At 38.8% G+C, this 144,179-nt stretch overlaps 5 protein-coding genes across 8 annotated transcripts in view; all 5 read right to left on the bottom strand.

The window, feature by feature from the left end:
- Positions 1–73,909: 73,909 nt before the first annotated feature.
- LOC118822205 (cytochrome P450 2B4-like) lies at positions 73,910–87,593 on the bottom strand. Its single transcript, XM_036591145.1, has 9 exons — positions 87,239–87,593; positions 85,162–85,321; positions 84,814–84,966; positions 81,124–81,284; positions 80,578–80,751; positions 77,124–77,265; positions 76,717–76,901; positions 75,309–75,450; positions 73,910–74,145 (listed from the first exon to the last, which is right to left on the bottom strand). The coding sequence occupies exons 1-9, from the start codon at positions 87,455–87,457 to the stop codon at positions 73,955–73,957; spliced, it is 1,527 nt and encodes a 508-aa protein (XP_036447038.1). The 5' UTR covers positions 87,458–87,593; the 3' UTR covers positions 73,910–73,954.
- A 2,487-nt stretch (positions 87,594–90,080) lies between these two features.
- Positions 90,081–102,740, bottom strand: LOC118822226 (cytochrome P450 2J5-like). Of its 2 annotated transcripts, XR_005008430.1 has the most exons (10): positions 102,500–102,694; positions 101,165–101,324; positions 100,818–100,970; positions 100,061–100,221; positions 99,456–99,629; positions 98,625–98,766; positions 93,955–94,139; positions 93,511–93,652; positions 90,623–90,953; positions 90,081–90,300 (listed from the first exon to the last, which is right to left on the bottom strand). XR_005008430.1 is itself a non-coding variant. In XM_036591165.1 (9 exons), the coding sequence occupies exons 1-9, from the start codon at positions 102,692–102,694 to the stop codon at positions 90,763–90,765; spliced, it is 1,503 nt and encodes a 500-aa protein (XP_036447058.1). In that variant the 5' UTR covers positions 102,695–102,740; the 3' UTR covers positions 90,718–90,762. The 2 variants fall into 2 exon arrangements, 1 of the variants encoding a protein (XP_036447058.1); XM_036591165.1 differs by lacking the exon at positions 90,081–90,300 and having other exon boundaries at positions 90,718–90,953; positions 102,500–102,740.
- Positions 102,741–105,981: 3,241 nt separating this feature from the next.
- Positions 105,982–116,957, bottom strand: LOC118822227 (cytochrome P450 2B4-like). Of its 2 annotated transcripts, XM_036591167.1 has the most exons (10): positions 116,750–116,957; positions 116,133–116,440; positions 114,015–114,174; positions 113,676–113,828; positions 112,669–112,829; positions 112,078–112,251; positions 110,595–110,736; positions 109,548–109,732; positions 109,024–109,165; positions 106,267–106,457 (listed from the first exon to the last, which is right to left on the bottom strand). In XM_036591167.1, exons 2-10 carry the CDS (start codon positions 116,325–116,327, stop codon positions 106,267–106,269), a joined length of 1,503 nt encoding a protein of 500 aa, XP_036447060.1. In that variant the 5' UTR covers positions 116,328–116,440; positions 116,750–116,957. The 2 variants fall into 2 exon arrangements, with proteins under 2 accessions (XP_036447059.1, XP_036447060.1); XM_036591166.1 differs by lacking the exon at positions 116,750–116,957 and having other exon boundaries at positions 105,982–106,457; positions 116,133–116,327.
- Positions 116,958–118,486: 1,529 nt separating this feature from the next.
- Positions 118,487–132,106, bottom strand: LOC118822225 (cytochrome P450 2B4-like). Its single transcript, XM_036591164.1, has 9 exons — positions 131,882–132,106; positions 129,628–129,787; positions 129,272–129,424; positions 128,137–128,297; positions 126,301–126,474; positions 125,159–125,300; positions 124,716–124,900; positions 123,139–123,280; positions 118,487–121,043 (listed from the first exon to the last, which is right to left on the bottom strand). The coding sequence occupies exons 1-9, from the start codon at positions 132,074–132,076 to the stop codon at positions 120,853–120,855; spliced, it is 1,503 nt and encodes a 500-aa protein (XP_036447057.1). The 5' UTR covers positions 132,077–132,106; the 3' UTR covers positions 118,487–120,852.
- Positions 132,107–143,090: 10,984 nt separating this feature from the next.
- Positions 143,091–144,179, bottom strand: part of LOC118822223 (cytochrome P450 2B4-like) — a 10,837-nt gene continuing 9,748 nt past the window's right edge. For both annotated transcript variants that reach the window (XM_036591162.1, XM_036591161.1), the window contains one exon: positions 143,091–143,456. In XM_036591162.1, the coding sequence (XP_036447055.1) occupies positions 143,266–143,456 (191 nt within the window). In that variant the 3' untranslated portion in view covers positions 143,091–143,265. The remainder of the gene's footprint in view (positions 143,457–144,179) is intronic.

Raw genomic sequence — 144,179 nt, 5'->3', positions numbered from 1 at the left:
TGATGAAAATTGCTCTGTGCTTGGCTTGCCCTCCTAAATCACACGTGACCTCACGCACAAGAGCAGCACCCCAACACAACTCGCTCTCAGCAGCAACTCACTCTCTCTCTTTTTTTACAGCTTAATGTCTGTAGGTTTTAAGCATCTTTGTATATCTATCCAAAAGTCCACCAAGATTCTTTATTACGACAGTAAGTGCATATCTGTTTGTATAAACACAGTATGATGTTAACAATAATACTTTTGTGGCAGGACAAAGTGTTTGGAAGCCTTTCATTATGATTGGTGCAATACTCTGTTGGAGGCTTTTATTATGGAAGGCAGAACGTCTTCCCATTCCTCGTAGTTTTCCCCCTAGTAATTTGTTGCAGGCATCTAATTTCTTGAACAGCATTTCTTTGTTGGCTTTTGGTGCTGTTTTGGTGTTACTCCATTCGTCTTTATTGGTTATGCCCTATTCTTATGCTACAGTAGGTATTTGTTCCTGTGGGCCCACACTTGATTCTAGATTGGTTGGCTGTTTTGTGTGAATGCCTGCACCATTATGTTGTATACCACTGAGTGAGGCTTCCTGAGCTGCTTTTTCCAACTGAGCAGGGATTTCAAGTCATCCTCCTGTTTTACCTTATTTTCTTAGTTTTTCTTAGTTTTTTTGTTGGCCTCTTCTGTTTAAGAGAAGTTTAAGGCCTTAAGTGTTGTGTCCCACCTCGAGGTTGTATTTAAACAGTGTTTTATCTTATGTTTAGTAGTTTGATTTTTCATTTGATATTTATTTTTTTTGGCTAGATTGGAGTAGGCCAGGTGGCCAGTGGCTTTGCAGCGGGTGGTTGTAGCTTAGGCGACTCATCATTGCACTGGGATCTTTGCTGAGTTGTGTAATTGAGATTTTCTTTTTTTTTCTTTCTTTTTTGCACTTGTGTTATTTCATGAGCATGAGTGTGTTTGAAGTGATACTTGGCTTATGAGGTGGTAGATCTTTTATTTTTCCCCCACAGGCAGCCACTTACACTTAAGCCCTGTCCTTAGCTAATTTTGGTTAATTTGGGCTTTTTTTTAAATAAAAGAACAAAATTGATTGTATTTTTATATAAGATTATCTCTTTCTAGTTTGATGTTTTAAGTAGGGCATACCAAATTTTAAACTTTGAATAAAACCAGATTATATCTTATGTGACATTTTTTTTTTTCCTTTGGAAGGTATACTTGTGTATTGTTAACAAAATAAATGTGATCTTTCATTTTGAGAGGCACATCCTTGGTTCTCATAAAAAAAAAAAAAGTGAGTGGTCTCACTTTAATAAATGAATTATAGTAAAGAAACATTAATAGTGTAAAAAGTAACACAAATTGAAGAATGCAGGTTTGGATCCTCTTCTTTTGTATGTGATTCCAGCACTATCATGTTTGATTTAATTTAATGAAAAATTGCATGTGTTCTTGAGACTATAATCATAAAAATGTCAAAACTTCGCAGAGATATGTTTTTTTTTCAGTGTGTTTAGGCAATTCACGTCCACTTGGAAACAGGACTTTCCAAATGTCAGCAAGTTTAATAAAGGTTTAGCTCTGCCCACAAGTGCCATGACCATTTTATGTCATATATCACATCAAGGTGGGTATAATGTGGTGGGTAACACCTCTGCCTTCTATGCTGTAGACTGGGGTTTAATTCCCGACACTGGCAAGTACCCCACACTATGTCAGTGAGAGTCCTTGGGCAAGACTCCTAACACTACCTGCACCTACCTATGTAAAATGATCAAGTTGTAAATTGCTCTGGATTAGAGCATCTGTCAAATGCTGGAAATGTATCATGGAAATTAGACGTCTAAAGATGTCCTTTGTTTCCTTTGTACTAACAATGCAATTCACATAATTTGTGCATGTTTTCTGGGTAATGAAGTTCGGAGGCCCATTCTTAGAACATTTTTTCTCAAAATCAGCTTTTCTCCACATTCAGAATGAAAAATCTCAGCTTAAATAAAACCTGCATTCACAAAATTTTATGTGTTCATTCCCAACTCTATTCTGAAGGATATTACAGGAAGATTTCCTGATATATGATTCATAGCTGGATTTATGCCAGATTTTGTATCTATCTTCTGTCTCTGACTCTATGTACTCACTTTATCTGTATTCAGAAGTGTTTGTCTGTCCTTCATTTGTGTTAAACCTTTGCCAGTCAGTTATATTTACCCCCTCCAACCACCATCCCCAACCAAGTCATTTCCTGACCGTGTACCAGCCGCAAGCCTGAGGCCTGTTCTTCCTGCCCTTTAATGTTTTAGCTTAATCTGCTGAGGTAACCACTACATTGGATTCACTTTCCGAATTCTCTCTGTCTCTCTTAGAGGCCTGTTCTTTTCTTTTTTTTGGTCATGGCCTAGAAAAATGAAAAAAAAAGATGTAAAAAACTGATCGTAACATTAATGGATGGTAGGGATTAAATATTTTAGGAACATTTGGATCCAAACAGAAAGAACAGAGTGACCAGCGTATCTGTTGTCCTTGTGGGAGGCAGGTGCTCCAGTGCAGTCTTCAGGAAGAGCGGAAAACACTGTCCGCCTCTCAGATATAGGTCAGATATTTTAGTCTTTCAGTGCAGCTTTCTCTTCCACTTCAATAATTCTTGTGAATTTGTGCCCACTTTTAGTCTCCAAAGTCCATGCAACCACTTCAGGTTAGATGAGCAAAAATAACACAGCCATTGTAAAGTTCACCTTAGCAGGTTCATCTTCCATAGCCACCATCGAATACTTCATATTTCATACTACTGTCACCTTTTTACCACTTCAATGGGTCCACATCTATTGTTCATAATCCCAGTCGAAGGTAAATCACATACTCATTTCAAAGACCTAACTAAGCCAATTAAAGAGATTTGCTACTGGATAATTACTGAGCAATCAAACCTTCATTCTTAGCGGCTCTGCAGCAAGCAGACAAAAGCATCAAAGTTGGATAATTCTATATGCATAATTTATATATGCGCTCGCAGCTTCATGCATTCATTTATGTCTCAACCTCAAAGAGCTTTGGAGCTGTCCAGTGAGAATGCAGGCTTATTACTCTTTCCAATGGACAATGTAAATAGGAAAAACAGAAGACCTAAAAACCATGTGTGACCTCTGGCATTCATGCATCAGCTGAGATATACACCAACTGGCCACTTCATTAAAGTGACCTCCTTGTTTCTACACTCATTGTCCATTTTATCAGCTAAACTTATCATATAGGTGCGCTCTGTAGTAGTGGATCAGACACAGCAGTGCTGCTGGAGTCTCTAAACACCTCAGTGTTGGTGCTGGACTGAAAATACTCTAGCCAGCAGTATCTTGTGGGCAGCGTCCTGTGACCACTGATTAAGGACTAGAGGATCAACACAAACTGTGCAGCAGCAGATGAGCTACTGTCTACAAGGTGGACTGACAAGGTAGGAGTGTCTAACAGAGTGGACACAGTGTTTAAAAACTCCAGCAGCACTGCTGTGTCTGATCTACTCGCACCAGTGCAACACACTCTAACACTCCACCACCACCTGTGTGAAAAAGTAATGTGCCCTTTTCTTACTCAAGCAACAGGTTTATTTAATAATGAGATCCAGCTGACTGAACACAGCCTGGCTTGAAAGTAAACAGAGCTGTTGAATATAAACCTCACTCACAATGAAGTTTACCAGAGGGATGTAGTCACCATGAAGGTTTTACAAGCACACTAGACCATATCAATAAAAAGCCCAGAGGAGATGAGAAAACTTCTGATAGAATACATCTGGATGGACAGGGTTACAAAAACATAACTAAGTTTCTAGGACATCACCCAACCAGAGTGAGAGCCATTATCTACAAATTGAGAATCCTGGGAACACTGGTAAATCTTTCTAGGAGTGGCTGGCCTGACAAATTTTCCCCAGGGGCACAGAGGCAACCTTTCCAAGTTCCAGGATAACATTCAATGAACTCTCTGGCCACAGCGAAGATCAGCATTCATGCCTTCACCACAAGAAAGACTGACCAAAAGTGGAATTCATGGAAGAGCAGCAAGGCAAATATAAAAGAAACAGCAATGCTCATCTCACTCGCAGACAGTCTTTAAGCCTTTTTAGGAAGATGTGCTATGAAAAGACCAGTCAGGACCCTTTATATTTGCCATTAAGCAAATCCTGCATTTCACAACATACCAACATTGAAACATGGTGGTGGTAGTGGAAAGGTGTAGGGGTGTTTCTTGACCTTGACAACATTCCATGGCAAACTCTAATTACATTGGCATGATTGAATAAGGAGAGGTCGGTACATAGAATTGACAAACCGTGAACCTCAAACACTGTTTTCTCCTCCTTCAAATACAAATCACATTTGCGAAAGAGGGCGGTAAAGTGTGCAAATTCCAAAATCCTAAATTGGTACAGTAATAGTAGTTATTGACATCTATGCCTCCCAAAATTTACATATGCCAGCCCACGCTCTAGCCCGACAGAACAATAACAACAGAGTAAAAGCAACGAAAATGGCAGACTATGTGCAGAAATTTACCATTCCAGGCTGTGGAGGGGATGCCAGCACTATTCATCCCATGTTCTACCTTAAATGCTACAGCTTGTACAGACACTGGAATGTACAGTGCCAGAATGTAACTGTGGCACCATTTAAGATGTAACAGTACCTTTGCAAAATAAGCTGGAGAACAGGAGGCCAACTTCAGCTCCCACATCACAGGAAAACCTGGTAAAAGTTTGCTCTGCATATTTCACTCCAGACAGTTTCTCAAACCTTGGGACAATATCAAGCAGGCTTCGTTCAACCAGATCAGATGGTTGAACAGCCTATCAGAGTAGCTCATCTGATTATTCATGAGACCCCCAAAAAGTTGAAACAGCTCATTTCTTTCTAGGGCCAAATCATAGGGCTGTGAATGTGCCTAAAAACCACATTTGGGCATTTTTCACCCTGACCAAAGTACTATCCCTTATAGAGAGATTAGAGAACAATTTAAAATAATGAATAAATGCTATGGCACCATTGAGAAGCGGGTCTGTTCATCTGAACAATAAGTTGAAGTTGAAACATGACCAGGTTATGGAGCAAGACAATGATCCAAAACAGAAAAGAAAAACCACATCTGAATGGCTGAAAAGAAACAAAATTAATGTTTTGGAGTAACCTGGCAGGGCCTCAAACAAGACGTTTATTCTCAAATATCATCCAATATATCTGAATTAAAGCAGCTCTGCAAAGAAAAAAGGGGATCAAATTGCTCCACATCTGTGTGAACAGCTGATATCAAATTATAGTAAATGTTGGTTGTAGTTATGGGGCCAATTACTGGTTGACTCACATGCTAGATAGCTTTATTTACTTTATTGTATATATTTTGATATGTTTCTCTTTGGGTAATATTACATTACACAGAGGAGAACATTACAGTTCTAAAAGTATCCACTGTGACAAATATGCAATGATAGAGAAACTCAGCAGGGGGGAAAACACCTTTTCACAATACTGTATATTCCATTCAATGCTTAGTGAAAGCCTGAGGGGAGGGGGCAAATACTTTTTCACAGAAAGTAAAAGAGAGGAATGCAGGCACACAATAAACCACAATTACTTTTCAACAGATCAATGTTATCAGTTGACATCTTTAGAAATCCATGGGAGATAAAAACAAATCACTTTCCTCGCCCTGTTGTCATCATTATGGCTGCGGAACGCCCATAAATCTCGTGAGAGATGGTGGATGCAGCATTAATTCATGGCGGGATAATTTAACAAGCCGTCCGTCTTGTATGCCGCATTGAGGTTTCTGAAATGGAGGACTCCAGCTTTCCTGCGCTCGTCCTGAGGAGTGGGTCCCTGCCACCTGCATCCGTCAGCTCTTTCTATCGGTTCTCCTCACTGACTCTTGCTTCTCTCTCTCTTTTTATTTGCTCGTTTATTACCGTGCTGTTGTACAGCCCGTCAGCGCTCACAGGCTGCCATTCCCCTCAAGGTTATATGGAATGTAAATCCCGACTCCATCAGAGGAGCTGTCACTTGAAATGCAGTGGGATCTCCTCAGCGTTATTTAAGACTTCTTTTCTGAGGGGCACAAATTGAGCACAAATCCTGTCTTTTATGGCTAAAAGTAACAACTATCCACAATCTAGGCTCCATTTTAATATTTTGTTTTGCTTGTTATTAATGTAAAGCACCATAGTAATGCCTCATTAGACCTTGGAGGGTACTGGCACTGCAGAGATTATGAAAGGTTCTTGTGAGGGGGTTTGCAGTAATATAGATCAGTAATAAGCAGGTAATTATATAGTAATATTACAATAACAAACTGTACTAACCTTAAAATGTCATGCCGATTTCCTAGTTGTTACTAAATAATAATTGTAGTGGTAACAGATCAGTACTAAAATAGAAAAATAATGGCAACAAACTCCAGTTACCTGTAAATAAATTGTTAATTTTTCAGTTCATTCAAAAATAAGAGTAATACTGAACAATGAATCAGTCATTCTAGCCTCCTTTTTCAAGTTTTTACATTTTATATTACCTTATATACCATACAGCTCTTACAGCATATCTGCTTAATCAACACAGAACCCCAATTCCTTAAAATCATTGTAGATTTTTATATTATTAGAGATATTACCACAAAACAATGAAGTGGTTCTGCTGAAATGATTTATTAGTGCTGTATAATAGTAATTTACTTGTTTATTTGTTTCTTCTGTCTGGCTTGTTTCTCAGTTACCGCATCTCAAATCAGGTTATAATGCTAATTCTTCAGAATAATGTCACTAACTGCACTGAAATTATACCTACAATTAAATTACAGACATTATTATAATCAGCCATTGTTGTTCTGCTACTTGTATATGTAGGCTCACCTACAGACAGGTGTAGTACTGCACTCTCTCTGCCTTTATTCATTTATTTGACATGAATACATACTTCCACATGTGAGCATCTCCTCATTATTAATTATGATTATAACCTCCTAATTATTGAGTTCAGATGTTTTAGCCACAGCCATTGCTAACAAGTGTATAAAATCAAGTACACAGCCATGCAGTCTCCGTAGACAAACATTGGTAGTACTAAAAAGCTCAGTGACTTTAAATTTCACAAATCAGTTTGTGAAATTTCAGCCCTGTTAGATCTGCCCTGGACAACCGTAAGTGCTATTATCAGGAAAAGGAAGCCTATAGGAGTCACAACAGCTCAGCCAGGAAGCGGTAGACCCTGCCAATTCACAAAGCATGGCTGCCAAATGCTGAAACACGTAGCAGGTATATATCTCCTATCCTTTGTTGCATTACTCACTACAGAGTTCCAACCTGGCTCTGGAAGCAACATCAGTGGATGAGAGCTTCATGAATGGGTTTCCATGATCAAGCAGCTGCACACAAGCCTGAGATCACTAATTGTCCATGCCAATGATGGAACTGTGTCCTCTAGACTGATGAATCATGCTTCACTATTTGGCAGTCTGATGGACTAATCTGGGTTTGATGGATGCCAGGAGAACCTACCAGAATGCAAACAGTAAACGTTTGGTGGAGGACGGATAATGGGCAGGGGCTTTTTATCAAGGTTTGGACCTTTTAGTTCCAGTGAAGGGTAATGTTGATGCTACAGCATACAAAGACATTTTAGACAATTATATGCTTTCAACTTTGTGGCAGCAGTTTGGAAAAGGCATGTTCCTGTTTTATGACTGTATCTCTGTGCACAAAATGAGATCCTTAAAGACATGGTTCGACCAGTTTGCTGTAGAGGAGCTCCAGTGGAGGCAACATGCAAAATGGACCATGCTTTGATTTCAGATGGACTTTCCCCAGCACAAGGTCTTGGAGTCATTGTAGAAGTTATTGAGAATAAACTAGATGAAGTCATATACTTTTGAGGAATGTTGATTTATTTAAAAACGTTTACATATGGAGATGTTAACGGGTCACCATTTTCTTCCTTCTCCCGACACAGAGCGGGAGCAAACACTGATTATACAGAGTGTTATCACCCTCAACTGGCCCAAACAGTCCCCACCCCCAAGTATCAAGGTTATGTACCCATGATAGAGAGGCATAGGAAAAGTACAGAGCATTCTAAAATGACCTAAGAGGATCAGGCCCTCTGTTCTATCTGCTGTTTTCCTAACTAGCAAATATATCTAATTTACAGCACTTTACTTTAAAGTAATTTGCTTTTGTTTATCCTTGACATCCTTAGTATCTTGGGGATGTCCAGGCAGAACTTTACAAGGCAGGTTCTTCATTCCTGACCTGTTTTTGATGAGATCAACTGGTGCCCCCTACCAGACCCAACATATTGCATGTGCTGTCTAAACTTGTTTGAAGGTCCTTAACAAACACTTATATGTAAAAGTCATTTGAATTAGGAAGCATAATTTTTAGGTACACCATGTAAGCCCAAACCTGTTATGCTATGTAATAAACAAAGTTAGATAATTTTACAGACACCTATCTAACTTGGGCTCTGGCAGAGGATGTTCCATTGTACCTGAATTGCATTATAACACTCACATGCATGTTTCAAGCGCACTAAATACATGGTATCCAGTTTAAGATGGGCATTCTAGTTATTTTTGTATCTTGAATCAGTTTCCTAAATGTAAAAAAAAGATGATTTTTCTTCAGCCTTATGTGCGACTCCTGTCCTTTGTGTTTGGAAGCTAAAATAAGATACCCTTGCTTATTGATTTTCCAGAGGAGAAACAAAATTGGCTTTATACAGTAACACAGCTATATGGCTTTCAATCAAATCTCTGCTTTCCTCCTTGTCTTTCCATCTCAGCCGTCCTGAAGAGAGGGTGGAATACCACAGCAGTATTCTCAGATGCATATCTATTCCTCAAGCCATCCGATTCCCAGAATTAACCTTCCTAGACAATGATGTGGCCTAGGGGTGCCCAATCCTGGTCCTGGAGATCTACCACCCTGGAGCGTTCAGATCCAACACACTTGGCTCTAATATTCAGACACCACTGAAAGCCTTCATTACCTGGAAAACGTGTGTTAGATCAGGGATTGGACCTAAACTCTGCAGAGTGGTTGATCTCCAGGAGCAAGATTGGGCACCCGTGCTTAAGACTACAAAACTATCAGGATTGTATATTGATCTAGACTCTAGAAAGAGTTGAGAACATGCATCAACATGGCTTTTTGAATGTTCTACATTGTACCACAGTGTACAAAATATAGCCTAGCCAAAACAGGCATGCAAAGCAGAGCAAAGAGTACTATTTACTGTCATTTGAGACTGTTGATGGGGGCAAAGAGGGAAAAATAGAAACATTGACTCCACAAAGACAAACAGCAGAGATTTATTTCAGTTCAGAGTCCGGGTCGCTGGCGATCTCATCAGGGATTCTGTGCACGGTGGCTCGGATCTCGCTCTGCTGTACAGGGTTAATGTGATTGTAGGGACACTGAACAAGGTGACTCCAGAAGCGCTTCCCTCCCCCAGAGACAACTTTCTCTCCCCCTAGTTCATAGTGATCCATGTACAGAGGGGACAGGACAAAAAAGAGAAAAGACAACAACCACTATCATTGACACAATCAACAGCCAAAGAGAGGAGAAGTATACGGTTGGCAAAGAAAGGTACATTGTGATAACAAACAAAGTAACAGAAATGGTAAAATGGAACGGTTAGTGAATATTAGCTTTTGAAAATGGCCCATAAATTACCAGTAAATCTATCAAGGCCATTATAGGCCTTCATGTAGATCTGTACATTGCTACTGTATTTCGACCTCCTCATCATCATATTGCAAAAGTAGGGTGATAAGTTGCTATGAATGATTCACTTCGATAAATGTGCCCTCCCTGGGAGGGAAGTGTCAGCAAAAACATGACCTGACTCTAAGCAGACACACGAAGGTTAAACACGCACTTAACAAGAAAGATGATAAAGGCACTAATGTGGAGAAAATAAGCAGTAGAGGGGACCCACCTCACTTAATATGGAAATTAAAAGCCATAAATCGAGTAGGTTCACGTCGATGCCTGTCTGGATTTAGCTTGAGTGAGCAGTCCTGTCACTTCACTAGAGTTTACATTTTATACAGTCATTAATATATCAGAGATATATATCTTGTGGGACAGGCTTGTAAATTTTGCAGCTGAGAAGCAGAGCTGGACGTCTGTCAAGAATAAACTTGGGAAGGACAGGGGAGGTCAGTGATAGATTATTAGCCATTAGTACCTGTGACAATGTGAATTGTACTGGACATTATACAGTTGAGATACCAGAAGAAGAGTAAAACTTGGCAAGGATATCTGGTTACCGGAAAGTTTTGCATTGTAATTTAATATAGTACCACGTGAAGATGACTCCCATCACTTATCCATCAACTGAGAGTCCTGCCAAACCTTTACAAATGCCAAGATAGTCCATTCCTCAAATGAGGACTTGTAGTAAGTGGTGTTAACTAGATAGCCAAGCAATTTGCAGCAATGAAGCGTTGACATGAACTGTAATATCATAACAGTAATGGATGTTAAAGGACGCATTTAAGTTTGTCCTCTATAAGTAGAACAGTTTGATTCCATAAACGCTGAGCCTATTTTGATTCTGGTTCCAAGTGGCGGGAATGAGTTGAGTCAACTTCAAGAGTAGATTCCACATGAACATTTTCCCAGTTCTTGATTCCAAACATTAAGCCAGACGTTCCTTTTGCATTTTCACTTGGTATTACAGTGGTAATACAATGGTATCAACAGAATTTAATGATAATTAACCAGGAAGGTGTGAAGTGTGAACACAAGCCAGAGTCGAAATGCTTGATGCAACGTCGAAATGCTTGATGCAACATCTTCCCTTAAAAATTACTGATTGCTGATACATTCCTGGGTGTCACATCTGTTGCCGGTTCCCCTCCACACCAGCAGAGGCCTGGACTGTGTTTTTGGACTGTCTGCCTGATTCTATATGATGCCCTTACAGTTTTGACCCTGCATGTTTTTGTTTATGGCTCTTCTAATCGTTCAATAAACCTGCTCTTGATTTCAATCTAGGGAGTTAATCGTTACACTGGGAAAAGTGTTGCGTTTTGAGTTTTTATGAGTGAAAAACATCCCTGGAATGTATTTTGTGCACAAAAAGAGAAGTGGCACAATATGCCCCAAGGCTGCTACTGCTACTGATGCCAAATGAAGGAAATTGACTTGAGTTGATTTCAAGAGTCAATTCCGCACGAAGGTTCTAGATTCTCATTTAAAAAAACCTTGACTTATCTTGACATATTAGCTTAGTATACTGCCAGCTCATCTGTTATTTAGGAATGTGTCAGTTTAATATGACCAATTTGGCCTAACTAAATTAATTTAGATAATGGGTACTAGGGATTCTGTACTTGATTTTCCTTTGTCAACCTTGTGGGCCATAAGTTGATTGTAAGCCACTTTTGTTAGAAATTTTAGTTTTCTTTTTTTGTTTTCTCTGTTGTCCACCAAAATACAGCCAAAGTGCGGATGTGTTTATTGTGGAAAATTGTAATTTAATGTAGTATCGAGTGAAGATGGTCAGCTGAGAGTCCTGCCAAACCTTTACAAATCCCTCTGTTCCTCAAATGAGGCTTGTAGTAAGAGGTGTTAACTAGATAGCTAAGCAATTGACAATAATGAAGTGAAGACATGACCGTAACAATAATGGATGTTAATATACGCATTTGAGTTTGTCCTCTATAAGTAAGACTGTTTGATTCCATAGATGCTGGAGTCAACTCTGATTCTGATCCCAATTGGTGGGAATCAATTGAGTCAACTCCAAGAGTAGATTCCACATGAACATTTTCCCAGATTCCAAAAATCAGGCCATACGTTCCTTTTACATACACACTTGATATTACAGTGGTATTACAGTGGCAGTACAATGATACTAAAGAGAATTTAATGATCATTGTGGAAATATGCAATTTTCAGAGAGGCTCTCAATGACAGCAGAATTTTGATTATCTTATATTCAGTGTGTTTCGGAGGTCAGCAAAGATTTGGAGTTTAGTGTTGATTCCCAGGTGCCTGGAATTGGAGAATCATCTCTTTTTGAGACCCACTCCCATCCCCACCTATGAGGTATGTCATATTCAATCAGTTGCTCTAAATGCTCAGGAATATTGGGGAATAGTTACAAAGTCAGAGGCCCAACGTTGTTTCCAATATCTCATACTTCTCTGGTAAACATAGAAAACTTTTTTATTCAGTAAGGTTTGTACTTACTGTGCACTCCAGTATTGTGGCACAAAAATCATTTGAATCAGCACTAAAGCACACTGATATGGCTTATGATGGCTTATGAGGTTCTAACCCCAGTGCTCTTGTCATATGCATCCATGGTCTGAAATAACTGCATTGCTTAAGCAATACATTGACCAAGTTAAGTAGCTAAATGCTAAGATCATTGTGTGTGGAATAAACAAGCCAGATTAGTTTCGGCATATCAGCCATGAACTGCCTCTGAACTTTGAAGGGAACTGAACATTTTATCATCTGTAAATCCTTCCCAATGCCTCAACAAAGGAAGAGACATTAGCCCACATTCAAATCCGCTAAGGGGGGTTTAATTAAAGTGGCAAATAGGGATTTCTCATCACCTGAAATATATCCCCCATATACAGATATCACTCACACTTGCTGCATCTATGCAAGCGGATGCCTTCATCCTCTTTAGTAATGAGCAGGTACTACAGCTTCATCTCACTGTTCTAAAGCATATCAAATCAGACAGCCTTGTTTTAAGAAGATTAGTCTAAAAATGGGAGCGCTTACGTCACAGTGTAATACACCAAAAGGCATATAAAATCATCTTTCTAAAATTAGGACATGTCTAAAAAGAAATGGGCAGTTGATTAATGGAACGAATGGACCTTGTTTTTTTGGTTTTGATGGCTTTTTCTTTTTCTCTGTTTGATATCTATTCATCATGACCAATCATGCACAGCAGACAACAGGATTTCAAAGAGAAGCTGGAGGGATGCTTGCCTGGGCCAGATGGCAGGGTGACCACAATAAGCAGAAAACACAGAACGCTTAGAAACACAAGAAATAAACAACAACAACAACAATAATAAATACATTTAAAAAGATTTATTCAATGGAAAGTCAGAAAGCACGGTTCATTTATTCAATTTCTAATCAAAATGGCTATTAAGTACAGGTTTTTTCAGCATCAGGAAAAAACAGAACGGAATTACCCAGAAGCCTTAACAACTATGACAGTGTGTCACTCTTTACCTTCATTCCAGCTTCCATTCTTTTCAGGAGACTCACTTTCAGTTCCTCAAAGAATCTGCAGACACACCTCCAAAGTTCAGTCTTAGAAGCTGGTTGATCATTTTCTGAAATAATCAAACACATTCAGTGATGTTGAGGTCTGGACTCTGTGGTGGTCAGTCCATTGTTCAGCTTCTTTGTTTGATGTGTCCGTCTCCTTTTCTCAGTGAGGTTCTTCTTGATCAGCTACACATCCTTTCAGACCCACAGCGCTGAGTCGTCTTCTCACAGTGGAAGGATGGACAGAAACACCTGTGGATGTTTTCAGATCTGAAGCAGCTTGATTTTCTCCTCTCTCTCAGAGATGAAAGCTTTCAGTGCTGTTTATCTGATGGTGCAGTTTTGGTGTCTTCCAGGTCTTCCAGGTGGTTGTTAGGAGTCCCACTTTCTCTATAACTTTTACTCACTTACTGAGTTCAATATCTCATAAATATCTCCTGAAAAATGAATAACTCATACTCCAGTTTTGAGTTTTGAGTGTAAATGAAATAAATGAAATAAATGAAGGGTGGTCTCTGACTTTTGCGCAGCACTGTACAATCTTAATTTAAAGAATATTCTCCTATATAGAACAGTCCTAGAGACTGACAGAGAAATATATTACATACATTATATGACACCCTTAAATGGGGGCCTATGGTTAAAATGGAAACTGTAACCATCACTATGTCTGTTGTAAACATGCCTACTTGCATCATTCAGTGGTTCCAAAGTAAGCGTGAGAGTGATATTTTCTGGTTTAAAGACTAGGACCCCCCTCTGGCTAATGCAGAAGCCAGAGAGCTGATGTTACTGATAGGAAGCTGAATACCACGTCCAGATTCGAAATTGTGACTGATGAGGTTGATGGACATAATGCACCACTAGAGAATATTTTATGGCATGACAAAATACATTAAATGCTTGTCTTAGGCTGGAATGGCACTTTACAAATAATGCTTCCTAAATGGATCTTGGCCTGGATGCACAATTTTATTAAGTCTATAGAAATGTACATTATGTGGAGGTTCTTTTCACTTCAGAAATGTTCTTCATACTTGCACATTTATTCACAAAAATGGTTCTTTACAGAAGCTTTCAGTGCAAGGCTCTTCAACGGTATTGCTAAAAATAATAATAAAAAAAAATCTTGGCAAATTCATTTTTGAGTGTAGTTTCTTTAACTTTTCCCTCCTCATCGCCATGGAAACAACAGATGCTCTCTACTTTATGCACCTGGATGGCAGGTGGCTTGGGTCACCCTCTGAGTTCACCTGAAGTGACCCCAGGATGAAACCCCACGCCTCGCCTTCCTTCTCCCCCCCTCCTCTACTGTCCCTACTCCTTGCCTCCCACTACAGAATGAACAGCCACTACGTGCAAAACTGCTGAGTCACAATGCAGATTGCAGGATGCTGCCAAATGATGGGGAATGAAACTTCATCAATTACAGCTACAGGTTTTGGTCAAATGTGGGCTTCCAGTGTTATGTCAACTGTATAATAAGTCTCAAAATCAAACATAATTTCAAAATGAAATGACAGCTGCAGTTTACCCTGTCAACATTTCATGATGAATGGGCCAATATAAATGGTAAACATCTTGTTATATTAGCTTATATTGAAAGCGAATACAGCGACAGTATATATATATATATATATATATATATATATATATATATATATATATATATATATATATATATATGTATGTACAGAGCTACATTGATCAAACTGGATTTTACAGTGATTCTCTTTGTATCTGAAAGTCTCACTTGTTGGTGCTCTGATGCTGCCACTTTCTCTTTGGCTGATGCTCTTTCATGGCGAGATTAAAGGTGCTTCTAAAGTTGGTGATATCAAAGCCCTGTCTGTCCTAACCTGTGAGCATGACTGGCTTCACTTTAGAGCTGGAAATATTTGTCCAAACCTGTCAGGACCCAACAATTCATGTTATGGGTTTGACTGGGTTCAGACAGTATTTCTGAATTATTTTTTGGACTTGGTTTGGGTTCAGATTTCACATTCAGGTTACTCATAGCCTACCTTTAAAGGTTAAGACTAGAATGTTCCTCTGCTGCAATTAATGCAGAATTTAAACATAACTGTAGCTGATAATTAGGTCATTTGTTTTTAGGCTATTAATACAATATTCTGTCTGAACCCGACTGTAGCCAAAAAATCTGAACTCAAGAGTAATGCAAAAAATTTTTGAGCTCAACCAAAGCCCAACAAAATTCTGTCTGAACCTGACTATAGCCCCCAAAATTCTGCCTGAACCTGACTGTAGCCCACAAAATTCTGCCTGAACCGACTGTAGCCCACAAAATTCTGTCTGAACCTGACTATAGCCCACAAAATTCTGTCTGAACTGACTGTAGCCTACAAAATTCTGTCTGAACCGACTGTAACCTACAAAATTCTGTCTGAACCGACTGTAGCCCACAAAATTCTGCCTGAACCTGACTGTAGCCCACAAAATTCTGTCTGAACCGACTGTAGCCCACAAAATTCTGTCTGAACCGACTGTAGCCCACAAAATTCTGTCTGAAGCTGAGTGTAGCTGACAAAATTCTGTTTCAGATAGAATTTTTTTTTGGGCTTTGGTTAAGCTCAAACAATATTTTTGCATTACAGTTGGGTTCAGACTTTTTTGGCTACAGTCGGGTTCAGACAGAATTTTGTGGGCTACAGTCGGTTCAGACAGAATTTTGTGGGCTACAGTCGGGTTCAGACAGAATATCATGAACTACAGTCGGGTTCAGACAGAATTTTGTCATCTACAGTCGTGTTCAGACAGAATTTTGTCATCTACAGTCATGTTCAGACAGAATTTTGTCATCTACAGTCGGGTTCAGACAGAATTTTGTCATCTACAGTCGGGTTCAGACAGAATTTTGTCATCTACAGTCATGTTCAGACAGAATTTTGTCATCTACAGTCGTGTTCAGACAGAATTTTGTCATCTACAGTCATGTTCAGACAGAATTTTGTCATCTACAGTCGTGTTCAGACAGAATTTTGTCATCTACAGTCGTGTTCAGACAGAATTTTGTCATCTACAGTCGGGTTCAGGCAGAATTTTGTCATCTACAGTCAGGTCCAGACAGAATTTTGTCATCTACATTTGGGTTCAGACAGAATTTTGTCATCTACAGTCATGTTCAGACAGAATATTGTGAACTACAGTCGGATTCAGACAGATTTTTGTCATCTACAGTTGGGTTCAGACAGAATATTGTGAACTAGAGTTTAGTCTGCTATACTTGGGAGATATGGGATTATCACAAGAGTGCTTTAACAAAAACATACCTGCATGATATATGGAATAAAGTGGTACATATTCACCAGCCCAAAACAATATGTGTTGTTAACATCAACCTAGAACATTATGGATGAGATGTCATGACTTTTACTATCCCTTTGCTTGATAGAGCGACTATATTTTCCTTTTGACATGTTCAGTCTCGTAATGATGTAGGGAGTAGCCTGCAGGCTTGGCTGCTACATCTTTGCAAAAACGATTTCTGGAGCGTCTGAGGTTGAGATCGGGTCAGATGAAGTCATACTTGGGGACAATATTCCTGAACTCTATTCTAAAATTTCAAGCCCGATTAAAGCTGCATTTTGCATCCGCCTTGTTCCGCAGCAGGGCTTTTCTTTCTGCTACCGTCTCTGAGTGGGCTTTTTTCAGCCACAGCTCTGTCCATCCTGCCGTGTTTACGGAGAGATTGTTCATTAGAAGGCCATCTGTTGCCAGGGGGAGAGAGCAGAACGCATTCTTTTCGCACGTTCTTTCACTCGCTCCTCTCACCAAGCCTGTCATTCCATCTCCGGGGGAACAGAAACACTATCACTCACACACACACTCTCATACACACTCACACACACACCCGGGGGGACAGAAACGCCATCACAGCCCGGAGTGACAGCAGAGTGGAGGCAGACGCCACCCAGGGGATTCCCACAATGCCACAGGTCTCACTCAGCACGCATTATTCACACACATACACTCACACTCACTCACACACACACACACACACAAATGCAAACACATACACAACTCATTAACACCTAAAGCTGCTTGTTTCCCTCGTCTGCCCTCTGGGCTCGCCCCCAGGCTATTCTCTCTCTCTCTGTCTTCCCCCTGAGCTATTCTCATTCCCTTTCAATTTCATTTATTTTTAATTCAGTGCTTGCTTTTATTGTCTGTTATTGTTTTATTATGATTGCTCCTGAACAATACTGCCACAGCAATAGGAATAATACCAGTGATTAATAACAGCAATAAGAAAAGAGCTGCTTGTGAAAAGAGAGTATTTACATTTCAGTGTCTTCATCAATCATTTTGGTATTGGTTGTCATGAGAATATTAGTGTCAGACCTTCAAATCAGGTCATACAAAGTAAACTCAAATGCAAAAAATGAGGGAAAACTCACCTCTACACTAAGGCAAATTTTTGCTAGTGTCCCTATAGGGATTCCAATGGTGTGTTAGCGCTAAGCGTCATGGCGATTCAGGCAAACAATTTCTTTTGACCATTTTAGATTAAACATGGACATTTGATGCTTGTAAAACAGATCCTGTGTTTTACACGTGTAACAGATAAAGATTTGAGCTTGTATGTATAAGTTTTACAGTGATTCTTCCAGTAAAGATTCCTGGCACAGAGCTGCCACCACTGCTTTCCATTTCTATCAACCAACTGAAACCTGGTGGACAACAGTCGGTGACATTTCTAGAACTTTCAGAAGGCCTGAACTCTCAGAAAAAAAGGTAGTAAACTGTCACTGGGGCAGTCCCCCTCTTGTCATTGGGGTGGTACTCTCGAGGGTACATCTCAATACCTTTAGTCAGGGAACATAATTGGACAATAATGCACTGAAATGATATTTTCTAAGCTGTTTTAACTCCACACACCCTGTCTTGTCTCCAGGCTCCTGAAGTCCTAACCAATGGGAGAGCTCACATGGCTTTATCTACCTAGATACCACAGAGAGAAATCCTCTTTGGATAAGAATTTAAGCCTTTATAACCACAATAATGAAAGAATAAAACAATGAAATAAGAGTATAAGTATACTTGCAGCACTTAAAATGTTTTACTACTACTTTCTGAATAATTTATAATATACATACATACATACATACATACATCATCTAAACCGCTTATCCTTCTGGGTCGCGGTGGGGTGCTGGAGCCTATCCCAGCTGTCATTGGGCGGAAGGCAGGATACACCCTGGACAGGTCGCCAGTCCAACGCAGGGCAGGAGACTGAATAATTCATAGTAGGTAATGAATCATTTGCAGCAATTATTCAATATTTCATTGTGATTACCTAACAATTTGTAGTAGTTACTGAACAACTATTTGTAATTACTGTATAATTAACTGTAATTACTAGATAATAGTCTCAAAATATATAACTAATTAATAAACCTTTGATTCAAGGACAAAGTGCAGTGGATAGAGTCAACCTAAGCAAGCTGACAACTTGAGCCTTCTCTAACTTTGCCAAACACTCAACAGGTATGTTTAGTTTGCAGAAAGAATCTCCAACTTATGTTATTTTTATTTTATTTTTTTCCAGTGTGATCAAACATCTGTCAAATATCAGAAAATTCAAGGCTGTCCACAGTCCCAGGGATGCTTTGCATATCTGCGCTGATAGTTGTGTGGGTGAAGTATTTGTTGTACTCATGAGAGAAACAAATAAGTTGGTGTAGAAAAGAAATAATGATGAAAGAATGCCAGCTTCAGAAAGCAAACATTTACCTTTGATATGGGCAATGGACCAACAGCAGAGAGAGCTCCCCACAGCTGACCAGATACAAAGAGGAAGTCTGTCCTTTAGAGAGCAGACTACAGTGAGATGGTTTGCTCATAAACATGAATTCAGCACATCTAACAGTATCTTTTCACAGTAAAATACTGTATCTATTGCACAATCAATTCAGGATAGGCAGTTTTCTGTTATAACATAATTGCTATGAAATTGTGGACAACATATTAACAATAATGTAATAATTAGTGATAATTAGTGATGATTATTATTTTTTTTTCTTTAACTCTAAACTTGACCCTAATCCTAACCCTAACCTTAACCTTAACCCAAAACCTAAACCCAACCCCTGTTTACAATCAACTAGGTAGTTTACCACAACTTCGAACATCTGCAGACAATCTATAGAGGGCTGTAGTCTTCAAGCCATAAAAAAGTGAGAATATAATTTTTCAGCATATTCACATCAATTTAAATTAAAATATTGCCTCTTCTACTTACAAATATGGCATGGACAAAAAGTGTAGAATTTGCACTTTCCACATAATTTCTCCAATTCTTTAATTTATTTCTACAAGTGAGAAATAATTTAGATAAATTACACCAAGATTTTGTTGATAACAGTGATAACAGTGAGTTCTAAGATGAAAATGTTTCTACCTTATTGTTTCAATTCAGCTTGAAGGTGCCCTGAAAATTAATTACACTGGTGTAATTAAATGATTTAATTAATTTATTTGCAATACACTAACAGCACTTAAGTTCCGATCAACATGGAAACAGTTTGCAGAAACTCTAATACATTAGGAGTTGGTTGGATCAATGCTGCTATGACACTGAACTGAAAGTTTGAAAAGTCGTCACTGTGGTTCATTTTCACTGTCCACTGAAGCTGAGAATTGCTTGTTCATTTATTGTTTGTTATTCATGTGTAATGGACACCTTTTACTATCTTGGCTCAGTTTATCAACCTGGATTAGCCTCTAGAAAGAGCAGAATCACAAAGTTACCACTGATCCGAGATGTTTCACAGTTCTCTCATTATACCACATACAGAAAAGCCAGAGTTAACATGCAAATAACATGTGGTCACATGTGACATTGTTTATAATACGTGATTACACGTGGCATCGTGTGAATAAGGTGTTATCACCTGTGACATAATGTGAAAAATGTAATCATATGCAACATCATGTGAATAGTTGATCACATGTGATATGTGAATAATATATATACATGTCACATGTAAATAATATGCAATCACACATGAGATCAGGTACATATGTGATCACATGTGACAATGTGTCAGTATGTAGTCTCATGTGAGATCATCTGAATATGCGATCACATGACAAATGTGTGAGCAATATGTAATTACATATGACATCATACTTAATATGTGATCTCAGGTGACATTTGGATACTATGTGAAAATGTAATGTGAGTAACGTGATTAAATGTGACATCATGTCAATTGTGATCACATGTGGCATCATTGGAATAACTGCGCATGTGAAAAGTGTAGATGAATGATTCTTGATGTGCAAAATGTCTAAGAATACATGTGATTATTCACTTATGAATATCCTGTGATTTTCCTTTGAGAAATATTAACATAAACACAAAATTACAGTGGTGGGAAACCATTTTAAGCTTAAGTAAAGGTGCTAAAAGAGCTTTTTGAAGCAAGGCCAATATTAGGACTTATTGAAAGGACATTTCAATGTTTTTTAAAGAATTATTCTTAGAAATTGTCACTGTCTGAGAAAAACTCCCCATTTTTTTTTTTACTTTTGTTTTTCTACATCACTTGAAAACAGCCTTTTACATTGTGTGAAAACTTCACGATGAGTGAACGAACATAAATTCTCCAAAGTTGCTTGGAATAAAATCTCTTTACATTAAAAGTTGGAGATACGTGTTTTTTTTGTACAGCAATGAAATAGGGTGTGCAAATTATGAATATCCAAAAAAGAAACTACAAATATGTTATTATTATTACTATTATTATTACTAAAGGAAACAGTAATAGTAGTACAGTTAACAGAGACAGGCGTAGCATTGTTTGAGGTTTTTTGCTGTGCACATAGTGTCTCCATGTGTTTGAATGGTAATGTGAAGTGAACTGCTGCTTCAAGGCTGCACAGATGAAGTGGTCTAGATTATTTTTATTGTCTCTGAGCTCAGCCTGAGCAGCACTGTGGCCTGTAATTGGACATTAATTAGCTCTCTGTGGCCCTCGTGTCTTTTTAACATGCTTATTAAGAGGCTGTGCGGGTAGATGGGGGTTAGTGCTGCTGTGTCTGCTGGGACATCTTCATCATCCCTCTACTCACTCTCATCACCAGTGACAAAGCTACTGCGGCAGCTCGTGACATTCAGCTGAAGAGCTCATGAAGCTTTCATCCAAAACAAGGTCTTCTGGCTGTTGTCCAGAACTTTACATCAATTCTGTAACAGGAAACTTACAAAAGTTTGTGGACACCCGTCCTCCAGCGGTTCTTATGAAATGAAAGGGTTTTAATAGTGAGTTTGTGCTGCAGTAACAGCCTCTACTCTTCTGGGAAGGCATTACAGTAATGTTGGAACATTGCTGTGAGGATTTAATTGAGCATTAGTGTGGTCAGGTACTGATGTTGGATGATTAGTTCTGGATCTCCAGCTCATCCCAAAGGTAATTGAGCTCCAGCACTCCGGAGAACACAGGTGCTGTACAGCACAGTGCTGGGGGGCTTCATACCCCTCTAGCCCACACTTGGCATTGGGCATGGTGACCTCAGGCTCGTGTGTGACTACTCCAGAGTGTCCCATTCTACTGGTCAGTTCTTTTCTGTTGAGATTGTACAAGCTATGTGACTGTCTTAGCATCTTAGAGTAGCTAAATCCATTAGAAAGGTTACATTTGGATGTACATTAATTAAAATTGAGCAGTTATTGAATAATAAATCTTGGGATTAACAACAAAATAATAAGACTACAAGTTAGGGGGTTAAAATATTCTTATAGTAGCATTTGGAGAGAAGTCCTTGTTAATAAATTGCTGGTATAAATTTTTCAGTCATTTTTCAGTCTCTAAAATGTTCACCTGAAAATGTCGTTGTCATTACTGGGAGGGCAGCATGCACACAAATGAATAGTGGCATCTGCCCATTAGATTATTCTCCCCCCATCTATCTGTCTGAGCGCAGAGAACATTTAAACCCACCTAAAAATAAATGCCTGTGTAAACACAAACATACACACAAACCCCAATGGACAACATACCTTCTTAGCAAAAATGGGGATCTACACCAATCAGGCATAACATTCTGACCACCTCCTTGTTTTTACGCTCACTGTCCATTTTATCAGCTCTACTTACTATATAGGTGCACTTTGTAGTTCTACAGTTACAGACTGTAGTCCATCTGTTTCTCTGCATACCTTGTTAGCTCCCTTTTACCCTGTTCTTCAGTGGTCAGGACCCCCATGGACCCTCACAGAGCAGGTACTATTTGGGTGGTGGATCATTCTCAGCACTGCAGTAACACTGAGGTGAGGTGGTGGTGTGTTAGTGTGTGTTGTGCCGGCACAAGCGGATCAGACACAGCAGTGTTTTTTAAATATATGATTTTAATTGAATAATAATAAAAGTTCTTAACATTTGTTTGGTTGTAGAATCGTAGATTATTTAAAATGCATGTATGTTTTTCCATTTTCCAATGAAACACAAGTAGAGAGAAATGAGGATATTAGCAACTAGTCAAGTCTTAATCAGGATACTATAATCAGTAGTAAATGTGATCACTTTACTGAAGAAGTAATAATAAATGAATTATAATAAATGAATAGATTAATAAACTGACAATTAATTGGACTAGTTCGGATGTTATCTTTTATATGGGAAAAACGCCAGCTAATTATGAGTGTAATTAGCAGCAGTTAGTACACAGTTAATGAGTAAATGAGCCATAAACTAATAGCAAACTACAATATCAGTTAATAGTTTAATCAAGCACTAATTACTATGTACTTACTGAGTAACTAATGCTTAACAAACAGTTAATTAACATATTATTAATGAGTTTGAACTATTTTTAGCATATAATTATCAATTACTTTGGTCTTGCAAATATGACTTACTTATGACAAAATAAAAGTTTTTTTTAGCTTGGAATATCTATGTATTTACTGACATCATCATCAGTGGTCTTCATATCACGTCCTTTATGTGATATCAATGCAGCTCCTGGGCCACATGACTTTTTTTGAGGGGATTAGTATTTGCTTGCCGGGTTTATGGACACATGAACTGATGAAACTTGTCACAGTGGTGCTGTGGATGAGTGAACGAGAGAGATGACTTTGCAGATGGAGAGAGAGAGAGAGAGAGAGAGAGAGAGAGAGAGAGAGAGAGAGAAAGAGAGAGAGGCTGTGAGGGGAATGCATTAGTGCAGTATTGATCTCAGTGACATGGCTATCAGCTGTGGCCGCCACTGAAAAGGTCATTCTCCCTCGGTCAGACACGGAGAGGAAAGGACAGCGCGAGAGCGCGAGCAGACGCAGCGCACAGTAAAGCAGCCAGAGAGAGCGGCTGTGGCTGTCTGTGGGGACCAGGTGCGCTGAGGATGATCAAAACATTAACATTTGGACGTTGAGGGGACGTTCGGTTGGTCCCGATGATGGGATTTTTTTTTTATTTTTTTTCATCTGAGCCTGAACTGACTCAACCCAACCTACATCAGGTACTGAGGCTGAAACTGACCACAACTAAAGACAATTCTGTCAGAAACTGACCCGAACCAGCCATCATTAACACATTAAAACATAGAGCTGATTCAATTTCAGTGCAGCGAGGATAACAACTCTCTTTAGGTCATGAATAAATACAGGAAAAAATAATTTCAAATAATGTTAGAATAAAATAACCAGCATGTTACAATGGCGTTTAATATCCACATTTTCCGTTTCATTTTCTTCCATTTTCTTCTTTTTTCCCTTCCTTTTTCTTCTTAATCTTTTTGTTTGTCAGCTTCTTCTTTCTTTTCTTCTTTTCTACTTCTCCCTCCTTTTTGCCTTCTTCCTTCTCTTTCTTTTTCTTCCTCTTTGTCTTCTTCTTCTTCTTCCTCCTTCTCCTTTTTGCCTTCTTCTGTTTCTTTTCCTTCTTCTTCTTCATCTTCTTCTTCTTCTTCTTCTTCTTCTTGTTCTCTTCTCCGTATTATTATTATTATTATTATTGTTGTTGTTGTTGTTGTTATTATTATTATTATTATATTTATATTTATTCTTCCACCTCCTCCACCTTTTTTGCCTTCTTCTTCCTTTTCTTTTCCATCTTTTTCCTCCTCCTGCTTTTCACCTTGTTTTATTTTTCTTTTCTTCTATTTCTTCTTCTTTGTCTTCTTCTTCCTCCTTTTTGCCTTCTTCTTCCTTTTCTTTTCCTTTGTTTTCTTGTTGTTGTTGTTCTTCTTCTTCTTCTTCTTCTTCTTTTTGCCTTTTCTTTTCCTTCTTTTTCTTTGTCTTTGTCTTCTCTCTCCTTTCTTCGTTTTCTTTTTCATCTTTTTTTCTCTTTTCCTTCTTTTTCATCTCATTTTCTTCTTCTTTTTCCACCTTCTTCCTTTTCTTCATCTGCACTTTATTTTTCTTTTCTCGCCCTTTCTTTTTCTTCACTTTTTCTTCTTCTTCGTCATCTTTCTTTTTGCCTTCTGCTTCCTTTTCCTTCTTTTTCTTCATCTTCTTTTTCTTCTTCTTTCTTTTTGCCTTCTTCCTTTTCCTTTCCCTCTTTTTCTTTATCTTCTCTCTCCTTTTTGCTCTCTTCATTTTTGCTTCTTCTTCTTCTTTCTTCTCTTTTCTGCCTTCTTCTTCCTTTACTTTGCTTCTTTTTCATCTTACTTTCTGCTTCTTCTTCTTCTTCTTCTTCTTCGTCTCCTTCTTTGTCTTCTTTTCTTCCTCCTTTTCACCTTCTTCTTCCTTTTCTTTTTCTTCTTCTGCCCTGCTTATTCGTTCTTCTTCCTTTTCCTTCTTTTTCATCATGATCATCATCATCATAATCTTTTCCTCTTCTTCTTCTTCTTCTTTTTGAGTTTCTTCCTAAGTTTAATAATTAAAACTCAGCATCTCCTCATTCAGCTCTCAGAGTTTGTGGGAGCTGAGGAACACTGTGTGTCTCCCAGTGAGATTGTAGCATCTGTAACATCACAGATGAAAGCAGACACTCTTCTCTCGGCCTGTTTCACTGCTGAACTTCATCCCAACGCAAAATCCATCCTGCTTTTACCCGAATGCTCTTGCTCAATCTGTATGGAGTGCAGTTTGAAGAGCGCGAGGCTGCGGAGCGTGAATGCTCTCGTAGAGATGATGAGGCTGGTGATTGAGAATGAAGCTCTTACAGCTGCATCGCTCTCAATGCTGCTCAGGCCAGCATGTGGAGGAGCTCTCTGCACAAAGAGACTGCAGTGCCAAGCTGGGGGGGGTAATGGATCCTCCAGGGAAGTATGTTACACTAGACAAAGATAGGCAAATATGTAAGGACTCCAAAGTCTCCATAAACACACACATTAGCCTAGCTGGGCAGTAACTAGCTTCATTTACTTAGTACCATGAACTTGGATTTGCACTTTTATGCAATTTTTATTTCTGCTCAAGTGCATGTTTCTTGCCCAATCACATTTTTGCCACCAATTCTACTTTTTTGGGTTAAATTTCATTCTGTTCTGTTGGTTCAGCACTAGGACAGCTTTAACTCTGCCATATTGCAGTAAATGGCAGTGCCTGGTACAATAAAAATAATGACTGGTTATAAAAACAGAAAAGCCCATATTGTCAGGTGTTCCATGAGCGAGGGTAGTTGTGCCCCCCTCGGTAATTTGTTTTGCCTGATTAATCCTGCTGGTAGGCCTGCAGCTCACAGATGCAGCAGATTTGTGCTCCATCGCGTCTGTCCGTCTTATTACTGCTCGCATCATGTCATGAGTGTGTGAGTCATACAGATGATGGCCATTCTGCTGTATCACTGCAGACACACACACACGTAAAAAATATGTACAGGCAAACCTCAATTCCAAAAAAGTCGACAAAACAATATTTAATGTTTTATCTTATGAATATTGCTGTTTTTCTGTAAATATACATTCTTTGTAACTTTGATTCTAAAACAGATCAATTTGATTCCGAAGAAATTGGGACAGGAGCATGTTTACCACTGTGTTACTTTGTTTTTGCTGTTTGGGGATAGTTTTGAAAGCAGAATTTTTTGCCATTCTTCTCTTATTCAAAACTTCTGCTGTGCAACTGCTATATAAAGCATGACATGTTTCATTGAGAGATCAGAAGGGCAATTCTAGCAACCGCTGATTACACAATAATGCTGTTGTAACTCCTGCAGAAAGTTTTTTGGCATTGTTTGTTTTAATGGTGCTTTCACAGATGGGCAGATTACCCACTAATACCCCCCTATACCATGACAGATGCTGGATTTTGAACTTTACACTGGTAACAATCTGGATGTTTTTTTCTTCTTTGGACCACTGAACACAGTGTCAGTTATTTTTATAAACAATCTGAAAGGTTGATGTGTTAGACAACAATAAACATTTCCACTGCACATCAGTCTATTTCTGATGAGCTGGAGCCCAGAGAAGTTGGCAGCATCTCCGGACATTTTTGTTACATGGCTTCTGCTGTATGTGGTACAATCCTAAGAGAATATCACACTGGTTATCTCATACATGACATATTTAGCTGTAATATATCTTCCATGCACAGTCAGTTTTGGGTTTACCCTCCATGGAGACAAAGTATGAATTTGTCATATAATTAGTATGTTAGTAGTAAAGATCGTCACCTAACTTGGAGAGAAATATAAAGTAGCAAATAATGGTTAAGTAATTTGATGTAAAGAGTTATTAATGGTGAAAATGTAAACACATTCATAAATAGAAACTGTTATTGTGATGCAAATTCAATTATTGCCAATAAAATGTACAATAAGAAATAAATTTAGAAGATTAATTCCTACATAATAATTTGCATAATATTATCTTACCATGCAATAAAATTGTAAGTGATTTTTACATAAAAAATCTTCAATATAAGTTAGAAAATATTTGTCTGATTGAGAAGGGTCTAATGTACTGAATAAGGAACCTTACTCAATGTGTTCCTGAAGAATTTGCAAAAAAGTCCTGCACCAGTAAGACTCTACCTGTATACCATTCATCATTGGTCAGCTTGAGATCACAGGACCGCTGTTGTCCAGATATTGTTTGGGTGGTTGACCATTCTCAGCACAGCAGTGACGCTGAGATGGACTAACACCAACTATGCATCAGCAGATGAACTACAGTCTCTAACTGTACACCAGCAGGGTGGAGCTACAAGAAAGGTGTTTCCAATAAAGTGGCCAGACAGTGTAAAATATTAATACATGAATATTTGCAAAATCCTTAACTGCGGGTTACTGCAATAATAATCGGCTCATATTGTCGGTTCATAAACATATGAATATGTGTGACCTCATACACGCTGTAATATGGTGTGCAAATGGGTCCCAGCTAACTTCATTATAGATAGTGCCATGCCTCTACAACGCACCTGTAACAGAAAAACACTTTCTGCAGTTTATTTATTTAGAGGAAACTGCAGTCTGAGTCAAGTGTTCAGAGTGAAGAAATGAAGCACTGAAACTACCTCGCTACACATAAAGGAAAAGAACAAAATCTCCCAACAGCACAGATCAGGCCTGAGGCCACGTTCATAGCGCACCTCACAGTAATGACACTGTTTACACAACACAGCAGACATTTTAACCCACTGCGGCTGTGATTCAATCACAGACCAGCACTTTAGCACCTCAGACTATTTCAGTCTATTTAAACTACGAAAGGAGAATTTGGCCAAAATTTCTGCATAATTCAATGGTTGAGTCATTCCGAGTGGTTTGATATGAAATGTTTCATTGTAGACAGATTTCTTTACAGTGGTGCTGATAGGAACCAGAAGTCACAATGTCATTTAATTTATCCAAAAAATGGTAAAACTGAACACATAGGTTTTCTTGGGGTCTATTTTGCCTCACAATGCCCTACATGAACCCCTCCAAAAATACACATTTTTGGCCAAAACTCTCTTGTGTTGATGTGCCAAACATCAAGCGATGTATTCATGTCCATCTCATGTAATCACTCTCTGTGCTTAAACCAGCACAGATCTGCATGGCTGCTCAACAGCAAAACCAGAATGCTGTGCTTTGATTGCTGGTATGTTGGTCCACCAGCATGACCATGGGTGGGTTACTAGCTAAACCAGCACCAGACCAGCATAAATCCAATAATACCAGTTCAGACCACCATTAAATGCTAGTCTAAACTGGTATGTGTGTACTCTGTGCTGTGACATTTTTCTTAATAGACAAAATTAAACACTCAAAACAGTGAATTTTAGTTTTTTACAGGACTATTGCTTTTTTTTTAATAAATGATCTTTTTTAACCCCAACCATAATGCATAGTCCAGCAGATGTAGATACAGTACCTGTTAAATGTGAAATAAGAATAAAAAAACGCTAAAAGCCGTGACTCTTGACAATTAAGCGATGTAGTTAAGTGCTTCTATCAGCCGCTTTGCCGGCAGTCGTGAGTAATAAAGCAGCCGTATCCGCAGCGGACCCACTGCGTGGGTGTTCCAGAATAAAGGAGGACTATGAGAGAGTAATAACTTAACGCTGACGATTAACTGTCTTCCATTCAGCGCTTCCTCATCTGCCCACGTTCAACTCAGCTTCCTCACAAAAGGTTAAGGCATATTAAAGCTACGCCTTACTAATTTAGCCACAGTAAATTGAATTGTGGCTGTGGATTTAATATAGAGGAATGAAGAGAGCAGACTTGTGCAATGATCTCAACGGTCGCAAGATTTATTAAACCTGAAATCTTTGAGACTTTCTGTACAGAAGAGTTTATATCTACTGGAGAAGACTTTGTATCTCTCTCTTCTTGTAAACGCTGCTGACAGGGTTCATTTTATGCAGCCAGATCTTAAAGCAATCATTAAATTGATATGCATAAATTACAGTACATGCTTCAGTCATATAATCTAATGATACTCGTAATACTTTGCAGATAGCGAATGCTAATCAATGCTAATGTGGTGACCATAGTGGCCAGCCTACCAAGCTGGTCTGCCCAGACATCATTTGATCTACACTCTTAAGATGGTTCTTCAAGGGTTATTTAGTAATGACAATGGTTTTATATACAGCCTTTTCAAAAGGGTTCTATACAGAACCATCTACATCTAAGCATGCTTTCATGATGGAAAGAACCTTTTAATCATGCAAAGGGTTCTTTGAGTGTTCATGGTCCTGTATAGAACCATTTTCTTTACTAAAGAACCCTTGAAGAACCATCTTTTTGGGTGCAGATCATGTTATAAGTACTGCTTTACTACTGCACTGATAGCCTTTAAATGTAATGCCTATTTATATTTAAGACTTTATTTCATAGAGTGATAATAGCAAACCTCAAGGGTTCTTTAGTAAAGACAATGGTTCTACATAGAGCCATGAACACAGAAAGAACCTTTTGCATAATTAAAGGGTTCTTTGCATCATGAAAGTATACATTAAGCTGTATAAGAACCATTTTGGGTGCTATATAGAACCACTTTTGAAGAGTTCTCTATAGAACCCAAAAGGGTTCTTCTATTGTTACGATGTCATGCTTGTAACATTAGAATATTAATATAACATTAGAATATTAGAATAATATGCTGTATAAAATCCATGTTGGGTGCTATATAGAACCTTTGTTGAAAAGGATTCTATATAGTACCCAAACGGGTTCTTCTATGGTTACAATGTCAACCCTTTTTGGTGCAGTTTAGAACCCTTTTCAAAAAGGTTGTATGTAGAACCACCTACAGCACATTCTTCATCAATCAGAAGAACTCTTTTATGATGCAAAGAACCCTTTAATCATACAAAGGGTTCTTTGAGTGTTCATGGTTCTTTATAGAACCGTTTGAAGAACCATCTTTTTGAAGACTGTAAGTCATGTTTTTAGGCATTGTTTAGCTACTGCACTGACAGCCTCCGAATGTAATACCTTTTTATATTAAGACTTTATTTCATAGAGTGATGATAGCAAACCTCCAAGCTTGTTAGCTATTTAGCTTTTAGCATTTAGCTAAAGGACTCTTGTTGTGTTGTATTAAGCTAATTGATGATGACAATGACTGCGTTATATTTCATATCACTGTTAAGTAATCAGGGACACAAGCTGTCTGTTCAGCTAACCGCTATGCCAATTAGCCCAATGCTAATCTTTAGATAAACTGTAAGGTGCGCTGCAAAATCTGCTTCTGGCTGTGCATGTCCCTGTTGATGAGCAATAACAGTGTTATAACTGTCAGTTAGCTGTGTTAGGTAGCTATTGTTTCGATATGTTCAGTCCCAAAGTTTAACTATTAGTATTAAGAAGCAAATGTGGTTCTGCTAGCAAACACAAGCTAAGCTTTTTGTTTATGTCGTGATTTTGACAGTTTAGCAAGAATTTACTGACCGGAATGACCAAAAATCACAGAAGGCCGGCCTTTCCTGTGATCTGACTGGCCAGCACAGAAGAAATGCTAATGATGTAGCTGCATGACCACTTAGAGTTGAATTTGTCTCAGGTTAACACAGTGCAGGGTGTTTCTCAGCTGTGACACAGGACAGACTGAGATGTAATTACCACAGAGGGAGGTGAGAGAAACCTCAGGCCTGTATGGACTCAAGCTCACCCCACCATTCGCTCACACTGGTGCACACCAGCACATACGTCAGTCGCACTCTTCTGTACTTGGTGAACCCTTCAGCCTTTTCCTCATAGACAGTTCCAGGGGAGCTACGACTCTGCACAGTTTTTGTGTGCTCCAACCTGACCAGCATGACCAATTATACAATAATACTCCAAAAATTTCAAAATCAGTCTTATTTATATGCCACTTTTTAAAGGAGACATTCTGCCAATTCTCTTTGTTTTTCTCCTTGATCTTCTACTACTGTTAACTAGCAACTGTGGTGCTACCAGCAAAAACACTAAGCTAAAACCTTTTTGTTTACATCATGATGAAATCATACAGTTCAGGGAGAACTCAGCGACTGCAAATGCCAAAATCACAGAAGGCCAGTTGAATTTTTCAGTGTGAAACTGAAACAGACTCCCCAGATGCTACTATCTGAATTGTGTCTTGCCTAAAAGGCCCCCCATTAAGCTGATTCATCCCTTATATTACTGGGTCATGTATATAAGATGTACATCTAACTGTAAAGATTTTCAATTTATGTCATCTGGAACATTCATGTAAGCAATTTAAGAAACTACATGAGCAATTTCAGCCAATCAGCTAGCAGCTATGACACCAGTCAGACTGGCTCGGGACAACCATGGTCACACTGGCTAGCTAGCTGTCCTTGAGCTGCATTCCAGGTAGTGTCCGAAGTGTTACATGCAAGGTAGGCCTGTGTGACTGAAGCTAGCTATTGTCAATGTAAGTAAGCTAGGTTAGCTGATGTTGATAGAGTATATTTTCAAGGAAATATGATTTGTTTCATTTACAAAACTGGAAATCAACTGGATTTTTGTCTTTGCTGGTGACTCAGCAAATCAACATTTATAAAAATGTTAAATGCTACTTTTAGCATATCTTTTGCTTTGATTATTGGTATGCTGGTCCACCAGCATGACCATAGGTGGGTGATTAGCTAAATCAGCACCAGACCAGCATAAATCAGCTCACACCAGTTCAGCTCACACATCACTTTATGTTGGCCTGAGCTGCAAATCAACATTTACAAAAGTGTTAAATGCTATTTTTTATTGTATCAGTTTTATAGGAGAGTTTGATGTGAAGAGAGCTGCAGTTGTGCTGTCTGTCCATCGCCATCTTTGTGAAGATGTGTGAATTGTTTTAACAGCGGGGGGGGTCATACCCCTCTGCTTTCACCCTCATTGCTCACTAGCAGCTCAAAAAAGGTATGTTTGTTATGTCTGGTATGCCCAGTAAGCACCTGCTACTATCTGAAAAGAATCTTCTCCATACCATTTGAAATCCTCTAGCCTAATTTTCTTTCCTCAACTTGATAAACTAAACGTAAACAAACAATATATTCTGTTTAACACCCCCTCCAGCAGGCTGTCTCTGTTGGGTTCTCTCTCTCTGAGGCTTCTCTCTTGCGGTTAACACAGTGCAGGGTGTTCCTCAGCTGTGACACAGGACAGATTGTAGTTTCTGAGATGTAATTACCACAGAGGGAGGTGAGAGAAACCCCAGGCCTGTACGGACACTGGCTCACCCGCACCATTCACTCACAGAGCGTCCCACAGGGCTACAACTCTGCAGAGTTTAGTGTTTTTACCCGCTCCAACCTGACCAACCTGACCAATTATCCAGTGAGTCTGAATCAGATGTGCAAGGAAATTAATTTCTTTTGCATTTGGCTAGTGTTCAAAGAGGTATTCTGCCAATTCACATTCTTTTTCCTGTTGATCTTCTATCCACCTGTTGTTTTTTTTGAAATTTGAAGAAATTATAAAACATGACAAAACATGATGCTTTAAAAATCAAAGATATCAAACAATGGAATAAGACACTATCGCTAGACAAAATGGCTTAAAACAAGCAAAAAACATAAAAAACAAGTTGAAAATCTAATCAAGAATCTCAAAATGAGAAGTATTAGATATTTAGACTTGCTATAATGTGCTAGGACACCATTTTTTTCGCTTCCTCACAGACATGTTATTATACAAAATGTTTACGAATAAGTTGCCAGATGCCTGAGTCACTGTTTTATGATAGTTCTGAGATATGTAAAAGTATTTTTTAATCCTTTCATGGTTGAAATGTACATGCAGGACATTGCAGGTCAAATTATTTCCAGAAGAAAATCAATGTTTCAAGATTTACCATCAACATTCCATATAAAATCTCATAAGATACGTCTAGGTTCACTTGTGGTTTTAGATAGTAAATGAAATGGACATGTTTGTGTTGTAGACATGGCGACACCTGGTTCCCATCACCACCACTGTAAAGACATTTGAGTCTGTAAGCTTCTCTACACAATGACCCTGAATGACTTACAGACTTTGTTTACATCTCAAAGACTGAATTATGAAGAAATTCTGAAAGAACTGACACCACTACTCCAATATACATGCTATCTCCTACATAAAAATATATAACGTACAATCAGAAAGCAAGCTTTGAAACACCTGGTTTTCGAAAAGTTTTTGATGCTGTTTGTCCTTAAAGCATCCCAAGACACCAACTGAAGTTTGCAGCATTCGTACACAAGCAGATCCATGAAAAAGCACCTCCCTTTACCTCCCAATGGGCTGCACAAAGCTCAGACCACAGTTATTAATTAATTGTCATGCGAGGTAATGAGGTCTGCAATGAGAAATTCCCACCCGTGCTTGTGCCGAAGTACAGAATACGGTGAAATATGTGGAATGTGTGAAATATGTGTTCCGTTTGCAAATGGGACTCCTGTGATAGCGCTGGATGCAGTGGTCCGGAAGGAAAAACTTTGACACTGAGAAATGGTACAAATGTATTCTTTTCGACCTCAGGCCAATTTGCTCCCAGTGTGGACGCCATTTATCAACGTCTGGAGGCTTTTGTCAGTGCCTCCATGCTCACCAGGTGCTCTACAGTACGGACATATGTGTTCTATGTGAAAGAAAAAAAAAAGAGAAGAAAAACACGTTTTGCTTTTGTGATTGCTGTTCAGAATCACCCCGATGACCTTAATCCATAAAAAAAGAAAGTATAAGGTCAGTGTAGGGTCAGTTCTCTTTATGTGAATAGACCAAAGTGACCTCCATGTTGCCGCTTCATACATACAGAGAAAATTAGATGGAAAGGGAGGACTGTTCTAATGTTAGCTTAGCTAACACAACACTTGCTAGATCCTTTTATTTGTTACCCATACAGACACAGGGAGAACATGCACATCCACACAGAAAGGACGCTGATCACCCAGCCGGGGAATCGAACCCAGACGCTTCAAGCTGTGAGACTATAGCACTACCCACTGCACCACATAGAATGGAACACTGTTTTTCCAAAAGATGTTTCATCTGTTGGTATTTTGGTAGAAAATGCAGGCTAACTTGTCTCCCCAAAATCCCCCAAAGGTGTTCAGTTTAGTTGCAATCTGGTGACTGTGAAGGCCAGATCACGTAGTTTGCATCATTTACATACTCATCAATCCATTAAGTGACCCCTGGTGCCCTGTGGATGGGGCATTGTCTTCCTAGAAGAGGCCATTCCTATTAGCAGTGTTGGTGTAGTTACTTCAAATCTAATGAGATTACTTCATTTATTACTTCCTTGGAAAAGGAATCTCATGACTCTTTGCTTTACTTCTGAGGTACTCTCTCAAACCCACTTGTACCCACTATACAAGGCAAATCAGTAATCCAGCAATTTATTAAGAAAAAAATAAGCAAATTCCATGTTGTATTGATTTTTTACGTGAAAAAAATGTGGCATTGGCGTAGAAGAAGACACGGAAAATGTATAGGCAAATGCTGTTTTATTTTGAACAGGCACTTCAACAGGCAGCAAGAAATGCCCAGCCCAGTGCTAACTCAACATGAAACCTAGGGAGAGATAACACAGGAGGACCCCTAGAGGGTGGGCATTTCAACACACTGTGAACCCACAATTCTTAGTCACAGTTACTCCAAAATAGTCCAGCTACATTAATACCATCAACAACAGCAGCAGCAGCAGCAATACCTTTTTTTACCTGGGATTGTGGCACCTCCAGAGAGGTTCTTCACATTGCCACTGCATGGGCTCTCCTAAGGCCTTCTCAGCAATGTGGCCCATGGTGGACACCACAATATGTCAACACTTCTCTACAGAAAACATACTTTTCTTCATAGAAGAATTATTTTCACTCTGACTTATTTTGAATCAACAAAACATATCATTTGGTGGGGGTATTCAAACTTTTACATAAGCTTGTATCCCTCCTTTTGAACACTGATTAAAATGAATAATGACTGGTTGGAATTGAAAATCAAGAAAGCAGCCACAGTTCAAAACCTGCTGCCTTGAAATAAAGTCTTTATGAATATAATGGAAAGTTTTCAGAGCTGTTCCTGAATGAAAATCAAGTCTGATCTGTTTATGTGAGGTTCTCTTTTTTTGGCATGGGGATCTTTATCTATCAGTTTCTTGATGGATAGTTTCTTTGACAGATTGCTCACCGAGTTTCAAGCACTTCCTGCACTCGTTCTGCACTGCTCACATTCACAGAGTCATAATATATATGTTTCTATAGAGCTTATGATCTAAACGCGTTAAATGTAGTTTATTGTTTTCTCCTAAAGATGTTAACACAATTCTGTTTAAGTCAGTAACCATAATGTGATTACAAGGATTTAAACGTAACACATTGATTTGAAATGACTCTTCCCTTTAAGGGGACAAGTGGGCCTAAACTATGCCAGTGAACTGCACACCTGCTGTGGTCAAGCATTCTGGCCTGTATTGTTCTCTTGGTGTATGCTGCACATGCACTCTCCCACTTGTGGAGAACATAGTGAAGGATCTGACCATATATTGTTTTCCACATCTAGGTAGACCAGCACTGATGGTTTTTATACCACTGGGCTCTCAAACGGTCATTTGTCTTTGTAATGAGGGGTTTATAGACTGCAGCTGAGTTGGCGCTAGCAGCTTTGGCAGTCAGGTGGGGCATCATCATTGCCTGCCAAGTGACCATGTCATTGAGAAACAGACCTGAAAAAGAGAATGGACTACTGCTGGAGGTCAGAGAACACATTCTGAAGCAGACCTGAGGTGCCAAGTATAATTCTTCACAAATGCAGTCATGTTTTGTTGGTGACAGCATCTGTGCTGCTTTGTGATTGGTCACATCTCTGATTTTGGAGCTTTAGCTCTTTATTTTAGACCAAAAGCTCCTAATAGAGAAGAACAGAGTTCCTATTTCCAATGGTCACAGATGTTCTAAGAAGTTCTACAGCAGTTCTACAAGTTACTCGGTACTTAAGTAGTTTTTTGACTTGATACTTCTGTATTAATACTTAGGTTAAAATTTTTGGGAGAGTACTTTTACATGTCATAATTCCACCTACATATCAATACTTTTGAGTGTTGATTTAGGCTATTCTACCCACCTCTCCTCTGACCATCCAGCACAGTCCACTTCTAAGGTTTGTCTGAGTCTAAGAAAGTGACCCTGCGAGTCTAGATGCTGCTTTATAGAATATGTTGCATTTTGCTTTTTAAATCCCTTCAAAGATCCCGGATCAAAAAGGCTTTTTAAGAAGCAGGAGATGATGTTACAGAACAAGTTCTGCAAAGCGACTCCACTCTTGCAGTTTTGGAGACGGAAACTGGGCCACTCGTCTCCCACTGGGACCCAGAGAAAACTGTTTGTTTTAATAGCAGAGAAAGTGAGGAGAGGTGAGGGATGTTCTGTACCGGAGGGCCGGGGAAGAGCTTAAAGAGACAGGCTGACAGACATGCTAATGTGGCTGAGAACAGATGAAAGCTTGTCACACTCATTTAACACGATCTGTAATCATTCTGTTATGATTAGCATAATGTTAATGGTTCTGTATCAAAGCACCGGAGTAGACAGAAAGATAGACTTAGCCAAAATGCTGAGGTAGCTAAGAATGAGTGAAAGCAAGCCACACCCAATTAACATCATCGGCATAATCATTTCTTTATGATTAGCATTTTGTGTTAGCATTATGTTAGCCATTCTGTATCAAAGCACTGGAGTAGAGTTTGAAGTGACAAACTGATGCTATGTAAGAGAGCTAAGAATGAATGAAAGCTAGCCAAACACAAGTAACATCAGTATAATCAGTCCTTCAGTATTAGCATTGGGTTAGCAGTTCTGTATCAAAGCAGTGGAGAAGGATTCAAACTGACAGACTGCTAGAATACTAACAAGGCTAAAAACAAATGAAAGCTAGCCACACTTAAATAACATGGCCTGCAATCATTCCATTATGATTAGGGTCTATAGAAATGACCCTCATCATTCTACAGAAACTCCACTTTTCTATCTCTCCATAGGAGTCACTGGTGTTACTGATCCTCATTGGTGTTACACATAAGAAAGTGAACACCAGAGACATTTTTAATGAAAAATGCATTTTACAAAATGGCTGCTACAGAACATCAAACCACATGTTGTCAATTATGGAATATCCACTAAAATATGTAATTTAATCCATTTATATTCTATTTTTTCACAATTACCTCAGAATAAAGTCGGTCACACCAGTGACTTCAACCAAAAGCCTCATATGAAATCATGAGCTAAATGAGAAAATCTCTGATAACTGAAAGACACAGTGGACTCACCATGTGCTTTTCTTCATAGATCCTCAGAAAACAGGTAAAAGGAAGTCAAGTGATGTCATCACTGTGATTTTTATTTCAAAATAAGAGATTTTTGTTATGCAGTAACACCAGTGACACGACTCCTGGGGACCAGACTTTCATTATATATTTACACATGACTGTGGGGACGAGCTCTTCTGTGGTGCTTGGAGTTCTATATAATTGATTTAAAAACCAATATTGCTAAATTGAGGCTCAAGAAGGTGTAACTGTTAAAATAACTTATTCTTTTATGTTTAAATATAAATAAATTGTAACCCTAACATGTTTTTGAAGTGTAATATAGCCAATTGACATGCTCTGTAATGATTTCTTTATGGAATTATAGTTAGCATGATATTAGCATTCTATAGCTGACACAAACTGCGGAAAAATCTAGACAGACAGAATGACCAAAAATGCTAAGAATGAATGAGAGGTATGTTAACATTATGCTAGAGGCTCCATATCAAAGTACTGGAGAATGGTAAAAAAAAACATAATGAGTAAAAAAGAGCACAGTTGTGAACAAATGAAGCCTAATCATAACTAATTAACATGATCTGTAATGATTCCTTTATGATTAGCACCATGCTAATGTCAAAGTATTGGAAAAGTGTTCAAAGCAGTTAACTATTGGTCTTGGGGGACTATTTGTGGTGGGCAGAGCAGCCAGAAAACAAAACAATACACAAAGAAGTTTGGTATATTTGTTTTCTCATACTAATACTATACACAAATACACAAATACTAGTGTGGCTGTGAACAAATGAAGGCTCGCTCATTTATGATTAGTGTCATTTTAGCATTTGTGGTGAGCTGTTACTTTGACAGCAGGCCTCGTGGTGAGCCTTAGAGAAAAGAAAAGTCTCTTATACACATTGTGAGCTGAATCACCACCGTGCCGACTCCCCTGGGGCGTCCAGAACATTCACAGCACCTTTCTGACAGGTGGTAAGTGTGTACATGCAGGCTTTGCCTTGACTTTTGTATGAGGTCCAAAGAACTTTCAGTGGGTTATAATTGTATAAAACCTAAATGTTTACATTTTATACTTGGTATGAATGTAGTATCATTTCCATTCTGTTGCATATGCAGATGTTTTACCTTACAGGCCTGCTGTGTCTGTCCAACAGCACTACCTCACAATCAGCACAGTATAAATAAACATGACTTGACCTTCTTCTTGCTTCTTTGAGTCTGTGCTGAATTGAATATAACAAATCAGGATGCTCTTGGAAAGCAATGCCAAACTATTATAGGATTCTAATATCTATTGATTCCTTAATGATTCACTTGATGTTCCCAGTTCTGCATTGGAGGACCAAAGAAGGGTTTACAGGAACAGCATATAAAGTGCAGATGAGCCATAACATTAAAACCACCTCCTTGTTTCTACACTCATTGTCCATTTTATCAGCTCCACTTACTATATAGGTGCACTTTGTAGTTCTACAGTTATAGACTGTAGTCCACCCTATTCTTCAGTGATCAGGACCCCCACAGGACCCCACAGAGCATGTATTATTTGAGTGGTGGGTCATTCTCAGCAGTGACACGATGCTGAGGTGTTTAAAAACTTTCTATATTGGCAATTTTGACTGGAAATTAACTTCTTAAATGGCCAGGCCCGAAGTTTTATTACACTTCTATAACCTAAGAATAGCTCAGCCAGTTTGCATTGAAGTCCCTGTAGTTACTGAATGATAAGCTTTATTATGTAATAAGCCTGGATTTTAAAGGGTTAAATAAATGAAGGGGGGTCTCTGACTTTTACACACTACTGTACAATGAGGCAGAATCTATGCGCTGCACTGAATGCTGTTATCTAAATGAACATTTATCATGGTTCGCTTTTTTCGATCACATTACCATATGGTAATTTAGCTCATGTGCTCGAGTGGCTATCTGGTAAGCAGAGAGAATGGAGAGAGACAGAGAAAAGAGGGAGAGAGAAAGATGAAGATGGGAAAAATGGAGCGCGGGGCGGGTGAAGAGAAAGAGAGAGAGAGAGAGAGAGAGAGAGAGAGATGAGGGGGGGAGTGTGTGCTGAATGCTGATGAGAGAGGGGATAATTTGTGCTGTGTTTTTGTCGTGTGCAGATAAAGTAGGGCTGTGTGACTGTGCCAGTTCAGAAAGGTCAAGTGGACTGACCTCGGCTGTCTGAGAGAAGAGAACAGACTGCTCACCACCACACTCACACTCACAGACTCGTTCACCAGCATTCTGCCCCATTTCGGTCATACAAACACACTCCCTGAATCGCAGGCCTACTTTACTAAAGCGGAAACACACACACACTGTCTCTGTATGATTTATTGAGCACGTTTAGCATCATGACTCATCTGAGCTTTCTGAGATAATGGCCTATTCATACAGTCTGTCACCAGCGCCAGCATTTACATAAAAATACGGGCTATATTGTTCTATACGGGGCAGCAGGACTCAAACCGTAAACCCACAGACCTCCGAGGATGTGTCATCATTTTGTAGTTGGCAACATGACTAAATCAGTGACTAAAGAGCTCTGATATACAGTATAAATACAGTTGGATGCAAGGGTTTGAATACCCATGGTTACATTACATATGTTCCTCATGTCCTTTACAGGACACAAACCTAAATATGGCATTTTCTGCAAAGTTTAATGCGAAATTAGTGCAGTTTCTATTTGATTGCTGGGTTTAACATATTGGGAACATGTATATAAGATGTTTTCATCAATGTGTTAAATTCATGTGTCAGCATTAAAAATCTGTGGCGTTGATTAATTGATCAAATTATCATGTTAACCAATTAACTTTGACAGCCCTGAGAAACATATATTCTAATTTACAATCCACAATTTGAGAAGCACTATTCAAACTTTTGCATGTGACTGTAAATTAAAGAGTTTTGCCAAAACGGATATCCCCATTTACATTTTCATAAATCATGTATTTTATTGTGCATTCTAGGTAAGATCAATCAAACTGCAGTTGGATTGAATTGATTAAGTAAAAATAACAAAATACAGGTAATTTACGAAATTAAACTGAAATTGAAAAATTGTTTTCTTTTAATTTTAATGTTGTTTTTCAGCACAAGTAGATAACCTCAGTGCTGATGTCACGTTTCAAAGTTAAACAAAGACATGTAATGGAAACAAGTTTAAGTGCAATATTTAACATTCTATAACATAAAACAAGCAGGGAAAGAGCTGAAAATTGCAATAAAATCAGCCCATTTTATTTTATGTACATTAAACATCCGTAAGATCAGACCTCAGAAAATGTGGGCTGATTGGTTGAACAGATTTTTCAGGTTATGCTTTGTGTTTTTTATATATATACAGACAAGTGAATAGATAGATAAAGAAACGTAATATAGAATAACTTTCCCTTTGATTTCTTGAAATGTTGAAGTTTTGTGTGTAAATTTGCAGACAAACTTTTACAGAAAGATAAGTCAGTACTTTCCACTCAGCATAACATGCGTTTACACCTTTCATTGTGAAAAGGTAAGCAAAAAAACACAAATAAGAATTATCATGATTCATTACCGAAAATAATGCCACTAACCATGATGATTTTTTTTGTAATTTTTCTGTAATTTTTTCACTCAAAATGGCCAAGTTATTTATTTTTCAGCACCAGAAGAAGAAAATATATTTAACCAAAAGTTACACAGAAGCATCAACTACTAAAAATAATATATTTCTATTTAAAATATGTTTATTTCGGTATTCAATGTGTCACTCTTTACCTTTATAGCCTTTACCTTTACCTTACCACGTCTCAAAGAAATCTGCAGACACACCTCCAAAGTTCAGTCTTAGTAGATGGTTGCATTTTTGCTTCTCAGACTCAGCTTTACTATTTATCTGATCTTAAAATGTCTTTTAATTTATTTATTTATTTTTTTATTTATTTATTTTTTTGGGAAACTCTTGGTGTTTGGGAAACTTTTGGTGTTACCCTGCTCGGATGTGTGTTACCCTGTCTCTAGACTGGCCCCTCCACCTGCATCTGCTACATTAATCCAGGTTACTAAAGTTCCAGAAGTGGGCGGACTGACAGTCTGTCATTCTCTCTAAACTCCTCCCTCACAGTGACTGTGCAGACAGCTGGCCCTCTCACACCTCAGTGGCCTGAGAGAATACTAATAAAAGCCACATGACGAGCGCATACTAACTACAGCATTGATATTCTAAAATATTCCAGCACAGCAGGAGGTTCAGGACCTGCAGGAGTCGTTCTGCAGGAGAACTGACGGCTCTGTGTGCAAGAGGCGAGAGGAGACGTCCTTATTAACCTCTAATACACACACTGACACACACACACACGCACACAAACATACACCCAGGCGCACATACACACAAGTACCACAAAGGGTTCTTCAGATGCTATAGAAGACCACTTGTGTAGATCAAGGGTCTCAAACTACCAGCCCATTGAAACAGCTTCATATGGGCCATCATGTATTTACAGTTTATCCGGCTCCAAATTTTTTTGTCCTCCAGTTTTTTGCAGCTAAATATTTACATCTGACGGGTAGATTTGCTTCACTCAGCAAACTGTGACTGGTTACAAAATAGAAGCTATGTAAAATCCTCTTAAACCAGGGCTGTATGTAAGCTTTTTGAGCAGGTAGTACTGGTGCTAGAAAAGTAAGAAGCGATGCAGCACAAATTAAAATATAATAGCACTGACATAAAAAGTGTATAATCATACTTCTGAAAGTATTAATCCATATAAATGGTCAATGTAAAAAAAAAAAATAGTTGAAAAGCAAAAGCAGAGACTGAATGTAAAAGTTTGGCATTTTAAGATTTTACTATTAACTAACTCAGCTATTACTCTAATTTAGACTAAGAAGTAACTTATATCAGCCCCTGTGGATTCATTCATGATACAGTAGTAGATACAGTGTAATTAAAAAATAGTGGTCATTTTTTAAAAATTCACAATAACTTAGAATTTACTACTCACACACATTCAGCAGGAAAAATAATGGTATTACAATAAGTCACATATAATTCTACTGTTAAAGTGTTAAATTAATTGAACACAACAATGTTTATTCGGCACAATACATTTCTACTTCTACTACTACTACTACTACTAATAATAATAATGATAGTAATAATAATTAGTAGTAGTAGTAGTCATAATTTTATACATATACAAATGAGTGCAAATGTTATGTAGATAAAAATATGGGACACTTTTTTCACTATATTTTTTTCAACAGGACCCCCTTGATGAAGACCATCTGTCTAGTGGCTCTCAGGAAATTTGAATTTTAGACCCCTGCTTTACATTACATTGAGGTTCTTTAAACTTTAAAAAGGTTCTTCACATGCACACATCCCATTTACAAAAATCGTTCTCTAAAGAACATAGAAGTTCTTCGAAGTGGTTCTTCAAATAACCTTTTGTGGAATCTTCATTTTTAAAAATGTACTCTTATGTAAAAGTTCAGATTTCTGTTAATATCCGTGAGTGCTCGTTTTTATGTGTTTACCCGGTGGCTGACTGTCAGGAAGTAAACACACTCATCCAGGCATCTGTCGCTTCTTCAGCTCGAGGAGAGCAGGACTGCCTGACAGACAGAGTGCATGCACACTCGCACTTGTTTGCTAAATAATTAACAGTGTGAGTGCTAATCACAGTTCAGCTGTTCGGACAGGATTCACATGATTGAGAAACAGACTGGAACACACATGAAACAAACTGCCCTGCGGCCCACCTGAAACCCAGCAGAGTTCTTCCACTGCTGACCACCAGAATAAAAATCTGAATCAGAATCAAAAATATAATTAGGAGTACAATCAGAATCAAAGATGGAATTGAAATCACAAGGAGAATCAGAATTAGAACCACAGAATTAGAATCAGTCAGGATTAGAATTAGAAGAAGAGTAAGATTTAGAAGAAGAATCTCAAGTCAGAATCAAAAATAGAAGAAGAGTCACAAGTTAAAATCAGAATTAGAGAGGAATCGCAAGTTAGAATCAGAATTAGACTTAGAATCATACAGAATCAGAATTAGAATCTGAATCAGAATTGAAATCACACAGAAAATCATATTCAGAAGCAGAATCAGAGTTATAGTCAGTGTCGGAATCAGAATTAGAATCACACAGAAAATCAGATTTAGAATCAAAATCAGAACTAGAATCACAAACAGAAACGGAATTAGAATCAAATTTAGAATAAAAATCAGAATCAAAAAGAAAATCAGAATTTGAATCGTAACCAGTGTCAAATTTAGAATCACAAATAAATAAATAAATCAGAATCAGAATTTAAATCAGAATCACAGAAAGAATTAGAATAGTATTTGGTACCTAGGAACAACACAAAAAATAAAGCGCAAACAAATAATGTAAAATAAATATAGTAAACATTGATCCACTATGATGGTTCATCTATAAGTTTTCATGAAGCAAACTTTCTTCATAAGAAATGCCTTCCTTGTATTTCCACTCACTGGCCATTTATTAGAAACAACTACCTTGTACTCCCACTCACTGGCCACTTTATTAGAAACACCTACACTGTACTTCCACTATATAGGAGAACAATTACAGAGTACGTATTATTTGCACTTATTTGTTCTTTCTTTCCTTCATTCTTTCTTTAAACTACATTCAGTGCACTTTTTTTGCCTTTTATTTACAACAGACATTGCCCCAAAGCTGCTTCAGATAGAAATAAACTTTCTTTCTTTCTTTCTTTCTTTCTTTCTTTCTTTCTTTCTTTCTTTCTTTCTTTCCGATTCACCTAACTTTAGCTTCAGATCTGAATCTCATTCTTCACCTGTCTGTATTTGTGGATGATGTTGAATAGATGTGGTGGGAAGGCCATTCTTCGGGCCGCTCCTGAGGGAGGCTGGGCCTGCAGCGTCCTTAAAAAACCCCTATAAAACCCTGAGGGTCTGCTTCAGAACATCCATTATCCCCCCACCCCACCTGGGATGAGAGAGAGAGAGAGAGAGAGAGAGAGAGAGAAGGAGATAGAAAGAGAGAGGAAAAGAGAAAGAGCATAACCCAACACACAGATCCATGAAAAATCCGCCCAATCAAATGAGCCCCCTTTAACAATATATGTATTAAAATAGGGCTGCATTAGAATAAATGAGAGATAACAAAGCGATAGCAGAGCAGAGCCGATTTGCATCCATTAACATTTAAAGGGCTGCGTGAGGATTTTGGGTAAATTTGGTGACCTCTCTGTCTCTCACACACACTCTGAGACAGATGCACACACACACACACGCACACACACACACACACACCGAGCAGGGATTTTCCTCTTTTGTAATGCAATGACAGTCAGTCAAACCTCCCCCTTACTAAACACCCTTATCACTGCCACAGCCGCACACTGGCATATAGTGAAAGAGGCAATCATTACACAGGAAGACAGAGAACTGAATGATTTAGGTTAAAAAAAGTCATCTTTTTTTGGGTAGAAAAGGGAAAGTTTCAGACTGGCTGACTTTAAATCGATTTTGCAAGACTTAGACAAAGCTGACGGACATAGGGTCACCTACTACACGTCCTGAAATTGGCCTTACAGCCATGCACCTGCACAGCACCTAATTTAAAATGAAGAGCATAAAAATAATTGCTGACAGAAATACAGCCAAAAATGACACATTTTTCTTGGGTATCATTAACCTTTAGGTACCCAGACGTTTTTGAGATACTACTTACATGTAACCACAAAATGAATTATATGATTATTTATATAATCAACTAGATTTATCTCCAATTTAAATTCTGAATCTGCATTTCTGACTGTTTTAACAATAACTTTCCGTCAAATTCAGATCAGTTTAAAAATAACCCCTCTTCTACTTAGAACCCCAAATGGGGGATGTACTGAAAGTTCAGTATATGCACAAATCAACTTCTTTGCTTGTTTCAAAGAGCTACAAGTAACAAATAATTCATATACAATTACACCATGCTTTTGTTATAACCAACAATAATTCTGACTTCCGAGATTTTCAGATTTTGATGCTTTCTTGAGGCCTTTTACAGATACAGCAATGTCATGTAAGAGTTTTAGCGCCTCATTAGAGCCTCATTTTGGATGTTCCACAGTCATTTTAGAGTCATCTACGGTGCTGCTCATCATCAAATAACAGTTCTTAATTTTTTACAGCTGCATATAAAGTAGCTGAAATCTGTTAAGTTGTGGAGTATTAGCTTCATGATAGAATCATTTTATAACCTCAGTACCTAAAAAAGTTGGGGCAGGATGTGAAATGCTAATTAACCCTCTGGGCATTTTCTCAATTTCTGCACATCTTCTTAAATTCACATTTAAAGGCATTTGCATAAAACATGATACCCATACGTTTAATATTAGAAATGCTCTGTTATCTTTGTCGCTATTTGCGAAACTAAATCAGCAAATTCAGCAGCTGTAAACTCTCTGCATGTTATTTAATGTGTCTCTGACATCGACTGAATGAAGAATGAAGCGTTTCCAGCATGATGGATCAGTCCTCAGTAATTTCCTGAGTGTCTGTTGGTGAGTTTAACATGAAATGTAGATGGGCACACGAATCCACCTATTATACATGGTGAGAGGCAGACGTGTATCTCAGCCCCTCTTCATAGCCTCATAACTCCAGATGTGAGTCATGTACAATCCTGTGATAAGATAGAATGGAAAGGGTGACTTTACAGATTCAGGAAATGTTTGGACTATATTTCTGTGCTGTATAATCACAGAAATAGAGAAACATAGATTTAAATATATTGAATTGACATTCAAATGTATGGACCCCAGAGGGTTAAAACAGACAGCAGTAGTACATTCTGTTTAATCTGTACTAAATCTTCTGTTGATGTTAATGCTGCCTTCACAACAAGCTACCCATGGTTAGTTTTGAAGTTTATGCTGGTAACAATCTGGATGGTCCTGTTTTTGGCCTGGCGAACACAACATCAATTATTTCCAAAAACAATCTGAACATCAGTCCATTTCAGATGAGCTCAAGCCCAGAGAAGTCAGCGGCGTTTCTGGATGCTTTTAGTATTAATGAAGATCATGACTCCAAACTTTTGAATGGTATTGTATGCAAATAATACTAACTAAATAATAAGATTCTGTTAGCTTGAACATGTGTTTGTGTGTTTGAGGAAGAAAGACTGAGAGATAAAAGAGAAAAGAAAGAAAGAAAGCAGATACGAAAAAGCCTCCAGCTGCTTGAAGGTCACTTTGAACTCTACAGGACTCCCAGCTTGATGAGGAGAGATGTGTGTTTCTAATGAATTCTGCATTTTTGGAGCTCAGTGTGAGTTTATGTCTGAATGACTGGGTCCAGGGGATCAACTCTTCTCCTTCTTCTCCTCTTGTTCTTCTTCATGTTCTTTCCTTGCATTTTTCCCTCTTGAAGGTCAAACAGAACTCAGGCATCTGAGCTTCACCCAGAAACAAATGGACATGGATCAGTAGGGACCAATATGACTGATTTATCATCTCGAAAAATGATCAATAAGGTCCTGACAGGGTTTCCTGAGGTATGAAATCAGGTCAGTTTCTTCTCTCAGTAGGTGTTTGTAATAAAGACAGAGATGCATGTATGAGAAATGGTGAGATTTGAATTCTTACACACGATATTGAATGTATCATCTTTTACCAATATATGGTTTTTAAGACACAAATACCATCATAAATGTAGAGAAAAATCTCACTACCTTGCTGCAGTTCCACTCCAGAGCTCTGGACATGCTACATTTAGCACCCGAACACGGCACTTCAAAGTGATGATCGCTGCCATTTTTGAAGGTGGTGCAAATGTCCCCTGAATGATGTGCGATAAAACGCCCTGCTTGCCAAAATGAACACTATATACATTATCACTGCACTTAACATCTACTTTACAAGAGACATCAAACTTGTACTTCCACTCACTGGCCACTTTATTAGAAACACCTTCCTTTACTTCCACTCACTGGCCACTTTATTAGAAACACCTTCCTTTACTTCCACTCACTGGCCACTTTTTCAGAAATTCATAATTTGTTCTTCCCAGTGGCCACTTTATTAGAAACACCTACTGTTGTACTTCCAGTCACTGGCCACTTTATTAGAAACACCTACGTTGTACTTCCAGTCACTGGCCACTTTATTAGAAACACCTACCTTGTGCTTCCACTCACTGGCCACTTTATGAGAAACACTGACCTTGAACTTCCACTTACTGGCCACTTTACTAGAAACACCTACCTTGTACTTCCACACACTGGCCACTTTATTAGAAACACTGACCATGTTCTTCTACTCACTGGCCACTTTACTAGAAACACCTACCTTGTACTTCCACACATTGGCCACTTTATTAGAAACACTGACCATGTTCTTCTACTCACTGGCCACTTTACTAGAAACACCTACCTGTACTTCCACTCACTGGCCACTTTATTAGAAACACTGACCTTGAACTTCCATTCACTGGCCACTTTATTAGAGACACCTACCTTGTACTTTCACTACCTGGCCATTTTATTGTAAACACCGACCTTGTACTTCCACTCACTGACCTTTATTAGAAACCCCTTGTTTGTCCACTCACTGGCCGCATTATGCGCCCACTACACAGGTGATAAATAAAGGACGAGAAGATGGCTGATAGAAGCTGTGCAATGGGCTACAATCTCAGCAAGTTGGAGCTACGAGCTACAATAAATTGGCCAATGGTCATATTTTGAATTACTTGTACAGCAAATACAGGATGATTCATTTCAAAACGATTTCATCTCTGAACACCTGTTTTAAGCTTTAGGTCAATACTTTAGTCCATTAATACCTTTAAAAAGTTCTCAAAGCTTGAACTAATTTCCCTCAAACTCTGGAAGACCTTGAGAGTGTGTGAAGGACATGCTGAGACTGGTGTGTGTGTGTGAGAAAGGAGGGACACACACTTATGCAAGAGCCTAATGATGATGTGCAAGAGGCTGGAGGAGAGGGCTGAGATGGATTACACATACACACAAACACAGACAAACACAGACTGAGAGAGAGAGAGAGAGAGAGAGAGAGAGAGAGAAAGGTTGCTGTATGACGGATGAGTGGCAGCGCTGTTGGCCTGTTGGAGATTGAGGGTGATGTTGAGGGCCTGATCGATGTTCCTCTGACAGAAGATCCACATTTAAACACAAGCTCACACTGCAGCCTGACTTAAAGAGACAGTTCAGCCAAAGGTATATAGTATTGCTAGATTAGCTTTTGCTTGGTCTTTACCTCTCGCTTGTTAAGTTTCCCTGACTTGAACACAGTGAGAACATGAATTTTGAACCCTAGAATTTTGGGGATTTTTTTGCTATTTTGGTCAATTACAATGGCAATTATAAAGTATTTACATGACAGTCACACATGCCATAGGTTGTTATTGTCAGGAGACCCTGGGCTATTCAGATATGCCATTATTTGACATGTAAATGCAAAGAGAATTTGATATCTTGAATTTGGCAAATTTTTCATCACAAATATAACTAGTACCTGCAAAAGTTTGTAATTTTTTGCTTATAGAGATCTTGAAAACAAGTTGCACCTCAGATACCTTCTCAGAAATTGTTAGTCTGGAGTGTCTGTGAGCTGAAAATGCAATAATTTTGATGGTGATTCATTCTATCGGTCATTAAAGTAAGTAAAACATAGCATATTAAAACTTATAAACATAAGAAATTAGCATAAGGCGCCCATGTTTTTTATTGATTTTCCTTCCTGGCTTTATTTTTAATTACAAATTGAGTTGCATATTAACATCGGTTATTTTTAATACTCAAAATCAATGTAAACTGAAAGACAGAGCTAAATTTGATTAATTTTCTAATAATATTTGTCATATTTATTGTTATTTATCTGTTAAAATGTGTTTTAGGGTCTGTTTGTGTGATTTTGAGGGAAAGAGGGAAAGTGCACTCAGTGTAGTGAATTGGGCACTCTGCATTTGTCACTCTTTTCATGTATTTAGCTGTAAATTTCCTATTATCAGCGCTAAACAATTAGAGCACTGTTTGAGACACGAGGGGAGGTTTCAGACTGAACATGTTGCTGTGAGGATTTAAATGGAGATTTTAATGGACGTTAACACAGAATCTGAACGGTGGTTTTCTGAACTGGATTATGGACAATCATCACTAAAATCTCTTCAAAGTCACTCTGGACATACAGGGTAAGTCCTGATGGTCAACGAGATGTGTGAATTGTGTCGCTGTTTTAAAGCTGAGTGGGCGGGACAAACCATATCAGCACTGTGATTGGTGAAGGTAAAGTCAAACTTTATTTAAGATTAGAACTAGCTAGTTTAATCCAGATTGTAGGATTAACCTAACGACAAAGAAAACGTAAATTTACGTTTCTGGAGGCTTTAACAACTCAACACAGTTTCTGGAAAGTGTGTAATGATTTAGGTGCATGGTTTGGATGATGCTAATTGGTGAGGTATAAGCTTTGATTACTTGTTAGCCACATTAGCGCCGGTGCAAAGCACAGGATTATGTGTTGCACCAAATCTAACGTGTTGCGTGATCAACTGCATTTGGGTTAGGATGGAAAATGTATAAATGTGATCCTCGACTGAACCTTATCCTCTCTCTCTCTCTCTCTCTCTCTCTCTCTCTCTCTCTCTCTGTCTCTCTCTCTACCAAATTCAAGTTCAATAGATTCTATTAGCATGAAATGAATGCCCAATACTAATAGTGATCCTACTGTTGAAGAATCTGTATCCCTCTCATTATCGCCTCACTCTCTCTCTCTCTTTCTCTCTCTCTCTGGAGTTTTAGTGACTTTCCCCAGTCTGTGTAATTCATCTGCTTTATCTGGTCAGGCGGATTGAACCGGCCACAGTGAGCATGTTTAGATAGCTGCTACATCCATTATCTGTCCAAACCTGATTCAGGCCTTCACTCAGAGAATTACTCATTCTGCTCAAACAAAGAGACACCACTGACTCTCTCTCTCTCTCTATCTCTCTCTTTTTCTTTCTCATTCTTTCTCTCTCTCTCTCTCTCTCTGTCTTTCTCGGTCTCACTCTTGTTCTTTCTCTCTCATTCTCTTGCTCTTATTCTCTCCTTCTTTGTCTCTCTATTCAATCAAATAGAGTACAGTCAGTTTGCACATATTTTGATTATCTTGCTATAAAATTCAAATGATGCTGGAACAAAATTGAAACTTTTCTAAGCAATTTATTTGAGTTTTATTGAAATGGAATTATTTTTAGATCAACATAAACATGTACTGAAATAGACTTTCATTATTTTTTGTCCATTTCATGTAAAACAGTTACTTGATGCAAAATTATGTGAGAACTCTCTCTCTCTCTCTGTCTGTCTGTCTGTTTGTCTGTGTTGGGTTTAATTGGCCGGCTGATCAATCAGATCTGTTTCTCGAACGCCCTAGTGGCAGGAGGTGTAAAACAGAGTGAGGAAATCAAACAGCATTATGGGTAGAGGAACAGAGAGCGCATCAGGCTAATAGATTAAACATCCATGCAGTGACTGAGGTAATGATTCATCGCCAATAGGGATTTCACTAAAACTGAAATGGAATTATTTTTAGATCAACATAAACATTTACTGAAATGGACTTTCATTATTTTTTGTCTAGTTCATGTAAACCAGTTACTTAAAGCAACATTATGCTCTTGGGCTCCCCCTACAGTTGCAGAGTGTATTTCACTTTTACAGCTCTGTTCATCATCATCATCATCATCATCACAAATCACACTGTGAGCACCCCCTCATAGACAGCTGTACATGTGTACTTGTTGATGATCTTAAGGATACAGAATCCAACTCCCCTTCGTGTGATGCGCTTGCACGCGTCGAGATTCTGTCGGCAAAACCGAATTTGGCAAAGACAACATCAGAAGAGAAAAAACCATGTTGACTTACAAGGTAGAGTCATATTACAGGATTTTATTACAGGAGGTTGCAGACATTCAAGGCTTATTTGGCGTGAGATTGGCAATGACTGACCAAAGTTTTTGGTGTGCTGGCCTGAAATAGGACTGAGGTTAAATTACGTTTGGCATCCGGAAAAACTACAAAACTCCGCACTTGCTTGGTCACTCTCTCTTTTTCTCTTTCTTCTAAAAGGTCTTGTTCGATCTTTTGGCAGCCTCTGTCATGATGTCCATGCTGGGAATTCTAAGCTACTTCTCACTGAATAGTTCTTGGTGTGGGATGTGGCATTGTAAAGTGTTCTCACAAGAACTTTTGTGCCCGCTCCTCTAAAGTTACATAGCACTTTAGCAGGCATTCCTGGCCTAGAGTGGCAATGACAGAGATGCCATTCTCCATATTATATGTCAGTGTACCATCAAAATGATTGTGAAACTGTTGATTTTGAGGTAAAATTGTTACATAATGTTGCTTTAATGACAACACAATGAACTTATTTAATGTTGACACAGTTCTAGTTTGTATGTCCAACTTCCCTGTAGGTTGATTTTTTTGAGTATAGGTCACAGAAAGCACAAGAACCTGGTAGAACTGTCTGCAACTGTGTTACAGTAGTTGTCTACGTTTTTAACTGGATGATAATATATGGCTAGTGTGAGTAAGCACATTTCAGATTAGCATAATATTCTCTGTGGTGTACCACAAGGCTCTGTACATGGCCCACTTTTATTTTCTAGTTTATTTGGCCACTGGGCCAGATTATTAAGAAGCGGTTTTCATGGATGTCCAGGTGATACACAGCTAGCAACGTTTAAGAAACAGCCTACAGAAGGAAAATAAGGGGCAGTAGAGTTCATTGTTTTCCATTTGAAAGAACCCAACATGCCTGGTTCTTCAGTATACTATGGGAGCCTAAGAGGGGCTCAGCAGGTCTACAAAACCAAGCTAAAGAGATCGATCTCTATCCCTCTCCCCTTTCTCACTGCATGAGGGCGGATGAGGGGAGAACGTTAAACCGACAGAAATCCTGATAAGAGATTACGGTGTCAAACTTCAGACAAATCCTTTCCTATTCGATCCTGATCCGCAGATTTATCCACAAAGACCAACACACTGTTACACTGTCTGACAAACATTTACATACACCTACCTCTTTTTTCTCATGTTCATAATGTGGGAAGCTACCTTGAAGAGTTTCCCAAAGAAAAAGCATTTCACATCAAGCTCTGCACATGCTCAGTTTCTTGCCTTACAGATATAATTAGGGTTTGAAGTAAGTGAAGTAATTCCCAATCCTATTCCTTGAGACCCCCTGAGCTACAGATTATTTTTTTTCCTTGCTGATTTAACCTCTTAAATGCTCAGGATTTGCAAACAGGTCCAGGCTTAAGAATAGTTTCACATTGTTCGCCATGCAATTCGCTGCTGTCAGAACAAAACCTAGTATCTCCAAAATCATAACTTTACAGAGAAGGAAAAAGAATACATTACTTTTAATATTAATGGAACTCAACTTTTTTTCAAGTAATCTTGGGCCGTAAAGATGTATGTAAATACCATTGGTATTTTCACACACGTCAAAAACTGAAAAATGGCAAAAATGGAGATACGAGATTTTGTTCTGACAGTAGCGACTTACCGAATAAGCTAATAAACCTGGGATTTAAAGGGTTATCTCATCAGTTCGGATACAAGCCCTTTGATGAGGGGACAAAACAATCCTTGTGGTTGTCTGCTTCACTAGAACGAAATGACTGTCCTGCATTTGAAACATGCTCCACTTTTCCAAATGGCATGGTCATTTTTGCTGTGTGGTTTTTTTTAGCTACCCATGATCTAGGATATAGGGTTAAGGGCTGTGATATAATAAACCACATAAGGTTTAGGTTATGGTGTTACTGTTAAAGTTTCACATGTTAGAATTTAATGTAATTTAGTCACATACAATTCCACCTGCTAGCTAGATTTCCCAATCATACAATGCTACCAAGTTGTGATGGTGAAAGCTACCATGTGCATCTACTGGGACACGTGAAGCTCCACCACATATTTACAAACTGCTGCAGTGTCATTTAACAGCTCAACATGCTTGGAAGAGAATGTTGCTAAAAGATCCCTGCATTGGCTAGCATCGCACATTCTCTCGACCACAGAGCCAACAGTTGTGCTACAAAGGACTTTTAGCATTAACGTTTAATTGAACTTATAGGATTTAAGGGTAATATTAATGTTTCAGGGTTAGTACATATCATTTAGGGTACAGGATTTAGGGTTGGTGTTTATAATTCATCTTCGTCAGGTTTTGTAATTTGAGGTGTGACATTAGGGTTTGCATGTATAATTGACTGAATAAGGTTCAGGGGTAGTGTTTCTAATTTAGGGTATAAGGTTCAGGGATAGTTTTTGTAATTTACGATGTAAAGTTAGTGTTAGTTTATGGTTAGGGTTTATATTTAGGATAGGCTTTAAAGTCAGTGTTTGTGTTTAGAATATGGTGTTTATAGTCCATGTTTGTAATTTAGGAGATAACAGAAATTTTAAGATATACCACAAGTTTGACACACCAGCACTAAACCCTAAACTTTGTACCCTAAATCCTACACTCTTACCCTAGCTCCTAAACTTTGTGCCCTAAATCTACACACTAGCCCTGAACCTTAATGCCTGTACTGTAAATTCTTGACACTGGCCCTAAACCTTAAACTCTCTACTCTATATTCTACACACTTGGCCTAAACTCTAAACTCTGCACTCGAACTTCAAGACACTAGACCTAAGCCCTAAATTCTGTGTTCTAAATTCTACACCCTAGCCCTAACTCTTAATGTCTGTACCCTAATTTTTACACACTAGCCCTAATCCCTAGTCTCTGTAAATTAAATTCTACACACCAGCCCTAAACCCTTAACTTCATATCCTAACTTCTAACCACTAACCCTAAACGCTAACTCTATACCTTAACTTCTAACCACTAACCCTAAACGCTAACTCTATACCTTAACTTCTACACACTAACCCTAAACCCTAACTCTATATGCTAACTTCTACACACTAGCCCTGATCTGTAACTCTATACCTTAACTTCTACACACTAGCCCTAATCTGTAACTCTATACCTTAACTTCTACACACTAGCCCTGATCTGTAACTCTATACCTTAACTTCTACACACTAGCCCTAATCTGTAACTCTATACCTTAACTTCTACACACTAGCCCTAATCTGTAACTCTATACCTTAACTTCTACACACTAGCCCTAATCTGTAACTCTATACCTTAACTTCTACACACTAGCCCTAATCTGTAACTCTATACCCTAACTTCTACACACTAGCCCTAATCTGTTACTCTATACCTTAACTTCTACACACTAGCCCTAATCGTAACTCTATACCCTAACTTCTACACACTAGCCCTAATCTGTAACTCTATACCCTAACGTCTACACACTAGCCCTAATCTGTTACTCTATACCTTAACTTCTACACACTAGCCCTAATCTGTAACTCTATACCCTAACTTCTACACACTAGCCCTAATCGTAACTCTATACCCTAACTTCTACACACTAGCCCTAATCTGTAACTCTATACCCTAACCTCTACACACTAGCCCTAATCGTAACTCTATACCCTAACTTCTACACACTAGCCCTAATCTGTAACTCTATACCCTAACATCTACACACTAGCCCTAATCGTAACTCTATACCCTAATGTCTACACACTAGCCCTAATCGTAACTCTATACCTTAACTTCTACACACTAACCCTAAACCCTAACTCTATATGCTAACTTCTACACACTAGCCCTAATCTGTAACTCTATACCTTAACTTCTACACACTAGCCCTAATCGTAACTCTATACCCTAACGTCTACACACTAGCCCTAATCTGTAACTCTATACTCTAATGTCTACACACTAGCCCTAATCGTAACTCTATACCCTAACGTCTACACACTAGCCCTAATCGTAACTCTATACCCTAACTTCTACACACTAGCCCTAATCTGTAACACTATACTCTAACGTCTACACACTAGCCCTAATCTGTAACTCTATACCCTAACTTCTACACACTAGCCCTAATCTGTAACTCTATACCCTAACATCTACACACTAGTCCTAATCTGTAACTCTAAACCCTAAACTCTTTATCCTAACTTCTACATACTAGTCCTAAACCCTAAACTATGCACCCTAAATTATATGAACTAACACCATAACTGTTAAACTGATTCCTGATCTACATTCTTACTGAGAGGTCTGATAACTATGAGCCCAGCTGTAATGTCCACAGATAAAGTTTCCAAATAAACCCTAAGCCCTGTGGGATAGCAGGTGGGCTGTAGTTTGTTTTTTTTTGTTTTTTTTTCTGTACAGCAGCGGCCACTAAGCAGTGCTGTATGTCCATGCAGGAGGACAACAGGCAGCAGTGCTGCAGGGAGGAGCGACTGTCGGCCTTCTCTCTGCTCCATTAGGCTGAGTGAGAGTGACCTCACACACACACACACACACACACATGCTGCAGGAAGTAAAGTGAGTTACCTCCATTCTTTACCTCTGTTCCTGAAGAATCACTCTCCACAGAAAAGACACGTCATGTACCTAAACCACATGCACTCCACAAGGCTGAAACTAAGGCTGAAGAGTGCACGAATTCCATACTGAGCTATGTGGGTTCCTGTAGTTAAACCATGAAGTTTTCCGCTTAACTTCAATTATTCAGCAGGACTGTTCTTCCCAAATGGATTTCAAGTTGGCGCATGAACTACTTATGTTAGCTGTGCTTTCCTTACTTGGCAGTAGAAGCTTTGGATTAGAGAACACATCTGAAGTCCTGTTATCATTTTATAGTCAATGTCATGAACATATTAGGAACTGTGGTAAACTAAAGACCCGGTATGTGTTGTCATATGTTTTACCAAGTTGACCGTGTTTTACGTTTTTCCAAGGAATATCACTGGATCCTTTGAATTCAAGGTCAATAGGTAGTCGATACATATGAACATTGCTATATCAATGCTAATAGTAAGATACCACTCCTGCACATTGCGTGAAAGTCTTAAACATTATTATATACCAACACTAGTGTGGCAGTCGTTCGACTCACGGAGTGGGGGCGGTGACGGGGAGGTGGAGCAACGCTGCTGATGCCAGATCAGCATCAGCTGGATCTCATTAAAGGCAGCTGAACTGAAAGGCCAGTTTGTGGCCATCATCAGTGCTTGTGGGTCAGGCGAGTGCCACAACTAGTCTCTCCAAATTTCTTCTACTTCTGCCAAAGCAGCTGAATTACCTCTTGACAATGCTTGCTGGTGTGGTGAGGCGTCCAGTCTAATGGTGTCAGTGTGCAGCAGTGTTAACTCTCGTGTAGCCCAATTCATATTTCAACTCGACCTCGTGATTCAGAGGATCCAGTGACTTTCGCAGAAAACATATTTGAACATTTCGGTTTACCACTGTTTGCAATAGCAGTGACCCCATTCATTTTTGCCCTGTTGAGAAAACAAGCTTCGATCCGGAGATCCTAATATGGGCATGACGCCACCACAAAATGACGTGTGGCCTTTATGGTTGTAAAATCACCATCACACTGTGTGTGTGTGTGTGTGTGTGTGTGTGTGTGTGTGTGTGTGTGTGTGTGTGATCAGTCTTTAGATCAAATGAAAAGAGAAAGAATTAAAGTGGTGATTCATCACCATGTCAGTGTCCATGACATCTTCCCCTTTATCTACACTCGTCTGCTCTTTTTCCCTCCTCACACCCTCCCTCTCTGCTCCTTTTCTCTTTCACATCTTTCACATTTCTTCTGTCACTCTTCTTTTATTCTTGAACATTTTGTCTTGCCCTTCTCTTTCCTCACATCTCTCTCTCTCTCTTCCTCTCTCTCTCTCTCTCTCTCTCTCTCTCTCTCTCTCTCTTTTTCTATATCTCTCTCCTTGGTACTCTGTGGTCACTGTTTGTCTGTCTGTGTGTCATAATACAGATAAGCCACAAGCCATAGATGTCAAACAGTTTAAAAAATAAGAACAAACATCTTTACAATAATGCTAAATTCTACACCCCTATGGTATTTCTAATGCTATGTTAGCACTGAGCAAATGCTGTTGCACAGGAATATTTTTGCTTGGTTATTTTGAAGCTTATAAAAGCCATTCATTATGTTCCATAATGCTTGGAACACATATTGACATATTTACCTTGAAACAGTTTCATAGTCAGTAACAACTGAATGAGGCCTCATTAGACTATGGTATCTAGAACTTCCAGAAGGACTAGAGTGATGTTTTTTTCCTCAAAAAATTGGTTCCACCCATTGTAAATCAAAAAGTGATTGGCTGATTCCACTGTCACTTCCTAATTATGCTGGTAGTTAATCTTACATGTAAGGCCTTCAGTTCAGCTCCTGAAGGCCTAACTAACTCAGTTGGCTGTATCTACCTAGACACCACAGAGAAACAAATCCTGATTGGACAGATTTCATTTGGGGATTTCAGAATTTTAAACCAATTTCTTACCAACCAAAACTTGACAATGAAATTAGAATATATATATATATATATATATATATATATATATATATATATATATATATATATATATATATATATTATAGTAATCACAGAGTTTAAATACAAAAAGAATCGTGACATAGTTAAATATAAATGACCTTAAAATTATTATTTATTTTAATTCCTAAAGATCATTATGCTCTCTATAGGCCTACACGGTTCTGAGTGTTTCCCACTGATAATATTATTAATATTTTACAGTTAAAGGCTGTTAGAGTGATATGAAGCTGAGCAAATCATTGAAACATATGGCTCCAAAAGGATTATTGCCTTTATACAATGGCAACAGAGTACAACATGACATAGTACAAATATTGTTGTTTACTCCTAATAGTATATTAGGAGTGTACTAGAATAAACATATTCTCCCAATTACTGTAGTTAGTTAACAGTATCCCATGGTTTCCAAGCAACATGACATTAAAGGATTATTACTTGTTGCATTAATACAGATTAATGTAGTTGATGTGGTCATATGTGTGTGCATGTCAATCATAAGATGCATAGGTCTGCTTCTAAAATCTGATTGGCTGAGTCAAGTTCAAAGTCATTCTAAAATACTCAATATACATACATATGACTGCAATCACTTTAATTCTGTATTAAGTTTATGCGGAATAATCTGTGAATGTTGGGTTGCTTGGCAACCATAGCCTACTGTTAACAAACTGCATAGGGGACAGAAATGTTTATTACAATAAATTCAATTATTTACAACTCATTTCTGAAAAATTCTACATAATTAAATTATTCAGATGTAAACAGAGTCATTCAGAGTGGTTTGGTGTGAAATGCTCCATTCTAGGGAAATGAGTCAGAACTGTTCACAGTGGTGGTGATAGGAACCAGACGTCCACCTCTAAAAGCTCCCTCACAGAAAGTTATTACATGAAATGATTATGAATTCACTGCCTGATGCCTGAGACACTGTTTTATGATAGTTTATGAGATTTGTATGTTTTACATACATAAAATGTCTATATTTGTGCTGTAGTCACGGCAACCCTTGGTTCCTATCACCACCACTGTAAAGAAATCTGAACCATTTCACCCCAAACCTCTCTGAATGACTCTGTTTACATCTCAAACACTGAATTATGCACAAATTTTAATTTTGAACCGCCTTGAAAGTGGTAGAATTCCACTCTATGTTGGCCTATTTTTTTAAGAATCAAAAATTTCCCATCAGCTTTTCTTTCTGTTCTACCAAGATAAAACCCAGTGGAGAGAAAATGACTGAAGCTTTAACTCCCTCTTTGGGTACAAACTCTGAAAATATATAATAAAACATGATTTTACACCACATAATTAAAGATTTCCTATATTGTTGCCTATTGGTTTCCATTATAAGCAGGATTTTGAGTCAACAGGTTTAAATGTGAGGTTATTGTCCATCATAACTGACCACATGCTACAGATACAGCAAATAGACTATATTAAAAAGATGCTGGTGTACTGTTTAGTGCTGAACTGGTAAAAAAACAATGATAGATGTGTTTTACTAAATGCTAAATAGTGCCTGGGGCCTCCAGGACCCCAAACAGATCAGGAGGGTTAAAGCGTTTGACTTTCACACTTCAGCCGTATTAAGCTGTGGGACGAGCGAGGTGTGAGTGGACTGCTGATGGGCCTCAGAGTGAGCTGTTATTTCCACATTCATTTACAGCCACTTTCACGCTTTAATTTGCCCAAATCAAACAAAATGAGAAGGGAAGTCCGCAGCACAATGCTCTCTCATTAGGACACTCTTCTTTCTTTTGGAGATTACAGAGCAGCTGCAGCTTCAGCTACAGCTCTCAGAGGTGGAGCTTTGGGGGCAATAAAAAGTTAAAGATCTTAAATGAATCAATAGGATACACACATATATTTGTTTTTTACACAGTATGAGGACAAGGAGTCCTACATTTGTCTCAAATGTATTATCTATATATTTTCTATATATTATAGAAAAAAGTTTCCAAAACAGCTGGACCACCTGGAAGACCTGGTCGACCCCAAAACTGCCCCCATCAGATAAACAGCACTTAAAGCTTTCATCTCTGAGAGAGAGGAGAAAATCAAGCTGCTTCAGATCTGAAAACATCCACAGGTGTTTCTGTCCATCCTTCCACTGTGAGAAGACGACTCAGCGCTGTGGGTCTGAAAGGATGTGTAGCTGTCAAGAAGAACCTCACTGAGAAAAGGAGACGGACACATTAAACAAAGAAGCTGAACAATGGACTGACCACCCCAGAGTCCAGACCTCAACATCACTGAATGTGTTTGATTACTTCAAACCAGCTTCTGAGACTGAACTTTGGAGGCGTGTCTGCAGATTCTTTGAGGAACTGAAAGTGAGTCTCCTGAAAAGAATGGAAGCTCAAATAAAGAGTGACACAATAACATTCAAATTTGTGATATATTTAGTGGTTGAGGCTTGTGTGTAATGACAATTCAATTAAATTATTATTATTATTTCATTTTCTAATAACATTTGTTTTTAACCCTGTTTTTCTGTAGTTTTAGTCCTGAAAATGTATGAACACACATACGCACGCACACACACACACACACACACACACACACACACACACACACACACACACACACACTCAGTGTCCTCAGGTAATTGCTCCAATTATGTTTTTTCTCCTCCATTATCTACCCTTAGTCCTCTTATCATAAGGTGTTCCTTATCAAGAAAAGCCCTTTAATTAAAATCCAAATTCAATTAATAAAGTTGGTTAGCCTGAGTGTTAAGCTCTTCTGCACTGTCATCAAACAGCTGTAGGCTATTACACCCCTTTAGCCTGAACAAATGAGACTTTAGTCCAACTCTTCTTTTGACAGCACTGATAGAGAGATGACTTACAAGTAAAAGTGTTTGTAGATCTGCATGTAAAATTATGTTTTATCATGTTTTTGATGTTCATGCTTCTATTTCAGATCAGTCGAGGTTCTGTCACACTGTATAACTGGACCAGAAAACCTGAGATGAGCTTCTTCATGTATGATAAAATGGTATGATGGATGATGATACACCAGATGCAGAGAGTTTTAACAGAAAACAGACAAAAAACAGAAACAGCACAGTGACATTAGTACATTTTTTCAGATGAAATGCTATAAAGATAAAGAACCGGTTCTCAGTAGTTCTCATTTGTTCTGCTGACTGAAATCATCCTCTGTAGTGCTTTAGTTAAAGACAGTGTGCCATCTAGAGGCGACTTGATAGAATCAGGCTTTATCTATCATTTCTTCATTAGGTTGGTTGGTGTTTTCGTATGTTTGAAGGGTCTGTACACATAAAAATGTTACTGATCTGCAACAAAATCAATATTTATTAAAGTGAAAGGGCTTGAGAAAGCAAGTACACATGGTCTAGAGGTGGTGTGCATATTTTGGGTGAGAATGGGAATTACTGACAACTAGTGGAAAGAAGAGGTACTGCAGAATTCACCAGAAATAATTTTTTTAACACAGTTGTAGGTAAATATTCAAACATTCCTGGTCAAATTACATGTGCTGTTAATTTTCTAAGTAAAATTAGTTAACACATTCTCCTAAATATGGCATTTTTTGCCAATTTTAATGCACAATTTATATTTAAAACATTAAATATAAAATGTGCCATAAGTTTTGCACAAACTACATTTAATGTTTATTTTTTTTCCAATATATGTTAAGTTCAGCAAACACACAGTAAATGTGCATTAAAATGTGCAGAGGTGTGTTCTCTGTAGAGGACATTTATTTAATTTTACATACAAAATATGTCATACAGTGTCAGAAACCACATGAGCAAGTATATTAGAGATTACTTAAAGGGAAACTGAAAACAAAATAGCCTAAATGTCTGCAGAATTAAATAGTTAAGATGTAAACAGAGTCATTCAGAGTGGTTTGGTGTGAAACGCTCTGTTCTAGAGAAACTTACAGTCAGAATTATTCACAGTGGTGGTGATAGGAACCAGACGTCCACCTCTAAAAGCTCCCTCACAGAAAGTTATTACATGAAATGGTTATGAATTTGCTGCCTCATTTCTGAGACATTGTTTTAGGATAGTGTTGAGAAGATCTTTGGCCTGAAATGTGTTTTTTAAATCCAGAAAAGCATGTGGGGCATTGTGAGGAGAATTATCCTCAAAAGAAAATTCATACAGTGAATCCTGAAATGCTATAAATTAGACACTACAACTTAAACCAATACTTTACACTTAATACAGTTTACTGTTTTTTGGGAAAAACATTCAGTTAGAACATGGTAAAAAATATGTAAGTGTTGTTAAATAATAAACTATAATTTTCTGTTTATTGGAATTTGTCACAAAAGTACTATCAATAGCTTTTCAGTTAGCAAGATTTTGTTATTGGTTTTCATATATGAGGCATTTTTGATGTCAGTTTCTTTATAAGTTCATTCTCAATTCTGTATGGTTTCTGCATTATCATGAACTCACTTACAGCCCAGTTTATTATCAAAAATGTCTTCATTTACAGGTTCCTACAAACTCTTTGAAAGTTGTAAGAAATTAGCTTCATCACAGAATCATTTTATACACCTATCCTCAAAGAAATTCCTTTCTTATGAATTAAATCGTCTGCCCTGTGATGGATTGGCAACCAGGGTGTTTCCTGCCTTCCGTTCAATGAGCGCTGGGATAGGCTCCAGCACCCCCACGACCCAGGAGGATCAATGCATTTCACTGACCCCAGTATAACATCACTTAGCAAGCCTGGAAAGAGTCCTTAGCTGTGGGGGAAGTCTCACGCCGCAACTACGGTGCATCACACAGGCAGCCGGCCCGGGAAGCCTCAAAGTCCGAAAATGTCCTCAGCCACGAAGGGGTAGCATTTTCCTGCAGCCAAAGACCACCAGTGCAGGCAGCCTCATAGCTGCAATGCAGCGACACCCAGGTGGGCAGCCCAGGCAGAATGTTATGTCGATCAGGTCCCCAGTCCAGAGAGCCTCGTAACCACGATACAGCATCATTCAAGACTGCATCATAGCTGTGATGTAGCATCACTCAAACAGCCAGCTCAAGAAGCCTCTGAGCCACAGCTGGAAAATCGCTCTCGGCCGCTATCTCGGTGGAATGATGGCAAACTCCTCAGTCAGAAGGGAAACATCGAAACATACACACAAACAATACAAAACAAACGAAAAACCAATGTAAAGCGATGATGAGTGTGTGAATGAATGAAATCAGTGACCCCAAAATTTTAAAGCTTCCACTGCTTGTTCGCTACCTTAGCCTTGTAGCTCCAGTGCTGAATTTAAGAAGCTTTAGAGTCCAAACCTGCCTCGGATGATGTGCTGCATTTGCAGTAAACTGTATACATTTGATGTTGTAGCAGAATTAAGGAGTCTTTAAGCCTTTAAGAGTCTGATTAGGTAAATTATGCATGTTTTCAAGATGTTTTCTATGGGAACAGTAGACTTTCATCATAGTTTATCCTATTTGTTGGCCACCAGAGTGAACCTTTACGACTGCGCTGTGAGGAGACTCTCCACCCAACAGAGAGCAATAAATCACACTGTGTTAAAGCTAAGCTCATGAGGGAGGGCGCGTCAGGTAACCATGGCGCAGTATGTGTTATGAGGGGGCACACAGTGTGCATCCTGCTTCTCATAGCCATTTCTTCTTCCAGCCAACATCACAGTGACCTGTTGATAGATCAGATTCTGGACCTGGCATTGGCGTATTGTGTTGTAGTTGGACTCAAGTGGACGATAACAGAGCTGTGAGTAATTACTTCTGAACTTTTCTTTTCTCTGAGCACACGGATGATGTAGCACATCTCACCTGCTTTTCTTCTCTGCTTCGGCAGACACTTCTACTAAATACGTTCATTAATAATACGGCTTACTGTGTAAGTAGAGCACTTTAAAAACAGCTCATGTCTGCTATATTGTGGTTTCCTATCACAGATCTGTGGCTGCATGTCAGTAACAGGCCTCTGGAGATGATGGATGTAAAGCAGTACTCAGGGAGGAGCGCTATGCCTCAGCTGCTCGTGAAGATTGTTGGCGGAAAACAAATTAAGCAATTCATTGATCCGAACAGGCATGTTTTGCATTTTGTTAAATAATATTACAGTTCATGAGTGGAATAAGCCTAATTAACATTGGCTAAAGCATCATCTTTGGCATGTTTACTGTCATAGATAGAATTTGTAGAATATATTAGTGTGCAGACGTCAGAGACCACCCTTCATTTATTTGATTTGCGGTTAAAATGGCTTTTAAGCATCATGAAAAAAACATATTTAACAGAAAACCACACAGAAGCTTCAACAACTAAATACAGTATAATGTTTTTCAGTGTTTATTGTGTCCATTCTTTAGTCGAGGGATATTTTCCCACACCTCCAAAGTTCAGTCTCAGAAGTTGGTTGATCATTTTCTGAAGAAATCAAACCCATTCAGTGGTGTTGAGGTCTGGACTCTGGGGTGGTCAGTCCATCGTTTAGCTTCTTTGTTTGATGTGTCCGTCTCCTTTTCTCAGTGAGGTTCTTCTTGAACAGCTACACATCCTTTCAGACCCACAGCGCTGAGTCGTCTTCTCACAGTGGAAGGATGGACAGAAACACCTGTGGATGTTTTCAGATCTGAAGCAGCTTGATTTTCTCCTCTCTCTCAGAGATGAAAGCTTTAAGTGCTGTTTATCTGATGGGGGCAGTTTTGGTGTCTACCAGGTCTTCCAGATGGTTGTTAGGAGGCCCATTTTCCCTGGAGCTTTTAATCAGTTTTAGAACTCCAGTGCTGAAAACTCCTGTTTTGTTCAGTTTCTTTCTTTGACTTTCTCCTTCATTAAGCAAGTGGATTAATTTATATCTAATCTATTCAGAAATATCTTCTGAACTAACAACAGCTTGTACTTTTTGTAAAAAGAATGAATTAAATAAAATCTAATTTAGGGTGGTGTGACTTGTGCACAGTATATATAGTGAGTCTGGTGTTGGTTTTCAGGACTGAAGCTGCTGGGAGGGAGAATGAAGACCCCAATGATGCTCTCAAAGCCTCAAAAGAAGCAGTGATTAAGACTTCAGCACACAAACTAGAGCTGCTCAGTCCCTCTAAAAACATAGAGAGTGCCATCATCCATGCTGCTCTCACACGGGTAATATAAATATATACACTGAAAGGGTTGTTTGGATACCTGACAAGAACCACTTTTGGTTCCCTTAAGAATAAAGATCAATCAAATTAAACATTACTGTCCATCATTAAATTTCATTGTGTGTATTTGAAGTTGCTCTTGTTCCCAAATGTCTGACCCTCTTATGTATATTTTACTGGAATCTAGAATTCGTAGACTGTATGTATTGTTCTATCCAGGCTTCACCCACAAACGCATTCGTTTTTATGCTGGACAAGCTTTTCAGAACTTTGGCAAAAATTTCATTTAATCTAATGAAAAAAACAAAAAAAACAAACAAAAACAAACTGTAGTACACAATGTTCATTTACAGTACAAATCATATTTCATTTGTTCGCATGTGATTGGATGGTAAGTAACTGCTTTTACATGTTCATTAAAGCATGACATTGTTAAGTTTTTTATTAAAGTGAAAATGCTTCTCCGCTCAGGCTCCAGACAGAGTGTGTGTAACAGCTCCCAGTGGAGATCGCTCACACTCCTACATCCACCTCAGGAGACCTGCTGCTAACAACACTAAACAAACACTGACGCAGCCACATACAGAGCAGGAGGTAGGAGGAGGGTCAGCATGATCCCCCTGCACTCATTCAGATCTACTGCAGCATACAGAATGTGTTTTTACCCCCAGTATCCACTGCAACAGAGCCCTGATTACTCAGCATCTGATTCATATCAAAAGTTTGGAATCACTTGTCCTACTGAAAATTGTTATTTTGTATATTAATAATTAATACAGTGTAGATTTAACTATTATAAACTACACATCAGTTTTTTGAGGAGGATCAATAAGTTTATTTACATTTATAATGTGTTTGTTTTTCTTTTTTTTTGCCAAATACACTCTAAAATATGATTACATTTAAAATATAGCACATATTGGATTTTGGATATTGATTTATTATAATCTCATTCTGGATATTAATTTTATTACAACTTCAATATGCTTATTATTTATACAGAATTTCACTCTCAACCTTATTTTTATTATGATTTCACTCTGGTTATTAATTTTCTTGTATTTTCATGCTGCTTATTAATTTCATGCTAACTTCTTGTATGTTATTATCTTATAACTTTCTTCTGCTTTGTCTGAAGGTATAAAAATATCCTATCTGACAAACTTCCTCAGGTCAGGCACGTCCATCCTGATGACTGGCTCCTCTTGGTGGTCTCGGAGGAGCTTGAGGGCTGGAAGTTCCGAACGTTAGAAAAGCTTGAGGAGGACATTGCAGCTCTTGACCCCTCCCACACGGGCACCGTCCACCAATCAGAACTGACATACCTGTTCCTCAGGTGGCAGGTGCCTCTCAGGCTGCCCACCCTGGCCTCTCTCCTGAATGTCTTCTGTAGCTCTGCCCACCCTGAGCAGGTACCTCCCCTCAAATCCTTAAAACAGTGCTGAAGATTCTGTACAAGATTCAGATGTGTAATACGGCTCTAACATTGTAAAATGTAGCTGCCTCAAAAAGTCGAGTTCATTGAGCTTATTATAATATGTTAATGGAAAAAGAGTCCGAGTCATTAAGGCAGCCAGCTTCACCTACTTATTTAAGTTAGAACCTTAAATCATTGTTTACAGTGCAAGCAGATTTCACCTGTAATACCATTGTGATGATATTGCTTTGGTAGAATATGAGAATCAGGCCTGCTCTTTTGTGTGCATGTGGGTCATCAGAAGAATCTGTACACTGTACAAACAATTCAAAACTCAGGTGAGGCTGACCTCTGGTGTCGAGGGTGGAAATTACACCTGACAGTCAGTACTGATAAGAAATTACATTACTGCTATTTTACAAATGTATAATTTATCTGTGCATCATTTACCATGTCGTTTAAATAAAAAAAGTTATGCTATGTAAGTTGTTATATATTGCCCAATTATTATATTTTTTTGCCCAATATGTTAAATCCAGCAAATCAACACTGTAACTTATTTTCACTTTGAAAATCAACAAAACATGTCATGACTACCACGTGTGTCCAGACTTTTGTATAATATGAATAAAAATATTGAACTGAAAGTGTTTTACTCTACAGGTGATGTATGAGAAGCTCCTGCAGCTCTTACAGAAATTGATTCAGAACCAGGAACTACAGAACACTGAGGTGGGTTTTGTTATTTGCTGTCTGATTGCCTTTGATGACTTGTGAAGTCGTTACCAAAGTTATTGAGAATAGACGGAGTCGTGCACTTTTGAGGAGAAGGTTAGATTTATTTCAAGATGTCTTTATACAGAGATGTTAACAGGTCACCGGTTGGTTCCCTCTCCCACAAGAAAGCAGGAGCAAACATCAATTGTAGTGTTATCACCCTTAACTGGCCCAAACAACCCCCCCCCCAAGTATCAAGGTTATATACCCGTAAAAGAGAGGCATAGAGAAGAACAGAACATTCTTAAGATGACCTAAAAGGATCAGGCCCTTAGAGACAGATACACACCACAATAAAACAATCCCCCCTGTGCCCCCACTGGCCTGCAGCCCCACTGGCTTGATCAATAACCCATCACTGTTCATGTAGAACTGTTGTAGCACTGTTTTGACATTAACCTTTCCCTACATGTCAGGCTAAAACAGTACTTTGTGGTTAGTTATTTCTCGTGTCAGTCAAAAACGCCCCTTGGTGGTTCTTGAAATCAACCAGACTCTCTGATGATAGGCGGAAGTCTGATCTCTCCTTATCATATGATTCTAGTATGGCAGTAGGGTGAAGATGAGAAAATAGTTAGCTGTGTCCAAAAATTATGCCCTATTCACTGTATTCTTTACTTTTTTTGGGGTTCTGTCATTTTGTAGTGTGTCTGAAAACATAGTGCAGAAGATCCTGTGCACTCAAATAAACCCGCAATGTTCTGCAAAATGTAGTAAATAAGCAGTGTACCCTAAGGGAGTGGGGATGCCCATAATGCATTGCGTCGCTTGGTTTGAAGATTTATGGAATGAGCAAGCCCAGCTATATGCGACGGAATCTGCTGTCACGCAGTAATAAATCATTTACTACTGTCACGAGTTCTGTTCCATTTCGGACATGGCAAATGTTTCCATCAACTTACAGTGAAAACACCTTCATATTACCTCATCTTGAGGTTTGTTTTCTAAACCTGAGCCAAAATACCCTGGCCAAACTTTATTGTGGGGACAAAATGACCGTCTTCTCTTTCTATTTATTTAATAACAAAAAGTAAATGATTTGATGGAGGCCACTTAGTGCCACTCAAAAGCTGATTCCCATTGTTCCTTCAGGTGGATATTTGGAAGGCGTCTCCTGAACTGGGGGGTGGCACTGATGTGCGCTCAGTGTGGAGTGAAGGTGTGCTGTTGTCCGTAGACCCTGGAGAAACTGAGACTTGGCTTCAGAGGTTCCAGAAAATGGAGAGCGCCTTGAGATTGTGTGATAGCCAGAATACGGGTAAGACACTATGATATCCAGGCAACACTTAGTACTATTTAAAACTCTTCATTGACAGTTTTTTGTGATATAAACATAATTTGGTCAAATACAAGGCTTATTTTGTAGTTGATGTAGGCAATGAACACTGACTAGAGACCTGGCAGGTCGATGGGGCAGGGGGATAGTCCCAAGGGTAAAAAATGACATTAAAAAGGTGAATCAGACAAGTAGCTCAGTGGGAACTAATGACTGTATTAACAAGACTCTTAAGCATTGATCATTCTCTGATAGCTTCTAATGATTTAGCTCAGTGTTTGGCTCATTTGCGAGTGATAAACAGTGTTGGTATTTTTATCACCATTTCTGTGGCTGCACCGCAAACAAGACCTTAAACTGAAAATACATGTGTGCGATGGCATGAGGTAACTTTTCTATATTTGTTATATCGAGTTGTTTGTAGAAAATATTGCGGCGATTTTTCTTAATAAATCTCAAATGTGCTGGTTGTTTTAGGATACATAGAAAAGGAGCAGGCCAGACGTTTGATTCAGAACTACAGCCAGATCTTCGATTTAAACCTGAGTCCACTGAAGATCAATGAGGTGATGAGAAAGGCTCAGCTACATGGCAGAGTTCACCTGGTCACTGCACTACAGCTATTGAAGAGTCGCTGAGCGTTGGACTGACCCTACACAAGTGTGGCTTTTCTTCCCTTGAAAGCATTATTTGAGAAAACTTTGTCCCCCCAAATATATATAATGTAGAGTGGAATAAAATAATATTACATATAAAAATGACACTGTAACAATGGCATTCAGACTAGTTTGGTGTGAAATGGTTCATGGTAGAGACTCTTTACAGTGGTGGTGTGAGGAACCAGGAGTTGCCATGTCTCAGTTGCTCCTCTCAAAATTAAGTGGTTCCTGCTCCTTGTACCTCCCCATGGTTCACCCCTGAGCACAGAGCCATGACAGCTAATGGAAGGTGTCTTGAGCACCTGTACAAGAAAACTGGGCCTACTGTTCATCACTGACTTTTAGGGAGCATATCTGTAGGTACAGGGATGCCCTAATTGCCTACTATTCAACTGTTCTAAATGGTTGCATCTCTAGGCACAAAACGCTGTGTAGGACCATGCACCAACTTCTTTAACCCCCCACATCATCTGCTTCCTGTTCCCGTGTTCAGTGCCAGGCTTTTTAGGATTTCTTGAGGGATAAAATTAACAGCATCTACCAGCAGTTCCTCACTGTAGCACAGTCCTCTTTCTCCCAAATTCCTCAACTTCAAGATGTTGACAGTCTATCTGCATCCCCTGATACAGAGATAATTTCCAAGTCTTCTTCTTCTTCTTGTCCACTTTACCCTGTCCCTACTGTTCTTCTTAAATCCTGTTTCTCTGCTATTTCTTCTCCTGTAAGTCATCTTATTTATCAGTGTTTCTCCTCAGGTTCTCTCCCCACTTCTCTCAAAATAGCCGCAACCTGCCCAGTACCGAGACTGCCCTATTAAGAGTTGTTGATGATCTTTTAATATCAACAGATGCTGGTTTTCTTAATATCCTCATCCTCCTTGATCTCACTGCAACCTTTGACACTGTGAATCATTAATCAATTGATAACAGGCAATGGTTTATCTCTATAGGTTCACACAAGTCATCCACTGCCCCAGTTGCTAAGGGAGTACCCCAAGGTTCTGTACTTGGACCCATCCTTTTCATCTCACCACTAGGTCAGATCATTCAAAATCATAGGCTTAAGTTCCACTGTTATGCTGATGATATCCAGATCTACATAAGCACTGCATCCTTCACAGTCTCAGCTCAGTCATTACATACATGCATTACAGATTTGAAACACTGGTTGGACAATAATTTCTTGAAACTAAATGCAGACAAAATGGAAGTCTTGTTAGTCAGCCCTAAAACGCTAGTTTCCAACTTCTCCAATCTCACTGTGAATGTAGATGGTATCCCTATGAAGTCAGTTCAAGTCAGTAAAAACCCTTGACTTGATTTTAAATTCTTCACTTTCATTTGAGCTCCATTATGAAGATCTTTAGGAGGCTGGGACGAGTGATGACACCAGGAGCAGGTTGTGGAGACACAGAGTTTTTCTTTTATTCTGAACACATCACAAATTGCTCAGCCCTCCAGCTGGCATACAAAATTAAAGAGCACGTTCACAGAGACTTTTCAGTCTTTTTTCTTTCTCAAGCCTCCACTGGTCTCCTTCTGTCTCTGCCGCCTACTGAGAAAAGAAGTGGCCATAAGTAGGCTAGCAGAAACAAGGCACAGGTGAATCTTATCAGCTTCTCAGCCCGCTGGTTCAGCATGACTGGCTGTCCATCCTGCATGTGATGCTTGACCATGCCCCCTCCTCCACACCCATGTTAAGTCACTTACTAAGGCTGCATTGTACCATTTGTGTAACCTTGCACGCCTTCACCTTCTGCTCAACAGAATTGATGCCAAAATGCTGCTTAATGCCTTCATTTTGTCCTGTATTGATTATTGCAACTCTCTCTTCAATGCTTTCCCTGTTATATTGCATAACTGGATTCAGTTCATTCAAAACTCAGCAGTCCTCACTTTCACCAAGTGCACTGCACAAATCACTCCCATCCTCCATCAGCTTTACTGGTTACCAATATCCTCCAGTCTCATATATAAACTCCTCCTTCTAACCTTCAAAGCTCATGGTTTTGCCTCTATATACCTCAGTAAAGTCCTTCATCCATGTCCCTCCTGCTCCCTCAGATCTTCTGGCACTGGACTTGTTGCTGTCCCACACACAAGATACTCGACAGTGAGTGGCAGGCCTTTCAGCGCTACTGCTCCCAAACTTTGGAACTCTCTACCTCAATCTCTGCATGACTGCTCTACCATCTCCTTTTAAAGTTCAACTTCAGCTCAAAACCTTCCTCTTTACTGCTCACTATTCTTCTTCTTCAATGTGTTAGGCCTATTTTTTCCTTCCTCTTTGTAAAGAGTCCTTGAGTTTATGAAAGGTGTTATATAAATTGAACTTTTTGAACTATTCAATAATGATAAAAACACTTCAGTTTTCAGTTACCTCAGATGGAGGCATTGCGCTCGACTGGTCTCAAGAACAATTACTGCATCTACCCTGAGACCGAATCCAAATAATGTTGTGAGCAAGACAAGATTAGCTTGTTCAGTTTTGGTCTTGAGAGTGAGACCAGACTTCAGTACTACAACACTACACTCCATGGTTCATGACCTTAACATTTATTTACATTACCTTCCTTTTCTTCTCAAAATGTACTTCATCAGTGTGACATCACGCATTGATAAAATGTGAAAATAAGAAATGTACTAAAGAACACATGCAACTACATAAAGAAAGAAAGAAAGAAACACTTTTTATACATCTACACTACATCAATGTGGCATAATTATTACAGTGTATAAGCAAGTTCAAGTGTTTGCCTACGTAATGTGGTGTCGGTAAAAATGACTGACAACGACGAGTGCAGGGGTGCCTATGCTTTTTTGGCTTGAGATCTACTTTTTTCAGTGGATAGGTCATCGTGATCTACCTTAAAAAATAAATAAAATATGTTGGTCTCATACCTTTTTAAAAGCTTTAACTTTTTTAATGCACTTCAGTGGCCTATATTTACATTATCAGCATTACAGGGCAAACGACTGAAAATCACACTAACTTTATTCTGATGATGTGCACTGAACCACGTCAGCCAGGTTTGAGTAGTCTGGACAGTAGCTACTGATGCCAATAACTGTAACTTATAACTGTACTTCTGGACAGCTGAGCGACTAACTGACACTCATCTCCGTTTTGTTTTTCAAATCTTAAAACAACGAGTCTGCTGCCTCGACTAAGGCCTCATTGACCATCTCACCGTTTCACAATAGCATGACTCACCCAAAATGATGCTATGTTAGCAGCTTTTGCCTTTGAGCTGGGCTTTGCTGGGCTGCTGGGCACTTAATTGAGATTTCAATTCTTTCACTATTTTCGTCTGAAGTTCACTTATGGCTGCAAATATGTCACTGTGTATAGTTCAAAAATGCCTCTCAACATTCCCCTTCTTTGGAAGTGCAATGGCTACTTGGCAAATCATGCAGATGATGGAAGTGGTAAGTTTTCAGTTTCTTGGTGCTAGGTTACACACTTATCTGAAAGAGTTAGTGTAAGTTATGAAAGGAAAAATCCAAAAATGGCAGCACATGAACCGGCTAACGACAAATGAAAACTTTCTATATTGCTAGAGGACAAACCCTCAGCAGTGCTTTTGGCAGGCTAACAAGTAACTATGGTAGCAAGTAGTAAATTAAAGAGCAGCAGGGCAGTTGCTGCATGTCACGCCAGTCATTAGGTTTACCTACTCACCAACACAAGCAGTAAGAAAGTGTTGACGTTTGATAGCCTGTTTGAATGTAATGTAAATGTAATGAGGTGAGATCTATGAAAGTAGACTGTGCAGTCGACTGGTCAATTGCGATTAGTGTATTGTTCATCCCTGGACAAGTGAATGAAAATGTTTGCGCTTACTAGCTTCAGTGGAAAATTTTATTTTAGCAGAGAGCAACATTTGTGAACAATTCAGTTGAACGTTGAATTAGTAGAGAAGTTCCAACATAAATGCAACATTTGCCAGAAAAAAGTAAGGTAAATTGAAGCAAACACAATTAATTCAATAAAACTCTACATTATTTAATCCTAAAAGTGGATTCCAATGCATAAAAAAAATATATATGTATGTATCAAACTAAATATGATTAGTGCAAAGAGGCTGGCAAATTTATTTTCAAACACAAATATCAACATGACAAGATTTACATGTATTGATATCAGCAGTACATTTTTGATGAGTCGGTAAATAAAAAAAATGTTTTAAAAATGAACAGCTTTCAGTTTAGATGAGGAAAAGTGAAGGGCACTCATTGTTTACTTGGCTGGCTACTAGCCTGGCTATCTCTCAGTGTGAGCTGTTTATCTGCTACTAAAGAGTTTTATTTTTATGGCCACATTTTACAGCTATATTACAGTGACTATCATTATATCTTAGTAATATAGACAGCTTGGTCAAAACAAACAAACAAACAAAACAATATATATGGGTCATTCTACAGAAACGTACATTTTTCTGTCTCTCCATGGGTGTCACTGGTGTTACTGATCCTCATTGGTGTTACACATAAGAAAGGTAACACCAGTGACATCTTTAATGAAAAAAGCATTTTACAGTCACTGGTGTTACCAATCCTCATTGGTGTTGGTGCTTTTCTTCATAGATCCTCAGAAAATAGGTAAAAGAAAGCTGAGTGATGTCATCAATATGATTTTTATTTAAAAATAAGGGATTTTTTGTTATGCAGTAACACCAGTGACACGACTCCTGGGGACAACAACTTTAATTATATATTTTATAATATTTATTTGCCATTTGTTTTCTTTATGTCAGTAATGTCAGTTTATGTATGTATGTAAGTTTATGTCAGTTTCACTGAAAGGTCTCTCTGCTGAGGCAGATTGTATTGAAAGGGAATGGAGAGCGGACGATGCCCATTATGCCATCCATGTTTGGGGGTGGAGCTCCAGGAGGCCACGAGAACTTCAGTCGCTGGAGCAGAGAGGTGAAGAAGATGAAGAGTTCAGTTCTTGCCAGAGTCTCACCCAGACACACCCTTGGACCTGCATCACACACACACACACACACACACACACACAATGATGAGTGTACACAAACAGTTACAAATGTAGTCTTTGCATTCATGTTGGTTCATACTGGACATTTTAATAAGCTTTAAAATGTCAGTAGTGTAACCATTCACATAGAAGAAAACAGTCACATATTAATTATTAAAGATAATATATAAGATTTGGGGATTTGGAGACATCTCTGGTGAAAAAGTGTAACTGCACGCAACATGTGGAAGAACACTTTGTAACATGTATTGTGCTTCAGACCCCTTTCCTGAGGAGGTGAACCTGTTGATTGTGTGTTGAAAGTGAATTCAAGATAACACGGTCAAAACTTGGTGAAGGACGTGTCTTCTGAGTATGTGAGTGAATTATCTACTATTGTCATCATTTTCTTCTTCAGCATGATGTTGATTCTGAGACCATTTGAGACCTGACCATTGAGCCAGACCTTCTTTTTGAAACTGTGCAAGTGACGGTAATAGGTAAAGATGTATGACATGGTGTGAAAAACTCCCCAGGTGACACCTCTGACTTTTAAATGATTAATTTCAGGCTTTACAGGGTGACTCACAACAGAGCATGCTCCTCATATTTGATCTTGTTTTCATTCTCCTGACTATGATAGCTTTTTTCATTTTGAATAAAAAAAAAATACATAGTGCAGCATTAAATTGTCTAGAATAAAAGTAACTTAGTGAATTCTGTTTTATTTATCTGCACAAATCATTTTTTGCTTTTTGTAAATATCCATGGCTCATTTGGGCATTTGTTCATAAGCTAACAGAACAAGACAGAACAGACATTTTTGCCTCTAAGCCTTTAAATATCTACATCTATATGTTAACCTCTATGTCTGATGCTAAAGATAAGGTTTGGCAATAGTTTGTTGGCCTGTTTAATTTGATTTAGTGCAGAGCCATATATAAAATGATGAAATCAAATCGTACTCAAAATATGGATGTCAGTAATTAAATGTGGCACTTGTCTCTTCAAACTTGAGAAAAATTAAATATTGTGATATGTATTGTGTGTTGTGAAAATGTCTTCAAGTATCTTGATGATACATTTTTTGCCCACCCTTGTGCTGTTGAAGGTTATTTGGCAGTAATGTGCGTAGATCATTAGCACTGCTGTAGACACATCAGACTCACCCAGAGAGAACGGCACAAAGAAGTCATTTTTGCAGAACTGTCCTTTCTCATCCAGAAAGTTCTCTGGGTTGAAAGTGTCCGGGTACTTCCAGTGCTTCCTGTCAGTCAAGATGACCGTTAGGTTGGGCATGACCCTTGTTCCCTGTCATGGCACAAAAAAAATAAAAAAAACACCACACATAAAATATGCATTCTATCAAAGCAACATCATGTAACAATTTCCCTTCAAAAGTATTTTGATGGTACACTGACTTATAATAGGGAGAATGTCATCTCTGTCATTACCACTACAGGCCTGATATGCTTGCTATAGCACTATGTAACTTTGGAGGAGTGGGCACCAGACCTCTGACAGGAACTGCACGACACTTTAAGACACTACGTCACACACCAACAACTCAGCTAGCTATAAAAAGAAGTAGCTTGGTATTCCTAGCATGGAGATCATGGCAGAGGCTGCAATGAGGCAGAAGAAGATGCTGTTGGAGAAGAGAAAGAAGAGAGAGTTTCTGAGGAAGAAACTGAAAAAAAGTAAATCTCAGTCTGGCTTTTACTCATTGACAAGGGCTAAAAAAGATAAATGAATGCAAGACAGTCTCACAGTTAATGGGAAAACAACAAAAATCATGCCAGAGTGTCCATCTCTGCCAATGTTATTTATGAAAAATTGCGACGTAGGCTGTAACCTTTTCTGTGTCATTCCTTTCTCATGGAATTTTGTAGTTTTGGGATGCCAAAAGTCATCTAACCTCAGTCCCTTTTCAGGCTAGCATGCAAAGAAATACATTCATTTCACAGCAAGAAATTTGGTCAGTCTTTGTCAATTACACTCCAAATAAGCCTTGAAAGTTTGCAACCTCCTGTAATAAAATCCTGTAATATTATTCTGCCTCATAAGTCAACATGATTCTTTCTCTTCTGATGCTGTCTTTGCTGGTGTTGTGCTGAATTCTGCACAATTGCGAGCGTAATCTGTAGCATCCATATACTGGCATAAAAAAAAGTGTACACAAAAGAAAGTTGGATTCTATATCTTACAGCTCATCAACAAATGCACATGTACAGCTGTACATGAGAGGAGCTCACAGTCCAATTTATATTTACAACAGTGGTGTAAAAGTGCCACTGTAGCAGGACCCCAAGAGCAAAAAAATATCAATTTTCACATGATGCTGCCTTAAAGTCAAAGTGTCTTGACCTGTGGGAGTGTACATGGGAAGGTTACTTTAAAAATATATTCTTCCACAGATTACTGATATCTTGATCAGAAATGCAACTGTAACCTAATCCAAAGGATTTCTATATTAAAGTAACATAGTCTGATTACTTTCCATTTCTTTCGGATTACTTGCCTTTTCGGTGTCACATATTTAAATGACTACCAGCCATTCCTCTATCCCTCCATTACCTTGGGGATGTTGTATCCCCGGAGCTGTGTTGGCTGTGTGGTGTCATGCACCACACTGGGGACAATGTCAGAGCAGCGCTGGATCTCATGGATAGTGGCGTAAGTGTATGGTAGCTGTGTGCGGTCATCCATGCAGGGAGAGCGGTCAAAACCCAACACCCGTATGATCTCCTCATGACAGCGCTCTGACATGTGGTCAAACAGACATAAAAACAAAATTATGCAGTTTTACTAACTGGTCTATTAACATTTCAAGGTCTAGCAGTATTATTACTGCTTTGTTATATATTCTACATTACATTATTATTTCTATGTAGTCGCATCAAATTGCATTTGATCATAGCATTACAGAAGGAATGTTGCTATCTTCGTATTGTTGACTAAACTTGGCCTTTACTGTTATGTACCTTGCACATCAGGGTGGTCCATCATGTAAATGAGGCCCCATCTGAGAGTGGTGGCCGTAGTGTCTGTCCCAGCGAGGAAAAGGTCAGTAGTGGACATAATCATGTTGTTCTCATGGAATGTAGAGTCTTCTTTTGACTCTTGCTGCCCAGAACAAAAAGAGATGTGTTCATTGGTAACACATTAGCTATCAAAGAAGACTGTAGGCTGATAGAATAATTGATTCATTATAGGCTGTGTTGGACAAATGCAGGTTGAAAATTTCCACTTCTAACACCTCCTGGCAGTACTACAGCTTGATATCCTCCTTAAACCCTTAAACTCAGGCATATTTGCACTAGCATAAAGAAAACAAAATTCCAAGTAGACAACAAAGCACTTCTGTAAGTCTCTCTGGATTAGATACAGTCTGGAAAAGATACAAATACTGTAAATATTAGTGTAAGGCACTAAGGTTCTTGGATATAAAAAAACCTTGTTATGATGTGCAGGGTAGCAAATTTTACTCCACCTGCCCACAACATCTTTTGGATGCCCATTTTTTTACCAGCTACTTTTTGTAATTACTACACACATTTTATTTCCCACTCCTACTATTTAGTGTTCTCTGTGGATTTGTTTCCTAATTCTGACCCGTTGTATCCACTGTAATGTTATGAGTTTAGTAAGCTGTCTAGTTGGATCTAAATTAGCAGACTCCATGACTGTTATTAGTGTAATAAAAGGCTCTAACATGATTACTACTGGTTATTACTTTTAGTTTGTCGATCATGGAGAAAAGTATTTTGCTATTGTTAATGATATTGTTGATAATGCTGAAGAAATAATTGTCTAGCTTTGCATATTATTATATTGTAATCACACTGTCTACCTTTGAAGATTCCTTGTGGATCTAAGGCTTGGTTTTATGCCATCTGTGTTCAGCCCTCCTATATTCTCTTTTGGAGTTGAGCTGCATTAGCATTCCTCCAATGTTCTTTCTGTTGGTGTGACATGGTTTTAACTTTAACTGGTGCAATCTCATCCATAACACTGACAGTTTTTGAGTTGAAGCTATTCAGCAGAACATCAACAGAATCAGACAGTTTGCATGGTGCAGAGCATATTTTACTCATGAAAAGCATAGCTGTGCTGTTATTTAAAAACTTTTTCTTAAAGCAAACACATCTGGTCTTGATGTCTTTGTTGCGAAGGTCGCCGGTTCGATCCCCTCGGCCGACAGTACGTGACTGAAGTGCCCTTGAGCAAGGCACCTAACCCCCAACTACTCCCCAGGCGCTGTGGATAGGGCTGCCCACCGCTCTGGGCAAGTGTGCTCACTGCCCCCTAGTGTGTGTGTTCACAAGTGTGCATGTATGTGCGTGTTTCACTGCATGGATGAATTAATTGCGGAGGTCTAATTCCTCTGTGTGCAAACACAGTTGGCTAATGGTTCTGAATATTCAAATTCAGAATATTTGAATTCTAAATTCGAATATTTCTGTTTCTGGTAAGTACTGGAATGGGAGATATTACTGGCACACAGGGTTCAAGCTTGTTTTGAAAACAGGTACTGCTGACATCATCACTGCAGCATCATGGACCCAAAAAATAACAACTTGCTTGGTTATTTGAGAATGAGGTGACCTTTTCCATTTCAGTGGAAGAGGGTGGGTGAAGCTCCTGCTGACAATGGTGTAGAGAGCGAAGCTGCCTTTCCAGTGAGTTGAGGAGCATGTTTCTTTCTTTGAGGTGCTACAGGTAGTGAGGAAGCTGCCTTTAATAGTTCATCAGTTTGACTGAGCTTCAGCATGGCAGCTTTAACTAACTCCTTGCTTGATTAGTGTGGTGAATGGGAGGGGGCTTGTTGGGTCCCTGAGGGAGTAGATGAACATGGAGGAGAAGCTGGGGTGATTTTTTACTGTACCTGAAGGCTGGCTGACAGGGAAAGCGACAGCCTCATCCCAGCTGATACCAGCTTGGGTCATGGGTAACATGATTGGTGGGAGGATCAGGTTGCGTGAGGAGGAGGTGGAGATGAAGGATAGTGTTGAGTGTTCATGTGGTTTTGGTGTCTCCAACAGCTGATATGGTAGAATAATATTATGTCTCTCACCCAATGAATGCAGCTCTGTCAGGACATTCTCAGTGGGGGGGATGTTGTTCTCATGAGTGACGACAGAGTCCTTGGGTAATAGTGCTCATGTGTCTCCACTAGTGAGGATGAATAAGTTGCACATGGAGAAATTGAGGTTCTCTGTCAGAGATTTGACTCCTCTCTTGTTGGTGTGTGGTCCATCTCACCTAACAATTCTCTCTTCCCAAAAAATAGGTTAAAGTTATCAGTAAAATTCAGTCCATTTGAACTGCAGCTTTTATGTAGCCAAGAGTTTAATCCAAGTAGCCTTGCAGGGGACCACTGATAAATGACTGGATGCTGAGCTTGAGCAATCAACTCACATCGAACTATGAGTTTTTGATTTTTCATGCCACTAACAGACTCATCCCCAAAAACAATGTTGTCTGCTGTAGCTGTAGACTGGGTCTTTGTGGCTGTACTGGGGCACTCTAGCCAGTTCTTCCTGCATTATGTTCACTGCCTTTAGAAAACTCACGGAGGCCTTGCACTGGTTCAAATCTGTTGTGTGAATGAAGTGACTGGGAATGATATTCTGCTCTGGCTTTATGCTTGATTTCTGGGCAGCAGTTTTAGCACTAGCATTAGCTGGATGAGCTGTGCTAACAGGGTGTAAGATGAGACTACAGAGCTATATGTAGCACAACATTTGGGTTTAGTTCCAATGCGGACCCATTGCTTGTTTCTAACAGCTGTACTCATGTAAGCGGCTCGATCCACACATTCCGCTGGCCCAGCTCTGTGTCTCCATTGTCCGCAATACTGTTGAGCTCCCACCCTGCTGAACTCCATCAGCAAGCTCCAAAAAGTTTCTTTGTTGGTAGCCAAAAAAGCCAGAACTTTTCTAATTCTTAAGTCTATAGCACTATTGTAAAAAGTATTTAAAAAACACATACAAATCCACTTTTTGCTTCATACTACTCTTGACTATGTCTATATATAATGATCTTATACAATGTAGCTTAAAAAAAACATAAGAAGCAGTTAGGAAGACCTTTTGTTGTCGTTCTAAGACCAACGACTTGTTTCAATTAATGGTTTTTCTGTTTTCTTACATTATGTGTATGTTAGCCCTACATTTGAAGTTTTAATGGTGTATACTGTCAGCTACTGTTTCTTTTGGGGGATGCTTACAAATGCATGTTCCTGGAATAGTATCAGTCACTCAGTCGGTCAGTCAATGAGTACTATTTAATCTGGTAACGCTTTTGCAGTGCAAAGGGTTGCAGCCATATACAGCATAACGTCTTTTCTAGCATTGTTGATAATTAATGGTTGAGACATTGCAACATTATGGTCCGTCACAGTGATCTCTCAGCTGCTGCTGTTTGAGCTCTCACCTTGGTCATCTCCATGAGGTAGGCGTCAATGAAGTCCCGTGGGTGTTCTGGGTCCAGAGACTTCCTGTGCTCCTCCACAGCCTCACGGATGAAATCGTTTAAGGAGTTGGCATTCTGCCACACCTTCTGGTGTGGCCCTGGGAAGTGCTTTATGAAGGGGAACAGGTTGAAGATCTGCAGAAAAAGAATATCCCATGATTTCATTAAAATCATTACATTTTTGAAGGATCTTTATATTCAAGAACCTTATTTTCAAGAGCTACTTATGAAAATATTACAATGAAGTCAAATGATGACATAAGGCTAAATTAGCATCTCATCGTATATACATTAAAGGTGACTGGTTGTTTGGTTGTTTGGTTCTGAGGGTAGTCAATTGTCTACATATAGCCTACATATAAGCTTAATCTGGAAATTGGCACAGAATGATTTCAAAATATCTGTAATTCATACAATTAATTTAGAATATAGGTATCTGACGATACTGACGATATGGCTTGACTCTGAGCATCAATAATCATCAGAAAAGATCTAGCTGGTTGTTACCCGTCCCGCAGTTGATCCAACAAGCCGAATGTTTTCATTCAGAATTTCCAGCAGCTTAGCAAAGCGCTTGTTGTCATACTCAAAGCGGTCCCCAAAGACAACGGAGCAGATGATGTTGGAGACTGCATTCATAATTGGGTGGATGGGGTAAAAAGCCTTCCCTTTAAAACAAAATGGCAGGACGGTGGACTTGATGAGGAAAAATACAGCAGCAGAACCCTGACAGTCAAATTCAATAAAATGTCACCTCTAGCACTTGTATATTCATGGGCCAGAAAAATTGGCTCTTATCCCATTATCAGTGATTGACATACTATGTTAGAGCTGCAGTAGAGAATGTATAAGAACTGACTTTTAAGACTGTTATTTGAGCAAATATTCAGTGAACAATGCCAAGTAAAATAGCCTAACTATAAACGGCCAAGTCAATAAACAAATAGTAATAAATGATAATGTAATGCATAACCTTTATAAACTGTTAAAAATCTAGAGCTATAGGTTTAATTTACATCACATGATGGTACATAAATAGGTTTCACACCTAGCTCTGGTGAGGATAGTGTAGACTGTCACAAGGCCATAAGTATCCAAGGAATATGGGCAGACCAAAATAGCACATTCAGTGTAAGAGTGTTTATTGGTGCAGTGAAAAGGTGCAAAAACTGCACAAATGCAACACCTTAACAAAATAGAAAAAAATAAAGCTATTTACAAAGTGTATGTACAGCAGAGCATTTCTTCTAAAATCCTACTCTTTACCAATCAATATTATCACTGAGTGCTCCACAACATCACCCTCTCTCCCCCTTGAACAAGGAGAGACTAACCCGTTTTGTAGCCTTCCCCTTAATGGTTAAGCTAACCAGTATAAACCACTCAAGAGAAAAAGGGAGGGTAGACAAACATCACAACCACAGCCCTTTAACATATATCTTCCATACATACACAGCAAATAAAAGATATCAATCAGGTCACAAACAATAAACCACAGGCAGAAAACATTAATTGTCAAAGAAAAGACAAGGCAAGAAAAGAAAAGAAAAGCTGAAATGCTGATCCCCAGGTGAGTATAAACATTAGCATGTGGCATTAGAAGTATCTGTCTTCTGACTAGCAAACTAATGCTGTGGTAAGTATCCAAGCTAGCATGTAACTGAAATAAGGAGGTTGTTTAGGAGTAAAGGTTGCTAAAACAGAGACAGAATGTGTGTGTATGTGTGTGTAGTGTGTAAGACAACAAGCAGACTCGTTCTGTCACATCACCCACCATCTCTCTTGGATTGCCAAAGTGGGGCAATCACGAAGTAAAGTTTGCCATGACATTTTGAGTTCCTTTCCTGTGACAGAGATGAAAGACAAACAGCTGCAGTACAAACTACCACCTTGTGATCTGCGAGTTATGGTCCCTCACAGTATTCAACTATGTTAGTGCTTTGTGGTCCATTTATAGTATGAATTCTCTGCCTAACAGGTAGTACCGGAGACTCTCCAAGGCGCACTTAATAGCAAGAGCTTCCTTCTCCACTGTAGAATACCTTGCTTCCTGTGGCAGCAATTTACTCTTCACCCACTGGACCTTGGATTCTGGATTCTTTGCAGACTTCAAAGTCAGTTCGGTTAGTGGAGTCACGATGGTGGGAAACTGAGGGATAAAGCATATTCCTGATGGCCTCCACTTTGTCAAGCTGTGGTTGGACCAAACCTCTTCCTAATTGATCTCCTAGATATTGTGCTTCTGTCTGACCCCATTCACACTTTTGACATTTAAAGTCAAACCAGCAGTGGCTATCTTTTGAAGAACAGACTCCAGGTGTTTGAGGTAGTTCTCCCAGTTAGTGCTGTAGATGACCACATCATCCAGGTATACTGCACAGCAATTTTCACATCCCTTTGACACAGTTTATCAAACATTGCTGGTGCACCATGAAGCCCAAATGGCATGACAGCAAATTGGAAGAGACAGAGAGGTGTTCTAAAAGTTGTGTATTCCCGAGACTTTTCTGCCACTGGTACCTGTCAGTATCCTTTAAAAGGTCAAGGGTTGTGATGTACTGTGCATGCCCTAGCCTCTCCAAATGTTCATCAATCCTTGGCATCGGGTATCCATGAAATTTAGACACGGCATTGATCTTTCTAAAATAGGTGCAGACTCTTAATGACCCATCTGGTTTTGGAACATTGACAATCAGGCTGCACCATTCAGTTCCTGAAGATTCTATCACAGCCACATCCAGCATTGTATGGACCTCTGCCTTAACGGGTTCCAACAATTTCCACAGAACCCTATAAAGCCTCTGCTGGATTGATGTTTCATCCTAAGATGAATGACGTGCTGGGCCATGGTTGTCTGTCCAGGTCTGGACCGGAACACTGAGGGACACCATTTGAAGACAATGTCCTAAGACTTCTGTTGGTGCAAAATGAGGTGATCTAACTTTGGACAAGGGGAGGATCTCCATGAAAGCTGCAATGCATTGATTACATCTTCACCTTCTCCTTCCACATGCTGGACTATCATTGCCATCTGCAGATCCCTTTCCTCCTTCCACTCCTTGATGAGTTTTCACTTGGTAAGTCTGTGACATCTTGCCTTTTTCAGGATGGAGAACCTTATATGTCACATGACCATACTTCCTCAAATCTTCAAAGTGCATGGGTGACTCATCCAGGAGGTCACAAAAGAACCCAGATGAACATCTGAATAACTGCATGCCTCACTTGCCTCATTTAAGGTCAATGTAAACAAATCCACAACAATAAGAACACTGGGCAAAAATGGCACCCATGGGAGAGTTGCAAGGCACAAATCACTGCTGATCGAAATTAACACAAAGGCTTGTCTCCCATTCGCAAAGGAACATCTAGATGATCCCCAAGACTTTTGAAATAATATTCTATGGACTGATGATTCAAAGGTGGAACTTTTTTGAAGACATGGGTCCTGTTTCTGGCATAAAGCTAACACTGCATACCACAATAAGAACATCATACCAGCAATCAAACATGGTGATGATAGTGTGATGGCCTGGGGCTGCTTTGCTATTGCAGGACCTGGATGACTTGTCATAATTGATGGAACCATGAGAAAATCTTAAAGGAGAATGTCCACCTGTCAGTTTGTGACCTAAAGCTCAAGCGCAGTTGGGTTACGCAGCAGAACAATGATCTAAAGCACACAAGCAAGTCGAACTCTAACTGGCTCAAAAGCAACAAAATTAAGGTTCTGGAGTGGCCAAGCCAAAGTCCTGACTTGAATTCCATTGAGATGCCATGGCAAGACCTTAAAAGGTAATGCTCAAGATCCCTCCAGTGTAGTCGAAAAAAAACAATTCTGCAAAAAAGAGTGGGTCAAAATTCCTCCACAGTGACGTAAAAGACTCATCACAAGGTTGGTTGCAGTTGTTACTGCCAAGGGTGGCACTTACTTGTGCTTACGCATGTTGTCTTTATCTTATATTAAAATTAGTTGGATGATCTGAAACATTTAAATCTGCCTCCCTGCAAAATTGTTGCAGATTTTAGAATATGAGTATGAAAACAGCCTTATGTTCTTCAGAGATAATGAATTTGGAATGAAGTTTTGCCTCATTACTTTTGGAGGTGTGGCACTACCCCCTGAGTTCATTTGAGCACCCACTCTAACATCTATACTGATCCATTCAAAAGGTTAGGAAATGCAGGAGTGACTACCTTCCTGCTTGAGCATCTCTTTTATGAGGTATTGAGCCTCCTCGGCTACACGCTCCTCCACCGTTTTCTTCCCCAGACCAAAGTTGCGCAGCGTGTGCAGAGCAAAGCGGCGCTGCTGTTTCCAAGAATGACCATATGCGGCCATCAGGATACCTGAGAGAGGCAGAGAGAGGTGAATTATGATAGAATAAACAAGAAAACAGGACTGAATGTCAAAGAGAATGGCATCTATTTAGTCTTCTGTTGAAGAATGCATCTCACACTACAGATGAAAAAGCAATATTGAGGCATATATCACAGTTGAAAAAGTAAAAAAAAAAAGAAGTTCATGAGTCTTGTGTTACTGACCATGCCCATTGGTAATCCAGTCTAGTATTGGCACAGCTGGCCTTCCAGAATACACGGCCCCATTCTGACCAAAAGTTTCCTTCACTATCTGCAGGGTATTCAACACGATTACCAGCTTCCTGCCCAAGTACAATGAAGAAATCTCCCCATATTTCGGCATCTGAATAGGAAGTGAAAGATTGATGGAAAAGTGTAGGATGCAACAGTTTGACAGACACCGTATTCACTGGCCAGTTTACAATACAAATCTTAATATTATCAACGATCAGCTGAAGACCTCAGCAGATGAGCAGTTAATTATACTCCACACACAGATGTTATTTACCTGCTATAACACAACTTCAAAAGCAAGACAGGGCTGACATACATATTATTAAACCCTGTGAGAGGAGTGAATGTATACCGCTGTTATCTCTGTGCTAACATAACACTACAAATTTCATAGAGAAAAGAACATTATTTTGGGAGTAGCAATTGGATAAGCAAAGGCTGTTTGCTTATCAAATTGATCAAAGTAAAGAATTCTAAATGAAAAATGCCTACTGCTATTTCAATAATATGGAGCATGTTGGTACAGGTTGTGCCAGGTTGAAGGGATGAACAAAAAAAGAGTGGTGCATTGCATTAAAGACAATATAAAATACTTTGCTCGTTGGGATGTTTTACGTTAAGTTTTCTTGGAAAAATGACATTTCTTATCCTGTGATAATGATACAAGGAGCATAATAATTAACTCATGATCATGGTAAAAAGAAACATATAAAATATCTGAATCCATGATCTTTTAGGGCTTCTTTAATTAAAACATACAAATTCTTTACTTGGTATGTTTCACAATGAGTTCTTTAGTAAATATTTCAACTTAAAGCCTAACTATTGGCTTAACTAGTTATCTATCCATTGGGCAAAGAAATTCACATTTTCACATAGGGTGTGTAATATGGTTTCAGGCAATTTTTACTTTATACATTCATGATATCCTGCTGGAGTGGGTTCATGCCAGTTTCCTCCCTTTGAATGGATGAACACAAAAGTACTAAAAGCTCATCAATGTGGAGAATCTTCTGCCTGCTGAACATGAGTGAAGTTGCTTCATAAAAAATAGAAACTCATATGTCTCACATCTTACTTGGAGCTCAGTCACAAAGATGCAGTAATCTTGTGTCAATTTTTGTACAGAATCAACTGTTCAGCATTACAGTGGCCCCCAAAACAACTGTTTACAATTTTTTTCTTCCTGGCAGACTGATAAAACCTGCTACATGGAAGTGCGTTCACAAACGTGTGTAGTCTATCAGAAACGAACTGAAAGAATCTTGTGTGGAGTGGAGTGTCGGAGGGTGAGGCTGGGCTACCAAAGTGTACTATAGAGCAGTGGCCCAGTGTCTCCTATCAGTCAGAGAAAAAGAAGACCAGCCTCCCTTTGTTTATAAAATAAGATATAAGATGTCTAGATAAGAAACTCCACTTCTTACAGACACCACTATGGGTTTTGAGATTTTGTAACATCATAGAGCCCTGATGCACCAACAGCCACATGACCATTGCTTATAATTTCACAAAATCACATTTAAGTAGCCATTTTAGCCATAGCAAGCTAACAGCACCAAGCTCACAGTGGTTTCCTTTCACTTTCACAGTGTAGGTTACACTGTCCATAAACACTGACATTTGAAGCTTGGAAGACTTTCAAACAATCTATTTTCTGCTTTATATGTTGCAGTTGTACAGACTCCAGTTCTTGCTATAGAGAGCGGTTCTGTTTCCTGCAGGCGCATTAAGTACATGTGTGTCAGCCATCTGCCATGGTCTTTGCGGTGCACTTGAGTGCAAATTTTTACAGGAGATGAAAGGCAGTGGTGAGAAGACAGAAGGTGATGTTAAGTCGGCCTTAGTTGGCTTGTCAATTGCAAAGCAATTACAGTGTTTGTAGCTTACAGATAAGAGATATCAGGTATCAAACATTCTCCACCTGCTAGAGGATTATTAAAGGTTGCTTCATAACACATAATACATATGCATGACATGATCACACTGTCATATGCTGTCTAAGTAACAGAAAACATATAAAACTGACCGATCTGGCGAGGGCTTTTGGGTTCTTTATGAGATCTGGCATGTTTCCCACAAAGGGCAGTGGTTTGGGTCCGGGAGGGAACCGGCTCCTGGAGGAGTTCAACCTGAAGATCTCTAGCAGAAGCAGAGAGAGCAGACCACCTATCAGGGCCAAACCCACAGATATCCAGTCCAAATATTTCAGCAGAGAATCCATTTTGAGAGAAGTGCAGGAGAGCATAGACACTCACAGCTTTATACACCAAAACCAGGATGGGAGGGTGTTTATTTTGATCACATGACAGACACTCCTGTACGCTTCCATCATGAAGGGCATTTCTGGGAGAAGTTAATGTAACCTGTCCTGAACAAAAGCAGTACAGAACTGCAGAGAAAGTTCAACAGCACAGAAAACATTACTCTTGCTTTTATGGCATTTAGGTCAGATGTGTTCACACAGTTTATGCTCAGAGTTTACAACCTCATATCAGCAATCAGCACTGAGGAGTCCAGAGTTATTGCCAAAATGGCGCAAAAAAGATTTGAGTGACCTGCAACCTGCATTAGTCCAGGATTTCGCTCAAACCTTTCAGCTGTTTACATCACCTTTGGACCAAAAGAGTTGTGCTCTTAACAATACTTTAAAAAAGTCAAATCTGTATTTTGGCAAAACCTGAAAGACACTTTGATGAACGTAATGCTTTTTTATTTTTTTTTGTTCATGTTGGTAAGGACAAAATCAAATCACATTATGCACAACCCTCAAAAATCACATCTTCTTTTGAATTTTTATTTTTTCACTATTACTTTTTCAATTGAGAAGACATTTTTGAAAAGGTTCTGTCTGCATAAAACAACCATCTGCTCATTTCTTTGGCATATTTAGCTTCAACACTAAGCTTCATCAAAATTTACACACACCCACAGGTCATTATCTGTTTAAAAGACATTATAATGACATGCTTATAAGTCATCAAAGAATTATCATTATTATCATCATTATTACTGACTCATGAGGCACTATTAGAGTTTAAAAGTAGGCTTACAAAGCTCTGTTACCAAGTTACAAAGAGATACAAGTACATTTATAGCTATTTATAAATACAGGCTTCATAGAAAGTGTTATCAAATGTATTTGTGTTTTCTCTTTGTTTGTTTCTTTGCATAATTTGTAAAGATGTGTTTTTTTTTTCTTTTCAGAAAGTGCCACATGTTCTGATTGTATAGCACATGCTGTTTTTTATCACTTGTAGGTGAAAGACTATTTGTTGATCCACAGTGATGTCGCGCTTGGTTTTGTTACTAAATGGAGCAGGAACAAACACAGGCTTTGCTGCCATCACTATGACTAGGCCTTCTCAATCTTAGCCTTTACAATCATACAAACAGATCACATGAGACAATTAACTGACTTTGGCCTTTGAACTGTCCTCTCAAATACAACATTTACTTGTTCTGCTGCCAGGTAGCAGAATGGGTTGGCCCCAAACCAACAGATTGGATTAGCTGTAGCATTGATCTTGCAGTTGTAGGGCTCAACTGGATCACTTTTGACTTTGACTGTAATTTTTCATCTTTCATTATTACAGCAATCATTGGCTGTTCTGCTACATTTGGGTTACTTGAAGAGGTAGGTGATAGGGACTCAGACTCACAATATTTCCACTATATGATCACGATAACACAATATACACAAAACATGTAGGTAACAGTTTCTATGAATGTTACGTTTGTAAGCATCTATCAACACATTCATAACATGTTATAATGCATTCATAAGGCATTATAAACATGGCTATAAATATTTATAAAAATGCATTACACATTATAGCCATGCTTATTATGCATTATGAATTGTTAACAACTGTTAAGTACTGTTCATAACAAATAAGAGCTTATAAGTTGTATTTGTCCACTCTAAGTAAAGTGAAGCGTACTGTACTAAAGCCTCCTCCAGTGTTAAGAGTGAGGCTTCAAGTTGATGTATTTACTGAAGGATTTACTGAAACACTAAAACATACATAATAAAGCTCATTACAGGCTTCAAATGTCAGAGTTTAAACTAGAGCTGCCATCAGTAGTGTTTTTGTATTTGGTTTGCAGTGATGTAATGTAACATTTAAAGTCAGAGTGCTGGTTAAGAAAAGCACATTGTAGCAATAATTCTAGGCTGGACAGCCTCTGAATATTCAGGACTGAAGTCCTGAAGATGCAGTTCTAACAGCACCAGCAGTGAGTAATAAAGTATTGGAAATTCCAGGGTGTAAATAATAAAATAAACTTTGTATTTGTCTTTATTTTATGCTCTCCAAGCTGGGACTGACTTCTTTGCCACTGACAGTATAACATGTTATTAACACTACTTATAATGCATTATATTAACAATTCATAATGTACAATAAACATGGCTATAAAGTGCAATTCAGTGTAATTCATTTTTATAAATATTTATAACCATGTTTATAATGCCTTATGAATGCATTATAACATGTTATAAATGTGTTTATAGATGCTTACAAATGTGACATTCATAGAAAGTGTTACCAACATTATTATTATTATTATTATTATTATTAATGTTTTTATTGTTATGCTGTTAAGCTGTTGTTTTGGCCTTGTTCAGAATTGTTCTAAATTATAACAATTATAAAACATTCTTTTTTATAATAAATAAAACATTAAATGTTGCCTTTGCAAAAAATGACACATTTTTTATTTTATGTTTTATTTTTTTCACTGTTAGACTCAGCAAATAAAGAAAAATTGTTTACTAAAATTAGAAATTAAAAGAAAAATGCCATATTTGAATGTGTTCACATTTAACTACTTTGCATATATACATATAAAACACACACAGACACACACACACACACACATACACACACACACACACACACACACACACACACACACATATGTATACAGTTTTACAATACAGAAAGTTGTGCAGTTTTGAAACATTTAAAACAAAAAAATTATTAAAATTAATAAATTTTGCGCTATTTCAAGATCACTTTTCAAATTTAAGTAAATGTGTGAAATTGGCCATGTTGAGGCCTTTCATACAGATAGGTCAGATTGTTTTTTAGTCTTGTCTCTTCCAGTGAAACTCATGTTCAGACAACTCTCAGGAGGATTTGAGCTGCACATCAGGGGCTTTTGTATGATGCCAGTCCATGCCAATGCAGGCTGTCATTAACGCTAAAGAAGGTATACCGCATAGTAAGAAATTCTGAAAATCATTCAACTTTCAAAGACTCTACTTTTCACTCAAATTGGTACGCTTATACTATTATATGGCTTTTGGAGTCATCAGTCCATCATCTGTCCATCAGATATCTAAATTTACAGATGATGTTGTCATGGTAGTATGATAAAGTGAAATCTGTGTTATATTTTCCTCTGTGTTAGGTTGTGTCTGGCTCTCTCTGACATTTATCTCAGGTTAGTGATGGTACAAAGTAAGAGTTGATAATGTGTTTTTGTTGAGTTGAGTTAAATCCAGAATTAAAATCGTGTATTTATGGTGTAAAGGCTGAACAGGATTCAGTGAGTGGTCTCTCTGCTGAGGCAGATTGTATTGAAGGGACATGGAGAGCGGACGATGCCCAAGATGCCATCCATGTTTGGGCGTGGAGCTCCAGGAGGCCACGAGAACTTCAGCTGCTGAAGCAGAGAGGTGAAGAAGATGAAGAGCTCAGTTCTCGCCAGAGTCTCACCCAGACATGCTCTCGGACCTGCAGCAAAAACACACACATACACACACACAAATTAATGAGTATAATTTTGTGGACCCCTTATACGAATCTGATGAATGTGAGCGTGTTGAAATAGTATTCAAGGAGAACTCAGTCAAAACTTGGTATAGCACACATCTTCTGAGGATGTGAGTGAATTATTTACTATTGGCATCATTTCTTCCTCAGTATAATGTTGATTTTGAGATTATTTGAGACCTAAACATTGAGACAGACCTTGTTTTTAGCCTGTGCATGTAACGTTTTATATATATATATATATATATATATATATATATATATATATATATATATATATATATTATATATATATTTATTTTTTTTTCAAAATATTAGTGGTAATTTCAGTTGCTTGTATGTTTATTTTTTTCTATTTAAATAAAGAAAAAAATATTTTGAAATTTTACAAAATTATGTGAGTACAGTATGTTTCAGTGACATTTTATTCAATATTTATTTTCTATTTTCTTGAAAGTTATTTATTTCTGATTAAAAATTCTGGTTTTAACCAACTGACAAATTACCCCACTCAATGTTGTTCTTTATTGTTGTCTTGGGCATCAAGTGTTACTTTGTTAGCACTCTAAATTAGTCCAGTGATGAATCAGTTCTTATTACAAATTTCATTTTGGACATTTTAGCCACAATCTTAGGTAAAACATGCATATAAACAAGTTTATAGCCATTTAATCTCAACAGGCAAACATTTGCAGTAGAACGGGTAGTGCTGAAGAGCTCAGTTACTTTGTAACTTAACTTTAACATATCGCTGCTGTCAGAACAAAACCTCATATCTCCAAAATGGTAACTTTACAGGAGAAGCAAAAAACACTTTACTTTTAATTTAAGCCAATGGAACCAGAATTTTTAAAAGTCATTTCGCGCCATTTTTTTGGTCCATTCGTCATGAAATTTACACACAATGTAAAGGGCAACAGGCATTTTCAAATTATGTCGAAACCTGAAAAACGTACACGTTTCGTGAAAAACGACGAAAATGGAGATACGAGGTTTTGTTCCGTCAGTAGCGAAATGATGCCACTAGTCCAACAAGTAAGTTTGTCAAATTTCTACCCCACTAGATTTGTCCTGGTCAACAAGACAGGTGCATCTAGGTGCAATAACAGCTCAGCCATAAAGTGGTAGGCTAACAGAACAGAACAGATGAGACATCTTTGATTTTAAGCCTTTATATCCCCTCACCGAGCACTTTATTAGGAACATCTGTAAACCTACGCATTCATGCAATTATCTAATCAGCCAACCTTGCAGTAGCAGTGCAGTGCATAAAATCATGCAGATACTGTCCAGCAGCTTCAAGAAATGTTTTACAGCAACCATCAGAAAGGGAGGAAAATGTGACTGTTTATGGGATTTTTTTTGGGACTTTTCACACAAAAATGTCTCTTGATTTCACTAAGAATGGTGCAACAATAGGAAAAGAAACCTGGCAGTTCTGCAGACAGAAATGCCTTTTTGATGAGAGAAGTCAACAGAGACTGGTTTGAGCTGACAGAAAGGCTACGGTAACTTAGATAACCACTCTGTACACCTGTGGCAAACAGAAAATAATCTCAGAATGCACAACACATTGAACCTTGAGGGAGATGGGCTACAACAGCAGAAGACCATGTTGGGTTCCCCTTCTCTCAGCCAAGAACAGATAACAGAGGCTGCAGTAGGCACACGCACACCAAAACTGGACAGATGAAGACTGTAAAAATGTAGCCTGGTCTGATGAATCTTGATTTCTGCTGTAGCACACAGATGGGAGCATCCTGAATTTGGCAACAACAGCATAAATCTATGGACCCAACCTGCCTTGTGTCAACAGTCCAGGCTGGTGGAGGTGGTGTAATGGTCTGAGGAATGTTTTCATGGCACATTTTGGGCTCTTTAATACAAATCAATCATCGCTTGAATGCCACAGCCTATTGGAGTGTTGTTACCATGTGCATCCCTTCATGACCACAGTTTACCCACCCTGTAATGTCTACTTCCAGCATGGCAATGCACCATGTCACAAAGCAAAAGCCAATTACAAACTGGTCTGGTCACAAATCTGCATTATTTGCGTGATGCAATCAAGTCAACATGGATCAGAATCTTAAAGAAATGTTTCCAACATCTTGTAAAACCCATGCTATGAAAATTGAGGTTGTTTTGAGAGGATAGGGAAGTCCTACACAGTATTAGTATAGTGTTCCTAATTAAATGCTGGGCACGTTTATACACCCAAATATTTCCCTCTATGTCCGGTGCTGAAAGTAAGGTTGGTAACATGACAATATTTTATCAGCCTGTTTAATTTGATTTATTGGAGAGTTGTGTATGAATTGAATACAATGTGTACCTAAAAATGTACTAAAATTTTTGATAGCACTAAATATTGTGATATGCATTGTGTATCTTGAAAATGTCTTCAAATATTGCAGGGTTACATTTTTTGGCATATCTCCCACCCTTGTGTTGTTGAAGCTTATTTTGCAGCAATGTGCATAGCTCATTAGCTTTGCTGTAGAAACAGCAGACTCACCCAGAAAGAACGGCACAAAGAAGTCATTTTTGCAGAACTGTCCTTTTTCATCCAGAAAGTTCTCTGGGTTGAACGTGTTTGGGTACTTCCAGTGGTTTTTGTCAGTCATGATGGCCATTAAATTGCACATCACCATTGCTCCCTGCAAAGGTAAATAAATAAATACATACATTTTAAAAATGCCAGGTATAAATCATCCAATCTATTACCGTCAAGCAAATCTCTTGACCTGTGGGAGTGTACATGGAAAGATTACTTTATAATATATTCTGGTATATTACTGTTTTACTGATTACCTTTTCAAAAATCTAACTGTATCCTAATCCAAAAGATTTCTATATTAAAGTAATGTAATCCAATTACTTACCATTACTTTTGGATTACCATTTTTTTTAGAGTCATGTACTTAAATAAATACAAGCCATTCCACTATGCCTCCATTACCTTTGGGAGGTTGTATCCCCGGAGCTGTGTTGGCTGTGTAATGTCATGCAACACGGTGGGGACAATGGTGGAACAGCGCTGGATCTCGTGGATGGTGGCATAAGTATATGGCAGCTGTGTGCGGTCATCCATGCAGGGAGAACGGTCAAAACCCAACACCTGAATGATCTCCTCATGACAGCGCTCTGACACGTGGTCAAGAAAGATTGAAAAAAGAAAAAAAAGATGGACATAATTAAAAAATGACAGTTTTACGAATTGTTTTATTAAAGCATTCTGTAACATGGGGGCTGGCTTATCCTGTGTGAAAATTAAAATGATGGTCTCCTTGTAGGGAGACCAGAATGCTAAAGGTTAAAAGGTTAACGGTGCAGAGCAGTACGGACAGTATGGCTCGAAACTGTTTATGCTGAGATAATTATAGTTTAGAGAGGGGAACTGAACTGCTAATCCCAGAGTTGAAAACCCAACGTGCACACTACCATGTCACTGATAAGGGAATGGCAGTGTGGACATTTAAGACTTTAACTGAGGTTGGAGACACGGAATATCGGGTTTATCCGCATGGAACGGGGGAGGAGAAGCCAGTAGGATACTAGGTTGATGAGTTGAACCACCTTAAAGGGCCCCACATACCACTAGGTAAGCTTAGGAGATTCAATACACAGTGGCAGGTCATTGGAGGAAAGCCAATGAAGGCCAGCGACCCGTTTTTGAGATGCCAAGACAGCATCACAGACCTTCCACCAGACCTGCAGACACTGCTGCATTAAGTGTCGGGCTGCTAGGACCTGTGTCTTGCACTCCTGCTTAAGGAACATGGGAGGAAGATACCCAAACTGACACTTGAAGTCTGTCATGCCCAGTGAGGTGTGCCACAAGGTATTATGGGCATACTTTTTCCCAGAGCAAGTGCTTAGACTATGTGGATGGCCTAGAGGATGCCATGCACCTGAGCATCCTTTCGAGGTCCTGGTTAACTCTTTCAGTCTGACCGATGACTGAGGGTGAAAACCTGAGGACAGACTTACTGAGGCCCTAGCAGCTGGCAGAACACCATGAAAATCAGCTGGTGAACTGAGGCCCTCGATCAGACACTGTAGGGAACCCATGGACCCTTACCACATGCTACATTAGCAGCATGGCCATCTCTCTGGCCAACAGGAGTTTAGGCACTGCAATGAATTTGCAGGCCTCAGAAAACCGGATCACCATGACCAAGATCACTGGGTTGCCCACGTCCCAGGGATGAAGTCTGAAGAGAGATATGACCATGGCTGAGATGGAATGGGAAGGGGTTGGGGCACACCTGCTGGTCTTGTTCTGTGCTTTCTGTTCTGAGTGCAGATATGGCAGGCTGCTACGTAGGGGATGGGAGGAAGACAGAATGTACTGCTGGTCCGGGGACCACCTCAGGGTCCAGCTCATTCTAAAGCGCCCCCTGAATGGTAGTTTCTGGTCCCCAGCACAAGAGAGCTACAATTTGCGTCTTGGGGGTTATAGGCTCTGAAGCATGGTCATCTCACAGCCTGGAAAAGGTACTGGGATTGATGTTCTTTGACCCTGGCCAATACAACAGGACAAAATCAAATCGACTGAAAAATAATGCCCATCAGACCTGGTGCAGATTGAGACACTTGACCTGCTGAGTATCGGTCAAGTTCTTGTGGTCCATCCAGGCCAGGAACAGATGTTCTGCCCCCTCCAGCCAGTGCCTGCATTCCTGCATTAACCTGAATGGCATCACAAGGTACAGTGCCCTGAGGGAGTATTGAATGCTGTCTTCCATTTGTTGCCCTGGCACAACCTAATGAGGTTATAAACACTGTGCAAGTCTGGCTTAGTAAGAAATTGAGGCTTGTTGCAGTGTCTCAAGGTAGTCAGTAGGGCTGCACAATATTGGAAAAAACTGACATTGAGTTTTTTTTGTTTGTTTGTTTGTTTGTTTGTTTTTTTCTGTCATTTTTATTGCAATATGAAAAAATAAAAGAATTTTCACAATATGACATAAATAGTTATATTTGGAAATAATTAATCATTCTAGAATGATTAGGTGATTTTGTAGTGGAGTTCAACTGCATAGAAAATTAAAAAAAATATTTTAAAATAGCTAAAAAATTACTTTTTACTCTGAAGGCTTTTTATGTAAACTAATATTTCTTGACTTTTAATGCTATACAATTGGTTTCAATGCACCAAATAAAAATGCAGGTGAGTGCTATGACTACTATTCTGAAGTGATTTTGGAGAGAGAAATTAGGTAGTTTAAAACTTTGGTTGACACACCATGACACCATTGTATTCATATTTATCAATCCAAGCTGAAGTCAATGATCTAACATTTCATGTTACTAATAATGCATGTTGCTTACCCTAAATTAAGGAACTCATCTGTGAATGAATGATGGTGTCTAGAAATGATACTGGGGCCATATTACAGAAACATCCTAACCTGAAATCACGACAACTTCAGATAGGACTGAATTTAGGACAGTAGCTATTACAGAACAACAAATCCTAAATTTCATAATCATATCTTTACTCCAGACACTCTGATAAATAGAGAAGGGGCCTTCGTGATTATTCATGGAAAATGAGAACCGTGTACAAGAGTTTTCCCTTGTTTCAAGCAGCAAAAAGTTTTTGTGTTACCTTTCCTGATTTCTGCCTCTGGACTGGACCGTGTTCTGAACGGCTCTGGGTAGCATTTAACATTACTAGCTCCAGCACCAGAGTGAGTTCAACTATCCACACATTTTGGGGTAATACCCATGATTTTGGCAAGTTTCCACTGACAATGGATGAATTAGACTCGAATGGCAGGGAAGTGCTGGGCATTTATTGCAGAGAGTTTGATGATAAAACAAGAATGAACGGCCATCATGAAAAGAAAAGCATGGCAGAATGAGAGGACATTTCACGGTGCAGCAGGGGCTACAGCACCACGTGAACTACAGGTAAACTTACTACAATTACCACAATGCAATGTACTCAGAACCTTAACCCTTTAGATTCCCAACAGTAGCATGATATGTTTGATTTCATTTGCCTTACTTGACATTGCACATCTTGTGATGAAATGATATATCGTGCAGGCCTAGTAGTCAGCCAGAGCTCTAGAATGTTGACTTGATTGGACCTCTTACATTAAGAACCCCAACCCTCCACAGACCAGGAAGGCCAAAGCAGGCATGGACTGTGACGCTGTACGCAGGGAAACCCTAAAATCAGCTGCAGCTCAAAGGCCCAAGGGAGCAGAAGCTAAATCTGCTCAACATTCTGATCCACTCATAAAGGGAGGGGCTGGGTCTGCTGGTAGACCTGGCCCAAACCAAGAGGCTGGCCGCCAATGCCTGAAACCGGTACAGGGACCTCGAAATTCACTAGTGGCAGGTTTAGGGCCTTGGCCAAGGTGACATTGGTAAAGTTCCCTGTTCAAGTCAATAAATGCCTGAAGTAATTTCTCGCACAGAGTGGGCAGCGCTTAAGAAAAACCTGGGTGCCTTGGAAGAATGACCTGAGTTTGTCACAGGTTTGTCCCTGCAATGGATCTTGACTTTCCCCCATAAGTTCAGGGCTTTCAGGGCAGAAGTGGCTGGCTTGCCCACAGTAAAGGCACCTGCCTTCCCACATGCAGGATTTGCGTTCTTGCCAGGAAAGACAGGTACATCTTAACTTCATGGGCTGCTTGGCCTGCTCAGGAGGAATTGGGTATAAAGGAAAACCCACATGTGCTCCAGTCCACCTCACTCAGGCCCTGATGGAAATCGGCCATTATTGCTTCCATATTCCGATGGCTTGCCCTGCTGTATATGAAGCAAGAAAGAACCAGGCATCCTTCCCTAGACATGGTGGCCATAAACAGTTCTGAGCAGGAACATGGCAGGCTTATTCTCCTATACAGGGGTGGCCTAGGCTAGGGCTAGACCTGTGAGTAGTAAAACAATGCAAACCACCATGGAGCATTGGGGAATTTCAAAGTGGGAGGTTTTGCTTTGACATGGGGGCTGGCTTACCCCCGGTTTGAACCGGCGATCTGCTTGAAGGGTGAACAGAAGGCCAAGGGTTAAGCCACTGGGCCATATACTGAGGCACAGGGCTTGACAAGCTGTTTAAGCTGAGATAATTCTAGGTAAAAGGGGGGGATTGAACTACCTCTCTGCGGGTCACAATCCCAGTGTGCACACCAGTAAGCCACTGATAAGGGTAGGAAAAACTGAAAATTAAAGATTAACAAAAAAGGGATTGCAATCTCAAATATCTTTCAGAAAAACAAAATAAAATTCCTTTTTTATTTCTTTAATTTCTGCTTTCCCATGTAGGGGAGTAAACATACAATGTTTTTTAAGTTTGGGTTATTTTTATTTTTATTTATTAAGTTTTTTTTTTTTTTGAATACTTATACTGGGAGCTATAACTTAGGGAAACCCAAAGTGAAAGACCGTAAACTTGAGAGAGCAATACCAAAGGTTACCGGCTTATTAAGAGACACGCGCATGTGGCAGCATGAACTTAAGACTGAGTGGAGAGCAAAGTGTGTTTCATAGCTGATGTTATGTTACATATTTATTTCTATGCAGTCACATCAAATTGCATTCGATCGTGGCATGACAGAAGGAATATTGCTATCTGCATACTGTTGACTAATCTTGGTCCATACTGTTGTGTACCTTGCACATCAGGGTGGTCCATCATGTAAATGAGGCCCCATCTGAGAGTTGTGGCTGTGGTGTCCGTTCCAGCGAGGAAAAGGTCAGCAGTGGACATGATCATGTTATCCTCATGGAATGAAGAGTCTTCTTTTGACACTTGCTGCCCAGAACAAGAAGAGAATTGTTCGTCTGTCACACATTAGCTACTGAAGAAGACTCTAGGCTGATAGAATGATTGATCTATTATATGTTGTACAGGACAACTTCAATACCCGACAACGGAAAGTGTCCTTAAACTCGGGTATATTTGCACTACAATAAAGGAAGCATTGCTGTAAGTCACTCTGGAAGAGATACAGTCTGCAAATGATAGAGATACTGTAACTATTATGTGAAACATTAAGGTTCTCGGTGCTCACCCTCAACCAAATCAAATACTGCACCATTAACAAGACTAGGCAAGCAAGTGTCTGTGGATCATGAAACAAAAAACCCTGGCATGATGTGCGGGGTGGCAAATTAATATTTTAGTCCACCTGCCCACAGTGTATAGTAAATGCCCTTTTTTCAAATAATGCGTTTTTGTGTTTTCTTTCATGATTTGTTTGTTAGCCCTACATTTGGGGTTTTAGTATGTTACCTACTGTTTATCTAGGGGGGTGCTTGCAAAAGCATGTTTCCACAATGGTATCGGTCACTCAGTCACTCAGCCAGAGGGCAGCAAAACTAAACAACACTCTATGACTCTTGATAATGGTCAAATTAAGTTCATAAATATGTAATGATAGGGTTCCTCCTTTCAGAATTGTCTCTTGGGTCAGCAGTTTGTCCTGCTACTTGACCTCTCACCTTGGTCATCTCCACAAGGTAGGCATCAATGAAATCTCGAAGGTGTTCTGGGTCCAGAGACTTCCTGTGCTCCTCCACGGCCTCACGGATGAACTCTTTTAAGGAGTTGGCATTCTGCCACACCTTATGGTGTGGTCCTGGGAAGTGCTTTATGAAGGGGAACAGGTTGAAGATCTACAAAAAAAGAAGCAGACGAATGTCCCACAGGATCATTAAATATGATAACATTTTTGAAGGTTCTTTGCATTTAAAAACTACATTTCCACATTAGGAGTTACTAGTGAAAATATTACAAAGAAATCAAAGGTTGAGCTAAGGTTAAATTAGCATCATTCATGCTAAAGATAAAGGGAACTGGTTGTCTGGGACACAGGTTCAAAGGGTAGTAAAGGATTAAATCAAATTGTAAATGGATATTATTTGTTAAAAATCATTTTAGTGTAGGTATATGCTTCATCTGGAATTTGGCCCAGAAGGATTTCAAAATATCTGTACTTTCATACAATTAATTTAGATCATGGATTTCTAGCTCTAGAAACCTAATCAATGACAAGTTGTGATTCTGAGAATCAGTAATCATCAGGAAAGATCTAATTGGTTGTTACCTGTCCTGCAGTTGATCCAAGAAGGCGAAGGTTTTCATTGAGAAATTCCAGCAACTTAGCAAATTGCTTGTCGTCATACTCAAAGCGGTCCCCAAACACGACAGAGCAGATGATGTTGGAGACTGCATTCATAATTACGTGGATGGGGTAAAAAGGCTTCCCTTTAAAACGAAATGGCAGTCAAATTCAATAAATATCATCATAGCACTTGTATATTCATAAGCCAGAAAATTGGCTCTTGTCCCATTATTGATGAACGAGATACTATGTCTGAGCTACAGTGTTTGTTCAGCACTCACTCTTAAGGATGTAGCCTGACTACAAAAAGTCAATAAACAAATAACAACAAATTATAATGTAATGCATTAGAAAATCTTAGAAATCTAGAGCTTTCTAAGGAATCTAGGCTTGATTTACATTACATGGTGGTTGTTAATATAAATGTACAAAATATAAAATACAAAACTCAACCTCAAGAGTTTTAGACCACATATTATAAAGCTTCTCATAACATTACTTTAATTGTGCACTTAATTATAGCTGGGAAGAGGCATCTCAAATGTGATGCTCAAAGCTATTGAGAGGTATTATTTGTGTAGTCCTCCCATCCAATATTATGACCAGTTTTCATGTGATACAAGTGAGAAATAATTAAATATAATGTAGGAAGAAATTGACTCATGAGTGTTAATTAGAGCACCTGAGCCCAAATCTACATTTATCCACTCAGAAGTTTCGTAAATGCAGCTGTGACTACCTTCCTGCTTGAGCATCTCTTTTATGAGGTATTGAGCCTCCTCGGCCACGCGCTCCTCCACTGTTTTCTTCCCCAGACCAAAGTTGCGCAGAGTGTGCAGAGCAAAGCGGCGCTGCTGTTTCCAAGAATGACCATATGTGGCTGCCAGGATACCTGAGAGAGGCAGAAAGAGGTACAGTGAGATAGTAAAGGAAAGATAATGGGAGTAAATATCAGAGACTAAGGCAAAATGACTTTTAGTCATCTATTGAGAGACGTCTCACGCTGCAGATGAAACAGCAATGCTGAGACATGTACTACAGCAGCAAAAGTAAAGCAAAGAAGTTGATGAGTCTTGTGTTACTGACCAAACCCATTGGTAATCCAGTCGATCACTGGCATGGCCGGCCTTCCAGAAAACACGGCCCCATTCTGAACAAAAGCTTCCTTCGTTATCTGCAGGTTATTCAACACTATTACTGGCTGCCTGCCTAGGTACATGGAACAGATCTCCCCATATTTTGTCATCTGTTGAGGAAGTAAAAGGTTTACTGCATCTACAGCTTGATGGAAAAGTGTAGGGTGCTAAAGGAAGACACCATATTGATGTAGAGGCCTGGTTTCATGTTTATTCACTGGCTGGCTTACAATGTACAAATGTACACCACTCTTATCTCAGTGCTAACATAACACTGCAAATTCCTTAGAGGAAATTAGCATTATTTTGGCAGTCATAATTGGGCAAACTACATTAAATATGCCTACTTATATATTTAAGACTATGGACATGTTCATCATTAGATGACAAAAAAACTGAAATAGCTTATTTATGAACTTCTAATGCTTTTTTTTACCTTGGTACAGGCCAAGTTGTACAGATGATCATAAAAAAGAGTGGTGTTTTGCATGAAAGACAAAGTAAAATACTTTCTCTCTTAATATTACTTAATTAGTTAATTAATTAATTTCTTAATATTTCAAGAAAATTGTTCAGTTTTCTCGGAAAAACAGCATTGTTCATCTCATGATAATGATGTAAAAACACTAATAGCTGTGGCCGGTTGTGTGTGCAGTACATATCAGACGCTCTATTTATGTGTGGGGTGGAATGTCTGAGCCTTAAACTTAGAACCACGTAATGCCGAAAAGAGATTTTATTTTGAAGGTACGATAGACCAGTGGCCCTGTGTCTTTTATAAGTCAGAAAAAAAGACCAGCCTCCCCTTTTTTATAAGATAATCTATAAGATGGTTACGTAAAAAAATCCACCAGTGTACTTCTCACAGACACCACTATGGGTTTTATGATATTTCTAACATCATAGCGTACTGACGCACCAACAGCTGTACAACCGACACCCATATTTTATGCATCGTATCTTGCACTGTTGCTCTATTTTGGTCTCCTCAGTGCCAAGTAAGCATGTGCTAGAACTTTGGAGTTTCACTTTATATTCAAACACTGTCAACAATCATCTAAAATTTGTCATATTTATTTTTTTTATTCGTGTCAATTGAGATTTTCATGTGTAAAAATAGAATATTTCAGCTAAACACTGGCATAGTAATAAAGAGTGGAAAGCTCTTCAAATTAGCTCTCCAGATCTGTGGAAATGTTCATGTGTAAAAATAGTACATGATGCATGACATGGTCTTAATCTCTACTACATACTGTCTCAATAACAAACAACATGCAAAACTGACCGATCTGAAGAGTTCCATTGGGGTGTTTATGAGCTGTGGCAGGTTACCAACAAAGAGCAACGGTTTGGGTCCGGGAGGGTAGCGGCTCCTGGAGGAGTTCAACCTGAAGATCTCTAGCAGAAGCAGAGAGAGCAGACCACCCAGCAGGGCCAAGCCCACTGAAGTCCAGTCCAAATATCTCAGCACAGACTCCATTCTGAGAGAAGTGCAGGAGAGCACAGACACACACACCTTTATACAGTGAAACCAGGGCACACTTGGCCAGAATAGCCAATGAAATCTTGTCAAGATAAAAGTCCCTCCTTCAATGAGTAAGTTTGTTTTTTGGCTGATTGAAAATTATTAACTAGTCATTGCTTTTCTTTGTTGTATTGGTACTTGTTTAGTGTCACTTTTTCATGTTTTTTTTATACATTTTCTATTGACAAATTCTACCCTTCTTGTACTGTATTTTTGTTGACTCAATTAAAGCAGAACAAACAAAAAAAAAAAAAGAAAACAGTCTCATTATGCAGGAAAATGCATTTTTCAGCCACTGGCACCACATTTCATACTTGGCAAATACACAAAATCAATGAATTTCAGACATTTTGGCGATGGTGGGAAATGCAGTTTTGCATTGACAGTTTATTAATATTCTCTGACTCAAGTCACATAAATCTTTAATAAAAGTGCCATTATGAAGGAAAATGCATGTCTTTCGGCCACTTGCACCACATTTTGTAGTGGGCGAATAGAAAAAATCAGTGGATTTCAGACATTTTGGCTCTACTGGCTATACTAAAACTAGTGTTGCTGGGAAATACAGTTTTGTGCTGGCACTTTATTAACATAGTCTTACTCAGGACACATACATGTTTAAATAAAAAGTGGCATTATGACAGAAAATACACATCTTTTAGTCACTGGCATCACGTTTTGTGCTTGGCAAATATAAGGTCATTCTATTAGAAAGGGTGTTTCCAATGAGGTAAACTAAAATTTAATTTTTGTGTTGATGTTTGACATTGTCTGTTCAGAGAGTTCACTTGTAGTTCACATTAAGTGTTGAACATTGGTATTTATTAGGGAGACCCCAATATGGGAATTCGAAGACAGTGGTTATAATATCCAATATTTTTTTATGTATATATCTGTCGATACCGATGACAATACATAAACATTTGTTAAATGTAGAACTAAATCCACCTAGATTGCATAGCAGAGAAATGCCACATTTTTTTCTGCTTGATAACACAGTAAAAGGAATAAAATGTAGATGTTTTCCTTCAAAATAAAACTTATAAACTGAAATTATGAAGGCCTATATTTTACCTTAAAATGACACTTTTTAAAAAGATTCATGTGTCCTAACTTTTACTATATGAATAAATTGCCAGCAGTTATTTTCTAACAACACTCAGCAAATTTCAGACAAAATCTCAGAAATCCACTGATTCTGATATAATTATGGTGGTAGTGGTCAAAAGCCTATATTTTCCTTCATAAAGCCACTTTTTAGGATTATATTAATAAATTGCCATACCAGTTTGAGGATAGACATTAGAAACCCGTTTTTCCTCTCCTGATGTAAAATATGGTGCCAGGGGTTGAATGATCCATTTTCATTCATAATGTCAATTTGTCACCCACTCGCAGCTCTCTCCCCGCTGTCCTGGCCGGTGTTTGTCACTGCAGCCTTTGAGTCATACACCATTAATTTCCATTCATTTCCAGTCGTCAGACCAAAACTGGACATGAGTACTACAACACTAGACTATATACAAGAATATAAGATCTCTACGTACACTATATGGTACATGACCTTAACCTTTATTTATTCTTTTTGTTCTCAAAATAATCTTCATTAATGTGACCTCAAGCTTTGATAAAATTTGAAAAACATGGTAAAATGCATTAAAGCATATATGCATTTATATGAATAAGAAACAAACACCTTTTATACAAAAACACTACATTAATGTATTACACTGTAAAAGCAAGCTCAAGTGTTTGCTTAAATAATGTACTGTAGGTGAAAATGAATAACAATGACTGGTGCATGATTTTTTTTCTGCTTACAAGCTTTGGTTGAAAATCTTTTGTACTTTTATTTTTCTAGAGCAACAAGTGAAAGTGGCATTAGTGGAAATGTTACAACTTACCCCACCGACAGGGATAAATGTTATATTTGCTTGAAAAGTCAGGTAAGTTGTTGCAAACACGACTAATTCAATTCAATTCCATGTTGTTTTAACCTATATGCATCAAAATAAATATGATTAGTGAAAAGAGGCTGTCAAACACTGGAAAATTTAATTTTAAACAAAAATATCAACATGATAAGATTTTAAAAGTTTTTAAAAAATGAACTGCATTGAATTTAGGTGAGGGAAAGTGAAGTTCACTTGATGTTTAGTTTGGGATGCTTAGTTGTAAAACTAACCCCCCCTCCCCCCCCCACACACACACACACCCTGAGTCCATGTGGAGGCTGTACCTTGACCTGGCTATCTTTCACTATGTGCTGTTTATCTGCTTCTAAGCAGTTTGATTTTTATAGACATATTGTAGCTTTATTACAGTGACTATCATTATATCTTAATCATATACGCTGCTCATCTAAAACAAAACAAAACAACAACAAAAAAAAAACAATATAAAAAGTTTCTTTATAGTACAATAACTGTGTTCAGGGTACATCTTGAGAATGTCCATCAGATATCTGTCAAAATTTACAGATGTTGTTGCTACAATACTATTAGAAAGTGATGAGAAGTTAAATAAAAATCTGTGTTGAATTTTCCTCTGTGTTAGGTTGTGTCCAGCTCTCCAATTGTGTATTTATGGTGTAAAAGCTGAACAGGATTCAGTGGTACTTGGCCAATACAAAAAAAAAAATAAATAAATATTCAGTGGACTTCAGACATTTCAGCTGTATTGCCTGTACTGAAACTGGTGATGGTGGGAAATGCAGTTTTGCATTGACAGTTCATTAATATGATCTGACTCAATCTGACTGGCGTCACGTTTTGTACTTGGCAAATACAATTCATTCTATTAGACAGGGTGTTTCCAATGAGGTAGTCTAAAATTTCATTTTTGTGTTGATGTTTGACATTGTCTGTTCAGAGAGTTCACTTGAAGTTCACATTAAGTGTTGAACATCGGTATTTATTAGAGAGGCCCCAGTATGGTAATTCGAAGACAGTGGTAATAATATTCAATATTTTTTTATGTATATATCTGTCGATACCGATGTCAATACATAAACATTTGTTAAATGTGGAACTAAATCCACCTAGATTGCATGGCAGAAAAATGCTAAAAAAATGCATTTTTTTCTGCTTGATAACACAGTAAAAGGAATAAAATGCAGATATTTTCCTTCAAAACAAAACTTATAAACTAAAATTATGAAGGCCTATATTTTACCTTAAAATGACACTTTTTAAAAAAATTCATGTGTCCTGAGTATTAGTATATGAATAAATTTCCAGCAGTTATTTTCTTTTTGCATATTGCAGATTTATTACAGTGATCATTACATCTTAATCATATACGCTGCTCATCTGAAACAAAACAATATAAAAAGTTACTTTATAGTACAATAACTGTCTTCAGGGTAAATCTTGAGAAATGTCCATCAGATATCTGTCAAAATTTACAGATGTTGTTGCTACCATACTATTAGAAAGTGATGAGAAGTTAAATTTGTTGAATTTTCCTCTGTTAGGTTGTGTCCAGTTCTCCAATTGTGTATTTATGGTGTAAAGGCTGAACAGGATTCAGTGAGTGGTCTCTCTGCTGAGGCAGATTGTATTGAAGGGGAACGGAGAGCGGACGATGCCCAAGATGCCATCCATGTTTGGGGGTGGAGCTCCAGGAGGCCACGAGAACTTCAGCCGCTGGAGCAGAGAGGTGAAGAAGATGAAGAGCTCTGTTCTCGCCAGAGTCTCACCCAGACACACCCTCGGACCTGCAGCACACATACAATAATGAACATTAACCTTCACACACACATATACAAAATGATAAATATACACACAGAATGATGAATGCAATTTTTATATTCATGTTGGCCCATACAGGTCAGTTTAATAAGCTTTAAAATGTCAGTGATGTAACCATCTTTAAAAAGGAATACGGTATGTTTTATACAGCTTAGACGCAAGTGACTGGTCACATGTTAATTATTAAAGCTGCAAGATGTATGTTTGTGGGATTTGGAGACCTCTCTGGTGGAAATGTGTAATTCCATGCAACATGTGGAAGAAAATTTTGTAGCATTGGTTGTGCCTCGAACCCCTTGCCCCAGTGGATGAATCTGCTGACTGTGAGTGCATTGAAAGAGAATTCAGTCAAAACTTGGTGAAGGACGCGGCTTCTGATGATGTGAGTGAATTATCTACATCAGTATAATGTTGATTTTGAAATCATTTGAGACCATTGAGACCTAAGCATAGCATCATACCTTCTTTTTGAGCCTCTGCATGATGTTAATGTGTAAAGACGTATGATTTAGTATGAAAAACTCCCAACCCGACGCCTCTGATGATTAAATGATTATTTCAGGCTTTGAAGGGTGACGCACAGCAGTGCACTCTCACAATATTTTAGCTTGTTTTCATTCTCTTGACTCAGTAATGATACTTTTTTCAGTTTTAACAAAAAATACATAGAGAAGCAAATAAATTGTCAAGAAAGATGACACTTAGTGAAGTGTAAAGAGAGAAAAAATCTTTTAAAATTTTACAAAATAATGTGAGTAGATTACTCAAAGTGTAGAAGGTCACACACAAATGTGCATAGGCTGACTGTAAATGAAGCCTTAAGATGCTCAGTGATGTTGCCATCATCCAACACTGTATTTTTCATATATTTTTGCATGCAAGTGTAATTTTACATTTAAATTAATTTCATTTTTGAGGGTTTTGAAAATATTAGTGGTAACTTCAATTGCATGTATCTGTTTTTTTCTATTTGGAGAAATTAAAATATGTCAATTTTACAAAATTGTATGAACACATTTTGTTTAAGATTGACATTTTATTCCATATTCATTTTCTTGAAAGTTTTTTTTCTGGTAAATTCTGGTAATATCAACTGACTAATTACTCCACTCGATGTTGCTCTTAACTGCTGTCTTGGGCATCAAGTGTTACTTTGTTAGCACTCTAACACCCTTTGCTAAAAGATGTACACTGATCAGGCATAACATTATGACCACCTCCTTGTTTTTACGCTCATTGTCCATTTTATCAGCTCCACTTACTATATAGGTGCACTTTGTAGTTCTACAGTTACAGACTGTAGTCCATCTGCTTCTCTGCACACGTTGTTAGCCCCCTTTTACCCTGTGCTTCAGTGGTCGGGACCCCCATGGACCCTCACAGAGCAGGTACTATTTGGGTGGTGGATCATTGTCAGCACTGCAGTAACGCTGACGTGGTGGTGGTGTGTTAGTGTGTGTTGCGTTGGTCTGAATGGATCAGACACAGCAGTGTTCCATTTTTGTCGATTTCCAGTTTTTGACATAATTTGAATATACCTGTTGCCCTTTACATTGTATGTAAATTTCATGAAAAATGGACCAAAAGAAACACCAAAAAATAAGTCTGGTTCCATTGCCTTACATTCAAAGTAAAGTACGTTTTTTCCATTTGCTGTAAAGTTATCATTTTGGAGACACAAGGTTTCCTTTGGACAACAGTGATATAATCATGTACATTGCCATGCAACAGCATGGGATGCTAACAGTCCACCAAGTAAGCTTGCTAGATCTGCCCCAGTCAACAGTAAGTGCTGTTATTGTGAAATGGAAGCGTCTAGGGGCAACAACAGCTCAGCCATAAAGTAGTAGGCTAGCAAAACAGGACAGATGAGACATTTGACTTTAAGCCTTTATATACACTCACTAAGCACTTTGTTAGGAGCATCTGTACACCTACTCATTCATGCTGCCAATCATGTGGCAGCAGTGCAGTGCAGAAAAATCAAGCAGATACGAGACAGCAGCTTCAGGTAATGTTCACACCAACAATCAGGAAGGGGGAAAAATGTGATCTCAGTGATTTTGACCATGGCATGATTGGGCTGGTTTGAGTATTTCTATAACTGCTGATTTCCTGGAATATTCATACAAAATTGTCTCTAGAGGTAAGAAAAGTTAGAATGAGGCAATAAAGAAAAAAACATCCAGTGAGTAGCAGTTCTGCAGACAGCTGGTAATATGATAATATTCTACTGGCCTGTTTAATTTGATTTAATGCGAAGCCATATATAGATGGATGAAGAAAAATCATAAAAAAATATACAAAAAATTTGTATAGCACTTCTTAAATGTGGCACATAGGGTTTTTTGTCTGTTCCAACTTATCAAACGTCAGAAAAATAAATAAATATTGGGGTATTGTGTGTATTGTGTATTGTGAAAATGTCTTCAAATATTGTGATGTCACATTTTTTGCCATATCGCCCGCCCTTGTGGATATTTGGCAGTAATGTGTGTAACCCTAACATTGCTGTAGACACAGCAGACTCACCCAGAGAGAACGGCACAAAGAAGTCATTTTTGCAGAACTGTCCTTTCTCATCCAGAAAGTTCTCTGGGTTGAACGTGTCCGGGTGCTTCCAGTGCTTTTTGTCAGTCATGATGCTCACACAATTGGACAGGACCTTTGTTCCCTGCCATGGTGAGAAAAACACCAGGCATAAATCATCCAATCTATTAGTCAAGTAAATCTCTTGGGGACTGCACATGGAAGGATTATTTTATTAATATATTCCTTATTAATGCTACAGATTATTTATCACCTGTTCAAAAATGTAACCCAGTCCAAAAGATTTCTATATTACAGTAATGTAATCTGATCACTTTCCACTACTTTTGGATTACTATATTTTAGGGTCATATAATTAAATATCAAAAGTGTATATATATATATATATATATATATATATATATATATATATATATATATATATATATATGTGTGTGTATATATATATATATATATATATATATATATATATATACACACCAGCCACTTCTCTATTCCTTCATTACCTTGGGGAGGTTGTATCCCCGGAGCTGTGTTGGCTGTGTAGTTTCATGTAAGATGACAGGGACAATGTATGAGCAGCGCTGGATCTCATGGATAGTGGCGTAAGTGTATGGCAGCTGTGTGCGGTCATCCATGCAGGGAGAGCGGTCAAAACCCAACACCCGAACAATCTCCTCATGACAGCGCTCTGACATGTGGTCAAACGGACACACACAGGGAAAAAAAATGCACATACCTCAAAAATGACAGCTTAACTAATTGTTTTATTAACTGATTCTGTAATATGGGGGCTGGCTTACCCACCGTGAAGAACAAGTGGTCTTTTGGTAGGGAAGCCAGAACAGTAATGGTTAAGCCATAGGCCTGAGGCAGAGTGGTATGGGGCTTGACAAGCTGCTTAAGCTGAGATAATTCTATGTCAAAGGGGGATCGAACCACCAACCTCATGGTCGAAAACCCAACATGCATATTGGCGTGCTACTTAGAACAGGATATTAATGATTCCTAAAGTAAAGGAGCTAAACTAAACTAAACTCTTCCTTTAATCATTTTCTTTTATTGCTTCCTTCACTGGCAGGGGAGTAAAGATAAACAAAAGGATTTTCAAGTTAGGATTTAATACTTATACTCAGTGTTTTAACTCGGGGAGACCCAGAATGAAACACGCTGAAATTGAGAAAGCAATACCAGAGATTACCAGCTTAGTAAGAAACGTGCATGTGGCAGCATGAACTCAAGACTGAGTGGTGAGCTGTGTGTGAGCTCTCCTTAAGTAGGGTGCTTCACCACTGACACCAGTCAGCCCTAATCAATCAGGTGCAGCAACCTTGCTCCCACCTTGTGGTCAAGGGTGGCCTAGCAGGAGGCCAGGATGTTACAGATTCATTATCCTTTCAAGGTCTAGAAATATTATTGCTGATTTGTTATTTGTTCGACGTTACATAATTACTTCTATGCAGTCGCATGAAATTGCATTAGATCATGGCATTACAGAAGGAACATTGCTATCTGCATATTGCTGGCTAATGTTGGTCCATGCTATCATATACCTTGCACATCAGGGTGGTCCATCATGTAAATGAGGCCCCATCTGAGAGTGGTGGCTGTAGTGTCTGTCCCAGCAAGGAAAAGGTCAGCAGTGGACATAATCATGTTATCTTCATGGAATGTAGAGTCTTCTTTTGACTCTTGCTGCCCGAAACAAGAAGGGATATGTTTGTCTGTGACACATTAGCTACCAAACAAGACCATAGGCTGATTGAATGATTCATTATAGGCTGTATTGGACAATTTCAACACCCCTGTCATGTTTGCAACTTGAATTTTTTTTCTTCTGACATCCACTGGCAACACCATAGCCTGAAAATATCCTTAAACATCCTGGTATATTTCCACTAGCATAAATACATGTTTTCCAAGTAGACAACAAAGCACTTCTAGAAGTCTCTCTGGATTAGATACAGTCTAGTAAAGATACAGATACTATAATTATAAATGTAAAACACCAGGGGTTCTTGGCGCTCAGTCTCAATCAAATCAAATACTGCACTGTACACAAGATGATGCAAGTGTCTATGATGCATCATTTAAAGAAACTTTGCATGGTTTGCAGGGTGGCAAGCTGAAATTTTACTCCATCCGCTCTTGTGGATGTCCCAGTTAGACTTTTTACCAGCCACTTTTTGTGATAACTACACATATTTTCTATCCTGCTCCTACTAATCGGTGTTTCCTGTGGATTTGTTTACTAATTCTGACATGTTGTATCCACTGCTATGCCACGAACTTGTGTAGCTCTAAACCTGGGTCTACATTAGCAGAGTCTGGGACTGTTATTAGCATAACGGTGGTTATACACACATACAGATGTTTACAGTTTGATACAGTTGCAGAGAATCATGTGTAAAGTTAAATAATTTTATAATTTTCTTTGACTCGTTAACTAGCTGCTAGCATAAAGGTGCTAGCATTGTAGCTTCCAAGCTAATAAACGTTAGCTTCTTTGCGAAGTGGTATTTCTAAAAATATCTACTAACACATTAAAATACTATTCCAATTTACATGTTGGTGCACGTATTTGTCATGTACTAGTGCTTGATGACTTCTTTATTACTTATAAGCGTGAACAATTTCTAAATAACACTGCTTAAACTGCACAGCCTGAGCTCAAATGAAATGCAGTACTCACTGCTGTGTTATTGCACCCATTATTATGAAGAGCTTTTGTAAGACCCAAAACTTCTTTCAATAAAAGTGTTTTCTCCTGCTTTCCTTCATTATTTGTATGGTAGCCCTAGTATGTTAGTATGTTACCTACTGTTTATCTAGGGGGATACTTGCAAATGCATGTTTCCATAATGGTATTGGTCAGTCAGTCAGTCAGTCAGAGGGCAACAGCACTAAACAATATCATGTATTTGCTTACACTGTTGATAATTGATGGTTCAGGGTTAAATTAATAAATAAATAAGACATGCCAGGGTTACTCCTGTCACAATGATCAACAGTTTCTGCTGCTATTTGACCTCTCACCTTGGTCATCTCCACAAGGTAGGTATCAATGAAGTCTCGAAGGTGTTCTGGGTCCAGAGACTTCCTGTGCTCCTCCACAGCCTCATGGATGAATTCTTTTAAGGAATTGGCATTCTGCCACACCTTCTGGTGTGGCCCTGGGAAGTGCTTTATGAAGGGGAACAGGCCGAAGATCTGCAGAAGAAGAAGAAGATGAATGTTCCACAGTGTCTTTACAAACAAGTACATTTTTGCATCTTGACATCTCAGAACTTTGTTTTCACATGAGGAGCTACTAACAAAAATATTACAATGATGTTGAATGTTTTGCTAAAGCTAAATTTGAATCTCTCACGCTAAAGATAAAGGGCACTGATTGTCTGGAACACAGGTTCCAAGGGTAGTCAAGGATTAAATCAAATTGCCAATGGATATTGTCCATTTTAGTCTAGGTGTAGGCTTAATCTGGAATTTGGCCCAGAAGGATTTCAAAACATCTGCATTTCATAAAATCAACCTGGGTCATAGACTACTAGCTGTAGAAACCTAATCGACAACAAGTCTTAACTCTGAGCATCAGCAATCATCAGGAAAGATCTAGTTGGTTGTTACCTGTCCCGCAGTTGATCCAATAAGCTGAAAGTTTTCATTCAGAATTTCCAGCAGCTTAGCAAAGCGCTTGTTGTCATACTCAAAGCGGTCCCCAAAGACGATGGAGCAGATGATGTTGGAGACTGCGTTCATAATTGGGTGGATGGGGTAAAAAGCCTTCCCTTTAAAGCAAAATGGCAAGACAATGAACTTGATGGGGGGAAAAATAGAACGTTAGAACCCTGACAATCAAATTCAATAAAATATCTTCACTAGCACTTGTATTTTCAAGGGTCAGAAATTTGGCTCTTGTCGCATTATCAATGAGCAAGATACCATCTCTGTGCTACAGTGGTGAACACACAAGAATCGACTTCTGAGACTGTTATTTGAACAAATATTCAGCAAACACTCTTAAGTAAGTAGCCTGACTATAAACATTGAAGTCAGTAAACAAATAGCAACAAATGATAATATAATGCATTAGACACCCTTAGAAATCTACAGCTATAGATTTGATGTACATTTCATGGTGTTTGTTGATATAAATTGGCTAGCAGACCTGAACCCAGCCTGAAACCCAAGCTTAAGAGTTTTAGTTTAACTGGAAAGGGGCATCTCAAATGTGATGCTGCAAGCTATTGAGAGGTATTATTTGTGTTGTTCTACCATCCAATAATATGACCAGGTATTATTAATAATTATTTTTAATTACATAATGAACTAGATTAAAATTAGTTAGAATCAAGTTTTTTTCTGTTTGCTTTAGTGTCAAAAACTTACAAACATGGCAAAAATGTGCAGGATGTTTTTTTTCCTCTCCTACTTACAAACTCAAACGTTGTATAGATTGAATGCTTAAAATCCACACTTTTAACAGAATTTCTCTTGTTTGTTTCCATGTGTTACAAGTGAAAAATAATTAAACGAAATGTAGGAAGAGGTAGAGCTGTGAGGGTTAATTAGCGCACCTGACCCCAAATCAGCACTGATCCACTCAGAAGGTTAGTAAATGCAGGTGTGACTACCTTCCTGCTTGAGCATCTCTTTTATGAGGTATTGAGCCTCCTCAGCCACACGTTCCTCTACCGTTTTCTTCCCCAGACCAAAGTTGCGCAGCGTGTGCAGCGCAAAGCGACGCTGCTGTTTCCAAGAATGACCATATGCAGCCATTAGGATACCTGAGAAAGGCAGAGAGAGGTAGAGTGAGATAGAAAGAGAGGGATAATAGGAGTGAATATCAGACACAAAGGCAAAAGAACTGTTAGTCATCTATTGAAAGATGCATCTCACCCTACAGATGAAATAGCAATGCTGAGACATACTGCAGTTAAAAAAGCAAAGCAAAGAAATCTTGTGTTACTTACCATGCCCATTGGTAATCCAGTCTAATATTGGTTCAGCCGGCCTTCCAGCATACACGGCACCATTCTGAACAAAAGTTTCCTTAAACAACTGCAGGCTATTCAACACTATTACTGGCTGCCTGCCCATGTACATGGAAAACATCTCCCCATATTTCTTCATCTGCAGAGGAAGTGAAAGGTTTACTGCATCTGTTTGTTCACTGGCTGGCTTACAATGCACACACAGTTCAGTGATTTCCCTGCTACAATACACCTTTCAAGCTTCAAATGCAAGAGAGGACTGGCATCCCACAGTGGGAGAAAGTGAATGTACACCACTGTTATCTCGGTGCTAATGTAACACTGCAAAGCCCATAGAGGAAATTAGCATTATTTTGATAGTAGTAATCAGGCAAAAAGGCTACTTACAAAGTGAAAAATTCTACATTAAATATGCCTACTGTTATATTAATAATATGGAGCATGGTTGCCATCAGATGACAAAAAATATAAATGTTTATGAACTTCTCATGCTTTTTTTCCATCTGTACAGGTTGTGCTGGGTTACAGAAATGCCCATAGACAAAAACACCAAAATAGAAGAGTGGTGCTTTGCATGAAAGAAAATATAAAACACTTTCTCATCTGGATATTTGGAATTTAAAGTTGTTGTCTTGAGATCTCAAGAAAACTGCTGAGTTTTCCTGGAAAAACAGCATTTCTTATCTCATGATAATGACACAAATAAAAAGTGCTGATAGCTATAGCCAACTTAGCATGCAGTAGATATCAGTTGCTCTTTTTATGTGTGGAGTGGAATGTCTGAGGCTGGCAATGTCTAGGCAACATGTGATGCTGAAAGAAGGATTTAGTTAGAAGGTACTGTAGACCAGTGGAACCAGTGTCTTTTATCAATCAGATAAAAAGAAGACAAGCCTCTCTTTGTTTATCAGATAAGACATAAGATGTCTAGATAAAAAAAATCCAATGTGGATCCTCTCAGACATCATTGTAGGTTTCAAGATATTATAACATCATAGTGCCCTGATGCACCAACAGCTGTATGACTGTCGCCCATAATGTGTGCATTGTTTCCCCCACTGTTGCTCTATTCGGCTCTCATTGGTTCCAAGTTAGCATGTTCAATGGATATTGGTGGTTGGTCTCATTTTTCAACATTGGTGCATGTAGCAAAATTTTATTGCTAAAGATCTGAATGTAACTATTTGGACTTTTTGAATGAGGGCGGCGCAGTGGGTAGCGGTGTTGCCTCACAGCAAGAAGGGGGTTCGGTTGCCCGGCCGGGCAACAAGGTTCCTTTCTGTGTGAAGTTTGTATGTTCTCTCTGTGTCTGTGTGGGTTTCCTCCCACAGTCCAAACACATGCATGTCTGGCCAATTGGACACACTAAATTTCCCCTCGGTGTGAGTGTGTATATCTGTGTGTCTGCCCTGCGATCGACTGGCGACCTGTCCAGGGTGTTTCCTGCCTTCCACCCAATGACTGCTAGGATAGCCTCCATTATCCCCCATCAACACAGAAGGAAAAGCAGTTTAGAAAATGTGTGTGTGTGTGTGTGTGTGTGTGTGTGTGTGTGTGTGTGTGTGTGTGTGTATAGAAGGGTATTTGAATATTGTATTTAAGTAGTCTTTTTAACCCCAACAAGCAAATAGTGATTTATTTTCACTTTTGCACTCTAGGTTTAGCTTAAACATGGACATTTGAAGCCGGGAGACATTCAAACAACATACTCTTTACACAACTGGTATGTTGCAGTTTGACAGTTGTACAGACTGCAGTTCTTGCTATAAAGAGTTGTTCTCTTTCCAGCAGGCACATTAAGTATGTGTGTGTTGTCCATCAGCTGTAGTCATTTCACTGCATTCAAGTGCAAATATTTAAAGGAGATGAAAAATGATGGTGGGCTGGCCTTAGTTGGCTCAGTTGGCTCATTAATCATAAAGCAATTACAGTGTTTTTAGAGCTTACAAATGATGAAATACATATCAGGTTTCAAATATGTTCCACTTGCTAGAGGATTATTGGTGGTCACTTCATAACGCATAGTACATATGCAAGGCATGGTCACAATCTTACTACTACATACTATCTGAGTAACAGAAAACATATAAAACTGACCGATCTGATGCTTCCCATTGGGTCCTTCATGATCTCTGGCATGTTCCCCACAAAGGGCAGCGGTTTGGGTCCGGGAGGGTAGCGGCTCCTGGAGGAGTTCAACTTGAAGATCTCTAGCAGAAGCAGAGAGAACAGACCACCCAGCAAGGCCAAGCCCACTGACGTCCAGTCCAAATATCTCAGCACAGACTCCATTCTGAGAGAAGTGCAGGAGAGAACAGATACTCACAGCGTTATAAGGGAAGGGAGGGTGTTTATTTTGATCACATGCCAGCCTTTCCTGTTAGGTTCCGTCATGATGGGTGTGTCTAGGGAGAAGTTGATGTTAACTGTTCAGAGGTCAAAAACAGAACTGCAGACAAAGTTCAACAGCACAGACAACCTTATTCCTGCTTTTATGGCATTTAGGTCAGATGTGTTCACACAGTTTATGCTCAGATCTTACAATCTCATATCAGCAATCAGCACTAAGAAGTCTAGAGTTACAGTAAAAATTTGAGTGAATTAAATTTTAATTTAGCATTTAATTAATTACTACATCTCTTGAGTATTTATCTTTTTAATTTAATCTGTGTCAGTCTTATATGATTTCATTGATTGCTTTTAAGATTTATTACCTGTTTGTAAAGAACTTAGAGCTGCCTCCAGCATGAAAAGTGCTCTATAAACAAATATTATTATTATTATTATTATTATGAAAAAGAACACTCAAAGCCAAAAATGATCCAGATGAGCGTCATCAGTGAGCCTTAAAAAGTAAGATCAATGCTAAACCTAATCCAATCTGTCCCCAGTTGTGAAGCAGGAACAACCAATGCTGGTATCTGGCAGCAGAACAAGTAACTGCTGTATCCCTCGGAGCCAGTATGGATAGTTCAAAGGCCAACGTCTGCTAACTGTCCCATGTGATCTGTGTGACTGTAAAGGCTTAGATTGAGAAGGCAGCAAAGCCTGTGTTTGTTCCTGTTCAATTTGTTAATAAAACCAAGCATGAGACTATTGTGTATCAAAGGATAGCCTTTCAGCTACCAGTGATAAGAACAGCATATGCAGTACAACCACAACAATAATCAATGATTATGATTAAAAGATAAAAAAGTAACATATTCAGAATACATTTAAAATACATATTGATAAGACACGTGACAAAACTCTGGTGTTGTAATTTTTAGTAATTCAGACTGTTTCTTGCTGGTACAGGTTTGCAGTTTTCTTCATGTTATGCTTCTATTGCTGTTTCATAAAAAAGTTACTTTAAATGAAGTTAGAAAATTCGTTAAATATTATATTATTTTAGCTCTCAGCCCCTGTTTCAGTCCACTGTACCTCCTACCATCCCACTGCCCTCTCAGGACCAAAGCCAATTCATTTCATAATAACAAATGCAATAACCAATGAGAAGATCTTGCAAATTTGATTATAAAGTAAGTAGTTACTTGCCACAAAACACATGCACAAGTCCCGATGGCGTTTAGTAACACTGAGAATAATATCTGGCTCATCACATTAATTTAACAGTCTACTCAGGCTTTAGCAGAGCTCAGTAACACTGAGATTAATAACTGATCACATTGATTTATCAGTCTACTCAGGCTTTAGCAGAGCTCAGTAACACTGAGATTAATAACTGATCACATTGATTTATCAGTCTACTCAGGCTTTAGCAGAGCTCAGTAACACTGAGATTAATAACTGATCACATTGATTTATCAGTCTACTCAGGCTTTAGCAGAGCTCAGTAACACTGAGATTAATAACCGATCATCACGTTGATTTATCAGTCTACTCAGGCTTTAGCAGAGCTCAGTAACACTGAGATTAATAACTGATCACATTGATTTATCAGTCTACTCAGGCTTTAGCAGAGCTCAGTAACACTGAGATTAATAACTGATCACATTGATTTATCAGTCTACTCAGGCTTTAGCAGAGCTCAGTAACACTGAGATTAATAACCGATCATCACGTTGATTTATCAGTCTACTCAGGCTTTAGCAGAGCTCAGTAACACTGAGATTAATAACTGATCACATTGATTTATCAGTCTACTCAGGCTTTAGCAGAGCTCAGTAACAATGAGATTAACACTGAGACCTTCTCACTTTCTTCCATTCTCTCACTGTCTTGTTCTACAGGTGCTGATGCTGATAGAGATCCGGTGGTGCATGCTGCTTGCAGCTGATTCAAAGGAATGCCTTATAAGCTTAGTGACCAGCTGCCTTGGGGCTCCTCCTCCTTCCCTTTTCAATCCTTCTGCAAGTTAGACTAAGAGAATACTTGCGGTGGAGTAGTCGGGCTCGCTTTTGTCAGGCTCGGACAGAATTCAGGCTCGGACAGATGATCACGGACCACACTTAAGTAAAATGGGTTTATTAACAAAGGGAGGATCCAAAATCAAGGTCAGCCAGTCCAAAACAAGAAAACAGTAACCATGTGGGGAGTCCAAAAAGCAATGTCCAAAATCAGAAACATAGGTCAAACCAAAATATTATATACTGGAAGGGCAAGGCAAAAAGGCGAGGTTGATAAACAAACAGGCAAGTATCATACACAATATAGCAATCAGACAGAGGAGAAGGCTTGGTAAGGCTCTGTAAACAAAGGCAATACTTCACAAATAAACTAAGCTAAAGCCTGGGCTTATATACTAAACTAACAAGCACATGGAACAAAGAACAGGTGTGTGTAATCAGTAGTCAGGTGAGGCAGACTGGTGTAGAGTCATGTGAGGGAGATCGGAGGTCAAGTGATCCGGAGTGGGGTTCTGGGTAATGGAGTCTGGAGGTTTTGGGGCAGAGACGGCGGGAACAGAGGGAAGCGTGACAGTACCCCCTCCCCGAGGAGTTGGGCAAGCGGAGGTATTGGACGAAGGAACCCCTGAGCCGTCGCGGTGCTGGGAAAGTGAAGGACTGGGGGAACAACCACTAGAATGGGTACAGGAACAGACAGGAAAGGAACTGGAAAGTGACTTCTGGGGATGGCCTCCAGGACGCAGTGCTGGCTTATTTGCATGGTGACTGTTGAAATCTGCCACCAAGGCCAGATCCAGCACATCCTTGGCTGCCACCCAATATCTTTTCCTTTGGGCCGTATCGCTCCCAATCTATGAGGTATTGCAGTTCCCCTCCACGCCTCCTGGAGTCCAGCACCTCACGAACGACATACACTGGGGAGCCATCCACTACCAAAGGAGTAGGTGGGGCCATGTTGAGCGACACCTCGTCCAGTGGACCCGGAAACACAGGCTTGAGGAGGGACACATGAAAAGAGGGTGAGATACGATACTGAGCAGGCAAGCCAAGCTGGTAAGCAACTTCATTTATTTGTTTACTAATCTGGAATAGACCGATATACTTAGGGTGCAATTTCTTACAACCCTCACCAAACCTGAGATCCCTGAGATTGTTCCAGTAACCTTGTTCCAGTAACCTGGCTTGTTTAGTGTTTTCCTGATGGTGGACTCATGAACGTAAGCATTAGCCACTGTGAGACAGGCCTTTAGTTGCTTAGAAATTACCCTGGGTTCCTTTGTGACCTCCCAAACTAGTACATGCCTTGCTCTTTGTGTGATCTTTGTTGGTTGACCACTCCTGGAGAGCAGAACAATGGTCTTGAATTTCCTCCATTTGTATACAATCTGCCTGACTGTGGATTGGTGGAGTCCAAACTCTTCAGAGATGGTTTTGTAACCTATTTCAGCCTGATGGACATCAAAAACTCTTCTTCTGAGGTCCTCAGAAATCTCCTTTGTTCATGCCATGATACACTTCCACAAGCATGTGTTGTGAACATCAGACTGTGAGAGATCCCTGTTCTTTAAATAAAACAGGGTGGTCACTCACACCTGATTGCTGTCCCATTGAGTGAAAACACCTGACACTAATTTCACCTTCAAATTATCTGTTAATCCTAAAGGTGTACACACTTTTGCCACTCACAGATCTGTAATATTGGATCATTTTCCTCAATAAATAAATAACCAAGTCAAATATTTTTCATTTGTTTAATTTGGTTCCTTTATCTACTATTAGGACCTAAAACTGATGAAGTTTTAGGTCAAATTTATGCAGAAATATAGAAAATTCTAAAAGGGTTCACAAACTTTTGTGGCACCACTGTATGTTACATAATTATTTCTATGCAATCACATCAAATTCCATTTGATCTTGACAGAAGGAGCATCTCCATGTTTTTGACTAATCTTGGTCCATATTGTTCTGTATCTTGCACATCAGAATGGGCCATCATGTAAATGAGACCCCATCTGAGAGTGGTGGCCATAGTATCCGTTCCAGCAAAGAAAAGGTCAGCAGTGGACATAATCCTGTTATCGTCATGGAATTTTACAACTTACCCCACAAACAGGGATAAATGTTATATTTTTTTTAGAAAAGTATAGCAAACACAACTAATTCCATACAATTCTATGTTGTTTTAACTTATGTGCATCAAAGTAAATATGATTAGTGGAGCTGTACTTTGGCCTGGCTATCTCTCACTGTGAGCTGTCTATCTGCTTCTAAACACTTTGCTTTTTATAGACATACTGCAGCTTTATTACAGTGACTATCATCATATCATAATCATACGCTTTTCACTCTGACACTTATACACAGCTCGGTAAAAAACACAATATAAAGAGTTACTTTTATAGTAAAACAACAGTCTTCAGGGTTTTGAGAAATGTCCGATACATGTCAGATATTTGTCAAAACAGGATTCAGTGAGTGGTCTCTCTGCTGTGGCAGATTGTGTTGAAGGGGAACGGAGAGCGGACAATGCCCATGATGCCATCCATGTTTGGGGGTGGAGCTCCAGGAGGCCACGAGAACTTCAGCCGCTGGAGCAGAGAGGTGAAGAAGATGAAGAGCTCAGTTCTCGCCAGAGTCTCACCCAGGCACACCCTCGGACCTGCATCACACACACACAATGATGAATATACACAGCGACAGTTGAATGAAATCTTTGCATTCATTTTGGTTCATACAGGTCAGTTTAATACACTTCAAAATGGCCAGTAGTGTAACCATGTATAAACAAGGAATACTGTATTTTTCATGCAACTTAAATACAAGTGATCAGTCATATATTAATTATTAAAGCTGCACTATATAGGTTTTGGGGATTTGGAGACCTCTTTGGTAAAAAAGTGTCACTGCACACAATATGTGGAAGAACATTTTGTAACATGACTTGTGCTTCAGACTCCTTTCCTAAGCAGATGATTGTGAGTGTTTTCAAAGTGAATTCAAAGAGAACTCTTTGGTGAAGGACGTGTCTTCTGAGGATGTGAGTGAATGATTTACTATTGACATCGTATATTAATAAGTACAGTATTGATTTTTAGATCATTTGAGACCTAAACATTGAGCCAGACCCTCTTTTTGAGACTGTGCATGTGATGATGTGGTGTGAAAAATCCTGACGCCTCTGACTTTTAAATGATTATTTCAGGCTTTACAGCTCAGCTTGTTTTCATTCTCCTGACTATAATACTTTTTTCAGTTTTAATAAAAAAATACATATAGTGCAGTATTGAATTGTCTAGAATAATGGTCACTTAATGAATTCTGTTTTATTTATAATTTTTTGTTTTTTTTTGTAAATATTTGTGGTGACTTTCCATCTGGCCATTTGTTTGTGATAATTAAAGAGATAAAAATAATGCTGGTTCCCTGTGTGACTCCTGTTCTGGTTCCCTATGCCGATCCAGTGCCGGCTTCTCGATCTGCTGCTCATCCTATGATGGTTCCCTCTGTGACCCCTCTGCCAGCTCTCTGTGCTGATGCAGTGCAGGCTTCCCAAGCTGCTCCCTGTCCTGTTCCTGTGCCAGCTTTTTGACCTGTAGCTTCTGTGCCAGCTCTCTGTCCTGATACAGTGCTGGCACCACATGCAGCTTCTGATCTGGTGCCAGCTTCCCAAGCTGCTGCTCTTCCTGAGGTGGTTCCCTGTGCAGCCCCTTTGCCAGCTACCCATCATGTTCCGGTACCAGCTTCTCAGTTGCTCCCTGTTCTGTTCTGGTGCTGGCTTTCCTTGCTGCTTTAGTGCCAGCTTTTAGGACTGCTTCTCCTGTGCTGGTTCCCAGAACTGCTTCAGTGCCAGCTTTTAGGATGGATCCTCCAGACCCTGTTTCCCAATGCCTGACTCAGCCTGTCCACACTGCTGGACCTGCCCCATCCCCTCTGTCTCTGTGTTTGTACCTGCGTTCTGAGTCTGGTTCTTTGTATTGTTTTTTGTTTGCTGTTTTTGACCCCTGCTTATCTCTCTGGTTTTTTGAGTATGGATCTGCATCTTCTATATAAACTTGTCCATCAATTGAATCAATTCATATTACAAATTTCATTTGGACTAATTATTTTAGCCACAACCTTTGCTAACAGGTGAATATAATCAACTATACAACTATACAATCTCAATAGAGAAACACTGGCAGTAGAATGGGTGGTACTGAAGAGCTCAGCAACTTTCAACATAGGACGCCACTAGTCCAACAAGTAAGTTTCAAATTTCTACCCTGCTAGTTCTGCCCCAGTCAAGAGTAAATGCTGTTATTTTGAAATGGAAGCATCTAGGAGCAGCAACAGCTCAGCCATAAAATGGTAAGCTACCAGAACATGACACAAGATACATTTTTACCTTTAAGCCTTAATATATCTACACCCATACATTAACCTTTGTGTCTGATGCTGAAGTAAGGTTTGGCAGTATGACAACATTTTATCAGCCTGTTTTGTTTTGATTTAGTGCAGAGCCATATTTGAAATGATGAATAGAAATTGTACTCAAATCAGTTTTTAAATGTGGCACTTGTGTTTCTTTTTGTCTCTTCAAACTTACTAAACTTCAGAAAAATTAAATATTGTGATATGTACTGTATGTTGCGAAAATATCTTCAAGTATCGTGATGATACATATTTTGCCATATCGCCCACCCTTGTGTTGTTGAAGGTTATTTGGCAGTGATGTGCGTAACTCATTAGCATTGCTCTAGACACATCAGACTCACCCAGAGAGAACGGCACAAAGAAGTCATTTTTGCAGAACTGTCCTTTCTCATCCAGAAAGTTCTTTGGGTTGAACGTGTCCGGGTACTTCCAGTGCTTTTTGTCCTTCAAGATGGCCGTTAGGTTGGGCATGACCTTTGTTCCCTGTCATGGCACAAAAAATTGAAAAAACACCACACATAAATCAAACAGTCTATCAAAGTAACATCATGTAACAATTTTACGGTAACACTTTCTATGAATGTCACCTTTGTTGCATTCATAAGGCATTATAAACATGTCTATAAATATTTATAAAAATGCATTACATGTTATAGCCATGCTTATTATGCATTATGAATTGTTAACATAATACATTATAAGTACTGTTCATAACAAATTATAAGAGCTCATAAGTTGTATTTGTCTGCTCTAAGTAAAGTGAAGCGTACTGTACTAAAGCCTCCTCCAGGGTTAAGAGTGAGGCTTCAAGTTGAAGTATTTACTGAAGGATTTACTGAAACACTAAAACATACACAGTAAAGCACATTACAGGCTTCAAATGTCAGAGTTGAAACTAGTGCTGCCATCAGTGTTTTACCCAATGTGGGAAAGTCAATGTACACCACCGTTAGCTTGGTATTTGTCTTTACTTTACACTCTCCAAGCTGGGACTGACTTCTTTGGCACTGACAGTATAACATGTTATCAACACTACTTATAATGCATTATATTAACAATTCATAATGTATAATAAACATGGCTATAAAGTGTAATTAATTTTTATAAATGTTTATAATCATGTTTATAATGCCGTATGAAGGCATTATAACATGTTATAAATGTGTTTATAAATGCTTACAAACGTGACATTCATAGACAGTGTTACCAATTTTACCTTAAGAAACTGCTTTGAAATCATTTTGATGGTACACTGACTTATAACAGGAAGAGTGGCATCCCTTGTCATTGCCACTCCAGGCTCAGAAAGCCTGCTATAGCTTTATGATACCATGTAACACACCAACAATTCAGCTAGCTATAAAAAGAAGTAGCTTGGTATTTCCAGCATGGATGTAATACAAGGCTGTAAAGAGACAGAAGAAGATGCTGTTCGAGGAAGAGAAAAAGACAGAGTGTCCGAGCAAGAAGCTGAACCAGAGTAGATATCGGTCTGGCTTTTACTCATTGACGAGAGCTAAAAGAGTGTCCATCTTTGCCAATGTTATTTATCAAAGATTGCGATGTAGGTTGTGACCTTATCTGTAAAATGCCTGTCTCCGAGAGTTTTGGGATGCCAAAAGTAATCTAACCTTAGTCCTATTTCAGGCAAGCATGCAAAGAAATACATTCATCTCATGGCAAAAAGTTTGGTCAGTCTTTGTCAATTTCACACCCAATAAGCCTTGAAAGTGTGTAACCTCCTGTAATAAATTCCTGTTATATTATTACAGATAATCTTTTCAAAAATGTAACCATAACCTAATTAAACATTTTCTACATTAAAGTAACATCTACATTCTACATTACTTTCCATTACTTTTGAATTATCATCTTTTTAGGGCCACAAAAAGTAGCCATTCCTCTATCCCTCCATTACCTTGGGGAGGTTGTATCCCCGGAGCTGTGTTGGCTGGGTGGTTTCGTGTATGGCATTGGGGACGATGTCCGAGCAGCGCTGGATCTCGTGGATAGTGGCGTAAGTGTATGGTAGCTGTGTGCGGTCATTCATGCAAGGAGAACGGTCAAAACCCAACACTCGTATGATCTCCTCATGACAGCGCTCTGACATGTGGTCAAGCGGAGGAACAAAGAGAACAAAATTATGCACATAACTCAATAATGACAGTTTTACTAACTGTTTTATTAACTAGTTCCATTCAACTTTTAAGATCTAGAAATATTATTGCTTCTTTGTTATACATTCTACATTACATAATTATGTCTATGCAGTTGCATCAAACTGCATTTGACCACGGCATGACAGAAGGAATGTTGCTATCACCATATTGTTGATGAAACTTAGCCTTTACTGTTCTGTACCTTGCACATCAGGGTGGTCCATCATGTAAATGAGGCCCCATCTGAGAGTGGTGGCTGTAGTGTCCGTCCCAGCGAGGAAAAGGTCAGCAGTGGACATGATCATGTTATCCTCATGGAATGTAGAGTCTTCTTTTGACACTTGCTGCCCAGAACAAGAAGAGATGTGTTTGTGTGTAACACATTAGCTACCAAATAAGACTGTAGGCTGATAGAATGATTGATTCATTACAGGCTGTAGGGGGTAACCTCTACAACTCCGTTGTGTTTGCACCTTGAAAATTTCTACTTCTAACAACTCTTGTCTTTGGTACAGGACATTAGAAAAAAAAATAAATAAAAATGATGTGCATAGTGATGTGCATTGTGGCAAATAAAAATTTTACTCCACTTGCCCACATCTTGTGAATTTTTTTTGCAGCCAGTTCTTGCAATTACTACACACATTTTCTACCCTACTCCTGCTAATCCATGTTTTCTGTGGATTTGTTTCCTAATTCTGACAAGCTATAATCCACTGCTATGTCATGACCTTAGTAAGCTGTCTAGCTGGGTCTAAATTAGCAGACTGCAGACTCTATAAAACATTATAATAACACATATTACACATAATAACACACAGACTCTAAAACAACACCCCTACACTCTGATACTCCTCACGCAGCGCAAGAAAGCCAGTTCTTAAACTTCAACAACCAGCTCTGAAAACCTGTTTCCAAAATTGATATTTTGTATAGAAAACAATTCTGACAGCACATGTGTTCTGAAACCTGAAGAGGTATTTTGTGTGTTTTTTCTCTGGCAGCTAAAAGGAACTTTTCTAATTCCTGTGTCTGTAGCACTACTGTAGAAAGTACTTAAAAAAACACTATGCTATCTACTGTTTACCCCTTGGGGGATGCTTACAAATGCACGTTTCTACAATTATTCATTCAGGCAATGACTATTGTTTACTTTAATCTGGTACACTTTGTTTCACTTTTTGCAGTGCAGGGGGTCGCAGCACTAGACAATGTAATGTCTTTTATAACACTGTTGATAAATAATGGATGAGACAAATAAGTTTAATAAAAATTAGGGTCCTTCCTCTCACAGTGGTCTCTGCTGCTGAACTGAAAGGTTTCTTTTGCTATTTGACCTCTCACCTTGGTCATCTCCATGAGGTAGGCATCAATGAAGTCTCTAAGGTGTTCTGGGTCCAGAGACTTCCTGTGCTCCTCCACAGCCTCATGGATGAACTCTTTTAAGGAGTTGGCATTCTGCCACACCTTCTGGTGTGGCCCTGGGAAGTGCTTTATGAAGGGGAACAGGTTGAAGATCTGAAGAAGAAGAATGTTCAGTGGTGTCATTAAAAACGATTACATTTTTGAAGATTCTTTATATTTAGGAACTTTATTTTCACAGTAGGAGCTACTTATAAAAAAAGTCAAATGTTGAGCTGAGGCTAAATTAGCATCTCTTAAGGTATATTTACTAAAGAGAACTGGTTGCCTGTACAAGGGTAGTAAAGGATTAAATCAAATTTTCAGTGGATATTGTCCATTAAAAATCATTTTGTTCTAGGTATAAACTTAACCTGGAAATTACCACAGAAGAATTTCAAAATATCTGTAATTTATACAGTAATCTAGATTAATATAATTTTCTTTGCTCTAGAAACCTAACTAATGATACACTATATTGCCAAAAGTATTCGCTCGTCTGCCTTCACACACATATGAACTTGAGTGACATCCCATTCTTAATCCATAGGGTTTAATATGATGCTGGCCCATCCTTTGCAGATTTAACAGCTTCAACTCTTCTGGGAAGACTTTCCACAAGGTTTAGGAGTGTGTTTATGGGAATTTTTGAACATTCTTCCAGAAGCGCATTTGTGAGGTCAGACATTGATGTTGGACGAGAAGGCCTGGCTCGCAGTCTCCGCTCTAATTCATCCCAAAGGGGTTATATCGGGTTGAGGTCAGGACTCTGTGCAGGGCAGTCAAGTTCTTCCACACCAAACTCGCTCATCCATGTCTTTATGGACCTTGCTTTGTGCACTGGTGCGCAGTCATGTTGGAACAGGAAGGGGCCAAACTCCCCAAACTGTTCCCACAAAGTTGGGAGCATGAAATTCTAAAAATCTCTTGGTGCTGAAGCATTAAGAGTTCCTTTCACTGGAACTAAGGGGCCGAGCCCAACTCCTGAAAAACAACCCCACACCATAATCCCCCTCCACCAAACTTTACCCTTGGCACAATGCAGTCAGACAAGTACCGTTCTCCTGGCAACTGCCAAACCCAGACTCGTCCATCGGATTGGCAGACGGAGAAGCGTGATTGGTCACTCCAGAGAACACGTCTCCACTGCTCTAGAGTCCAGTGGCGGTGCTTTGCACCACTGCATTTGGCGCTTTGCATTGCGCTTGGTGATGTAAGGCTTGGATGCAGCTGCTCGGCCATGGAAACCCATTCCATGAAGTTCTCTATGCTGTTCTTGAGCTAATCTGAAGGCCACATGAAGTTTGGAAGTCTGTAGCGATTGACTCTGCAGAAAGTTGGCGACCTCTGTACACTATGCGCCTCAGCATCCGCTGACCCTGCTCTGTCATTTTATGTGGCCGACCACTTCATGGCTGAGTTGCTGTCATTCCCATTCGCTTCCACTTTGTTCTAATACCACTGACAGTTGACCGTGGAATATTTAGTAGCGAGGAAATTTCATGACTGGACTTGTTGCACATGTGGCATCCTATCACAGTACCACGCTGGAATTCCCTCAGCTCCTGAGAGCGACCCATTCTTTCACAAATGTTTGTAGAAGTTTGTAGAAGCAGTCTGCAGGCCTAGGTGCTTGGTTTTATACACCTGTGGCCATAGAAGTGATTGGAACACCTGAATTCAATGATTTGGATGGGTGAGTGAATACTTTTGGCAGTATAGTGTAGGTCTTGACTCTGAGCATCAATAATCATCAGGGAACATCTAGCTGGTTGTTACCCATCCTGGAGTTGATCCAATAAGCCGAATGTTTTCATTCAGAATTTCCAGCAGCTTAGCAAAGCGCTTGTTGTCATACTCAAAGCGGTCCCCAAAGACAACAGAGCAGATGATGTTTGAGACTGCGTTCATAATAGGGTGGATCGGATGAAAAGCCTTCCCTTCAAAACAAAATGGCAGGACAAAGAACTTGATGGAGGAAAAATAATAATTACAATTACTATTATTTATTAATAAATAATAAATAATAACCCACCGCTTTCGGTCTGAGTTCAAGATGCTTACATGAAAAAAAACCCTCTGCTTTCCCCAAACTGCACAAAGTGTTGACCAGCACAGAGACTAAATCTCAGTGGCAAAACTAATCAGAATGTTCCTTTCAGCTGGGAATAGGATGGATATTTGCCAATCAGTAAAGCCTTAATGGGTTCATGTTCACTGAGAGGAGATGCAGCTCAATAATCCAGTAAAAAGTTTTTGCTGTGATACACCAATCAACACAATGAGTCACAGTATATGTTACTACACTATGTGAGTTTGAATATTTCTTACTGTTATCACTAAACAAAGGTCACTTTTAGACCTACCTTGGTTGGTGCAGACTTTTGCGTTTGGGCTGTTTTAGTATGTGAACACTGTATTCATTACTGCACCAAACAACTGAACTGGGTAAATTCATGAGAGAATTTAACACCAGAGCATGTTTTCCTCAGTAGTCTCTGCACAATCTGCCTGCTTAACCATTAACTCTTTACAAACATTATCATTCTTGCAGCCTGAGCTGCTGTCAATTAAGGCAATAAAATGATAGCACAGATGCGTTTTGACTCATGCATCACTGAGCATACATTTGGTTATATTCCAACCAATCTAAAATCCACATAGATGATAATCATCTGTATTTTTTCTGTTTTTGTGATGGCAAGGAGCACCTGCTTCCCTGCAAAACTGATGCAGACTTTAGAAAATGAACTGGGTATGAAAACAGCCTGATGTTCTTCAGGGATAATCAATAAGTTTTGCCCCACTACTTTTGGAGGTGTGGTGCCACCCCTGCCATGAGGGTTAATTTGAGTACCCACTCTAACATCTACACTGATGCTTTCAAAAGGTTAGTAAATGCAGGTGTGTCTACCTTCCTGCTTGAGCATCTCTTTTATGAGGTATTGAGCCTCTTCGGCCACACGCTCCTCCACGGTTTTCTTCCCCAGACCAAAGTTGCGCAGCGTGTGCAGAGCAAAGCGGCGCTGCTGTTTCCAAGAATGACCATATGCGGCCATCAGGATGCCTGATAGAGGTAGACAGAGGTGGAGTAAAAAAAGAGATATAAAAAAGAGGTATAGAAAAAAGAAAGAAAACAGAAGCGAATATAAGAGACAAAGGGAAAAGGTAGGATTTTTAGTTATCTATTAAAGGATGTATCTCACTCTACAGATAAAATAGCAATGCTGAGAATAAAGCAGAGAAGTTCATGATTCTTATGTTACTGACCATACCCGTTGGTAATCCAGTCTATCATTGGCTCAACCGGCCTTCCAGAATACACAGGCCCATTCTGAACAAAAGTTTCCTTCACTATCTGCAGGGTATTCAACATGATGACTGGCTGCCTGCCCAGGTACAAGGTAGAAATTTCCCCATATTTCGGCATCTGAAGAAAAGTGAAAGCTTAATGGGAAAGTGTAGGATGCAATAGTTTTACAGACACCATATTTTGATATTTGACATTGATGAAGAGGCCTGGTTTCAAGTTTGTTCACTGGTCGATTTAGAATGCAAATCTTAATATTGTCAATGATCAGCTGAAGACTTCAGCACATGAGTAGTGAATTCACACACAGTTCAGTGATTTCCCTGCTCTAAGACAACAAACTAAAGCTTAAAATATAAGACAGAACTGACACAAGTATTATTAAACCCAGTGGGAGAAAGTAAATGTACACCACTGCTATCTCGGCACAAACATAACACTGCAAATCCCATAGAGAAAATCAGCATTATTTTGGCAGTAGTAATTGGATAAACAAAGGCTGTTTTCAAAGTAAAGAATTCTACATTAAACATGTTAGGTTGCAGAGATGACCACAGAAAACCAAATCCTGGAAGAGTGGTGCTTTACATGAAAGAAAACATTTAATACTTTCTCATTGGGATATTGTAAGTTCAGTTAGTTCAAAATTGTTCAATTTTCTTGGTAAGAATGACAGTTCTTATCTTGAGATGATGACAGAAGTAACTCAAGATATCAAGAAAATGAACTTAATAATTAACTCATGATCATGGTAAAAAGAAGTAAATAAAACATTTGAATCGTTGGCCTTTTAGGGCTTCTATAATTAAAACATTCTTTAATTTGTATTTTTTACAATGCCTTCTTCAGTAAATATTTCAACTTACAGCCTAACTCTGAATATTACTGGATTAGCCTGTTAGCCAGTTATCCATCTACCAAGCAAACAAATCCACATTTTTACATAGGGTGTGTTATATGGTTTCAGGCATTTTTACTGCAATTTGTGACTGCAAACATATATGCATTCATGAGATTATGCTGGAGTGGGTTCATGCTGGTTTCCTCCCTTTGAATGGATGAGCACAAAAGCTAATTGCTCATCAATGTGAAGAATCTTCTGCCTGCTGAACATGAGTGAAGCTGCCTCACAACATAAAAAAAAAAAATAATAATGTCTCACATCTTACTGAGAGCTCAATCTCAAAGATACAGTAATCTTGTGTTGATTTTTGTACCAGCCAGAATCAACTGTTCAGCATGACAAGGACCTACGAAACAAACTGTTAAATTACAGATGCTTGCAAGTTCAAAGAATTAGGTAACGGTTGCATGATTGACTGCTGTGGCTGGCTACAATTCATTAATTGTAGTCTACTAATCAATTCATTCATTAAATGACTGCTAGAAACTAATTAGTATGAGTCAGCAATCACGCAAGGATATCTCCCTTCAATGCTTCAAAGAAAACTCTTGAACTGGTGAACTCTTGAAGTGGTGAACTTCAAAAACTTTTGTACCAGGCAGAAACTATTTATTCCTCTGAAAAGCTCAGAATGGGCAACTGTTTGCAAAAGTTTGTTTCCTAGCAGATGGATGCAGCCCACTACACACAAGTTCATTCACACCCAGGTGTAGATAGCCTATCAGAATGGAACTGAAAAAATCCTGCTTGGAGTGGAGTGTCTGAGGGTAAGACTAGGCTTCATGTAAGGATGAAATAAAGTTTTAACTAGAAGGTACTATAGATCAGTGACCCTGTGTCTTTTATCAGTCAGAGAAAACGAAGACCAGCCACCCCTTGTTTATAAGTTATAAGATGTCTTAATATGAAAATCTACCAATGCACTTCTTACAGACACCACAATGGGTTTCAAAATAGTCTATCATCATAGAGCCCTGAAACACCAACAGCCGTACCACAGTTGCCCATAATTCGTGCATTGTGTCCTGCGTTGTTGCGCTCATCAGCGCCAAGTTAGCAAAGTTTTATTTTTGTTGGGAATTTAACTGTTTGTGTTATTTAAATGTCTACATTTTTAATAGACATGCACTTGAAGATCATATTTAAGCAGCCATTGATTCTAACAACACCAAGCTCACTGTGGTTCATTTTCACTTTCACACATTAGGTTTAGCATAAACACAGACGTTTGAGGCTTGGAAGACTTTCAAACTATATTGTTGCTACAGTACTACACGCTATCTTACTAATAAAAACAAAAAAGAACTGACCAATCTGGTGAAGGCCATTGGAGCCTTTATGATCTCTGGCACATTCCCCACAAAGGGCAACGGTTTGGGTCCGGGAGGGTTGCGGCTCCTGGAGGAGTTCAACCTGAAGATCTCTAGCAAAAGCCGAGAAAGCAGACCACCCAGCAGGGCCAAGCCCACTGACGTCCAGTCCAAATATCTCAGCACAGACTCCATTCTGAGAGAAGTGCAGGAGAGAACAGATACTCACAGCTTTATACACCAAAAACAGGAGAAGGGAGGGTGTTTATTTTGATCACGTGATAGTCACTCGTGTAAGCTTCCATCATGATGGGTGTTTCCAGGAGATGTTAATGTAACCTGTTCAGTGGTCAGAAACAGTACAGAACTGCAGACAAAGTTCAATAGCTTACCTTAACTTTACAATCGATTTTATGGCAATTAGGTCAGATGTGCTCAAAGAGATTACACTCTGATCTTACAATCTCATGTCAGCATCAGCACTATTGCAAAAATGGAACAAACCAAATTTGAGTGACCTGCAACCTGTATTAGTCCAGAATTTCACCTTTGTGTCACATAGTGTGTCTGCACACAGTATAAAATTGGGTAAAAGAGCATGGCTTCCTTCGTTGCTTGCTTTCCTTTTGTAGATGCAGAATTTAAGTCTGACATTTGAAGTGTTAAGTGTACACATTAACATTAAAATCTAACCAAGTTTATTTTGATTAAAAGAATACCATATGTAAATATTAGTAACAGTGATAGCGACAGTGCTAGTTTTAGAATAAAGCCAAAGGTGATGCATTTAGGCCCAATCCCATTTCTTCTTTTTACCCCTATCTCTTATTTTCGAGTGTCACCCTAACCCCTTGGAATAGAGTTACAAAGGGCAGTGGTTGAAATGTTGCCCTATGAAATGGGACCTTCAACATCGCATCATTAACAGGCTACTAGTGGTGCTCTCTAGGCGACCCAGCCCGTCAGTGATAGCAGAGGAGGGAAAAGTTCAGCAACCTCATCGCAGGGCTTTAGTTACATTTAGGGCATCATATGCTTCCAAAGAGGGGGTATAAGACCATTATTTATTTTCACCCTCTGCTGATTCTTTGGTGATATGAAGCTGAAGTCAGATATTCACCAGGTTCTTGTTTGAATTTTCCCATTCTACCTTAAATGGTGCAGCAGTTACATTCTGGCACTTCAAGCGTCAATACTGCTGGATTATTTCATGTGGAACGGGAAAATTGGCTAGCTAGCTACCAAGAAATTAGCATACTTTTAACGATTTTATTATGCTTGTTATGAAGAAAACGACCATTATACATTGAAAAGATAATACAATGAAGATAATACAATGGTTATCGTAATATTTAACAGAGAGAAAATTCTGACATTTGTGGGTTTCTTTGGTCTCTCGTTCAGCCATCTTGCCGGTTTTTCTTTTTTTCTCATAACACTCCGTTTGGAGTGAGCCTCTGAAAAACCTCAATTGGAGGGCCATGTAGCACTAACACTTTGCCCTACCTCTCTATCTCAACAACAATTGGGACACCCTACCCCTAGACGCGAACGCACAAACCAGAGGGCTAAGAGCTAAGTGGTAGGGGCAAGGGGTGAAATGGGATTGGGCCTTAATGTAGTGATATCAGGACTCACCAGCATGCAAACCTTTCAGCTGTCTACGTCACGTTTGGACCAAAAGAGTTTGTGCTTTTAACAATAGTTTAATAGAAAAGTCTAATCATTATTTTGGCAAAACCTGGAAGACATTTTGATGAACACGAAGCTTAGCGTTGAAGGTAAATATGCCAAAAGAATAAACAGATAGATGTTTTATGCTGACGAAAATATAAAATATATTTATACACACACGTTTCACATTAAAGATATAAAAATTATATATATATATATATATATATATATATATATATATATATATATATATATATATACAGGTCATTGTCTGTTTAAAAGACATTATAATGGATACACAACATGCTTATGAGTCATCAAAAAACAGGAACAAACACTATGACTGAGCCTTCTCCATCTAAGCTTTTACAATCACACAAACACATTGGACAATTAGCAAACTTTGGCCTGTGAATTGTTCTCCTGTACTGGTGCCAAGATATACAGCAGTTACTTGTTCTGCTGCCAGGTAGCAGCATGGGTTGTTCCTGCTTGACAACCAAACAAAACTAGACAGTGTGTGGATCAGCTTTAGCATTGATCTTGCTGTGTTAAAGCTCACCGAGAAGGCTCAACCAGATCACTTTTGACATTGACTGATTATAATCATAATATCTTTCTTTATAGAGCACTTTTCATACTGTTGGCAGCTCACATTGCTTAGAAGTAATAGAAAAAACAATGAGTATCATTTTAAAATCATATAAGACAATGGCACAGATCAAAACAACCTCTTAGATGGCCAGGGCCTGCCAGCTGGCCCAAAGTTTTATTATACACTTCTATAACCTAAGAATACCTCAAACAGTTTGCACTGAAGTCCTGTAGTTAAAGCAATCTCATTACGATTGTTCCATTTGTGTGACCAATAGGCTGCTAAGTAGGAGTCTTCATAGGACAGTCCCACTGAGGACCTGGCCTACCTCAGAATATGGATAGAAAATGTGCAAGATGTCAATCTATATGGGCAGGTAAGTTACACTAAGATCAGAGATCTTAAGATCGCCTTGTGCAGTTTTCAGAGTGCCAGATCCATATTTTTAGCATACGGTGGGATGTACACAGCGGTGACAATGATCCCAAAATCAGCTGCACGAGATGATTAGATACTCCAAGTCTGGGGAATAGAAAGACTCAATGAAGTGTGCATTCAAAAAACTTACACCTCCCCCCTTTACTCTTCCCGGAGAGGTCCTTTGTTCTGTCCACACGGTGATAGCCTGGTCTCTGGGAGGCAGATTATACAGCAGTACCGTGTCTCTCACTGGAAAGAGATCTGTACCCTGAGTTCACTGATTTTGTTGTCCAGGGACTGTACATTTGCCAGGAGTATGGCATGGGGAATGGGGGCCAGTTAGCACGGCCTCTCAGCCTGACCAGAGTGCCGTTTTCCATGTATCTGCGTTCAGAAACTCAAAAATATGGATTTCGGTGAGTGATCGTCGATGTAGTTTTGAGAAAGTGTTTGTCTGTTGTAAGCGAAGGTGCTGGCAACATTTACTGCAAACGTGGTTCTTTGCAGCTATAACAGCTTCCACCCTTCTGGGAAGCTTTCTATAAGAGTTCTCCAAAATGTCTTGGTCTGCTGAAGCATTAAGATTTCCCTTCACTGGAACTGAAAAACAATGCCATAGCATTATCCCTCCTCTATCAAACTTTACAGGCGGGTATCATTCTCCTGGCATGCACCAAACTCAGAATCGTCGTGTTGAAATACTTTTGTCCATATATATATATATATAATATATATATATATATATATATATATATATATATTCACAACCCCATTTCCAAAAAAGCTGGAATGCTGTGCAAAATGTAAATAAAAACAAAATGCAATGATGTGCAAATCATTTAAACCCTATATTTTATTGAAAATAGTACATAAATAACATCAAATGTTGAAACTGAGAAAATGTATTGTTTATTGAATAATATTTGCCAATTTTGAATTTGATGCCAACAACACATTCCAAAAAATTTGGGACAGGGGCAACAAAAAGAAAGGTAAAGTTATGAAATAAAAAAATGAATAAATAACACTTGGTGGTTAATTAGCAACAGGTCAGTAACATAATTGGGTTTAAAAGAGCATCTCAGAGAGGCTGAGTCTTTCAGAAGTAAAGATGAGGAGGGGTTCACCACTCTGTGAAAGACTACATGATCAAATTGTGCAACAGTTCAAGAATAACAGTTCTTAACATAAAATAGTGAAGAACTTTTGCTTTTCATCATCTACGGTACATAATATCATTAAAGATGTATGTTAGGGAAAGGATAAAAAACAGTATTGTCTGGCCGTGTTCTTTGGGCCCTCAGGCAGCACTGCATTAAAACAGGCATGATTCTCTAGTGGAAATCACTGCATGGGCTCAGAAACACTTCTGAAAACCACTGAACTCTAAAATGCAAGTTAAAACTCTAAAACACAAATAAGCAAACCATATAGAATCAGGATCCAGAAATGCTGCCACCTTCTCTGGACCCAAGCTTATTTAAAATGGACTGAGGCGAAGTGGAGAAGTGTCCTGTGGTCTGACAAATCAACATTTGAAATTTCTTTTTGGAAATCATGGACGCTGTGTCCTCCGGGCTAAAGACCACTCAGCTTGTTATCAGTACACAGTTCAAAAGCCAGTATTCCTGATGGTATAGGGTTGCATTAGTGCACATGGCATGGGTGACATGCACATCTCTGAAGGCACCATTAATGCTGAACAATATATACATGTTTTGGCAACATATGCTGCCATCTAGATGATGTCTTTTTCAGGGAAGGTATTGCCAAACCATATTCTGCATTTATTACAACAGCTTTACTCTGTATTAAAAAAGCAGTGCCTGCAGTCCAGATCTGTCATCCATTGGAAACATTTCACGCATTTTAAAACAAAAAATAACAAATGAGTCCCTGAACTGTTAAGCAGCTGAAATCCTATATTAAACAAGAACAGGAAAACATTTCACTTTCCAAACTACAGAAATTGGTCTCCTCAGTTCCCAAATGCTTACAGAGTGTTGTTAAAAGAAGAGGTGATGAAACACAGTGGTAAACAGGCCCCCGTCCCAACTTTTTTGGAACTTCTTGTTGGCATCAAATTCAAAATGGGCATATATATTTTTCAAAACACAATAAAAATGATCAGTTTCAACATTTGATATGTTGCCTTTGTAGTATTTTCCTTTAAAAATATGGTTACCATGGTTTGCATATCATTGCATTCTATTTTTATTTACATTCTGCACAGTGTCCCAACTCAGTCCATGGGGTTGTATATGTAAATCATAATGATAAGTAATATGAATGTGTGTGTCTGGGCCCTTGTGATCATTTTCTAGCGCCCACTCAGATTTACATCTGCCATGTCTTTGCATAAAAGCTGATTTTTTATAACAGTTTTAATTTTAGATCATGAATATGTTGATTGTCATGTTTGAACTGCTGTATTGTCTTTTTTTCAGTACTACCACAATCTCTAAACGTCAGATAAATACATAAATGTAAATGTGAATATCACTTCACTGACTCAAAAATGGCTGTTATCTTGCTCACTACAATTCTGACAGCTCATGTACAGCCAGGTGCTGGTGTCTGAGCAGTTTCATGGATAAAGCGGTGTGTAAATTGGAAATTTAATCGAAGCAGCAGGCAGAAATGTCTAACGATCAGAACAAAATAAAGTTGGCGAAAATCGGTTCAGTGTTAGGAAAGTTAGGGCTGATTCCTACTGTTTCCATACACATCTGGATGTGAACATGACAGTGACAGCAAACACAGAAGGTCATCACCGCCATCTAGCGGCAACTACAATCCTTGCCTGAAACATTCCAAAGGCAAGACATCAGTGGTTTAAGATTTCAGTGGGTTATTACTGAGAGTTAAGATGTTGACCCACTGCTGTTTTAGTGTTATTTATTTCTTTATTTCTGCTGAAAAAGCCATTAAACCATTGGGAGTAAAAACATGATGGTTTTGCTTTCTAATGGGATTGGCTTAATGGTTACCAGTAGAGACCACTAGTTTAGTGTAGGACAGCTTTAGCTCCCATTAGGATCCAGATGCATCTGGAATCAGAACACCCCAGGAAAACACACAATAACACTCTTGACTGTTTCTATGAACAAAAATTTTCAGCAGGGTACTTATTTATTTACATGTGATAATTACTCATTATTTATTATATCGATGTTTATTTTTATTATATTTATGTCGGTCGTTTTGTGCTTATGGTGGATTTGTAGTACTTTTGGCTGAAAATTACAAAAAAGGCGTTTTTAATTAATTTATTTTTTATTTATATTTATTGTAATTACTAATTATTTATTATATTGTTACGTACTTTTGGTGGGTTTAGAGCATGTATTTATTTATTCATTCATCCATTCAGTTATTTATTTATTTATTTATTGGCTGGACGCTACTAAACCAGCCTGGCAGATTGCCCAGCCCAGGGCAGAAGGCGGTGAGACTGGCGGCTCTTCCCTTCGTGACGAAACGAAAGTGTGAGGCTTTTCCTCTGAAACGAAAGAGGAAGCGCGCGCAGAGTAAAGACGCTGAGAAAGTTGATTCGCTCTTCGAGGTGAGTTTATCGCAGTTTTAACAGCTCTATGTGTTTCTGCTGTGGATGATCAACACAGCGCTTTTCGGCTCTGAGAGCTTCTTTATCGTTTCCGTCAGGAGGCAGTGATGACGGTGGAGGGGACCGGAGCAGCTGGACCTACGGCCAGATCTTACAGAGATGCGGCTCTCGCGAACCTGCCGCCGGATTTCCACAGCAGTGAGTCGTAAACGAGCTTCACTCCTCGACCCGTGATCTTATTCTCTCATACAGACAGAAATGCGGGGGTCCTGAGGAGTTTCAGCGCTTCTTTACTCCGTCAGCTCTCCACAGCCCTGAGCTCTGTTCGATAAACAGTCCTGTCCATCCGGTCAGCTGACTCAGTTGCGATTAATCGCATGTTATGATCATAATTAGCTGATCATACACTGAGTTATAAATCATCGTGATTCTGGATATAATTAACTATATATCAAAATGTCAGATCGCCATACTTCAAGAATTTTATTTATTTATTTACTTTTACAATACAGGGCATGTGATGATATTTGTTTTTTCTGACATCTGATAAGTTAAAGAGACAAAGATCACATTAAAAATGTCTCAGATCAACCTAAAAAATGAGTGGTAAGAAGTAAATTTGCAAGTTTAATTCAACCTAAATAAATACTTTGAACGAGCAGTTCTTTGAGTCAATGTAATTTGTTTGAGTTGAATAAAACTACTTCAGCTTCTTGTTACTACATGATGTCATTTTTTTTAGGTTGATCTGATGAGTCATTTTTACAGTGCACATTCAGTGCTACAATAAATCCAACTGAACAGGACTAAAGATGCTGTCTTTGTAGTCAAACATGCAGTTCGATCAGTGTTTTTAAGCGTTGTCGATATCCACGATACACTCAGTGAAGCTTATTGTGACATTTTATGATGTAATTTATCATGACGGCGATAAATATTGTCATATGTTCCAGCTCTGTAATTAACCATCATGAATAATCGCACATCTGGTCACAAGTAATCATGATTAATCACAGTTTCACTCTTGAAAATAAAGGTGCTGGAAAGTGTTTTTTTCTTGGTGCCATTGAAGAACCAATTTTGGTTCTGTAAGTCAGCTTCCAGTGGAACCATTGTAAATGATACACTGTAAAAAATGTCTTATCAGATCAACCTAAAAATATGATGTAGTAACAAGTAAATTTAATAATTTTATTCGACCTAAATGCATACTTTGAATCAGTGTAATTTTTTGAGTTCAATTGCTTGTTACTACATGAAGTCATTTATTTTAGGTTGATCTGATGAGACAATTTTTACAGTGCATTGTGAACCATTGCAAATGAAAAGTGTTGATGTGTAGAACCTTTTTAAAGTTTAAAGATCTTAGGAAAAGTTCTAGAAGCTTTAAAGTGGTGTAGAACCTTTACACTATGTGAAGTTTCTTTCAAACATGGTTCTTTAGGGAGCCAAAAGTGGTTCTTCTATGGCATCGCTCAAAGAACCACATTTTTTTTTTTACAGTTTTGGATGTAGACATGATTAATTGTACATTTGGAGCTGAGATTAAACCTTTCGTAGCGCTTATTTAGTACATACAATGTGACTAAATAAACGATTAGAACGGAACTTAATCACAAATTCAGATACAGATAATCATGATTAATTGCACATTTTGGATATAATTCATTTAGTTATTAACCACTATATATAGTATAAATGAACATGCTTATTCTTTAAGTAGATGATAATAAACATGATTGTAGGTTGTTTTGCCCTTATATACATATATAAAAGTCCTTAATTGCTTTTTTTAATGAACTAAAGATTTGAATATAATTGTTAGTTTATAGTGATGTCCTTACTAATTACATGTGGAAGTCAACTGCATCCTTCAACTGTGTGATGAACCTCTTAATATTTCTTTATTAAAAATGGTACTTTTATCATATATTAGGCTTCAAACTTAAAACGACAGCATCAATGCTATGAATCTAAAGTTGTACTGTCTATCTCTTTCTCCTAGGGACACCTATAGACCCCCTTGTCTTGAAGCTGATTGGTTCCCTCAGAGATCTGCTGGCCCGGTACCCTACTGGAGTGTCGCTGATGAAGGCTCGCAGGTCCTGTCCACTCCTCGTGCACCCGCGTATACTCAAAAACCATCCCTCTGTCCGACACCTGCTGGCCTCCATGCCCAGTGTGGTCCAGCTGCAGGGAGTCGGTGTCCAGACCCGCATCCTCCCTCCTGTCTCTTAGAAGGGATGGGAGATGATTCATCTCTTAGCCTGACCAGCAGTTTCTTTAGTGTGGTGGTAGCCCCTTCACAGAAGCCCCCAGGTTCTGTGGATGCTGGTGTCTATACTTTCATCACTTTTAAAAGATGTGATCTGTATTAAGAAGATAGTTTAACTTGTACAGGGCAGACATTCCAGTGTACAGCGTATCAGCCTCTGGTGAATGTCTTCTTAATGGCTGTTATCATCTTGGAATACTTTATTTCTCAAAGATGAGAGAGATCAGAAATCATTTTACTACCATAAATTTTACAGAAAATTTGGCTATGAGATATAAATGAAAGACAAAACCTTAGCAATATTTTTATACCGAAGATATTCATCAATCTGTCCCACCTAGAGCTTCTTTATTAGTTTCAGTTTGCCAAGAGGATGTTTTCACACCTGAACGTCTGGACCAAGGTTCATGTTTGATCCAGTTAGTTTTGGTTTCACATCGAAATTTATCGCGTTCACTGAAAACCTCGTCTTGCCGTCATTGCGTGCATGAGCTGCGGCTCCGTATACTTATCTCTGATTGATTTGTAGAGGAGCGTCTGACGTTGGCATGTTGATAATTTAGCGGGTATCCTTTTTTGTTTGAACGGTGCAAAATTAATATCTTCATCCTCATTTCATCGGACCAAATCGCAGTTAAATATGTCTTCTCCTCCTCTCCCTGTGTGCTACCATGGCTCATTTTACTTCTCTCTCTGTTCTTTTTCTTCTTCTATTGTTTAACCCCTTAACATTCCAGGCTTATTTCATACTAAGGCGTATTATTCAGTAACTATAGGAACATTAATGCCAACTGCCAACTTTCACACCTGCTATTTTGGTTTGGACCAAACTGAAAAGCTCGAAGGTCCAGACCAAACAAGGAATGTGTGAAAGCACCCTCAGGCATCAGGTAGAATATTTATAACCAGCATTAAACTCTTCAGATGTCTGGTTCCTATCACCACTATAGTGGCCCATCCTCTTTGTTTCTCCGGAATTCAGCATTTCACACCAAACCAGTCGGAATAACTCTGTTTACATCTTGCCCAAGTAATTATGCTGATTTTTTTTTCAAAATTAGTAATGACCTATGGTAAAGAAATATGAAATTTGATAAACAAAGGTTTGATTTAACATCTTCAGGGTGGAGAATGGACAATGTTGATCATTTACTACCTCTAATTGTACCACTCTGTGGAATCCAGAGGGCAGAGAGACCAAAAACACCCTTAATATGGAGATTCCAGTAACTTAAAACCAGCAGCTTTTATATGGGACAGTTACAAACCAATGACATTCCAGGATCAGGACCAAAAAATTTAAACATCACAAAGTTGTGAAGTATGAGTTGTGCAGACAAGTGTGTTTAGAGTCAAGTTTCTCTTAACTTCATTGTAACACACAGCGCTCAATAGATGGTGGCAGCTGATTTTTTAAACTGATCTGAGACCAGTTTTATGTACTTCATTTATTATTATGATAGGCTTGTTCTGGATCATGCAAAAAGCTCAACTGCACCCTCCTGTGGAGGACTGTGGAAATTGTGCACTGGTTTAATTGTCAGAAGAAATCTTGTATTTATTGGCTGGTCTTTGTATTAACAAAATGTTCATGAAATCAATGGGGTGCAAACACAATTTATTTTTATAATGTGCATTGAATTTTCTCAAAGATAAATTATGTGGTGTCGGTTTAAAAAGTTTCGAAAATGCTCATATTGACAGTAATTACCAATATTCTATGTATTCTAAGTGTTATATAATTAAATAAATAGTGGTGTTAACACTGTTTAGTCTGGTCTTTTACACTGTTGTAGTGGATACCAGTGTTTTCTATTTCACAAGCTTCAAGCTTTGTGTACAAATGGAGGCCCCAGCAAAGACATTTTAAAGTGCAGAGGCTTCAAAAACACATTGCAGGTAGTTGTACCAAACAAGCCAGCATAAACATGTTTCAGATAAAACCAAACACTGCACTGAGTTACTGCCTGAACAGGGATTCAAACCCTTGTGTTCCACATACAAGGTCATAATGTTATCTGCTAAGCTATCTCATTACTATGAAGCCATTAGTTGCAACCCTATTTCAGCTCCACAGAGTCTTATAAATTCCTGTATTTAAGTATAACAAATATTAAATTATCAGTGCCCCTCACTGCCAATTAGTGATGGGCATTCCAGTTCTATTCAGTGAGTCAGATCATTTGGTTCAGCTTGCAATGACTTTTCATTCAGTAGAATTGTTAGGTTTTTGTCTCCATAATGGTCAGATTATCTATCCTTTAAATTTTTCAAATAAAAAAATATCCTACCTTCTAACTACTCAATCAAAAATTGCATTATGTTTGTTATTTAAAGAAAAAAATCAGTCAGATGTTGACAAGTAGTTTCATTGGATGTATTAAGATGCAAAATGCAGTTCACTTCATCAACCATCAATAAACAAAGAGGGTAAAAGCCAAACATTGTAAGGACTAACAAGAGACAGTTGGCAACTAAATGAAAACTGTCAAATACAAAAACCAAAGGCAAACAAGCACAACAAGCAACAGGCTTTGGGAATAATGAGGGGGCGGGGCTGGAATGTTCCAAGAAGATTCAGGAGCGGGGTCCTGTGATTTTTAACTAAAGTCTTATTAAAGCTACCCATTTTGTTCATCTTAATGTACATAAAAAACATTCACAAATGTTTGACATTAACAAAAAGCAGTAGCAAAAGTAATAAAATATTCTTAGAATATTAAGTATTTACTTTTCAAAATGTAATGAGGTAAAAGTGAAAGCCCACTGAAACATTTCTACTCATGTAAAGCAGAAATATTCCAAAAATCCAAAAGCAGGTTGTGTTTTTACACCACTGCTGAACACGGTCTGATTCAGTGAGTGGTCTCTCTGCTGCGGCAGATCGTATTAAAGGGGAACGGAGAGCGGACAGTGCCCACCATGCCGTCCATGTTTGCGGGTGGAGCTCCAGGAGGCCATGAGAACTTTAACCGCTGGAGCAGAGAGGTGAAGAAGATGAAGAGCTCTGTTCTCGCCAGATTCTCACCCAGACACACCCTCGGACCTGCAGCACACAATAATGAACATTAACCCTCACACACACACACACTTACTGCACATAGGTCAGCAGGAAATTTTCAGAATATGTCCAACACGATATACAGCTCATTAGTTCATACAGAGATTACAGTTCAAGCAGTGTCTTTTCCAGATGCACATATTCCGTATAGTGGCTGAAATGGAACTGTATTTTGCCAGATGTTCAACTTTTGCCTTCTTTAATTCTATGATGCAAAGACCACACACTGCAATTCTGTGCACTGTCCAAGACTACCAAAACTAGAACTACAAGCTGACATTTTATAGCTGTCAGAACAAAACGAAAAAAAGTAGCTTTGCAGGAGAACTTAACTTTTAAAGGAATTTAATAGAGAAATTATTTATTTGGAGCATTTCTATTGCTCCATTTATCATGTAAAGGTTGACATAATGTAAAGAGCCACCGGCGATTAAAAATTATGTGAAAATGAAAAAGGACAAATACAGGGATACAAAGTTTTGTCCTGACAGCGACAATTTAAATGCTGCATTTTCAATGGCATTAATTAGGTACTATTGTCACAGGACTTTAATCAAAATATATAAAGCGCATGATATTAAAAAGGTGACTTTCTCTGGGTTCTAGGAAACAGACACAGTGATACAAACACTTTTTCATCAAAGCTGTGTAAAAAAGAGCACAACTTTCACCACCTATAGTGACATAGGAACTATAGTAACATTTTAC

Source organism: Colossoma macropomum, unplaced genomic scaffold (genome assembly GCF_904425465.1).
Source record: "Colossoma macropomum unplaced genomic scaffold, Colossoma_macropomum, whole genome shotgun sequence".
Lineage (NCBI taxonomy): Eukaryota > Metazoa > Chordata > Actinopteri > Characiformes > Serrasalmidae > Colossoma > Colossoma macropomum.
Note: the sequence above shows the minus strand (reverse complement) of the source record. Positions and strands in the feature narration are given on the sequence as shown.

What these genes read in the sequence shown, in the direction of transcription:
- LOC118822227 (XM_036591167.1), bottom strand. Translation starts at nt 116,327, where the DNA reads ATGGAGTCTGTGCTGAGATATTTGGACTGGACGTCAGTGGGCTTGGCC. An exon ending in CAATGGGAAGCATCAGATCG is followed by an intron (nt 114,175 to 116,132) that starts GTCAGTTTTATA and finishes CTTCCTCTGCAG; the next exon opens with ATGAAGAAATATGGGGAGAT. An exon ending in GGGGATACAACCTCCCCAAG is followed by an intron (nt 109,166 to 109,547) that starts GTAATGAAGGAA and finishes TCACCATGGCAG; the next exon opens with GGAACAAAGGTCCTGTCCAA.
- LOC118822226 (XM_036591165.1), bottom strand. Translation starts at nt 102,694, where the DNA reads ATGGAGTCTGTGCTGAGATATTTGGACTGGACTTCAGTGGGCTTGGCC. An exon ending in AGAGATGCTCAAGCAGGAAG is followed by an intron (nt 100,222 to 100,817) that starts GTAGTCACAGCT and finishes TTCGTTTTAAAG; the next exon opens with GGAAGCCTTTTTACCCCATC. An exon ending in GGGGATACAACCTCCCAAAG is followed by an intron (nt 93,653 to 93,954) that starts GTAATGGAGGCA and finishes TTACCTTTGCAG; the next exon opens with GGAGCAATGGTGATGTGCAA.
- LOC118822225 (XM_036591164.1), bottom strand. Translation starts at nt 132,076, where the DNA reads ATGGAGTCTGTGCTGAGATATTTGGACTGGACGTCAGTGGGCTTGGCC. An exon ending in AGAGATGCTCAAGCAGGAAG is followed by an intron (nt 128,298 to 129,271) that starts GTAGACACACCT and finishes TTTGTTTTGAAG; the next exon opens with GGAAGGCTTTTCATCCGATC. An exon ending in TTGGATCAACTCCAGGATGG is followed by an intron (nt 126,475 to 128,136) that starts GTAACAACCAGC and finishes CTTCTTCTTCAG; the next exon opens with ATCTTCAACCTGTTCCCCTT.
- LOC118822205 (XM_036591145.1), bottom strand. Translation starts at nt 87,457, where the DNA reads ATGCTCTCCTGCACTTCTCTCAAAATGGATTCTCTGCTGAAATATTTG. An exon ending in TTGGATCAACTGCGGGACGG is followed by an intron (nt 80,752 to 81,123) that starts GTAACAACCAGC and finishes CTTTTTCTGCAG; the next exon opens with ATCTTCAACCTGTTCCCCTT. An exon ending in GGGGATACAACATCCCCAAG is followed by an intron (nt 75,451 to 76,716) that starts GTAATGGAGGGA and finishes GTGCCATGACAG; the next exon opens with GGAACAAGGGTCATGCCCAA.